Here is a 135,833-nt window from a genome sequence, read left to right on the forward strand (position 1 = left end):
ATCCTTACAGCTTCATTTCTTATTGGGCACCAGTTTTATCAAGAAAAAACAACACACAAGGATATCATTTTAAATAAGTTAAATTACATTGATTAAATTTTGGTTGGCGGAAATGAACTCTGAATGATATCTCAATAAGAGAAAATCCACTTGATGAGTTTGTAAAAAATTCCCCATATCCACTCCATGTGTTTCATGCCATCAATTTTGCATCAGTTACAGAATCATCATGCAACAACTCAAACCAGAACAAGAATCGCTGCCCAAAAAGTAGAAAATCCATCTACTTAAACGAATTAATGACAAAATAGCATTCGATTGTGCAACACATTCAGATGAACGAAAGATAATCTAACAGATGAAATTACATAAAGAACAAACAAAAGAAACCCACAAAAATAATACCTTTTTGCCTTCTTGGGGTCGATGAGCGCGAGTTCGGCGAGCTTTGCGGCGGACATTGCCTTCTTCGCCTCTGCCGGCGACACGCCCTCCATCGCCGATGTCCCAAACAGATTCTCCGTGTCGATGGAGCTCGAGGCGTCCATCGAATGCCTCTGATGATGCTTCGGCCTGAGCCCTGCCCCAGGCGCGGAAGACGTCTGCGTCGCCTCTCCCCCAACCGCCGCCATGGCGCACGATGACTCCGACTCCGATGCCCCGCACCGCGAATTCAGCTTCTCGACGTCGAGGAACATGGAGAAGAGCTCCTCCTCGTTCTCGTCCGACAGCGCGAGCCCGTCGCCGGCGCCGGGGGCGCCGAGGTCCAGGTCTTCGGGGAGGCCGATGATGTCCGAGAGCGCGCGCCGGTGGCCGGGCTTGCGCATGGGGGAGTCCGGCATGCGGCTGATGTCGCACTCCGTGTGAGGAGCCGGCGAAGCCGCCACCGCGTCGCACGAGGATTGCATCGCCGGAACGTTGCCGGCGCAGCCTCCTCCTCCTCCTCCTGGGATCGGTGTCTTGTCCATGTCCATTTGCGATTGGTACCAAGAATCTGCTCGAAGGAGGCGTCTTGACGCAAATATTTTTCTAAGTTACGCTGCGAATGATGGAGAGAATGTAAGAACAGAAATTCACGAGAAAGGAGAAAAAATGATGTAAAAATGTATAGTTATTAAATTAAAGCACAGGAAGAATAGCATTAGATCTGAATTTGCTTATGAAAAATTGGAATCATTCAAAGAAAAACCTATGACCTGCGATATCAGTGTTCAAGCGAAGAGAGAAGAGAAGGAAACGAGAAACGATGTATAGATTGGAGCAAGGAGGATCGTCTAAGACTCGAGAGATTTATATAGGATATTTTTGGGTAATGGAAATTTGATGAGGATGTGGATCACGTGAGCAAATGAAACAAGATAACATATTTTTCCAAAAAAAAAAGATGGAGCAGGGTATAAAACACAATTATTATCTGTTATTGTAGAAATACATTTACTCCCAAGTCGCAAATATGTTCACCATTTTATTTGGAAGGTGCTTTTGATTACCTAAAGAACTGTTTTTCCAATTTTGTTTTTTTTATGGCAGTCATGAGCTATGCTTATAGGAGGACAAGATGTTTTGCTGCGTACAAATAACTTTTATGCAACATTGTGTGTCTCTGAGCACTCATTAAACCCACATTGTACATAGTCCTGTTTTCCTGTGTTGTACATAGACTATGGCAAGTGATGGGTGTATATAAAACAATAAAGAATTAAAGGATTCTTTTGGTCCACACGGTTGTGATAACATGGTGGTTTATGAAGATAATAGAAACATTAACTACGGTTCACGTAATATTTCTCTTAGAAGTAAATGATAAAAAATAATCAATCTTTTCCAAAAGTGTGAAACAATAATTTTGTGTAGTATTTGAGTTTTTTTCCTCTTGATATTTATATATTTATTTGATATGAAATCAATGGAGCCTCTTGTATTGTAGTTATGCCCAAATCAAAACTTTATTATTCCAATTATGAATTCACAACACGATATGAACCCTTGATCATGCATGCTAATGTTAATCTTGGATCATATATGATCCCACTACGTTACTCCAAGATCTCTATATACTTAAGAAGTGCAAATTCGCCAATGGTTCTTCCCTTCTTGCATGTGTGAATTCCTTCTTTACATAGAAGAAAGAAGATTATTGCTACTTTGCCTTCTCAAAAAAATTGTGTGCTGTAAGTGCAACTTATGATCGAATGATTCTAATCACTTGCATCCAAAACTGGCTGATGCATCAGAAGGAGATTTATGTGTTTATTATTAGGTGAAATCTGAATGCTGAGAGGGTGAGCTGCTGGCAATTTAGTACTTCACTTCTATTTGATGTTTGATCTGGACATGTTTGCTAATAGATGATACGATTATCCAAATAGAATTTGTTCAATGTTCATTGAACTGTAATCTGCCACAAACACTACAGTGTATGTGTAGACTGTAATTTGTCGATGATATATGGACGTAGCGTGCTGCGTGCATTCGAAAAAGAGCCATGCATGTTCATTGAAGTTTTCCAGATATAAGCAGGCTTGAAAAAAAACTCGGAGTACACTTTGTAGCTTACATCCGATTATTTGTGGCCACTTATTGATCATATCATCACTAGTATATACGATCCTACGTGTACAAGTACCAGAGACAGAGTAGTAATAGAACCCCACGAGAAAGAGAAACGCTAGTTTCACCGATGCCCGTGGCCTTCCTCAATCGCTGCCCTTCTACATCCTGTTCCTCACGATCTCCTCCTTCATGGCCAGACCCAGGGCGCCGAGGCAGCCGCCGTCGTCGACCCTGACGTCCGGCATCGCCACGGCGCGGCTGCCCACGAAGCCGTCCTCGCCGACGTGCACCGTGCCGAACTTCACCTCCCCACCCTCGCCCTCGTAGACGTGGCCGAACAGCAGCGCGTCCCGCCCCACGCTCGCGCCGCGCTCCAGACGTACCATCTCCGGGTTCAGCAGCACGCCCATGGAGTCCACGTACACACCGTCGGCCGCCGCCACGGACGCGCCCATGGCCCGCATCCACGCCGCGAACAGCACGGACCCGGGCGTCAGCTCCGCGAAGTACTCCGCCGTGGCCGTGCGCACGGCCTGCCAGACCGTGTCCAGGAACACGGCCAGCGCCCAGATGTGCACCGTGTCGCCGTCGGCCCTGCAGCCGACCAGGGCCCACTTCGCCACAGCGCAGGTGGCCATCGCGGCGACGCCAGACGTCACCCAGAAGATGGGCAGGGACCAGTACAGAGGCGTGCCGGTGGCCGTGGACACGGCGAGGAGGCCACGGAGGGGCAGGAAGATGACCAGGCCCATGGCGAAGTACGGCACGAGCGTCTGCAGCAGTGGCTGGCACAGCGTGGCCCAGAGCGCCTGGTACCATGTCCTCGCCAGCGTCACCTTGGTGGTGGCATGGCGGACGTTCGAGCTCGAGCGCGTCGCCGCCATGACCGGGCAGCCTGACAGGTCGATCTTGGTGTCTGACTGGTCCAGGAACGCCCGCCACGACGCCGGCAGCGGCTCGCCGTTCCGCAGGCGTTGGCAGATCTCGTAGACCAGCGAGCGCCCGTGGTCGATGGACGCGCTCTGCGTGCACGACGTCGCCGGGATCACGTCCACCTCCGGGCATCGCAGGAACGGGTTGAACTCGAGCTTCTCCGTCTCCTCCGTCGGGACATTGCTGCTGAGGCTTACCTCCCCGACCTCAATGTACGGGAACTCGGCCTCATCCCACGGCCGTGTGCAGTCGAGGGCGGCGTCGCGGGCGGCGCTGTCGGCTGGGACATCCCTGAGCTGCAGCTGGAAGACGTAGCGCACGCCCTCAGGGGCCTCCACCTTGCGCCGGAAGTCGTCGGCGAGGAAGAGCAGCGGGCGCGTGTCGTCGGCGTCCCTCGGGATGGCGCCAGTCTCCGGCGGTAGGATGCCCCGTGGCACCACTTGGCCGGAGTCCTCCGACACGTCTTTGTCCACCGGGCGAAGCTTGAACTTGGCATACATCTCCTTGCCGTCCTCGAACCGCAGCAGCCGGCAGATGTTGGAGTAGTAGTGCAGCACGGTGTACGAGTCGGTGTTCCGCAGGGAGCCCCAGACGGCGTCGCGGATGTGCGGCGCCTGCTTCACCTGCTCCTCCCTCGCCGGCAGGCCGCAGACGAGCCAGGTGGCGAAGTCCGCGATGGTGCGCGCGTAGAACGCCTTGCCGCTCTTCAGGGTAAGGTCAAGAAGAGGCACCTCGCCGTCGTCCGATAGGATCCGCACTGCCGCACCACGGGCGTCAAGCCTGGCGTCGTCGTCCGCGCTGAGGCTGTTACTGTGCCGGATGATCACCGGGAAAGACTTGCCGGCGTCAAATATCTTGTGCTTGGGCAGGGAAGGGATGTCTTGGTACATCCTCAGGACGCCCCGCCCGCTGACGCCAATGCGGTGGAAGTATCTTGACTTGACGTTCATGGTGGTGATGGCCAGGTTTGCCGCAAGGTTCCCAACAATCTTCTTGTACAACGGGTCCATCTCTTCAATCCGCTCATCTTCTGCGATCAAGGTGTTCTTCACCAAGGTTAGAGACTGTGCGCCGACATAGACGCCGCCTTGCTGGAGAACCGAACCCTGTGGTGCCACAGAGAGTGCTCCCAGGATGACATTCTCTTGGAGGGCTGAGCCAGGGAGGAGCAAGCTGCCACTGCCAACCACAGTGTTGTCCTGGACCTTTATCTCCGCACTGGTAAACCCTTTTGAGTAGAACCCTGGAACAATATTGCAGAAATCACCTAGATGGACCCCATCACCGACGCTGATCAGCTCAGGATTTGCCACTGGATTGATGGCTCGGATAGAGCAATGCCTGCCAATCTTTGCTCCGAGAAGCCTCAAGTACATGCAGAAGGCTTCTGTTCCGGATAGCATCTTTGCAAATCTGAGGTGCGCGGCGATGATTATGCGCCGCTGGATCAAACTTGCAATATCCTTCTTCTTGGACCCTGACCTTGTAGCAAGAGCTTTGTTGGTGATACTGGTGAGAAGACTGAGGATGATCCCATAACTCAAGTAGGCGAAGGCGAGGAAGAAAGCAGATGACACTGGGCTCATGGTCGTCTCGCGGACAATCACAGCATAAGCAGCAATGACAGCTGGTAACCAGTGGAAGGCACCAGCAATACATGCAAAGGAGAAGTGCTGAAGTGAAGTCGCGGTGCCAGAGAAGTGACTATACGACATGAAGACGGTTGCACTTGACAGAGCACCCAGGAAGCCTACTGCATAGATGCTAAAAAGGTGCTCAAATACCATGTCTGCTATCCTTGCTTCTTCCTGCAATAGATGGTAAAAAAAAGATGACAAAAATCATTCTTCAGTTGTACAGACACAGATATGAGGAAAAAATGGCTCTGAAAATGGCAGAGCATGTTTTGCAGATGCAGATGAGAATTTCCAATATTATCAGGTATCGAGCTAGAAAACAGAGAAAAAAATATTTCGTTTGTGCACAACATTACACCTTTACATTGTCTTTAATTACTAGGCCTTCGTTATAAAATTTCTGTCCCTTGCTATGTCTCAAAAATAGTACCTCTAGTTGTTGTACTGGAGAGTAGGCAATGCAAGAGGTGAGGAAAGTTTCACAAGATCTATATACGTAGGTGTATTTATGTAGCTAACTTCAATGCCTAGAAATAACCAACTAAAATTCTACTTGTGTTATGCCTTAATATCTTAGGTATTAGCACAAGTACTTAGTGTATATATTCAACTATTTCTAGTTACCTTCATGTATGCAGAAGCTTTGCTAGCCAGACAAGTCGATTTCCCTTGTTCGGTCTTTTGCAACGGTGGAACCACAACACCATTGGGCACAATGGTGCCCTTCTGGAGGACAGCATAAGGGCTGATTGATGCCTTCTGGCCAATCTTGACATGCCTAAAACTCAGCACTTCATTACGGACTTCATGGCCCAGAATTAGAACACCTTCTGCAATCACGGCACCATCTGCAACTGCTAGCAAGGATGGGTCAGTGATATCTATTGTGTCAATGACAACAGATGACCCAATCCGAGCTCCTTGCATCTTGAACCAGTAATTCAAGAAGATTGTACCCTTTAGATGTACAGCTAGCATCTTAGCTGCTAATGATTGCGCCTTGCTTAGTGCCCACCATTTCACAAAGTCAACTGACCATATTGAAACATCAGGGGTTAGAACATAATTTGGCTGAAGGAATGACTTCCCCAAGATAGCCAGGGATAATGAGGTGAACAAGGCGTAACATATCCAAGCAATGGGTGCCAGGACCAAAGAACTAAGATAGCTCAGCAGTGGTAATTTCACCAGACTGACCGAAGATAGCATGCCCATGTACATTGAACTTGCGAGATATGCTGGGAGTAACAGGATAAAACATACATAGGTAAGAGCCAGGAGCTGGAGGGTCCCAGTAGCAAACACACTGAGATCTGAACTGCTGGTATCTATAATCGCTAGATTCTCATCCTCAGCGGAGCAAGATTCATCAGGGTCCAACTGTGGTTGTGACTTGTGTACCAAATTCTCCAAGAAGGTAGCAAGCTCATCAATACAGCTTGCTGTAAAAATGTCAATGGCTCCAACAGGAATACCGAGAAAATCTGAGAGTTTCTGGGCTGCTCGGACCACTGTGATTGAATCAAAACCATAAGAAGGTAGACTGTCAGTTGGCGAAATTTTGTCCTTTGGAATGCCTGTTTGATCTGATACTATCTGTTTCAAAAATTCAATAATCTCCTTCGACTTCTTCACTTTGCCTCTGGGCTGAGGTGCCAGCTGTGGTTGTGACTTATGCACCAGATTCTCCAAGAACTTAGCGAGCTCTGAAATGCAGCTTGCGGTAAAGATGTCAATTGCTCCAACAGGTGTATCAAGAAAATCTGAGAGCTTCTGTGCTGCTCGGACCACTGCAATCGAGTCAAAGCCATAAGAAGGTAAGCTGTCAGTTGGGGAAATTTTCTCCTTTGGAATGCCTGTTTGATCTGATACTAACTGTGTTAAAAACTCAATAATCTGCATGGAGTTTTTCACTTTGCTTCTGATCTGAGGGCGAAAGGTGGGATCAATGGTATGCTTCAAGGAGGGCCTCCTAATTTCCATTCCAGTTCCTGTAGTGAGAGACCGAAAAAGAGACTTCTTCTTAGATATATGGTTACTATTTGCCAAGCTAAGAGTATTATCAACAAACTGTTTCATGCATTCGAATCTCCGTATTTTCCCAGATGTTGTCTTGGATATGGTTCTAGGTTTGATAAGCTTGACAGATGCAATAGTTACACCATGCTCCTCCGCTACACGTGTTTTGATGTTATCTACAATCTCTTCAGAGACTGCTTTACCCTCCCTAACCTCAGCGATCACGACAAGTCCAACCTGGTCAGAAGAATCAGGAATTGAGATGCCTTTCTGGGTTAAAACTTCCTCAGGAACACCAACAACAGCACAACAGCCTGGTCGAAGAACATCGGAAGAACCTTCCACTGTCTTCTCTACATCTGCAGAATAAATATTTCTACCAGCAACAATGATAAGATCTTTGATCCTACCTGTAATAAAAAGTTTACCAGCGATGATCCGTCCTAAATCACCAGTTCTTGTGAAATTTTTGTTAGGATAATTCTTAAGCTGATTGCAAAAAGTTTTCTGGCTTATTTCCTTATTGTTCCAATAACCAACTCCAGAACTAGGACTACTGATCCATATCTCACCCTCAGCACCATCCTCCTGATGCTCTGTCAAAGAGTCTACATCAACAATTTTGATGACAATATCTGTATCATCTGGATCAACATACCCACAACAAACTCTTCCTTGCCAATCTATGAAAACGGGCTTGCATTCACCAAAGGCACAGCTAACAAAGACACAGTTCTCAGCAAGGCCGTACCCAGGAGCAAGTACACCTTCAGAAAAGCCGAAAGGTTGAGTCAACTCAATGAACCTTTTGACAGTCTTTTGCCTTACTGGCTCTGCTGCAATCATGATGAAGATCAATGAAGAAAGGTCATAAATTTTATTCTTCTCAGCCTCAAGCCGTCTTATCACCAGTTCAAATGCAAAGTTTGGACCTGCACTATGTGTTCCACGGTAGTCATTTATTGTTTTCAGCCACAATAGGGGGTTTCTGATAAATGTCATTGGTGAAAATAGAATTGAAGTTCCTCCACTTACAAGAGCAGTGAAAAGACCCCCTATTAGACCCATGTCATGGTACTGTGGAAGCCAACTGATGAGGACAGTTTTTGAGGTACTTCTATATCGCTTCTTCGTCATCTTCACATTGTGGATTAGTCCACCATGTGTTATCATCACACCCTTGGCATCACCGGTGGAACCCGAAGTGAATTGTAGAAAGCACAATTCACTTGGCTGGGGCTTGGTAATCATAGATTCAGCACTTTCTGAGTTGTAGCTGTCTGGACTTCGCCGATAGTTCTTTATCCATGAGTCGGTGTGAATCCATGGGAGGTCAGGCCACTGAGCTGAGCATTTCTGAGCACTCTTTGCTAGAGTGACAATATTCTTGACATAACCTGCACGTACAGCAGCATGGTATGAAGAGGTGGATAGAATTGCCACAGCATTGCACGCCTTAGAGATATTATCAACTTTCAGAAGTGCTTGCCCACCCATTTGCATCGGGTCAGGGGGCAAAACTGGGACTGGTATAACTCCTGCTCTGATGCATCCGAAGAATGCATCAACAAACTCCAAACCAGGTAGATGAATAAGGAGAACTCTGTCACCAGGCTTGATAATAGGTTTCGTGCTTGTCAATAGTTTATATGCAATGCGAGACGCATTATCATGAAGCTCTTGGTAGGTTCTACGATTCATGATCTTCCCTTCTTCATTGATCCAAGTGTAGATAACCTTCTTTGCAGTGACTTTATGAGTTCCCCAGTATTGCAAATATCCATCCAGGGATGGAAGATCAGGGAATTCAACCCCTTCAAGCTCACCAATGTCTCTAGGAGGTGAAGGATTTCTTGTGGACAGAGGAAACAATCTCTGCATAAACAAGTACTGACAAACTTAAGCACAACTGCTTTTGGCACTAGAAATTCAAAAATTACTTGAAGTATATCAGGACAGTATGTCTAACTCACCTTAACATAAGGAACCGGGGGTAGCTCACTGTCAATGGCAAAGTGTTTACAAACAGCCGAAATGGAGTATAATGCATTTCTTTCAGTTAGCTCAAATGCCAGCAGACCTCCAACATAGTAAGTGTTCTGAAAGCCTTGCAACTGAGACTCCACCCTCTCGTAGAAGCCATTTTTCATGTCTGCAATGCAGGAAATCATTGCCGTTGGAATGCAGGAAAATTAAATTATTTGGTAATCAGAGGCAACACACTGTCGACCTATACCTTCACTGCTGACATGAGGGAAATACTTGAATCGCCGCTGTAAAAGCACACTTTGCACAGTTCCCCCCATAGAAGTCACGACATCAGTTACACATTTAGCCACATACGAGCCCTTGATGTCTGCTGAATTCCCATAAGACCAGAACAAGAAAATATTTGTGTCAGCAAAGAATCTTTGCATTGCCACTGGATGCCCTATTGTTGTTGGATCCTCCATGTATTCTCCAAAGTAGTAAAAGCCCTTTGGCATGTGCTCAAATCCTTCAATCTTAACAACAGTAGTATAGTAGTCAATTGTCTGTACCTTACTGAATAGTTCTCTTTCAAGATCATTCAATTCTACCACCTCATTTTCTCCATCTGAACACGAAGGCATACAAATTCAGATATTTCGAATACTAGCTCCAATCAAAGGCAAGGTGAATTTAAATCATGCTTACCGGTCAGACTCAAAGATCGATATGTTTTACCATTCTTGAAAGCAATAGAACCTGACAATATGATTTTGTCAAACTCCCTAACTTCTATGTCATTATTGTTGTTCTTGATATGTACACTTGCACTGCGACTGTCACGCTTGACTCTCAGAACCTCCGTGCCACGAAGAACTTCAAATGGTAATGACTGACTAAGTTTCTCCCATAAGCTCATGTAACCGTGCTTGAAACGCCGGATCTTGCCAGCCATAGAGGTTCTAGTAAACTCCTGTATGAAAGCATAGGGCATGTCTTGAACAAAACCATAGCCAGAAGCAGTGTAACCGTATGCTACAGATTTTGGCACTGAACTCAATCCATGTTGCTTCAAGAACTCAAGAGTTGGATCTGATGCCAATCCACTGACAGCATGAATTCCCACTCGCCCTGACCTATTTGCCTCATCCTATAAGAATTACCAAAGAACATACATCTCAGCAAAAGAACAGCTACCCAACAGTGGGGTAGACTAAGCAAATAGTATTTTTGGCATTGACAATCGTATTCCTTTTGACCCAGTTATAACTAGTAGAACTTATTCTGGAACAACTTACCTGTAATTTTAGCGTTAGAGATACCATGGACACATAGTCCTCAGCCACTTCAAGATCTCTAATGTTTCCTGTTTTGCTGTCGATCAGAGCAAGCTTGTGCGAATCCATCTCTTCAAATTCAGAACCTAGTTCCTTTGCCAGGTGAGTTATAACAGGGGCACTGTTTGCTGCTATAACTTGTCCTCCCAAATCATATGTCCTTCCTGAATACCAATGCCATTGATGAGTGAATACTCGGACAACAAGACAATTGAAAGAGAGTGCAATAATTAAGTTCCTCACCTTCGATGTCGATGGACTCGCACATCCCTGAAACATTCTGGCATTTCTCAAACACAGTTACATTGTGATAACCTAGCTTAGCTAGTGCATATGCTGCTGATAAGCCACTTGGCCCTGCTCCAACTATGCCAATTCTTGTGTCTACTGGTAAACTTGGATGCAACTTGCTGAATTTATTATCAATTGATTTTCCTGGATCCATTTTTGACCTATTGTGGTCCTTGATAAATCACCTGTGGAATTTATTTAGAAAAACAACGCAACATTAGCACCTTTTGACATTCATTTATGGGATATCCACTTATGAACAGATAAACTTTGGACAAACTGACTTGCATTCCTCTTAACAAATTATTACTTCAAAACTATAGGATATGTCAGATCCCATTGTGATTAACATATCAAGTAGCCAATAGGATATTGTTAATTTGTTTCCTCATGTGAAATGTCCATCCTATGATAGTAGGTAGAAACATTGCTGCCTGAAACAGCAGCTTGTTGACCAACATGCGATTGCCAAATAACTATTGTGAAGTGGTTGTGGTGTCACTTTAATATGAAATGATGATTAGCAAAAGTCAATGCAGGCATAAATAAATCATCAAACTGTACTGTCAAGAATAGCAGCAAGCATAATGTGCTAGCTCATATCAATATGATGCAATTAGGCTAAGATAACTGGCAAGGGCATTGCAAGGTGAATCAGCGCCGTAACAGAAGCTTGCTGTCAAATGGGATTCAAATTTGACAAGCGTACTTAATCAATATGTGTGGCCATACTGAATGAAACTAAGCACGGTTTTGTTCAGACTAAAAATTCCACGGTCATCTCTATGCAGACAACTGCACCAACAGCGGGGTTCTATTTGATTAAACAGTATCAGCAAATCAAGGGAAAAACAGATCGTTGCTAGCATGCCTCAGGTACCAGTAGCAGCCAAGAAGAGCACTGAGCAACCGCAACAAAAAAGCAGACCACCAAGGAAGAACATGAAGAACAGACAAGGGATAAGACATGACAAGTACTATACCTCCCCATATCACATTACTACATTTGCAACCCCAATCCGAGAAAAGCGAAGATATTATAAAATTGAACCCAAAATAAAATAACTAAAAGAACAAATGAAAAAGGCTAATCAGAATAGCCTATTTAATTACTAGTAGACACGTGGTGCCCACTTGCGAATCTGCGATCATATCACCAGGTGGAGCAGAGGATAATTCGGCCCTTAATCAGTAATAAGGGCCAAAAAAGTGCTTATCCATCACTGACCGAGGCATAATCAATCTACAGGAGTCACTAGGCTTCGAGCATTAGGCTAGTTGCTCTGATTACCAAATGCTACATCTTAGCATCCCGTAGGAACTAATGTCCTAATGACATGAACAACACCTAATTACTAGGGAGAATCGATGACTGACCCCGACGAAGATGGGGGCTGACAGGCCGCTGAGGGCCTCCCCGCCTGCGCGATGCAGACGGCGTGCGCCCTCGGTCACATCCCCATGTTTGAGCACAACGCGAACAAGCAAACACAATGGCTAGAGCAAATATAGCAGGTAGGGCGGAGCAGGGGTCGCCGCTCCTCGTCTCCGAGGCGGGAGCAGGCGAGACTGAAGAACAAGCCGTACCGTACCTCTCCTAGGGGCCGGGGGTGGGGTGGCGATGAAGGCGCGGCGGGTTGGCGCCAAATGGCAGCTCCCTTGTCGAAGGGCGCGCGTCGTCGTCGTCGTCCGGGTGCGTGGTGATGGTTGCATGGGCGGGGTGACCTCAGGGCGGGGTATTTAAGCCCGCGCAGATTCCCCCGCGGCGCCACGGGCGTCGCGACAAGCGGGGACGGCGGCGATGGCGACCCCGCGGCCGCGGAGTTACGGCCAAGGTGACGGGCGGGCATATTCGTGGTGAACTCGCTCCCGCCCCGCGGAATTTACCGGCGGCTGCGGGGTTGTGGCCTCCGCCGGCCGGCCGCCCGCAACGTAGCTTTCCGGCCGGGCAACGGGTGGGAGAAGGGAGGACGAAGGGGAGGAGTGGGGTGGGGGCCCGGACACGGTAATTTTTTGAATTTTTTCCCCCCAATTCGGTGGTAGAGTAGAATGGTAGATATCCAAAGAGGTCCAGTTCGTGGCCAAGTAAAAAACCGATCCAGTCCATTGATTATTTGGAAAGTACAGAGACCTGTTGGAAGTTTGAATATCGTTTTCTGATGTCGTTTTTGGAAAGTTCATGGATCCATTTTTAAACAACTTATGGGGTTCAATCGACCTTATTTGAAATTATTGCTGGTAGATGTAGATGACGTAGAAAGTTAGTTGCATGGCTGCCTTTGAAGGTTTTTCAAAAAAATGGCTGCCTTTGAAGGGACGGACACACACACTTGTATTACATTGGCTTACGGAGTGCATAGTGAAAAAGAAACATATGTGGCTCATCATGAGAGAAAAAAAAAACAAATATATAGTAGACCCTAGTGATGAAAAAAAACACTATTTTGGTTGGTCCAAATATATAGTCCACTCACTCGTCGTCAATACCTAAAATCTTAGCTTGCGCTGTTGGTCTCTGTAGTTATTTTAGGTCCTCATCATATCGATCGTACACCTCACAAGTAGTGTCCTTGTACTGCTCTTTTTTATGAAAAAAAATTCAAGAAGTTGTTACACAGGTGCCTACGTGACCGTGAGTATGAAATTAAATTTGCGCTTTTCTTCTAGATTCACATCAACTGCGCGCATTGTACTCATAAAACAACCTCTACTAGCTAGCTTAATGCAGTAGAAGATTAACTTTACGATTGCCACTTATTAGTTTATTACAAGAAACAAGAAGTCATGATTGGTGACCGGCCGGTACTAGATCCACGGTGGATGTCCCCAAAGAAGACCGATCGAGTCGAGCATACAAAAAGGTAGGCAAACGAGGCCTCACTGACGACGAAACTAATAAGATGATGCTTTTGCAAACGGATAATACAAACTAAAAAAAAAGGAAAGGAAACAAAAGCGACCTCGTGAACATCGGAAGCGAAGTACTGCTGTATGCTGTACGCCTGTACGTGTTGAAACCGAAGCACCAGCAGCAGCAGCAAGAATATCCAAGTGCAAAGGTGTTTTTGGCTTCGACCGTTCGCCGCACGCTACTGAACACGTTATAGTTTTATCTGCGGTGAATCGCTAGGAGAAACTGCGAACAAGCGGCAGCATTTTTCTTTTATGCAGCTAGCAACGAGGCTGATGCATTCTAGTATGTTTGGTATTTTTTAGGCCAGTCTTAGTAATTTCGTAGCGTAGTTATTTAGACTGAGAATCAGTTAACAGTACTAGATGAGTTTTATGGTGATGAAATTTTTCTCACATCACATGCATGAAACTTCATCATTCTCTCTTTATATTATTTTGTTAATATTTAATACCATAAAACCTTCTATAAAACCTCCATTGAAACTGACCTTTACTAGGCAAGCAGTTGGCAACCAAAACTTCTTTGTCCGACGTTGTCGTTTTTTTTAAGAAAACACCAGGACCACTGACTATATTATTTAAGAGAGAAAGTAAGCAAGATCATACAAAGTTTGATTACATAATAAAACTTGAAAACTTGAAGAACTCGAACAGAACAAAGGTACTTTTTTCTTCAATGACTTTATTAAGGCGTTTGCACTACTGCACGGCAGCCTAAATTGACCTCCACCCCGTGGGCAGTGGCACATACAAATGATTTTGAAACTTAAATAAAATGTAGTTCGTAAATCATACATCAAATTCAAATTTCAATTGCACAATTGTATCTCTTTCGATGAGGTCTTCAAAACAAGACCTTTTTGAATATGTTTCGATAATATTTTCAAAAACACATAAATTGCTTTATGTACAATGAAAAAATACCAAAATAAATTAGTTAAAATGCTCAACTGATTTGCTAAAATTGCCTATTATTGATCCATGCAATTAACGTTCACCTACCTAACAAAGTTGTTTACCCTTATCCACTAATGACACCAAACAATTTAGCTTCACAATATTAACAACAATATCCACTTAACTGAACTTAGACATGCGAAGCAATATTTTGTAAATCCATAAGCAATATTCGCAAACATCATAAGCAAATTAGAATACACGAAAAAATACTTTCTTTCAGAAAATATATCATTAAAACATAGTGGTGTGAGATCTTGTTTTGAAGTTTTTATTGAAACAAACATAACTTTGCAATCGGATTTTGATTTCGATGCTCGATCTTGAAACTATAATATTTTTATCTTCGAAATTATATATATACATGCATGCACTTTTTCTTTCTCTCATTATCTCTCACATACATGCACATATTCAATCTCGGGACGTGGCCTCACAGGTCACAGCCGGGATTTACGGCCGGCTCTAAATTAGTTGTGCCTCTTCTTTTGTTGAGAAATAGAACCATCTGATTTGATTCGTTCCCAATAGCCATGAGATGATCATCTTAGGGTGATCCTTTTGTCAACGGATGCTCCTATTACACGTAGTCTCTGAAGGATGAGAACCCACTATGTAGCATCTACATCGATAATTCAAGCATTGTATACGTCATTAGTCCGATTCTTTGTAGGAACTACCCGTAATAACGAGCTTGCAAAATGGATCTGTTTATCATAAAGAGATTCGTTGTTCCTGACCCTGCTTCACCTTAATTGTTATTTGAACAAAAAGATCACAATAAACTTTTGGTAAAAGTTTTGTCTTGGTCGGAGTGGGGATAGCATTTCTCTTCTGCATGTCTATGGAGTTTTGCAAAACCCAAACACCTCAGAGATAGATATAGAGGTAGGAATTTGTCGAACGAACCACACTCCTTCGTAGACGTCAGGAGTCCATTGATGAAAAGGGGCTGGGGAAAGCTTGAACCCAAGTCCTACAGTGATGAATATAAGCGCAATTGAAATTCCTGGGGAGTTATACATTTGTGTATTGATAAGACCATTCACAATTTCTTGAAGCTCGATCTCCCCCCCAGATGAACCATATAGCCAAGAGAAACCATGAACCAGAATAGAAGAGCTTGCCCCACCCATGAGTAAATATTTCATAGTAGCCTCATTAGACCGTAGATCTCTCTTGGTATATCCAGACAATAGGTAGGAACATAAACTGAAACATTCTGGAGCTACAAAGATAGTTATTAAATCGTTAGCACCACATAAAAACATTCCCCCTAGAGTAGCTGTTAATACGAATAACAGAAACTCTGTTATAGCCATTTCTGTACATTCAATGTACTCTACGGATAGAGGAATACATAAAGTTGAACATAATAAAATAAGAAATTGAAAGATTTCGTTGAAATTGTTCGTTTGGAAATTTCCCGAAAAGCTAATTATAGGTTCTTCTCTCCATCGGAACAATAGGGCCGTTATGCTTATTACTAAACTTGTTGAAGAGATGAAATAGAACCAAGGTCTATCTTTTTGATCAGAGGTTAAATCGATCATCAGAAGAAGAATTAGGCCAAAAATTAGGATACATTCTGGGAAAATGAAACTTCCATGGAAGAGAAGCAAATGAAACGCTTTCATAAAAATTCTCGTAGAATCGAGAATGAAGTTTTCATTCTGTATATGCCAGATCATGAATTAGTAACTGCAGCCAATCTCCGAATGTTTCGATACACTATTATTATGGGGCTGTACACGCGGTAGAAAAATTACGCCAATCCGTTGAGATATGGTATGCTACAAGTGAATATTTGAAACAAGAAATGAATTCGAATTTTCGAATAACGGATCCTTCTAATCCAGTCTATCTAATGTCTTTTTCAGGAGCCAGAGGAAATGCATCTCAGGTACACCAATTAGTAGGTATGAGAGGGTTAATGGCGGATCCTCAAGGACAAATGATTGATTTACCTATTCAAAGCAATTTACGCGAGGGACTTTCTTTGACAGAATATATAATTTCCTGCTACGGAGCCCGAAAAGGGGTTGTAGATACTGCTGTACGAACAGCGGATGCTGGCTATCTTACACGTAGACTTGTTGAAGTAGTTCAACATATTATTGTGCGTAGAAGAGATTGTGGTACTATCCGAGGTATTTCTGTGAGTCCTCAAAATGGGATGACGGAAAAACTTTTTGTCCAAACACTAATTGGTCGTGTATTAGCAGACGATATATATATTGGTTCACGATGCATTGCTGCTCGAAATCAAGATATTGGAATTGGATTAGTCAATCGATTCATAACTGCCTTTCGAGCACAACCGTTTCGAGCACAACCAATATATATTAGAACCCCCTTTACTTGCCGGAGCACATCTTGGATCTGTCAATTATGTTATGGGCGGAGTCCCACTCATGGGGATCTGGTCGAATTGGGGGAAGCTGTAGGTATTATTGCAGGTCAATCCATTGGGGAGCCAGGGACTCAACTAACACTAAGAACTTTTCATACTGGTGGAGTATTCACAGGGGGTACTGCCGACCTTGTACGATCCCCCTCAAATGGAAAAATCCAATTCAATGAGGATTTGGTTCACCCCACACGTACCCGTCATGGACAACCTGCTTTTCTATGCTATATAGACTTGCATGTAACTATTCAGAGTCAGGATATTACTGGGGCTACATTTCTTTTCAATTTTCATTCAAGAGTTTCTATCTGTTTCCACGCCCTTTTTTTGAGACCTCGAAACATGAAATGGACAAATTCCTTCTCTTAGGAACACATACAAGAAAAAGGATAATGGTAGCCCTCCCATTAACTACTTCATTTTCATTTATGAATTTCATAGTAATAGAAATCCATGTCCTACCGAGACAGAATTTCGAACTTGCTATCCTCTTGCCTAATAGGCAAAGATTGACCTCTGTAGAAAGACTGATTCATTCGGATCGATATGAGGACCCAACTCCGTTGCATTGCCAGAATCCATGTTCCATATTTGAAGCGGGTTGACCTCTGTGCTTCTCTCATGGTACAATCCTCTTCCTGCGGAGCCCCCTTTCTCCTCGGTCCACAGAGAAAAAATGTAGAACTGGTGCCGACAGTTCATCACGGAAGAAAGAACTCACAGAGCCGGGATCGCTAACTAATAGAATAGTACTACTAACTAATACTAATATATAGAAATAGATATCTAGAAATAGAAACGAACTAATATATAGATAATCGAAATTGAAAAGAACTGTCTTTTCTGTATACTTTCCCCGTTCTATTGCTACTGCGGGTCTTATGCAATCGATCGGATCATATAGATATCCCTTCAAGACAACATAGGTCATCGAAAGGATCTCGGACGACTCACCAAAGCACGAAAGCCAGTTAGAAAATGGATTCCTATTTGAAGAGTGCCTAACCGCATGGATAAGCTCACATTAACCCGTCAATTTTGGATCCAATTCGGGATTTTTCTTGGGAAGTTTCGGGAAGAAATTGGAATAATATCGATTCATACAGAGGAAAAAGTTCTCTATTGATGCAAACGCTGTACCTAGAGGATAGGGATAGAGGAAGAGGGAAAAATCGAAATGAAATAAATAAAGAATAAAGCCAAAAAAATAAGTCGAAGATAGAAGAGCCCAGATTCAAAACGAAGAAATCTCGAAAAGGATCCTTCTGATTCTCAAAGAATGAGAGGGGATTGATACCGAGAAAGATTTCTTCTTATTATAAGACGTGCGAAAAAAGAACAGAACAAAGAACAAAGTACTTAATCATGGAAACAACGTACGACCCGTTGAGCTGCCAATGGAAAGGTTCCAGGCAGAAGAAGGCGTGTGCCGGAGCATATCACGGGCATCGTCTCGGTATCCGGCGGCGGCGCTCGGCCGGGCTTCGCTTGGACGCGACGCCGGGGAGGCGCCGCAGGAGATATGCCGGTATATGCGGGGCGAGTACGCGGCGGAGACGGCGGTGTTGGCCGTGTCGGACGGGACGGCGACATGGTCGCTTCGTCTGCTTTGCTTCCGGGCGGTCTGCTCAACCCAAAGGGAATAAGGGATTGGGATCGGATCATCCTCCTTCGATCCGGTCTTCGGCTTGCATAGTTGCATATATCCTGCGATCATGGCAGATGGATGCGGGGAGGAGGGGAATTCAAGCCAGGGCCGTGCATGGACAATGCAATGGATTTTTTCAGGACATAGAAACAAGCTACCATGATATTTTCAGAATTTTTTTTGTCAAAAATGCAACGAATATCTCTACTCCCTCCGTTTTCCATATAACTGATAATTTTGATTTTTACACGCTTATTTGACCAACTATAATTTAAAAATTGTGTAGTACATTAAAATAAAAATAACTATATTAGATATCTCATCAAAAGTACTTCCATAATGTCACAAGCTCAAAACTACTTGCAATTGTATTTGTTAAAAATTAGTGGTCAAAGCTAAACTTAAAAGTCAAGGTTGTCAGTCAAATAAAAATGAAGGTAGTACTTTTTTTTAGATGCGGGAAAGATATTTTTCTATGTCCGCATATCATCATAGAGCAACCTTAAGAGACTCTCTATCAATTCCAATTGTTAGAAATAAGATATTTTGACGGAAAATACTCTCCAAAAACTTCTCTAAATGGTTATCCAAATATAGCCATCATCTATTTCGGATCTCTCGCTATCTAAAGATAGATATAAAAAATGTTCTCTATAGTGTAGACAAGATATAGAAAAACTATCGAAGAGTAAAAGTGTAAAGAAAGCAATGTTTATATAGATGACTCTCCAAGATTCAGAGAGTAAAAGACTCTGAGAGATACTCTGCCACCACCCAATTTTCGTTTCTAAGTTTTCTGTAACCTTTCCAACCCAAGGACGAAAACACCAAAAGAACACCACTACAATCTCAATCCAGCCCATTTTGTACATTTGAATCCAGACCGGCCCATGTTTTGGCCCATCCAAGTTAGCGGCCCAACTGAGCCTTCGCGGCGCGGTTTTTTCTTTTTTATATTTAAAAAAAATTAAAATTTCAAAAATATATGTCGGTTTTGGAAAATTTCAAAAATATACCCCGGTCGCCCTATGGGGGGGCGACAGGACTCAAATGTATTTTTTTTTCTTCAAATTTGCAACGAAGTCCCTGGAGAAAAAAAAAGAGGGGGGCCTATCGCCCGTTGGGGGGCGACAGGGTCCTGTGTGGCCAACAAAGCCTATTGAATTTCATAAAATTCCTCCAGCGTCCGAAGATTTATTGTGATATATTTGCAGAAGGATTTGGAAATCGAGTTCGAATTATCATGAAATTTACGGAAGGTGTCGGATGTCAATTTTGGTGGGCGATGCGGCCTCTAAAGGATGACACTAGAGAAACTACTTTTCATGTGATTTCGAACTATAAACTTTTTTGTCAGCGCGGATGTCTGGTAGATGCAGATTTCACAAACCTATAATGATTAGAAACTAAAAACGAGATCTCGAAGCAATTCGGACGATTTCGATTATCATTTATTTGTACTTATTAGTTACTTCTACCAATAGAGCTTAGAAGTTCGAAGTAATAATTTCTTGGTTGATTTTATCCTTAACCATTTCTTTTTTTTTGACACGAGGAACTCAACATGAATCCACTAATTGCTGCTGTTTCCGTTATTGCTTAAACCCTGGCCACCATTCGCCGTCATTCCCTTTGTCATTTGAGACTAAAAATTCAGAAAAAAAGAAAGGGGTGACGAGAAGTAATAATGTGAACCACCAAATTTTACATCATAATACAACGATAATGAAACACACATCACACATGCAGTGGCATGTCAGAACCCGTTGCAAACTACGGTAAACAGATTCCGGACTAACCTAACATGCCTTAGGTAATTTAAAAAAAACAGAATAAACACAATGATGCAGCATGTCACTAGCACTAGGGTAGTCCTAGTAGCCGTACCCCCACGTAGCAAACTGTGTTGAGCCTTCTCCGCAGTATCCACCCATTGCAGGTGGTGCAGGCGGTGGTGCCGGAGGCGCATGGCCCTTCTTCTTGTGACAAGGGCAGTTGCAGTAAGGAATAGTGCATGGTTCATCCTGTGAACCGGCTGCATTGCTGGTATCATCAACTTCGTCGTCTTTGTTAGCCTCGCTCACTTCCTCATAATGGTTCACCTTACATTCCAGATCAAAGATCTTTATCTGGAGGTACTCGATGAACTCCTGAACAGAATCAATTGGTGCAGGATCTACCCACCTAGTAAAACCACAGTTTTCTGGAGCATCGGAAGACTGCAAAACAAATTCCAGGTAAGGTGCCTCCTTGAAGATAAAGAAATGAAACAACCAAGTATTACCCATGCGTGTGGACATTTAAAGAAACGCCGACCGCCATCCATCCCGTCGGTGCACATCTGCACTAAGCAGTCCTCACCATGTCTGCATTTTGGCCACGGTTCTCTACGGTTATCGTATTGTCGAAGAGGAGTTTCATTGGTAAATTCACTCTTGTGCTGTGGCGGAAACTCAAACACTGGTTCCGAAAAGGAATCAGGTCCAAGAGGCCCCTCCCATATTATGGGGTCTCCCTTTCTTCCCCTTTTCCTTTCCCAAAACCATAGTAATTCTTCCCGCTAGACCCACCTCCAGACATTGGGTATACAATAAGCTTTGGTGTTTGAGTGGTGCTGGGAGTTCACAAACTGGTGAGTATTTATAGTCGCACAAAGGTCTGATAACCGGAGTGTGGAGTGTAAATGAACATGAAAAGCCTATAGTATTCGCACGCTCCACAGCGCTCACTCGTACCACTTTAAACACGGACACGACCTCTCGTTGCTCTTGATTTGTACCCTCGCACGCTCAACACCGCTCACTCGTACCACTTTAAACACGGACACGACGTCGCACTGCTCATGACTTCAGCACTTGCACGCTCTACAGCGCTCACTCGTGATTATTGCACTGCCCCGACATATCCCATCGCCCGGAACACTGCAGGGCACCGGTCTAATCGTCATAATTTCACTACTCGATGCATCTCTGTGCATGCAGACTCACAGCACTGCATTACTGCCGCTCGGTCGATCGCGCCTAGATGCCGCCTTCCCCACTACACGCCACAGACCTTCGCTGTAGAATGACAGGTCTGTCGTCCTCGCCAGAGAGAATGCTTTGAAGGTGAGCTGGTGTGGTTGCCATGTTGTCACATCTTTTTGAAATGTTGGAAGAGCACTGCTATTAGGTTGTCGTCTTTTGTCCCGTATGTCTAGGCAAACAATGCGACATTTGGGAAACCTGTGATCGCCGTGCTGAGCTTTTTAGCAGCAGACCCTGATGTATTTCTTAGTTCTTAATTCTTATCGTTATATTAATGTGTGTTTTTTAGTATTCTAGTGACATAAAAAGCTCCGAAAATATTAAGGAAAAGTTCAAAGATTTCATAGACTCCCGGCTACAACTGCAAATTAATGGTAAAGGCTACAACACACAGAGTTAAGCTCTTAACTTAAAACATAAACAACTAATTGCAGTGGCATGTGCACGCGACAAGATAATTTCTTGTTGCATCTAAACCTACCATGCCTTATGGAATGTAAAATGCCGGGATTACATGGTACTACTCTACTGAGTGCACCTAGGATATTTGCCCTTCCTAATTGCTTCGGGCCCGGCTTCCTTCGCACGGCGTGCCCTCTCTCGCTTTCTATCCCTTTCAGCTTCACGTTCGGCCGCCGCCTTACGATCCACCTCCTCCATCCTCTTGCGGATCTCTTCTTGCTCTTTGTTGCGCTTCTCCTCTTGCTGCTCCTCGTGCTTCATTCGGCGCCAACGTTCTGCAGCCCATCTTGCTTTTTGTTCCACAATGTCCTTTGCCTGCTGCGACTGCACGGTGTCGAACCACTGCATAAAATCACAAAGAGGCGGAGGAGACTTTGTCCAACACAAGTTAGAATCATAATTCAATGTTAGGTCATATAGAAAAATAGCGTATGTTATCCTGCTACCTTGGCCCGGTCTTTGCCATATCGCTTAGGTGGATCATATTCGTAGTTCTCACACATAAAGAACCTCATGCCGTAGTCATCTCCTAAAACCTCAGATTGCATGAACTTGCATAACGAACCGCAGAAGCACATTGGCACATTAATTCCTTTGGGTACGGTGGCTTTACACTTGCTCCACGGAATGTAGGTTGATCCTGACGAAGACATTGGCGCTATAGTGTGGTGCGCCAAATAACAAACCATAATTTAAGCAATGCACATATCGTATACCAAATCGATGCGTGAAAATACTGGTACTGTTATAATTCTATTGTCTTATACTGCAATATCAATAAGGTACTATCATAATTCTATTCTAATGTATAATTATTTTATTTGAAAAAGTCTGTAATAGTACTCAAATTATAATACTAAACCAGTATTCTAAAGCACCAAATCTAATTCAGCTAATCTGCTAATTAAATTAAATTGTTATACAATATCAACGAATTTATACGAAAGTTACCGGTAGATCACAAGTGCGGATTTCGGCAAAGTTTCGCCGCTTCCCTTCTTCTCACCCCTCTCTTTTTTCTGGATTTTTTTGGATTTTTTGAGGTCAAATGAGAGGAGGGAATGAGGGGGCCTTATATGGGAGGCTGACCCGGTCGCCCGTGGGGGGGCGACAGGCCCCCCCTGTCGCCCGCAGGAGGGGCGACCGGCCCCCCTGGCGGGCCCACTGGCCTGTCGCCCCTGGGGTGGGCGACAGGGGCCTGTCGCCCCCCCAACGGGTGACAGGCCCCCCTCTTTTTTTTCTCCAGAGACTTCGTTGCAAATTTGAAGAAAAAAAATTACATTTGAGATCTGTCGCCCTCATAGGAGGGCCGGGGTATATTTTTGAAATTTTCCAAAACCGACGTATATTTTTGAAATTTTAATTTTTTTAAATATAAAAAAGAAAAAACCGCCTTCGCGGCCCTGCCCGCCTGAACTAGGACCACACGACGCGCGTCACCCCCTCTTCCCGTTCGGCGCCGGCGCCGGCGCCGCCTCGCCGCCGCCCAGCACGGCGGCGGCGGAGTCCACGTTGGTCAGGAGGTACTCGTAGATCTTCTTCCTCAGACGCTCTATCGTCTCCTCCGGCACGCCGCTGGCCGCGCCGCCGTTCGGGGCGGGCGCCGCGGCCTCGCCGTCCGCGTCCGAGGGCGGCTGCTGCTGCGGCGTCTCCGCGGGCTTCCCGATCTCGCTGAGCCAGTCGTTGACGCGCCTCAGCTGCGGGAGCATCCGGGCCGCGCGGTCGCGGTCCCACGGCGCGGCCGCCGCGACGTCCGCGTCCAGGAACCGCTCCACGAACGCCAGGAACCACCCCCGGGCCTCCTCCCCGAGCCGCCGCGCAAGCTCGCCCCGCTCCTCCCCGCCGCATCCGCGCTCCCACTCCGGCGGAGGCACTGCAGCCGCCGCCGCAGCGGCGGCGGCGGCCGCCGCGGCCGAACCAGGCCTCGCCTTCCCCTTCGCCGGTGACAGCCGCGACTTCGCGGGCGGCGACGCCTTCGCCGCTGCCGCTGGCTTCACTGACTCGTCGACAAGCACGACGGCCAGTGGGGAGATGATGTTGGCGGGGGCCGGTTTGAGGTTATAGAGGGAGAAGGCGGAGAGGTCGGTGGCGAGCCCGGCGCCCACCCAGGAAGCTGCCCGGCGGCGGCGCTCTGCGGCGACAGCCAGGGTCTCCTCGTCAGCGGTGGATGCGTCGCTGGCTGCTGATCGGTCCGGTGACGTCGAGGTGGAGGCCGTCGCGGTGGCCTTGGTTAGAGACTCAGTAACGACGGTTGCGCGGGAGAGAGCGCCATGCAGAGCAAGGAACTGCTCCACGGCTGGCTGTGGATTCTGCTCCTCCGCCGACGAGCTCACCTCCGCGTACGAGCTGCTCAGAACAACAAGATGATGACGTCAAATTCCCACTGCAACAGTGCTGTTGATATAAGTAAGCAAAGTTAAATTGCAGAAGCCTGAATTTTGCATCAATGTACAGCACTAAATTTCAGATTTTGATCATGGTACAACAGGACAAAACAAATTAACATTTACTACTGATCATAACTAGAACTAGCAGTGAAGTAAAAACTTTTGGTTTCATACTGCTTTCCACTTAACAATTTCACACTATGGTCAATAGGACAGATATTGCAGTGACAATTTCACACTCGTTGATTCGCAAAAACATTGCGACAAGTGATGCTGAGCAGCTGGCCATCCGTGCTGCATAGCGCGGACTCAAGGTTCAGACATTCAGTAGAAGTGTTTATAAGACTGTCGGCAGGGCAAAGGACCACGAGAGTAATGTGAAGTCTGAATTCTAAACATGTGCATGGGCATGATGGCAAGTCCATGCCTGGTCAAAGGGAGACGAAACAAAGATGAGAGTAGGTGATAGCATCATTGAATCATGCATGACAGCTATAGCTATGACACTTGGAATGTATACCAGCCGAATATTGTGGAAAAATATTTTAGGAGCCATGTGAGAATGGAAATAGACGTCAAGAGAACCAACCACCATCCAAACTGTCGGCTATTATAAGCCATGTAAAGCATGGATATACGCTTCTCATAATTGTGGTGAGATGTTCAAAATCTGGATGGATAAATGAAAATCTTTTCAAGAGCAATTTTAACCAAATGATGAGTCAATGGATATAAACAACACTCTGTCCCTGGTTATAAGAAATTGGCGGAAATTCACACAAAAATTTATTCATGTTTTTTTTTGTTCATTGTCAACTATTTAGAGCAAACATATCAATACCTAGCACTTTTCTGCAATCAAAATTTATTATAAGAGGTACTAACATCAGGTGCATGGCATGTTCCAATAAAAGCCAGGATCCTTGCATCTATATTTTCACTGTACTATTTTACTAACATACAAAACAGCATGCTGTAGTGGTATCTCAAAGCATGAATCCAATAATACTTCTGCAATTATTACTGCCTTGTATGTCTAAATATAGAAGAAGTGTCACTGGAAATAAAAATTACAAAGGTATAATCAACTGAGGAAAAAGGGAGCAGCTCAGTCAGGAATATTTCTGGGTCATCAGAGTAGCAAGAACCATTCGTCATTGTTTACACGTATATTTTATGATCTCAGAAGCAATTGTGCCAACAGTGCCTTGAAATGCAGTTTCAGAATTCAGACGTTTTAAACTACATACAAATTCTGTAATGGCATTACCTTAAACAGCGAAGAAGGCTCTCTGCCGCAGAAGCTTCTTGCATGGCTTCAACAGCAGCCATTTGTGCTGCATCCCTGTACTTCAAAAGCTCCTGTTACAACAATATCTCATTAAGCACGAGTAAAATATGAAGCATTCAACTACCACAGGCTAAAACGATATATCATCCTCTCTGCTTTGGCTAACATAATGTATTGCTAGAGCTTAATTGCTTTTAAAAGGGAAAGGGTGCCTAGCCGGATTGGTTAGGTGGCCTCGGTAACACTCCTCAGGTCCTGGGTTCGACTCCCGGTGGGAGCGAATTTTGGGCTGAGGTTAAAAAAATCTCCTCGCCTGCCTATACGCCAAAGCACATGGAAATAGGTCCCGGCTCACCCCGGCCCACTCTCACACGGGTTACGGCGCCCCTGTGTAAGGGTGGGGCAGGGGTTCGGGGGTTTTCTCGGCCTGCGTCAGAGGTCCTTCTTCTTACATTAATGCCCGGGGGGCGGCTTGCCTCTCGCGGGTCGAGTTTTTTTTAATTGCTTTTAAAATGTATACAACTGTTAACAGCAACAAATGGACTAGGTGGCAAACAAAAAGGGAGTTCACTCCTACCTTTCCTAATTTAGCAAGTGATGGAGGAAGCGCTGTCCATGAAGTGTTAGCATCTGTCAGTTTTTTGCTATTTGCAGCAACCTTCACTAGATTTGTGATATTTGGGTTGCTTAAAACACCAGATGTCCTCCTTATAGGAGAAGAATGCTTATTCACAACTTTGTCAGAATCATCTGCAGGAGCACTTGCTGAGCTCTTCCTGGGTGGAGTCTGAATCTTACTGTCATCCTTATGCAATGGCTTCTCTTCTACTATTGGTTTCCGTCTGGGAGTCTGGTCACAGAAGAATTGACAAAGATCATTTACCAAAGAAGCTGTATGGTGATGGACATTAATAGAATCAATGATGAGCTACACGTTCCTAAATTGAAACAAAAATATGTTCAGGTGAGAGTTTTGTGTCCTATATACTAGCACAAAACTTAAAAAATATTTGATAAATCCCATTTATATACCCATATATATGACAAAGCATTGTCAACACGTACCGAAGAGCTTCTGTTCTCCGACTTCTTCTCAGCTTTGGCAGACTTTGAATCTGAATTGCCTTTGCCTTTGCCTTTTGCATCTGCATTCCCTTCCCAGCTTCTTCTCAAGGCCTTTGGTCCTGATTCAATGCTCATTATGGTGTTACTAAGTGAATTACGTACGGAGGACTTTCTCCCTGCCGTGGTAGCCTTCAAAACGGAAGCAGCCTTTTCTAACAAGGATAGCCTAGATGGTGATGGTTTCTCTGCTCCTTTCATTTTTGTTCTTTGGTTCATATCATTTGAGAATTTATCAAATGATGCAGGCAGAGAATGGACGCTGGTCGGAGATGACGGCATGGACCTAGCGGTGGTAGATTTTGGCTTCGAGATAACTATGTCTTTCTTATCTGCTGTAAGGCTATTGAGTGCTTGTTTCGAGAGCGAAGAGTTTGACTTAGTGAGCTGGGGTTTCTTGCTTTCTGTCCCATTGTTCTTGACAGAAGCATTTATCTTCTCTAACTTGCTCTGCTCTTTCTCCAGTGACAAAGCACCAGTGTCCTTTGAATTGCTGCTGACGGATGGTTGGGCCTTCTTGATGCCAAGAAAACTAGAGGAGCTAGTCACCACAAGATCCTCCGGATTGCCGACACAAGCATGCCGGCCTGGAACTGGCCTGACTCCCCTCAAGATTGGCACCGGAGTGGCTGCCTCGAAACGGTCTACATGGATGAACTGACCCAGCTGAATTGTGTCACTCAATATGAGGTCATGCTGCTCGTCCGGGAGGGAAACATAAGTCGCATGCGACGAATCAGACACCTTGAGGTAGAACCCCTGGTTGGTGAACAGATCACTCCCTGCAAGTGCCGGAACGATGCTGATAACCTGAAGAAGGGATGACCGGTGCTCGCCTGCAACCTTGACATCGCTGTTCATGTGCTGGAGGAGCTTGAGAAGGACCCCGGGTACCAGTGACGCCATTGCTGTAGCTCCCAAAGCACATTTACCTGCGCATTGTTGAGCAGGATTCAGGAACCGTGATCACTATCATATAGGGACATAAAGCATTGGAGTCCAAAAAATGGGGGGAAAAACAATGATGAGCTAACGGTTGACAACCTGGGCTAGCCGTGACAAAAGTGAATCTCCAACTACCTATAATGAAATAAAGGTTGCAGCTTTAACCAAACTAAATCCAAATGAACTTGTCGGTTGCACAAACCATTTTTGTTGAGCCATAATGAATAGAAAAAAAAAGTTGCACTTGTCACCAAATGCAACCCAGTGACATATAGCTCGGAATTGAACTAAAATTCATACAAAACAAGAGAATAGCTGAAAACATAATTGTTTTTAAAAAAATAAAAAGAGACAATTGTGAACCAGAAAAGGCAAGACAAATCCAAGCGACGCAAAAAGGGATGGCTGCGATGTCCAGAAAAGAGGCAATATACAGTGTAGGTACGAAGCATTACTACCTGAAAGGAAGTGAAGTAAAGCAGAGCATAAAGAGGTGTACTGCAAACGGTGGCTACAATGAGTAAGGACGGCGTCGTTCGTTGCAAGGCATTGAATTCAGTCCGGAAAGAGAGATATGAGTACGAGTGGATGCAGTGAGGACCAACGGCACCGGATGCCCAATCTCATACATTCTAGAATCAGAGAGCTGGCTCTGTACTGTACTAGAGCTGTTCTATTTTTCGAAAGAAGAAAAAAAAACTGCACACGAGCATTGCCACATGGAGAGAGCTGAGAACTGAATCAAATCTTGGGCAAGAGCTCGTGTTAGACTCTGCAGTCATCAGGGAGAGTAAAGAAACAATCTTGATTACAACAACCAAAGCAATCACCACGTCTCTTCAGAGACCAAACTATTCAGGAAGGCAAGATTTTTGGCAGCAGGAATCGAAGAGAGACGGAAGAAACCGAAATCTCCGACGGCCCCAACCAACGTCATAAATTCCGATGCGCTTTAATGAGCGGAGACTAGAAGAAGACGAATCTAGAGAGGAGAATCGAGGAGGCGATGAAGAAGAAGAAGAAGCAGAGCAGCATTGAGAAGTGGAGAAAACACACACACACACACACACACACCTCTGAAACAGGAGGCCGCCGAATCCCGCGAGGCCGATCCCCTCCTCCGCGCTCCTTGATCTGGAGTCTGAATACTCGCTGCGGGGAGGAGACGGTGGATTCTTGTCTCTTCTTCCTCCTCCGAACACTCGCCCCGAGGCGGCTACCGCTTCAGCAGCCTGCGATCCTATAAAAAGAGCGGCCTCCTCGCCCTGCTTGTCGCATCCGGAATTCCGCCGGTTGGCTCCGGGCGGCGGTGACCGGTGGCGAGACGGGTGCCCTGGCGCCTTGCGCTTCTCTCTCCTCTCCTCTGCTCTGCTCTCTCTCGCTCTCTCTCTCTCTCTAAAAGGCTAGTAGTGTGGGAGGGAGGAAGGAGCGCACGCGGGGCAGCGAGCTGCGAGGACAGATGCTACTGTGCCGCGGAAAAGCTGCGTGGAAAGTGAGGGGTGGGGCCCGTGGAGTCAGTGACCGCGGGCGGAGTGTGTTGAGGTGAGGCGTCGCTTTCCATGGGCAAAGCGGAGTTCCGGACTTCCGGTGACGAGGAGAATGGGGCAAAACCTTTCTTTTTCTGAAAAGGAAAAAAAAACTTTTTCTATGTCACAGAGATTGGAGCAGGTCTTCTGCATTTTCTCGTTGCTACTCCCGGGACCATCTTTTGATGAGCGCGTGTTCTTGAGTGATCTAATAAGCTTATTAGTAGTACTAATTTAGCTACGTTTTATTTCGAGTAAGGGGGTTCTGGATAAAAAATCTCCAAAATTTCCAGGTGTGATCGCCTAGTTGAAACAGAGATTGGGGTGGCAAGAGATCCATGGGTCAGAGCAGCTGAACGTGAGCTCCTGTCGATCGAAGCTTTGCTTGCCTGGAGCAACTAACCAAAACGCAGAGTCAAACCTAGTTTGGTCAACGGCTGCACGGAGAAACACGAACTGGATTACCTGCCGACACTTTGCAGCGTTTTGACTTCAGAAATTTTAAACAAACAGCAAACTGACCGACTGCAATTTTTCCATCTCATTTCTTTCTTTTGCACGTTAAAAATGGGTTATAACTCCGACCATTTTTTTGCAGAATCCAAAATATGATTGGTTGTACAGGCAATTCCGTCAGCGTCGGGATGATAATAATGCAGTCGCTGCCGATGAATAATTGATAGGGATCTCGTAACTGCTGTATAATGTATTGCCGGCCGGTTGGTAAACCAGCTGCCAGAGTATACAATCTGAATATTTTTTTTTTGCCTTCTATTATGCATGCCTGCGGCTACCATCGCGTATTAGCTAGAGCTGTCGGTACGTACAGGCAATGCATCGAACAATGGTAGGTAAATGAAGCAAGCAATCCAAACGGATAAGGAAGTTAGGCTCAGAAGTGTACTATCTTGGTTCAGTTGACCTGGCTCACACACAATGCATGCATGTGGTAGTAGCTAGCTACTACTACTAGTGGTTGATAAGATTCATCATGTTGCTATATCTCCAAATTAAACATTCACAGTTTCATCATATTCTTCTTCTTCTTTTGATTTTGGATGATTGTTTAGGTCTAGCACAAGAAAGGTGAAAGGTACATATGGACATGAACTCAAATGATATTATTATTATTAGAAAAAGTAACTTGAAAACGAAGCTAGAGGCATCTACTTTTTCTCGAACTGGAAAAACAAAACATGCGGCGGTAGACCCAAGGTCTCGAAGAGCAAAGGCGGGGTATTTAAAATGGTCTCGAGTGTCGAATATTGGTACTGCCGCATTCCATTTTAGGAGCTCAGGGTACTTCATGCCTTTGCTCAATTTGCAAGGAACTATACAGAGCAAATCCACCCACTACTACTTTATTGCATTAACTCGCTTAGAAAAGTTAAACCTTTGATGTATCAATGTTGATGGCTGATCATGAATCTTTTTTTTTTTCTCTTCAAAAGTTGGTGTTTGTGGTGACTTCGTTAATCTCGAACGTCGGCTCAATCTTCGAAGAGGCTCATAGAATTCAGATTTGCGTACGTGCATTCATAAGGATGAGTGTGCGTGAGTTGTAAGTGTCTGAATTGTACTGTGTAATCGTAAAAAAAAAGTTAAATCTACAATTTATCAATGTTGATGCCTGACAATGCTCTTTTCTTTTTTTTCCCTCTTCAAGATGGGAATTCTTACCAATGTATTCTCTTTCATAGCATCCACTCTTGATGTCGTACAAGTAGTTGTATCTGAATACATTCTTTAATTTGGAATGATAGAGCGAGCTTCGGAGGGCTAGCATGCATAATTTTCTGTAAAAACTCGGTAAAATGGTGACAGATTAGTAATAACCCAATTCAGATCTGCAAACTGTCACCAAGGTGCATATGGTCCAGACAGATCATCACGGAGCACAGAGCAGCGAGGCAACTGAAAACAGTTGGTGAGCATGTGCTTTCGCACAGTCGCCCTGTCCTCAACACTAACAAAAGGAATTGTTTTTTGGCATTTTTCGTTTATACAAATCGCATCATAATTTTTTAGTTTTCATGCGCATGTGGCAGCTGAACAGGATGTCAGGCGCCAACGTGGACAGAGCTGGTAGATGAGCCTCAGGCATCGCAAGGAATGGGAGATGACGATAACCAGATGATACCAGTAAACTTGCTCCATTATGCAAAGATTGAACGCAAGGAATTTCAAAGGAAACGCATTTCTAGTTTTGTCCTAACTTTTGAGTCAAACTTAAGTTTAACCTTGCATATCTAGAAGATTGTCAACATCTGCAGCACAAGTCACTATGGAAATATATTTACTAATAGATCCAACAATAATAATTTGATATCATAAATATTATTTTTTTCTACAAGTTTAGTCAAACTGAAGACTGAAGATGGCTTGACTTTGAACAAAACTAGAAACCCAAACTAGAATTGGGTAAATTTTGGGACTATGAGAGTATTACTAAAATTCTGCGTCCTTAAGTAACCAATCATGTTGGAACCCGGTTTCATGTAAAATTTCTGCACAATTTTGGCATCAAGGATCTTCGACCAGAAACTGCATGATTATTTAGTTAGCAACAGTCCAGCAGTATACGCAGGATATGCATTGGATCACGATCATTGCTAGGGGGGCTACATACATCCCACATGCGTGTGCATGTGTAGGGGGCCTGCTGAGCTCCTGGCTTTCTGAGCACTATCTGTCGTGCTTGTGTGCCACAGCATGACAGGGTGCGGAGGCCAATCTTTGCCTCTTGCCCATGATGCCATGCCAGCCATGGCACTCGTGTGATTTTGCCAGGGATAGATGATGGGCACCATGGCTTCATCATCAATCAGTTGAGCCATGCTTGATGGCTGCTCGATCTCCATGCCAGCATGTGTGTGGCATGGCCTGGATCACCGATCCCAGCTCTTCCACGCACTCCAGAAGAAGATCCATCTCTCTGCATGCTCAGAAGTTCAGATCGATCCTGAATTTCTGATGTGCGCCCCATAGGACAAAGCCTTACGGTGACGATAGATGCTACTGCGATCGCTTCTGCAATGCTGCAAGAGAAGTTCTTCTGATGGCTCTCGATCGATTTGTGCAAGCTCTGAAGTTCTGAACTGAACATGAGTAACTGGTTGCCTGCTATTTCTTCTGTGTGTGCTTGTGCTGATGAACATGAACTACAGGCGTGCTGCTAGCCTGCTACTCTGCTACAGGTTCTTTGTCGGACATGATGCCACCATGACACTGCAGTTTCTACTGCATCTTGTTTGCTTATATTTCGGCGTGGAAATTATATTGCTGTTAAGCAGTGTTTTCCATGTATTTGCTACTACTCTCCATGTATTCAGCAGTTCGAGGTTAACGTTTGGTTTGCGAGCTCTTTTACAATGATCTCAAAGTACCAAGGTGTACTTTCAGGTACTTTTATTTTGAACTTTTTTTCTAGCCATTGATCTATGGAAATTATTTATAATAATTAAATTAAATTAGTATTCGGCCTCATTTTTTTATAGTTGGTCTCACATTTTAGAAGTACCAAGTACTTTATTCTAGGTACTTCTATGTATTTCCTACATTCACCATCATAGTATTTTATCATATGGACGACTCCTATTTTTTTTTCAATCACTTTGGGAAGAAGGTATACATGATTCTTCTCGCAAGGGCGACCGATATGATTCTCATCATCTCATGATGCTTTTGTGAATTGCAACACTAATCTTCATATAATATATATTCCCCATTTGTAAGATTACAATGGAGCAGTTGCCATTCTTCCAGCAGGAACTATCCTTTTTACCGCCGTTATATACACACGTACACAAGATTAAAGTCTCGGCAATTTTCAAAGCAGATCAAATCAATGGCGAAGGCTGGCATGGTCATCGTTCTCTCCGTCGTCGCCACCGCCGGGGGATCTATTCATCGCTTTATGTGATTCCCCCGAATCCCATTGTAGAAGCCATGTTCATCTTCTCCACCCCGCTCTGCGTCCTCCGCCCCCGCCTCTTCGTCCTCCACCCCGGCCGGCGGCTCTTGCTGCCGCGCCGTCCGCCCACCAGCCACCGCCGGTGCATCCCCGCCCTCCCCTAACCTCTTCGGCGACATGCCCCCGCCCGAGACCTGGCCCGGCCGCCGGCGCCCACCACCCCGGCCGGCGGCGCTCCGCCGCGCCGCCCGCCCACACACCACCGCCCACCGCCGGTCCATTCCTCCCCCACCTCCTTTTCTAGATCCGGTGGCCATGGAGCCTTCCACACCGCCGCCGCCACCCAGCAACCCCAGATCTTAAGGCCGCCGCCGCCCTCCACCACCCGGGCCGCCGGTGAACTCGCCGGCGGCCGCTCCCCCTACCTACCACTCCCGGACCCGGGCCACCCCCTCCCCCAACCCCGCGGCCATAACCCTCGCGCACATCCAGTGGAAGAAGCACAGTGGCGTGCGGGCCCACCTGCCAGGGACGGCCTCCCCGTGTCGCGCGTTTCTGCGATATGATGCTCATTTATCGCGCGCGCGATAAATAGCTTTTGCGGCACCGCCTCCCTCCCGCCGCGCTCGCCGACACCGACTTCGTCGCGAGCACGTGCAAGAGCTCGACAACCCGCAGTGCGCGGCGGTGCTGGGCGCGGACCCGCGGAGCGCGAACGCCACCACGGTGCGCGAGCTCGCCAGCATCGCGCTGGACGTCGCCGCCAGGGCCGCCTCCGGCTTCCTCTCCGGGGAGGCCGACCGGCGCGACCGCACGGACGTCGGCGGCGCGCTGGGCGACTGCGTCGGGTACTACGGCGGCGCCACCGACGCGCTTGAGGCGGCGCGCGAGGACTTCGACGCCGGCGCGTACGGCGAGGCCGAGGAGGAGGCCGGCGACGCGGAGGGCGCCGCCGACCGCTGCGAGCAGGCGTTCACCGACCGCCGCCTCGAGACTTCCACCGTGTCGGACGTCGACAAGAGGATGAAGGACCGGGCCAGCGTCGCCGGCGACCTCATCGATCTCCTCTGGGGTGATGGCAAACGTCGACGCTCCGGCCGTCGGCTCTTGCGTCCTTGAGCATCGCCAAGCGCAAGTCAGCCACGTGTTAGATAAACAGCCGTAGCGCCGGATGATAAATTAAAGCTATATTATTTTTTCCTCGATCGATTTTGACGACATTTCGATGCACGTAAGTAAGCATGTTTGGTTTACCTTGTGAGAATCGCATGTTTCACAAAATTCGCTGCTCTATTCAACGTGCCTAACCTAAATATTATTTTTTGAAACATCATGCATGTTCTCATATTATATTTTATAGTCTATACAGGCTAAATGGCTAATTCTTTCTTTTTTAAATAAAGGGCGAATTCTTTATTGTTTTTTAAAAGGAAAGTTCTTGTAGTCCTCTTCTTGATTAAACATTCTGGCCTGCATGCATCTCAAGCTCGCAGCTGTTTGTTTCCGATTATAATTAATTTATTGGTGAAAATAAATGATAATCCATAGTAATTCGCTTCATAGATTTGAACTACGACATAATCACTTTTCTCAACCACGCTTAGATTATAAGCTAAATGAAAACAAACACAGCATTAAAAGGCCCTGGCAAATCCATGGCTGCCCTGATAAGCTCGACGCGACCACAGTAACAGCATAGCTCTATGTCAGTCTTGACTTCCGTTTTAAAACAACATATCAACAGAAGACATCTACATCTACTACACGCAGACAACAACAGAATAAGCAGAAAGGGAATCGAGTTGCAACCGGCCAAAGGTCGACGCAACCATGTCTCCTCTAGCTACTGCCCAATGCGTAGCTTCTTTACACCCATCTAAATTGCTGAGTCCTGAGTGGTAAACCGAAAGGAAGTAGGACAAACAAATTCTCAAGCAGCATGTAGCTCATTAAAGAATCAAATTGAAAAGCTGCATCCTGGAATACGGTAAAATGGTATTTCTCCCAAAATCCAAGATCTACAAATCCATGACTGACAGGTCTAAAAGCATAGGTTCCAAAGGTACATAGAAGAGAATGCGCTGCTGATGATAAGGAAGCTTTGGTAGTTCCCATCTTGATGTTGTCTTGTGTCCCTTCAAACCTCCTGGACGGTCAAACCTGCATCAATTGGCATTATGCCATCAAAAAACGCAGAACTTCTGGTAGAATGGTGTATGGATCAAACGAAGAATGCAAAAAATTAGCAGACTAAATGGACAGCATTTGAACATTTGAAACCCAAACTGTAATTGGAGAAATGACACATTCAGAGTGAGAATTGCAAAATCAAAAGGAGATTGAGATAACCCTGTCCCTCAGATCTCATAGCTATTGCCCATCATCAATGAACTAAGAACATAATAGTTTTAACCACAAGCCTAAACGTCCAAGGAAGAGACAATGAAGGCTTGAAGCTAAAACTAATCAAGCATTCATCTATGGTCCAATAATATTATCTTCATGGGGATATTGAACCCAACATCTAATGGAGCCTGATAAATTATAACTACAACAAAAAAAAAAATTGAACCCAACCCACTGTAAAAGCTTAGAAAGAGCAGTTGTCCCTCGGATCTCATAGCTATTATTGGCCATCATTGATGGTTTTCAAAAATTGGTTTTAGCCACAAGCCACCAATTGACCGAGAAGACATGTCAATGGCTTGAAGCTAAAACCAATCTTCAACTATCTTTGGACCAAAACTTGGGACAGCTACTTGATCAAAAAGACAACTAAGAAAATGACATTAATCTAAGGAAAAAAGAAACAACCCTAACACAAGGCACTCATCAGCAGCATGAATGATTAATTCCAGCAAATACTAAGACAAGCATTGAGTTTTATATACCATAACAGAAACAATACTAAGACACGCTGTGCAAACCTGGGGGAAGAGATTGCTTCAACTTGATTGCCTTCTCAGCATCGAAGACGCAGAGGGTGTACAAGTACTTGGAGCAGCGCACCTTGAATTTGACAACATCCTTGCTCCTCTTGATCTTCACAGACCGGGCATCCTTCCTCCTCGCGGTGAGAAGGAAGTCCTTGATCTCATGGATCTGCTTCGGCTGCAGTCAGATTTGTTTCACAAACTATCAGACAAAGAAAAGCTGTAGGATGAAAATGCACTACTAACTGGAGGCAAAAGACTTGTTGCAACTAGCAACCAAACAGACTCCCACAGTCATGCTACGTTTTGTTTATACTTCTTGTTCATATACAGTTGTTATTACAACGGTTCCTTACAATTTACAATTTAAACTTGCCAAACAGACTCCCGCAGACATGCTATGTTTGTTTATACTTGTTGTTCTTCTACAGTTGTTATTACAATCGTGCCTTATAATTTAAACTTGTCAACCCTATCATACATTTCCAATTCTTCTGATAAATGCAATCGCTGAATACTGTCAAAGCACAACATTCATTCCAAGAGCCACAAGCCATCCTAATAACATGCAAAGCAGTTGATACAGCACACAGAAATGATGAACTAGCATGGCAACCAAGGTGGCATCAAAATACAGCACCTAAAACTATAAGCTTTCAATGTTCGCAGCAATGCAACCTAGGGGCAGATGTAAGAACAAATCCCGCTCACAGCAAGCCACAAGAAAACTGCATAGAGCTGGTAAACAAACAATAGCACAAGTGCCGCTGCAGATGCCAATCGATCACAGGGGGGTCACGGAACATCATTAGCAGCGCGTAACCGTAATCTGACCAATCTATTACACGATGATCAACCATAAGGACATAGCAAAAACATGTGCGAAAAATTGCCACCGCCTCTATGAACACAAACAGCATGCTTCCCAGCAACTCATTACACAGCTAGAGAACATCGGTTGGGGCAAACTGACGTGCTACTGGCGGGTCTAGGACGAGAGGAAGGGGAGGAGGAGGAATTAGAGGGAGAGTTACCATCTTCTCGTGAGACCGTGAGTCGCCGAGCTCTTCTTCTCGCGGCGGCGGCTGGGATCCCACGGGAAGAAGGAAATGGCAGAGACGGCGGCGTGAGGGAGGGGAGAAGATTATATAGCACCTGGTAGATAAAACCCTAGCAAATAGCTGGGCTCTGGAGCCCACGGTAGAAGGCCGCATTCGGGATAGGCCCAGTTGGGCCTTATGAGTCAGTCATGTGGCCTCGAAAATATTGCACGGAGTTCATTTATCTTTTTGAGCTGTACACACCGATTAACATATCGAATTCGATTTTGTATTCAAATTTTATAGTGGATGAATTGATCAGTAAAGGGTTGCAGTAGCACATCCAAGAACACAGCAGCGTAACAGGTCTGTGAGAACCATAACAAACATTTTCGCATCCAATCCTAATTGCAGCAAGAATCCAGGACAACGGAGATCATCGTTTCAAAAGGTTTTCAAACATAATACTGAGGGAACCAATTTCACCTCAATGAAAAAATGCACGTTCCATATATTCCAAACTCAAAATAATATAGCAAGACTGCCAAATTATTCATCCAAAATTCCAAATGTGATGTGTCCTATTAGTCCATAAACAGATGGTACACAGGTTGCGCAAAAACGGTGTACTCTTGCATAAACAACCGGTACAAAGAGGATCCGCTGCAGCAGCAATCAGTAGTCGTCGCCTCTCGAAATGACCTCTTTGCAGGTTGGCCAGAGTAAGATGGTGTGCTCCAACTGTGAGACATAGCTCCCTTTCACGTCGCACAATGGAGGGTATGGCTGTGAACAGAGCAGGAAATGGTGAATCGCATGTTGACAACAAAGTTTGGATGATGGGATGGAGATGGAGCTTATCACATACCTGAACAATATGATTTTCACATAGACTTTTCAGAGCCATGAGGTACTTTGTCTCACCAAGGCGGTCCAAGTACCGGCGGCAGAAAGAGAGTGTTCCAAAGTTGTTATTGATGGTCCCAAGTAGCTGCTTAGCCTTTGCCATCCTCAAAGGCACATGCCCAACATCAAAGTTCTTCATGTAATGGCTGCATTCCAAGTCCTCCCTGACAATTCCCTTTCCTGCAAATGTCATGAATCTTAGGACATGTAAAAGTCTTCAAGGATTTAAAAATATGTCTAAGCACGGACAACAAATTTATGCTGTAAATCTAATCAGGGTCATTCTAGCTATATAAGTGAAGTGACTTTTATCTTTTTTGCCAAACTATTAATGATGACATATTATAGTACCTCCTATATTTTATGAATCAGTTGACAACAAAGAGTAACATACCGGTAGATCCAAAAGTTTCAATTGCATAAAACTCTCCCTCCTCCATTTTTGTCTGCTCCCCACCTTTCACAATCGGAACTGATTTTCCAGCATGGATCTGATAAGGCGCAATGCTGTGTCCATTGAGGTTCCGAATACTTTTTATTGTCACAAGCAAAAAGAGTAGTTTTGATTGTCATTGCCCTTTTCACATTACATTATTTAGCAGGGCAAAATATCTAAAGCTGTAGCACCTTGGAAAACTTTTCCGTTGATTTCAACCTCATATGACTCCATTACTTCCTGGATTGCAGCACCAACATCACAAAGCCTTGCATCTATTCCAGCTTCCTGAATGAGGTAATCAAATCATTATTTAAGTTCAACGAGTGCATGATACAAAACAAAAACAATCCAGACCACCACATAGACAATTAACAGTAGAAATTCAAATAAGGCCAAGACATAAACCAATATATGGGAGCAGGTAGAGCCACGCTATATTGTCCAATGGAAATCAGTATTCCAATGAACATATGAATTTGTTGCACTTGAGCAAAGGATATCACTTGAAATCATGCATCCTTTTAAGAAAAACAGAAAACAAGCATTCCTATAACACCACCACCACCACCACCACCACCACCACCACCACCCTACGGCGGTCTATAAACATATAAGCACAGCCTACAGAGAGTGCAGAGAAACATGTTGAAATTACCTTGATCCCAGTATTTGTGGCATCTCTTGTTGCTTGAAGCAATGGACCATACATCGGATTAAATGCAACAGTAAATGCACAATCAACAATGTGCCCTGGAACAAATAAGTTAGTTTTTCCAATCAGATGACATCAATTTATACTTGCAACAAGAAACCCACACAAGTAGGCACAACAAAAAAACATATAAGATAACATGAAAACAAAAATATCGGACCATCTATATGTGTTCCAAAATCCAGCTTCATCACATCATCATATTGCAGCACAGTTTTGTCACCAGCATTTGGGGTCCAATGGGCTGCAACCCTAAGAATCAGGTTTTCTTCATCAATTTGTGAATGGAATGAAGACTTGGAAACAAGATAGATGTATACCATACAAATGGAAAGACAAACACAGAAGAAGAATAGCACACTAATTCAAGGAGCATCCAGTTGGAAAGGCAATGCCAGCTTGGAGTCCATTTTCCTTGATAAGTTTCCGGACCATATTTTCCAATGTTTCACATAGATCAATCATTAACATTCCAGGCTTAATAATGCTTCTCATATATTTCCGCACCTAGAAAATCAGATAATATGTTGTAGAATTCAACATTTCAACCAACAACAGATAAGATTCAAATTATGCTGCAAACATATTAGACGGGGTATAGTTTTAACCTGTCTATGAACTTCTGCTGCTCGGCGTACAGAGTTGTATATTGGTTTTTGAAGTCGTTCCAGGTCCCTCTTTTCCTCGCTAGTTGTTCTCCATAAATTACTGAGTAGAAATAGATTATAAATTTGTGAGCAGTTGTACATAATGGGTGGGGTGTGGGTCTTATTTGCCCCTAAAATGCATTTCAGATGTGAGTGAAAGCCTTCGTACGATTAAAAATCAACACATGCTGACAAAGGATATTTTAATTGATAAAACTTCCACTAGTGGTGATAGACTTGCACTTACTCATCCTTATATTGCTGGATTTCACCTTCTTTCTACAGAAGACATGAAATTTCCTTATGAATGGAAACATACCAAAAACGTGAAAAAAAAGGTATTTCAATTTAACAGCAGAACTCACTTGGATTTGTTTTTCTTCTTCTTCTCAGCTTCTGAATAATATCCATTTCAGAAACAACTGTTAGACTAACTGAGCCCGAAATGCTACATGGAACAAAAGAATCTTCAGCTTTATATGAGAAATTTGGGAAAGAGAACTTGCAAGGCAGAATTTCCACCTGGTGCTCCATCTTGAGATGCACCATCAGCTTGTGCTTCATCATCATCCTCTGGTGGTGAGGACTGAGCTGCAGGAACTGCAACATTGCTGTTTGCAGCTTTTCCTTCTTCAATCATATTCTCCTACAAAAAAAAACAGCGATCTTTAATTGCTATAAAAGCAAATATACAGCAAAACAAGGGTCAAGCAACATATAAGGTTCGATAATCCATGTAAAAATAGTAGCTGTTATCAATTGCTGGAATTTTCTAAGCATGTCACTTACTCACTTTCAAATAAAGGTTCAGAAAAGCTACCCATGTCCTCTAGTCAAAAGACTAATGACCATTATATAGAACAATTCTGTCTATTACTTAAAATGGTAACACAAGATAAAGCATGATTCCAACATGGAACAACGAATAGGAAAATATTGCAGATGCAACAACAATAGACAGTTATCATGGCTACATCAAGCCTGCAAAAAAAGCCCCCCTCCTTTCTCAAATAGATGCCAAAGCAAACCTGCTCTATGTTTGCGTAGAAACAACACTAGTAATTCATTTCATGGGACATGGAGAACAGCGGAACTGCAGTTACTTACTTTGGTTTCCTCATTTTGTCCAACATGCAATGCCACCATCTCCTTGGTAGCTGTATCAACCGCAGCCATATTTATTGTATATGTCTAAAGTAGGTTCAAACCTGAATGAGAAGAATAAACAAAACCATAAGCACCGATATAGCTAAGGGCAAATTACATGTTGAAATGTAGAGTTAAATACACCAGCGGCCCTTGAACTTGTCCTGATGTGCCACTTAGGTCCACGAACTCGCAAAATCAAAATCTAGCACCCTGAACTTGTTAAGTTGTGACACTTTGGTCCATACCTCTTCCCCTTCAAGGGGCATGAATATATGCAAAAAAGCCCTTGAGTCTTTTCATCTTCTATATCTACGTCCTCCTCGTTACTTTCACCTCTCTCCTCCCCCACAAGCGCCGCCGCTGCCGCCGGAGGCCGCCAGGAGCGCCGCCGCGGCACTACACTCCTCCCTGCTCCCTCCTCTGTGCCGGCGCACCCCTCCTCGCGGTGGAGGCCATGGCATGGCAGAGCTCGTGTGCGGCCATGGCGTAGCTCGTGGCGGCGGCGTGCCGCCCCCTCCTTCCTCCCTCCTCCTCCACCTCCTCCTCCCTCCTCCCTCTGCCGCACCGAGCTCGTCCCACCATCTCCCTCCTCGCTGCGCTACTCCACACCCCGCACGCGGGCGCGGCCGCGAGCCCCGCGGGGGCTTGGGCCTGCCTCGCTGCCGCCTCGCTCCCGTTCGCGGCGCCGCGGCGCGGCTCCGAGCAGATCCGGGCGGCAGGGGAGGACCGGTGGCGAGCAGGGCCGGCGCCGCGGCACGTCGCCCTTGGCACGCCGCTGTTGCGGCCTCTGGATCCTCGCGCCGCTGCTGTCCTGCGCCCGCCGCCGCCGACCCGAACCCGCCGTAGCCCCAAGATCCTCACGCCGCCGCGGACAAGAGCCCGTCGCCGTGCGCTGCAGCAGACTCGCCCCGCCGCCGCGACCCCGAGCTCCTCGCGCTGCTGCTGTCCAAAGCCACCGCGGTCCCGAGCTCCTCGCGCCGCCATGGCTTGGAGCTCCTCGCGTCTCGGACTAGCACCCGGCCGCGCGACCCCAAGCTGCTCCCGCCGCCGTCGACGCACATCCTCCGCCGCGGCCCCGAGCTCCTCGCGCTGCTGCGGTCCGGAGCCCCCGCGGCCTCAAGCTCCTCGCACCACCATGGACCCGAGCCCGGCGTTGTGTGCCACCGTAGATCCACGCCCGCCGCCGTGGCCCCAAGCTCGCGCAGCCACGGACCCGCACCACCGTCCCCTGCTCCTCCGCCGCCGCCACGAGCCCTGCACTTGCAGCTGCGAGCCCCTGCACCGCCGGATGTGGCCACGGCCACCGGAGCTCGCGAGGAGGGGCCGGCCACCTGCCGCTGCAGTAACTCGCCGCCGCTGGGGCCAAGCCGAGGCGGAGGAGATAGGGCGGGAGGCAAGGGCGCTGGCGTGGAGCCGCCGCGTGCTCCGCCCGGTCCTCCCTCCCACGGCGGAGAGGGCCAGAGATGGGGCACAGCGTGGACGGCGCTGTCGCTCCCAGGCGCCGGCGGCGGCGAGGGAGCAGGGAGGGGGGGTGTGTGGCTGCTCGCTGCCGGGGCAGGGAGGGCGGCGCGTCGAGCAGGGGCCGGGGTCTGGGAGGGAGAAGAAGGGAGGAAGGGAGTGAGGGGGTGAAGGTAGAAGATAGTAATTTTGGAGGGTTTTTTTTGCATATGTGCATGCCACGTGGCGCCATGTGAAGGGGTATGGACCAAAGTGGCACAAATTAACAAGTTCAGGGTGCTAGATTTCGATTTTACGAGTTCGTGGACCTAAGTGGCACCTCAGGACAAGTTCGAGGGCCGCTGGTGTATTTAACTCTAAAATGTATCTCAATGGTAAGACAAAAGCAAGATTCTGAGCCAGGCTAAAAATGCTCATTAAATTAAATCATGCACAAATTGTTCAATACAGCATTTAGCTATATGCGTACTAGAGGGGAACAGGGAACTAACTATGTCCTGTATGTTAATGTCCACCCAATAATCAGATTGACCACTCATAGCACAATAAAAATCTTGGTTGAATTGCTTTCTTTCATGTGTTAGTCTACCTAGCAAGTTTTGCCATCGCCATGCAATCTGGATGCGAGACGAATTAGGATATTCCCTTCTAAACATGTCCTCTAAGCATTATTCGACAAGAGAGACGGTTAAAGTATTATACGACGAGAGAACCTGATGCTTCATCAGAAGCTCACTGCAACTACTAGTAACCCATAACATACGCGATCTGCAGCCTACAGCCATCCATAAAAAGGGATATCATATCGTTCCATATGGAGAAATTCCTAGAACCCACAAACTCAGACGGAACAAATTGCCCGGGGTGAGTGTCTCAGAAGCACAAAGTCCGGTTATTATCAGCTTAATTTAGAGAAATCGCCTGTGGTAACCGTTTGCTGCGCAGGTACAAAACCGTACCTTCGCCCTCCCGGTTCGAGGCCGCGAGAACTGGTTGGCGTCACCGAAGCAGGAGGAGACGCGAAGCGACGGGAGAAGACGATGAGGCCTGGACCGTGGGAGGGGAGGTTCCGCCGCGTTTCCTGGGACTTGGGGGGCGGCGGCGGCGGCGGCGGCTCGACGAGGTTGGATTTGGACCTGGGGACTTGCGAGAAGAGAAGAGGCTTGGTACGTTTCGACGCGGCTACAGTCAGCGACCGGAACGGAACGGCGTGTGGGACCCACCTGCCATCCTCTGTCCGACTCACATCAAAGCCCAAAGAGGCAAAGACACATCGCACGGGCCCGGTGGACAACACCGTTGTTTGATGACGACCGTCGGATGCTAGATGATCGCCGCAGGTTGAAATCGTCGACTTGTTCCGTGCCATGCCGACTTCCCTTCACGGCTCCTCCAAAGTCCAAACATTCATTTAAACTAATCCCGACCGGAACCGGTCCAGAAACCATGTTACCGGTCCAACCGGTCCGAACCGGTTCCGGTTCCGGCCGGTTTCAATGTTATATATTGTATTAATGTAAAAGTAGTACAATAGGGTATTAGAGTGTTCATTTAAACTAAAATATGTCATACAAACATTCATTTAGTATACTTTGCGGGCATTTGAATTTAAACCAAAAAAGAAAAAAAAATTGAATTTGACTGGTTACCACTCAAATCAACCGGTTACCACTCAAACCGGACCGATTTACTGGTCTAACCGGTCGGCTAACCGGTGGAAACCGGTTGAACTGCCGTTTTTTGTTTGAAATTTAAATTTGGCCGGTTTTTTTCAGTAACCAGTCAAACCGGTCCGGTTTACCGGAACCGGCGGGCGGCGGTTCGGTCCGAACGGTCGGTACAAAAAACCCAACATCCACCTCGACCTCCGGCTCCCGGGGCGACGCGCCTCCCCCGACACCCGATCCGCCGCACGCCATGGGGAAGCACGGCAACGGGTCCCACTATGAGAGCCTCCGCGACGCCCGCATCGCTGTGATCAAGGTAGGCGCACGCTTTTCCCCGAACCCCGTACTTCACTAGAAATCTTGGGGCGCGGCATTGCCATGCCTGGCCATTGTGTGGACTGTTTCCACTGCAGATGGGCCCCTGATTTTCCGTATGCTCTGATGAGTTGAGGTAGGTATGGGTCGGATAGGTACTACAGCTTTTTATCCGTTGATTTTGAGATCTCTTGCATGTGTTAGTAATTTATTTTTTAGTGAACTCTGACATTATAATTATTACTTTCAACTTTGATGTCACGTAAACTAATATATAGAGTAATAGTTATTTTATGCAGGTAGCTCTATATTTTTTTTAGGCTGCATAGGTAAGGTAAATTCGTCATTTCGTTGTTTTTACATAGGTGTCATGGTTTGCAGGTTGTTTTTGCATTTGGTATATATTTGAACTTTATATTGTAATGGTATATATTTGAATTTTAAATTTGATGTACAATTATATTTAGTATTTAAATTATTGGTCAAATTTTATTTTGGACAACTTTTGATTTTAGTGCGTTTTGGTGTTAAAAACTATAATGTTGATTTTATGAAACAGGTCATGGTTTGATTTAATTAAAATCCGAGTATTTTTGTTGAGCAACTATTGAGTGAGGATCTGGATTGCGGGTTGATTTTATGAAAATCTAAGATTTTTTTACAAATTTCCATGAACCGGAAAGGTTGGGCTGTTAAATTTTAAAAATATTGAGTTTCTTAAAATTATTTGGGAGAAAAGGCCGGACTGCGTGCGGAAAGTGGATGGGCCATTTGAGTTGTACATGCATTATTTTTTGTATTACATGTGTTTATTTTGTTTTTTTTTGTATGCATTTTTGTTTGGGCATCTACTTATCCCTTCGGCACCTGTCGTGTTGTCGGGGCTCTCATTAACTGTAGAGATAATTAATGCTGAGCTTGAAATTGTCAAATTAAAATTAAATATTTGTTGTACTGTTTTTGCAACTGATCTGCTGTAGTGCTATGTTAGGTTGTCCGTACTTGTCATACTTTAAATTTATTCTGTAAAAAAAAAATTTCATCGTGGTCATCAAGATTATCTCCTCTATATCCAGTTCTTCCGCACCCATCCATACTCTATATCTGGCTCTGTACCAACTACCACATATTTTATTCAACTATTTGCAACTACCATCTCCTCTCATTTTTTTCTTTCCCTTTTACAGTAGTTTGATAATATAATTGTTTAATCAAATAAAATAGTTTTTACTAATTTGTTCTCTCTTTTTTCTTTCTTATTTTCTTATTTTTGTTGTTTTCTCTTTTTTTCCCTTTTCCTTTAAAACCAAATAGACATCCATTAAGACAAACGAACCCACACGTAGCAATACACTAGTCGGTGACTGCCAGCCCTGGCCCTGACCGAAACACCCTGTTAGGGCGTCCGCAATGGTTAGCTATTTAGCTAGCTAGATCTGATGTGACAATAATAAAGTAGGAGAGGGTGTAGTCACTAGCGACGACCAAATAGCTAATCTATTTCACGTAGTCCAAAAATATGTGAGAAAAGTATGTGGGTCCAATAGTATAAAGTAGTATCTTCTTTTGTCTCTCACTACCATATCTATAGACGACGCCCTTAGCGATCCTTGGCTTCAACCGTCCCACCAATCAGCGCCTCCCATGGGATCTCCCACGGATTGTGTTTGCTCCCGTCGCATCGCGCATCCTGAGTCTCATTCAAAAAAACGAGCAGGGGCACTGTGCATCCCGTGGCGCACGCAGGAAGTAATTGTCTGCTCTCTTCGTGTTTCTTCTTCTTCCCCCTTGTCTCTCTCGCAGCTCTCTCACGTGGCCGACCACTTGCATCACCACATGTTGTGCGCTGCCCAACCTCCCTGTCGCCTGTCACCCTCTCGACCGCCGCGCACGCGACCTCCTCCCTTTCTCCACCGCCCTCTTCACTCCCAATCGACACCCTTCCCTCCGTCGCTCGTTCTCTCTCTCCACGGTGCACGTCGGCGCCGGCGCTCCCCTCGCCCCTCCCTGTCCCTGGCGTCCTCCGCCTCCTCCCCCTCCGCCCTCACTTCCTCCGCCTCCTCGCCATGGTCTTCGGGGAGGGCAGCGTCGCCGCACGTGCGCGCTCCAGCTCGAGCGTAGCGGCGGAGTTGGGGCGCCCGGCACTCCGCCCTCTCCTGCTCCCTCCTCCAATGCGCTTCCATGGCAGCGGCGCTGGCGGACGGCTGCGCGGCGAGGAGACGGCCGGGCTGGCCAGATCCGGCGGCCTCGAGCTCGGCCCGTGGCGGCGGCAGCCAGATCTGGCGGCCTCGACGTCCGGCTATGGCGGTGGCGGCGCCCTCCTCGAGCTCCGGGGTGGCCCGATTTGGCGCGCCCTCCTCCCCCTTTCTAGCCAGCGGCCATGGCGGGTGCCCGCGCGGGGCCATGGCGGGGAGTAGATTCCCGGTGAGTAGATCCTTGGCAAGCGGCGTGGTGGAGCGACGCCGGCAGCTCCTCCAGGCGCGGTGGCGAAGCAGGAGCGGCGGTGGCCGGCGAGGCCGGAGAGGGACTGCGGCCGCGGCGGCGGTGGCCGCGAGGGCGAGGACGGCGAGGAGGAGCAGGCGATGGTAGGCCATCTCGCTGGCGGGATCGGGCTCCCCTGCTCCCTCCACTCCCATCCCCTGCGCGGCGGGCGGGCAGGCAGACGGAGCGGAGCGCGGCGGCAGCAGCGGCGCGCGCGGCGGGGCTCGGGCAGAGGTGGAGGCGGGCGCTGGAGGAGGAGGGGATTACTGCGGCCGTTGGATGGCCGATCAAACGGCCGCTTTTTTTTCAGGCGACGTGGCGCGAGGAGAGGCCGGGGAATGACACCGGAATCGTGTTTCAGAGATTTCAGCCCAAAGCCCTCTGCTGGGCCAGATGTGTCTTGAAGGGCCCAAATTCACCGGCCCAGCCCAGCAAGTGGCCTTAACCCCCATGCCGCAGCGCAGCAGCAAAAATCCTTGCGAGTCCCAAACCCTCGCTGCCTCGCCTCCCCTTCCCGGCCGCCGCCTTCCCCCACCTCCCTCTCCTCTGACCTCGCCGCCGCCGCCTCCGTCCTACGCCGGGTTCCGCGCCGCTGACGGAGCTCGCCCGACTGTAGACAAGTATGGGTAGCGGCGGGGATGAGGCCTCGCGGACAGTCCCGCCGCTGGCGCTGGGGGGCACACGGGAGGAGCTGGCGTTCGTCAAGGAGACGGTGCTGAAGAAGCGCAAGGAGAACGCGGACTGGGCGGTCCGGAACCGGGAGCGCAAGGCGGCGAAGCGCCTGCGCATCCGCGAGGAGAACAAGGCCGTCGTCAAGCGCCCGGAGGAGTTCGTCGCGGCGTTCCGGAACAAGGAGCGCGACTTCCTGCGGATGAGGACCCGCCTCAAGGTCCGCAAGCAGCCGCCCGCCGATGCGCTCAGCTCCAAGCTCATCTTCGCGATCCGCATCCCTGGGTAGGTAGTAGTTGCTATCCTAGCGGAAGAAGCTAGCTTCCACCCCATCTTTTTTCAATTTTCCCCTTATTTGTCTGGTTTGCAATGGTGGTTGACGACTAGTGATGTTTGTTCGATGTAGCTCTGTGGACTTGCATCCGCACATCAGAAAGATCTTGAGGAAGCTACGGCTGACGAAGGTCCTCACCGGCGTGTTCCTTAAGGCCACCGAGTTGACGCTCAAGAGGCTACTCGTGGTTGAACCGTTCGTCACCTACGGGTAACTGAATGAAAGCAACCTTTTTCAAGGCAGTATTCCGTTGTTGTTCGGTATTGCGATGTTAACACTTTGGTTGCTGCTGTGTAACTATAGGTTCCCGAACTTGAAGAATGTGAAAGAGCTTATTTACAAGAAGGGCCGTGGGTTCTTGGACAAGGAGCCTTTCCCTCTTACCAGCAACGATCTAATTGAGAAGGTACACTTTCACAGCATCCTTATCTATGTCACTAAAATGCCACAACCCATCATCTCGAGAAAAAAATGCAGCAATATATATACACTTCAGGAAAATCTGGCATTACCGCATTAGCCAAAGGAAACTTCAGGAAAACAACCACAGTATTACATAATCAAGAAAAACGAGTTCAGAAAAGGGGTATACACTCAGGAGTACCTCAAATGTAACAACATGGTCCATTATGCGTGGCCTTGTTGCAGTATAGTCCATAGACCATAGGTGCATCTACCTTCTCTGGAATCAGTTTGTCATCCCAAGTAATAAAGAAGAGGTCACCATCCAAATCACCACCCGAGCATTCATTTGGATGGGGCCTAATTAATTTGAAGATTTCAAGTAAGGTTAAAGCAATCATTGACAGCATTAATCTAAATGGTTAATTGCCAATTACATAATTGGAAATTAACAGAATATGGGTAACAGTGCTAGCGAAGACCAATGTCTTGATTCAGTAAAGAGACAGAATGCATCACAGCCATGGACAAACAAATGGAACTCCACAACTTAAGATAGTCAGCTTTCAGATTCAGAATAACATACCTTTCCCCTCTCTGAGGAAATACAACACAATCAATAAGACCCCTAGCATCCAATCCAGGGTCAAGAATGGCTGCTCACTGTACTTTTGCTTCTTGCGATTCTTTGTAATTCTGATGTAAACTTGGCCATAGTCTAATTTGCCTGTTTCATCCAAACAACCAATAAGAACACGGCTGTCGGTACCCCAGGACTGGGGTACCCCCTCTAGCTGCGTCCAGGCAAGGATCTTGTAGTTATCCTTAACTACATTCAAACAGCCGGACCCCTGCGGTCCAGAGTCCTGTTCTCCCAGCAGCGGCCTGGACCGTTCCACAGTTGGGAAAGGTCCGGAGACACCACGTGTCCCGGAAGAGGCAAGAACTCGTGCGCAAGCAGCCGGGGCTCCGGACCTCCCAAGGAGACCGGACCCCCGCAGGGTCCCGGACCCCTCATGGGGTCCCGGACCCCTCATAGAGTCCCGGACCCCCTGTATAGTAACCGGACCCCTCACTAAGGGAAGAGATCGACGCCCCGCGTCAGGGTGGTCCGGGGCCGCCACGTGTCAGCAAGACATGGCCGTTTGGGTTTCCATACCAACGTTCACCCACCATTGCATTTATTGCGGTAGGTAAACGTCTGCATTGATATGACAGAAGCTGAGGCGTTTCATTGACCAGGGGATACTATTGATCGCGTATTACCAAGGCAGTGGAGCCGCTGGCGCCGCCCATACTGCGTCTGCCAGATGGATACGACGGCTCAGCTTCACCCATTATGACGCTACATAATAGCCTCAGCAGGCCACGCCGCAAGCTACGCTACTCCAACGGGCGCCTAGTTGACGGGACAAGAAAAGACCCCCCTGAGTCAGGAGAGCAGCAGTAAGGATTCGCTACCACTGTAGCCACAGTCACGTTGGGCCCACCTGTCGGGGCACCAACGCCCTATGTATCCGCTCCCCCTTGATCTATAAAAGGGGGGGACGCCGCTAGAAAACCTCAGGCTGAGCAAGAGCCAAGGCCAGCAGAGGATAGGTTCATACACACAACCAAGAACAATACATCTCCCAGTGGACGTAGGGTATTACGCTCTGGCGGCCCGAACCACTCTAAATCGTGTGTTCTTGAGTCCCCTTTCTCAGCGTAGATCCAGCCCATCGCCTAGTACTTCCCCGAGTACTTCCTCACTGGGAATAGGCGGGTGCGTTCCGCCACCCGGCTGTGGGTACCCCTAGAATCCCCACAACATTTTGGCGCCGTCCGTGGGGATAGAACAGGCGCTGACTGGATCTTCAGGCTTCTGGGGCCGTGTTCATCCTCTGCAACAACGAACAAGAAGATGAAGGAAGGCAGGGCCACACTCACTCCACCTGTCTTGGCACCGGCGCGGCAACGCCCTCGGTGCGGCGGCGCACGACAGCGACGCCTGCTGTGCGTCGCCACTGCGACACCTCGGAGCCGGCGTAGCGGCGCACAGCGGAGGCGCCGCTGGGCGCTGCTGCCCCTACGTCGACTCAAGGTTTTCTCTCAAGCAACGGCCACATCTCCTCTGCGGTGGCATGGTGTCGGCTCAAGGCTTCCTCTCAACATGGAGCCTGGAGCCGACGGCCATCCCGGAGGAAGTGGACCGTGTCGTCCTGCCGTCTCCAGCGCCGGAGATCCACCTCAGCGTTGCTCGGTGCTGCTGCAGACAGGACCCCGCCTCCTCGCGCGGGGGCCCCTGGCGCTAGCACCAAGGACAAGCCGGCGAACGACTGCACTTCTCCACGCGTCGCACCGGTCCATCTGCTGCGCAAGCGCTCTGGTTTCCATCGGCAACGGTGACGGCAGGGGGAGGGGGCCTCTTCCATTCAAAGCCAAAGAATTTGTCTCATGCCATGTAAGCATGTGACAGCTCTTAGGCAAGAAGGGGTCCCCCGAGCTCCCGAGGTGATGCTGGATGATGCGGTTCAGGCACGTCCAGGGCGCCTTCACCTCCGAAGAACACGCTGTATAGCATGCAGCCGTAGGTTACTCCTAAGAAAAGACTAAGAGAATTCCTCCTTTGTAATAACATGGCGCCTACGTGTGTGTCCAGAGCGGTCAAGGTCCGACCTTGTAAACCCGACCTCTGGCCCTATCACACAAACAAAAAAAATTGGTCCGGAGCGGTGGAGGTCCGACCTCGTAATCCCGACCTCTGATGTATACCGTGACAACCACAATAATAAAGGAGATTTACTTTCTCGGTTTTACCTAGGCTCCACCCTGATTACATTTATTCGCCTTGGTTTAACTAATTCTTTCCTCTTGAACGGAGTTTACCTTTGTTGCTAACAATCCAAGCTAAGTTGCTGGCTTGTGGTCAGGAGAAGACACCCCTTCTAGCTGGAAGGCAGTCCGGACCCCTAGGGACCTGCTCTGGGGAAGTGGTATTTGTATCCTGGGGTAGAGAAGCTCCGCGTGGCTTAGCCTGGTAATGTACCCTAAGTTTACGTACTTCACTACCCTGTTACAAGTACTCTAGTATCCAAGGCTGCTGTCTTTAGAGGTCCCGGGCTCTCTTCTAGTATAAGGCTTGGTTTCTTTGCACCTTACTATGAGGTCCGGTAACATGCTTCATCGGATTGTCAGCAACGGTCGCTCCAAGTCCACTCCGGTGGCCCGCTACGGCGGAGACCGCTCGCCACGGTCGCTCCAAGTCCACTCCGGTGGCCCGCTCCGGCGGAGACCGCTCGCCACGGTCGCTCCAAGTCCACTCCGGTGGCCCGCTCCGGCGGAGACCGCTCGCCACGGTCGCTCCAAGTCCACTCCGGTGGCCCGCTCCGGCGGAGACCGCTCGCCACGGTCGCTCCAAGTCCACTCCGGTGGCCCGCTCCGGCGGAGACCGCTCGCCACGGTCGCTCCAAGTCCACTCCGGTGGCCTGCTCCGGCGGAGACCGCTCGCCACGGTCGACAAGAGCCGGGTCCGGGAAGTGGTGCTTACTCCCTGAGCGATCCGAAGTTTGTGTAGCCGCTTAGCTTGGTTACGTACCCTAAGCCTACACCTTCGTCGCCCAATGGAGAGCACTCTAGTACCTGAACCTGGAAACAGGCATACCGGCCTCAGGGGTCCGGGATGCCCGCTCTCTCCGTGAGCACACCAACGCAATCAACTTGCGTAGGAACACATCACGATGGTGGCCCCACCTGCGGGTTCGTACCTCACCCGAGGTGGGCCCGGGGGCCACTGTCGGTACCCCAGGACTGGGGTACCCCCTCTAGCTGCGTCCAGGCAAGGATCTTGTAGTTATCCTTAACTACATCCAAACAGCCGGACCCCTGCGGTCCAGAGTCCTGTTCTCCCAGCAGCGGCCCGGACTGTTCCACAGTTGGGAAAGGTCCGGAGACACCACGTGTCCCGGAAGAGGCAGGAACTCGTGCGCAAGCAGCCGAGGCTCCGGACCTCCCAAGGAGACCGGACCCCCGCAGGGTCCCGGACCCCTCATAGAGTCCCGGACCCCCTGTATAGTAACCGGACCCCTCACTAAGGGAAGAGATCGACGCCCCGCGTCAGGGTGGTCCGGGGGCCGCCACGTGTCTGCAAGACATGGCCGTTTGGGTTTTCATACCAACGTTCACCCACCATTGCATTTATTGCGGTAGGTGAACGTCTGCATTGATATGACAGAAGCTGAGGCGTTTCATTGACCAGGGGATACTATTGATCGCGTATTACCAAGGCAGTGGAGCCGCTGGCGCCGCCCATACTGCGTCTGCCAGATGGATACGACGGCTCAGCTTCGCCCATTATGACGCTACATAATAGCCTCAGCAGGCCACGCCGCAAGCTACGCTACTCCAACGGGCGCCTAGTTGACGGGACAAGAAAAGACCCCCCTGAGTCAGGAGAGCAGCAGTAAGGATTCGCTACCACTGTAGCCACAATCACGTTGGGCCCACCTGTCGGGGCACCAACGCCCTATGTATCCGCTCCCCCTTGATCTATAAAAAGGGGGGACGCCGCTAGAAAACCTCAGGCTGAGCAAGAGCCAAGGCCAGCAGAGGATAGGTTCATACACACAACCCAGAACAATACATCTCCCAGTGGACGTAGGGTATTACGCTCCGGCGGCCCGAACCACTCTAAATCGTGTGTTCTTGAGTCCCCTTTCTCAGCGTAGATCCAGCCCATCGCCTAGTACTTCCCCGAGTACTTCCTCACTGGGAATAGGCGGGTGCGTTCCGCCACCCGGCTGTGGGTACCCCTAGAATCCCCACAACAACGGCCTTTCTGGACATGAATCTTACACCTGGTTCTTATATCGGTCAGCCTATTAGCCCGATGAGCTTTGAGAATCATTGAAAATCTAGTTAAAGACTATATGGAGTACAACAAACTATCTACAGTGGGCATCAATACGGAACTTGAGTGTTGAGTCTCCTGGTTCTTATTACATTTGTTAGGTCAAGAAGAAGCAATTATAGAAAATTGAAATGGCAGCACTTAACTGTTTTCTAAAAAATGGCAGCACTTAGATTAGATGATCAGCTTCATGTTTATATTCACCATTGTGGCAATATTACTTTTGTGGATCCCCAGTAATAATGAAAACAAAATGTTCACACTCAACGTCGAACCTGTTGAATACATGATAGGTTTTAGTCTTTTGCTCTGTAGTTATAAACATTGAGGTGGTTATTGTTTGCTTTCCAGAGATATTGTACTTGTTTTTGACTTGCAACTTACATTGAAATTTACCTTTGGTGCCAAACAGGCTCTTGGGGACCATGGCATCATATGCTTGGAAGACCTTGTGCACGAAATTGCCACTATTGGGCCACACTTCCAGGACGCGTCAAAGTTCCTCATGCCCTTCAAGCTCAAGTGTCCAGAGAGGAGGCTGCAGATGAAGAAGAAGCCCTACAAGGATGGTGGTGACTCAGGCGACCGAGGCGACAAAATCAACGAACTAATTGAGAAGTTGAACTAAAGTGGAGCTTGTTGTCTTTTGCATATGAGTGCTGGATCTGTTATCTTAACAGTTTTGTAATAGCATAGCTGGATGTACTGTTTGAAACGTTATCTGAATTTGTGCCATCAGATCGTGAAATGGCAGAAGCAGCTTTCATCGTCCCCCGTCTTCTGCTTGATATGTGCCTTGATGTGTCAGTATATCTCACTGAAAAAAAGTTCATTATCATATTTGCCATATTGTAGGGTGCTCGTGTTTGTTGCATTGAGCATATCCTGATCCCTCTGCTGTTGGTGATACTGTTCCACTGCATCTCATCGCACTACCATCCATGTTACATTCCATCCGGCCTTGTCAAAATTCCTGTGCATGGATCCGTTGGTTGGTGGTTGATGCGCTAGCGGGGAAGATGACCGGCGACGGCCTCACATTTGCCGGCCGGCGACTGTCCAATCTCGCCGATGCTGGGTGCAGTTCAACAAACGCTCACATCGGTTTTCGTCGCATCGAGTCCATCCTCCGCTTCGTCCACCCAGGTCCGGGCGGCGCCGGGGCGGAGAAAATGGCCTCCGCGGCGGCGGCGCCGGTATTCGAGAGGGTGGCCGGGATCCGAGCCATCGCCGAGTCCGGCAGCTTTAAGGCAAGCTCTTTCCCCACTTCCGAGGAACAAGTTACCGGCTTTAATCGCAAAATTTGCCCTTGTGACTATTTGTGGGTCGCCGATTCCGATCGGCAGATCACGAATTCGGTATAGAAATCGCCTTATCGTTGAAGGAATTTGAACCTGTGATGCATCCTTGCCATTCGCTGCTGCCGCATACTCATTTGCTTACAGCTAAATCTGTCTCGTAGGCCTGGTTCTTGGACCAGTTCGGCGTCCTTCACGACGGCAAGAAGCCGTACCCCGGCGCCATTTTGGCATGTATGTTGGCACAGAAATTGTATAGAAACTTCTTTTGTTCAGATTGTATTGTCGAATTTGTCTCCTTTGTGCTCGTGTCGTGTGCTGCTACATGTTTGAATTATCAGTTGGTTGTTGCAGTGGAGAAGCTTGCGGGGAATGGGGCGAAGATGGTGATAATCAGCAATTCCTCTAGGCGGTCGTCTGTGACAATGGATAAGCTGAAGAGCCTGGGTTTCGATACATCTTGTTTCCTTGCGACCATCACCAGTGGGGAGCTCACACATCAACACCTTCTCAAGTAAGCCTCCTGTGGACTCTATCTTCAGATACCATTGTTCGCCACTGTCTCCTCTATGAATGTAAAATCCGACGCATGACATTAGCATGATATGCTTAGAATTACTTCATCATTTACTGGTTTTTTAATGGTTTCTTTTTATTTGGACTGCACAGAGCAAGCAATGCTTATGATTGCGCACTACCAAGTAGAGGAGTTTCTTTTCTTGTACTTAGTTGGAGCCTAGATCTTGAAACATATGTAAGACATTTCATTCGATGACATGAATATAGGAGGAATGATCCATGGTTTGCTGCCCTTGGAAGAAAGTGTATCCATATCACCTGGGGCAATCGCGGCGCAATTTCTCTAGAGGTGTGTTGTCATACCACTTCTCCTTCAGAATTGGAATGGTTGGTCTAATCAATATTTCTGTTTTCCCTTACTAGGGTCTTGGTTTGCAAGTTGTGAACAATGTTGATGATGCAGAGTTTATATTAGCCCATGGTACTGAAGCCCTTGGTTCACCTTCCGGTGACCCTCTTCCCAAAAGTCTTGAGGAGCTTGAGCAGGTTCTAATGCTTGGCCTAGAAAGGCGACTTCCAATGGTGGTAGCTAATCCAGATTATGTCACTGTCGAAGCTCGAGATTTACGTGTCATGCCTGGTATGATCATGACATAAAGTATTAGGTTGTTTAAAATGGATCTGTCCGGCTGCACTACAAATTTAGATATTGTTTATTTCTGTAGTATTATATAAAACTTTTGCTCGCTATGTAAACCTATGTTGCGCCTATGTTGCCTTTCACTCATAAATTTCTGGTTATTCACACAAATGGTAAACTCTGTCTTTTAGGCACTCTGGCAGCTAAATATGAGAATCTTGGTGGTGAAGTGAAATGGATGGGGAAGCCTGATAAGGTATTCAACTAATCATTGCATGTCTGCTTTATGTAGATTAGGAACAATTCAACTATTTGAGAAAAAAGAAAACAAAGAGATCAACTAGTACATCATAATGCGGCAGTGGAGCTTAAGCCTGGCCAGAGGGGACCACAACCTCTCCTCATTCTTCAAATGTCTTAAGAAATCACTTGATTTAAGTTAACAGATTTGTTAGACATAACATGATAGCTTGGCCCCCTCTTACATCTGTCATCATGCTCAACCACTGTCAGCATGATACATAGTTGTAATGGCATTCAAAAGTATATGATGAACCACAAGCTAGTGCACTTATGGCCTCATATAGTTTTTTCCCTGTTAAATTTTAGTTTTGTGTGGTAGGTGGGAAGAAACTTTTGTTACCTATTAATGTGTTATGACTTTGTTCAGGTGATCTATAACTCAGCAATGTCCCTAGCTGGAGTTGGTGCTCATGAATGTATCATGGTGGGTGATTCACTGCATCACGACATCAAAGGGGCAAATGCATCAGGAATCGCATCTGCGTTCATTACTGGAGGGATTCATGCAGCTGAACTTGGGCTCGGTGAATCTGGAGAAACTGCTGGGGAGGATGCCGTCAATACACTCTGTAGCAAGCATGGATCATACCCCTCATATGTTTTGCCTTCATTTACATGGTAGAAACGCGGTCCAGTTATTTCTTTTGGGGTGCACCCTTAACACTGGAAAGTGAAGTCGCAGGAGGATGAAGCCCTTGGAGGCATTACTTTCTGTATCTACTTAATAATTTCCATGATTGTTCGATAATTGTTGAATTTGATCAATAAAAGCTGGATGCAGCTATGCTATGAAGTTAAGAGCTTGAGAAGGAGATTTAAATGTTTCTCGTCAAACTTTGCAGAAAGAATAATCCAGATGAAACATTGCTTATTTCAGTTCCGCACGACAACTAGCATGTGGTCGCTGAAATGCTGAATAAATTTCAGGACAATGGAACCAGGATGGAAATTTCCCTATACTTTCCTTTGTAGTCTCATTTTTCTCGAACACGCAGCTTGTCGTATTCTAGTCTCAAGAATGTGACCTAGTAACTCTACAGCTTAAACAAGTGTCAATGCTAATTAAAATTGTCTCATTTGAACTGAAAATGGGTTAATGGTTTAAATTAAAAGACCAAACTGAATGAAGAAACAAGTTTATAAGATTATTAAACATTAATGTTTGTCCTCCACCAGGTGTTTCCTCATTTGCATTGTTACTATGAAAAAGATAATGATAAACCAAAAAAAAGTTGTTATGAAAGAGGCGATTAAATAATGTGTTTTTTGACATTTGTGCTAACTATAATTACTATAAATGGAAGAATTTTCCCAAACATGATTTTTTTAATCGCCTCTTTCATGACAACTTTTTGAGACTAAAGTAACAATGTTGTTCCACAAATATCAAAAAGCACATTATTTAACAACTTTTTATGATTACTAAACATTATTTGTGGAACGGCAGGTGTTTCATAACAACTTTTTAAGATTACTAAACATTAATGGAAGAATTTCGTTGAGCTCCATTGCCCCCTGCTGTCTGAGAACCTTGAAAGGAGGCTGACTGGTTAGGTACGGCAACTTGACCCCTCACTTGAACAGGCAGGAAAACACTTAGGACATGGTTTGGCGCCTCCACTGAGGACCGTGCTGGAATAGCTGCAACAACAGTTCGTGTTGGCAATCCACAAGTTCCAGCTGGGTGACCTGGTGGGTTACTTCGTCTTGGCAGTTCCCGTTGATAGCCCCTTCAGAAGTGGTGGTGATACCAGCAGATCTGCAGATAAACCACTTAAGTTTGGGAATGAAAAAAGGAAATAATAGTTAGGAGAGGCCGACTAGACACAAATGTGGAAGATTCAACATTCTGATTGAAACAAAATATAAATTTCCACGTGTGAATGAACTCCAGGATATACCAGAAGAAACTCAAGAACAGAGTATTGATCTAGCAAGTAGCAAGTACACTCATGACGCCTGTCAAATCTGACAGATACCGCACCCAACACTAATATGAAATTCAAATATACATAATATTACACACTTCTGTCCAATTCATGCCAGCGCATTGGTATAGATTTGCAAGGTAGATCCAGTTCATGATATTAGGATATCAATTATGAGATGATAAATATCTAGTGTCTCAAACAAATTAGGAATAACTGTATAGTGTGAGTAAGAAATACGTTAAACAGTTTTTAATGCTGTGAAGAGGCAACTTTATTTTTAAACGCAACTTATGATCATCTAACAATCCAATACAGAAACAACTTTGTTCAGAGGAAAAAATTCTGGCAGCTTCCTGCTCTAGCTTGAGACCCTAACAGGAGTGAAAAAAAAAACAGATAATATGTGACCTTACCGCTACTCTGAACAGTAATATTCCGAAAAGGATCTCTGAAACCAGATGACCGAAAGGATCAACTATACCAAAAGCACCAGAAACTCCTCCCAGAACTGGTATGTTCGAAATTCCAAAAGGAGGAGTGTTTTGAAAAGATGGCTGCACAAATAGAGAAATGTGTTGCTGTGATTAGAAGGCTCTGATCATCAAAATTAACATGGAAAAGGTGCAACAATTGTCACCAGAACCATGATTGGATTTAGTCCTGTGGAGTTTATATAGACAGCAGGCCCGGAATTCACAAAAGCTTCAGACTGCAATTTTTTTTTAAAAAAATCAAAATGGTGACGACATACACAAAGTTACATAACACGAAGGAAAGGAACAATTATGCATACAGGAGAAAGCCCTGTTCGAAGCATCATTGTCCAACCAAGCTCAAAAAACATAGTATCCACTTCCGTTTCTTCCATTTCATAATCTCCACTCTGACTTTCTCCTTTCAGAATAAATTAGAGATCCTTCCATTCGCTTCAAGAAGAGGCAACACTTCTGTTGCATTGCTACACCAGATCAAGGTTTGGAGCATATCCCTCAAGTCTCATCTCATCTACCAGTATGGCCATGAGTTGATACATATCTTCCGCACCATGTTGTAGTTCAGTGCTTGCATAGAACTCAAGGACTTTGCCTTTAACCTCAACCCAGCTGCAACCTGGAGTCTTGCTGACACCCCTCTCCCTCATTAACCCTATCATCTTTGCAGAGTCATCCATTCTATCCGAGGTTGCGTATATCTTGGATGACACCACATAGTTCCAGGAGTTTGATGGCTCCAGCTCTATAATCCTATTGATGACCCTCTCACCAACCTCAACATTTCTGCATTTCCGACAAGCAGCAAGCAAAGCGCCCAACATCACAGCATCTGCCTTTCCAGGGATTTTCTCAGAAAAATTCCATGCTTCTTCCAAATGCCCAGCACGTGCCAATAAATCAACCATGCAGGAGTAGTGCTCAATCTTGGGAATGATTTTAAACACAGGTGTCAAGGAATTGAACAAATGCCGACCATATTCAAGTAGCCCTGCATGCACACAAGCAGAAAGCACTCCTATGAATGTAATATCATCTGGCTGGAGCCCTATCTCATTTATCATCAGTTCAAACTGCTGAATGGCATCGTGGCCTCGACCATTAAAGGCAAGCCCACAGATTAAGGCATTCCATGAGGCTTCATTTTTGCATGGTATACTTCTGAAGACTTGTATGGCTTTATCAAGATCTCCACACTTAGCGTACATGTCCACTAAGGCTGTTCCCACATAGACATTGTTGTAGAGGCCTCTAATTGAGGCGTACCTATCCAGTTCAGCCCCTAGCTCCAGAGCACCAACTGCAGCGCAGGATGTAAGGACTCCAACCAAGGTTATCTTGTCTGGACGCATCCCCACTTCCCTCATGCTATGAAACAATGCAATAGCTTCATTTGACATGCCATTTTGCGCATACCTGTATCATCTGATAGGACATTTGTAAATTATAAAGCTAAAAAAGTGATCATTGGTTTATATTTGCTAGCAATAAAAACATAAGCATGTTTTCATAGACTTGCCCGGTGATCATGGCATTCCACGTCACAACATCCTTGTCAATGATGCCATCAAACACGCGCCTAGCCTCTGCCATCTCTCCACACTTCTCATACATCCCCACAAGCGCCGAGCCAATGAGCGAGTCCACCTCCATCCCCGCAGATCTCACCCACTCCTCCACCCACCTCCCTAGAACCATGTTCCCGGCATCCCTGCACGCCGTGAGCACAACTGCCACTGTCACCCCGTTGGGCGCCACCGTACCCTCTGCAACCATCGACCGGAACATCCCTTCCACCTCAGCCACCATCCCTGCCCGCTCGTATGCCTTGATCATAGAGTTCCATGAGACAACGTCCCGGCGGGGAATTCCGTCAAACACCCTGCGCGCGGCAAGATGATCACCGAGGTAGGAGTACATGGTGACGAGGGAGTGGGCGGTGTGGTCGTGGTCCCTGAGCCCAAGCTTCTCAAGAAGCGCGTGGGCGGAGCGAGCGAGCGGCGGGGATGGGCTGCGCGCGGCAGCGAGGAGCAGGAAGGGGAGCGTGTAGGCGTCGGGGCGGAGCCCGGAGCGGAGCATGCGGAGGAACAGGCCAAGGGTGGTGCCCGGGCGCGAGGAGGCAAAGAAGCGGAGCGTGACGTTGTATGAGAAGGCGGTGGGGGCCGGGTGGGAAGAGAGGAGGAGGAGGGCATAGTCGGCGGCGGCATTGGTAGCGGCGGCCGTGGCGGAGGGGAGGGAGAGGAGCTTGGAGAGGAAGTGGTTGTAGGGAAATGGGCGGGTGGAGTGGGAGAGCAAATGGGCGTGGAGCTGCTTGACTGCGGCGAGGGAGCGGCAGCGCGGCAGGAGCGTCGGGGCGGCGGAGGTGGAGGCGGAGCCGGAGCCGGCGGGCATTGTTTTTTTTTTCTTTTAGAGAGCAAGTTTTTTTTTCCGGCCAAAGGCAATATCGAAGTTTCCAGAAGTGCCCACACACGCACGCTCCCCAAATACCTTGCTCTCGCTGACTCCTCTCCTCTCCTCTCCCTCGCAAGTCTCAACCCAGTCTCTCTCCCCCCTCTCCGCCCAAGTCCTCCCCCGTCGAGACGAGTCGCGATCCTCCCCGCCGCCGCCCACCCCCCCGTCCGGACTCGGATCGACCCCGCGTCGCCTCGGTGAGTAGCCCTGCCTTGCTCGGACGGGTTGTTCTGGAGCTCGGGCTTGTTCTAGGGTGCCGCGCTTCTTCGCTGCGTCCGTGGGCGGCCGAATCCAAATCTCGCTTCCACTTCCATTGCGTTGGCTTTTGTGTTTTCCGCCGCGGAGGCGCCCCGGGAATCTCCTCCGTTCCGCTCCTCCGTGGTGCGTGCAATCGGGTGGGTCGCTCTGCGTCGGCGCTCTAGATACATCTAGGCGAGGCTCGAGGGGGGTCACGCTCACGCGTAGCAGGGAGCAGCTGGTTCCATAGGTTAGCGTGGGGGAAACGGGAAGCCTAGCGAAAAGTTTGCTCTTTTGCACGGGACGCCTGAGCATTCGAGTTGTTTGTGGGTTTCGTGGCGCCTGATCCGTGTATCCATCTCTCCTGCTGTGTAGGATGGCTGATGATAATCCCCACGGCGCCAGCAGTTCGACGGCGAAACCAGCTGATGATCCGGAGACCACCATTGAGATCAACATCAAGACCCTGGATTCGCAAGTCCACAAGCTCCGTGTCAACAAGAATGTGAGAACTCTCCTGCCTGCTTGGCATTTTAGTGTGCATCAGTCTCTCTGTTTGAACTATTGTGGAGTGATAGGCCATACCTTTCATGCTGAACTTTAATTCATGTAGTTAGCATTAGGATGCTTCTTTCCTTTTTTTTTATCAGAGGAGCGCCAATATTACGGAAGAACTAACCGTCACAATTTTAGGCGCCTGTTTCGGTCCTTAAGGAGAAGATAGTTGATGCAACTGGTGTTCCTCTGGATCAGCAGCGGTTGATTTTTAGAGGAAGGGTCTTGAAGGATGATCACCTCCTGTCAGAATACTGTATCCTTTCAGTTTATGCATCTTGCACCAAGGCTATAAGCCTATAAAGCATATATTTGAACCATCTTCTTTTCTGTCACCCTTATCGTTTTGATGAGTTGTACTTTGTAAACTGTATTGACTGCATATTTCCTTATTACCCTTTTCCCCCTAATTGCCTAGTTATGTACAAATGATTGGTTAGTAATGAAATAATTTATTGTTCTGAACTGTAGGGTTAGGGTGATTTGCTGACTTGCAGAATCAGAACATTTGCTTGTAAGTTGGTTAGTAGGTTGTTTAATGCCATATCTAGTGCATTCTCAGCTGAAATACGTGCACCCTATGCGAATGCTTCATACTATGTGGCGGCTAGTGCTAGATTATTGTCTTCCATCATCGGGTGGTTGGATTGTCATTTCATAAAGGAGGTTACCTCCATATAAATTTCTCACATTTTTTCCATTTTCCTACTTGCTCCTTTCAAATGCTTTGTTTTGTCGTTTACCTTCCTATGTGTTTGTTTCTCTCCATTTGAATTCTGTCACCTGTATCCTTGACAAACACAAGATTTGGAAGATGGATTTACATTGCATCTGGTTGCTCGGCGTGCAGCTGAGAGCCAGAATTCTTCTGGGACTTCTGAAGGAAACACACATACTAATGGTTAGTCATCCTACAGTTGCTGTGTCAGCTACATCATCTATTCTAAAATTTGGATATGCTTCCATGATATGTTACCTACTTGGTGCCTTATTCTGCATATATGTCATTAGAAAAATAAACGGACACTGCTCATTCAGTCTAAGGGCTGCAAAAATTTGCTAGTTGTGTTAAGTAATGTTGAATAGTGAGTGCTTAGGTTGGTGCTGAACCTAATTGATCCCTGTCAGTGCTTACCTACAAGAAGATGTTGGACATGGGCCTGATAATTTTTTTTCATTTTTTCTGCAGTAAATTTTGCTGCAAATGGAGGATTATTGGATGATATTTCCAGGGTATGATTCTCTCATTGTTGGGTTTGTCTCCATGAAACTACCTGATTTGCTTGGCTCATTGCTATGGCCCTGTTTGTTTCAGCTTCTAGCCGATTTTGAAAGCTTGATTTTGCGAAATCCAAATCCTAGAATCGAAAGTCCAGAATTCTAGGAGTCATCTGACTTTTGGATTTCTCAAAATCGAGCCTTCAAAATCAACTAGAAGCTGAAGCAAACGGGGCCTATGTCTACATTTGCACTGTACCTTTTTAATTCTTATTTTTATTAAGTCTCTTGTAACAGACCATAGAGGCTTTGCATTCTGATGGGATGATAGATGACATGTCTAGGGTTTATGCTTTGGTCTAGGGTTTTGTATATTTCCAAAATAAAAACCAATTGTTCGACTAGTCAAATGGTACAATGCCCTCTAACTATTCTACTATTTGCAGAGTGTTCGGGATCTTCTTGGTTCCTTGGGTGTTGCGATGTCTGGTGGTCTCACCAATACAGCATTTTCAGTAAGAAAGCAGTTCTTCTCAAGATCTAATTTTGGTATCTGAGCCATCTCAGAGTGTAATTATTTTATGGATGCTTCATTAGGTTCCTTTGGCTACTGCACCAGAAGGGGCCAATAATGTCCCTGGAAGAACTCAGCCAGTAAACCCAGCACAACCAGGGTTCTCAGTTTCGAATCATCAAATCCATGTAACACAGCTTCAACCAGGAGCTATTCCTCGCAGCATGGTAGATACTTTGTGTTTTCTTGCTCTTGCTCCTGTATTTCAGTTTGTGTAGCATTAAGTGACTTTAACCAATAATAACAGATTATTCCGGATTCTCTAACAACTCTTACGGAGTATATGGAACGCGTAGACCGAGTCTTACAGAATAATGGTATCATATTTTTCTTACAGTTGGTTAATTCATTGCTTGCTATCAAAGAACTTGATATTTTCTTCTATGAAGGTACTCCACCATCCAGGGATTCAGAAGGCCAGCAACGACCAACAGCAGATGATGCCAATGTTAACCCAAGATTTCCAAGTCCTGAGGTTTTGGCTTCAGTTATTGAGCGAGCCCAACAACTTCTTAGTGGCAGTGCATCTTCTGCTCTTTCTGTATGTTACTTCTCTTCTGTGTCTGTGCTATGTACTTTTTACCTTGCAATGCTAATCAATCAACAAATGATTTACCTCGACACTTTGAGGTTGATATCTTGTTCATCTAAAGTGTTTGCCTCCCTAGTTATATTCTGCATTTTTTAAACCTTCTATTCTGGGTGGTGGTTGCAAACACATCTAACTACAATTTTCACGTCTTTGTGGAGTCTTTTTGTGCTATTATGTGGGAATCTATATGCTTGGGAAAAAAGGCTATGTTGTTGTTGATGATGATGTGGGAATCTATATAAACTGAAGGACTAGTGGAAAAACTCTTCTTGACCACCCTTGGGCAGCAACCCTGGCTTATAGTCAAGGTATAAGCTATGTCCGGGCTTCAAGGTTAAATTTTGAAGCCCGAAGACTATTTATCGTTCAATGTCTGCATGATTTCCTGAGTATGCCTTAACATTTTCTCCATGATGGCTTTGTTTGTTCCGTTTTGGATGCTTTCATGATGTTGCGTAGCACGGTTCAGTTTTTAGGACATGTTTAAATACTATTTATTTATCTCAAAGATGCCTTATGGACTTCTGAACTGATAAATGCAAACTTTTCTTTGGAGATCTTTAAGTTGTTTTTTTAGGAACTCCTGAATGATAGATGAAAACTTTCCCTTGGAAATATTTGTGACATTTATGTATACCTAATATTATATTTCAGCACATCGCACAACGTATTCGGCAAGATGGCAGCACTGGGGATGCATCTATTCGTCATGAGATCCAAACTGAATCCGTCCAGCTGGGAATTGCAATGCAACACTTGGGTGCTATGTTTTTTGAGCTTGGTCGGACAATGATGATGCTTCGAACAGGGCTTTCTCCTGTATGCATAATTGTTCCTTTCCTTCGTGTTATGTAACTTTGTGTATGTCGTAACCATTTTGATTTTTTTTTAATTTTGCAGTCTGAAGCTTTTGTGAATTCCGGGCCTGCTGTTTATATAAACTCCACTGGACCAAATCCAATCATGGTTCAGGTGACAATTGTTGTTTTCCATGTTAATTTTGATGATCAGAGCCTTCTCATCACAGCAACACATTTCTCTATTTGTGCAGCCATCTTTTCAAAGCACTCCTCCTTTTGGAGTTTCGAACATACCAGTTCTGGGAGGAGTTTCTGGTGCTTTTGGTATAGTTGATCCTTCTCGGTCATCTGGTTTCAGAGATCCTTTTTGGAATGTCCAGAGTAGTGGTAAGGTCACATTTCATCCATTTCATCTATTTTCTTCATTCCTGTTAGGGTCCCAAGCTAGAACAGGAAGCTGCCAGAATTTTTCCTCTGAACAAATTGTTTCTGTATTGGATTGTTAAATGATCATAAGTTGGGTTTAAAAATGAAGTTGCCTCTTCACAGCATTAAAAACTGTTTGAATGCATTTCTTAATTACACTATACAGATATTCCTAATTTGACGCTAGATATTTATCATCTCATAATTGATATCCTAATATCATGAATTGGATCTACCTTGTAAATCTATATAAATGGATGCGCTGGCATGAATCGGACAGAAGTTTGTAATATTATGTATATTTGAAGTTCTTATTAGTGTTGGGCGTGGTATGTGTCAGATTTGACAGGTGTCATGAGTGTACTTTCTACTTGCTAGATCAATAGTCTGTTCTTGAGTTTCTTCTGGTATATCGTGGAGTTCATTCACACATGGAAATTTATATTTTGTTTCTATCAGAATGTTGAATCTTCCACATTTGTGTCTAGTCGGCTTCCCCTAACTATTATTTCTTTTTCCATTCCTGAACTTAGGTGCATCTGCAACAAGTGGTTCAGCAGCTGGTACCACCACCACTTCTGAAGGGGCTAACAACGGGAACCGCCAAGATGCAGCAAGAACTCAAGGAAGTAACCCAGCAGGTCACCCAGCTGGAACACGTGGATTGCCAACAAGAACAGTTGTTGCAGCTATTCCAGCACGGTCCTCAGTGGAGGCGCCAAACCATGCCCTAAGTGTTTTCCTGCCTGTTCAAGTGAGGGGTCAAGTTGCCGTACCTAACCAGTCAGCCTCCTTTCAAGGTTCTCAGACAGCAGCGGGCAATGGAGCTCAACCAAATTCAACACCTGCTGTTCCACAAGCTTCTGTAGGTGGTGTTCCACCTATAGTAGCGCAAGTGACAGCACAGGTAGCCAATGCACCAGGCCAGGTTTCTTCATCTGCACACAGTGCAGCAGACCAGGGATTTAACCAGACCACAGACAGCAGAGCTGGTGTGCTGAGTTCATCAACACCAGTCACTATGCCACAGCAGAATGATCCCTCAGGTTAGAATCACGGACAAACTTCATTAATAAAGTGCAATCAGATATGAGTGATCTTTTTAGCAAAGGTGTTGTGTGTTCTTTCTTGACATCTTACTGATATTCAGCATTCCTGTGGTTAGGTACTTGCGGTTCCACTTTGCCATCTCAGGACAGTATACAACAGCATCCACAATTGGAAGATACCAGTGCAGGTACAACCTACTTATCAGGAGACCCCACGGTCACCTGTGCCATTGATGTTCCTTCGAGCACATCAGCAGAAAATTCTGCGCTGAAGAACAAATCCTCGGATAGAGTGGGTTCACAATCTCTTGAGCCTTCTGCAAGTGGAAGCTCAGAACCAGTAGGTCTTGGTGGAGGTCTGATTCCAAAGGTATTAATTGCTTTAGCCTGTGGGCATTCTATTACCAGTTTTCATTTTGATGTTGGATATATCGACAAGTCACATGTTTGAGGAGTTAGTTGTGTTTTGCTATTGTTTAATTACTTCTTTTAACATCACTTGCAGAGACGGAGCAGAGCAGCGAAGCCATCTGGGAGCACAACTGATTGTGGTAGAGATTCATCTTCAGTCAGCCAAAACCAAGATGCTATTTCAGTGGCCCAGCAGTTTCTGCAAGGTTTTGCTTCACAAAATACTAACGCTAGCCGAAGCAACACCCCCACCTCTGGCCCTCCATCCTCTAGGTCACAGCCTACTGGAGTTCCTCCAAGAAGACAGAGTGGTGAAGGACAACCTGATATTGGCAGCATGATATCTGGTATGCTCAACAACCCAGTTTTTAGCAACCTATTGTCGAATGTTGCAACACAAGCAGGGGGCTCAAGTGCTGACATGAGGAGCGTGATGGAAGGATTACAGAGCCCTGCTGTTGTGCAGAATGTGGATGAGCAAGACCTTGGGGCCATGTTTGGTTCAGGCAGGGGGCAAGGTGGCATGGATTTGTCTAGAATGTTGCAGCAAATGATGCCCGTTGTATCCCAAGTTCTTGGTGGAGCGGGGGCCCATCCTGTTGGTGCAAATAATGGGCAATCTAGATCACAGCCTCGGTCAAGTGACACTGCAGGAGGAAATGTATTAGACAACAGTAGCTCTCATGTAAGTTCTGTTGAGTGCTGAGTAGATAATAGCTTTTATTTGTATTGAATAACATGAATCTGACCTTTTGTTATTCCTTGGGCAGCTTGATCTCCATGAAGCTCTACAAAGCATTGAACAACATGAAGCTCCAGAGAATATCTTCAGTGCCGTCCTTGAGATTGCTGCTCAGGCTTATGGTGAAGATGACAGCATTCCGAGCATGCTCGAAGAGCTTGCCAGTGATCCAGAGCTTACCAATGTATGCATTCTGCTCTGTTACAGATGCATTGTCACACTGTTTTCTATCTGATGTTACCCGGATAATAACCCCCAAAACTTGCTGCTTTTGTTAGGACTACCTGAAACTCCTGGTCGAGCAAGTTCGGCAGAGGTTACAGTCAGAATCGCAGTCGGAGAGCCAGTCTTGAAGCATTGACCGGCAAGGTTGTGTAGCTATTCACCGCTAAATTGATCGCTAACATGGGAAAGCAGAACTAAAGCGTTGTTGGGGGTGTTTTCGTGATGAGGCGCCCGGTGGGTGTAAATGTGGCATTATAGTTTTCCCTGAGGTATTGGTGCAGCATATTGTGTACTGTGATTCAAATGGTTTTCACCAATTTCGCTAGCGGTACATACAGCTAGTTCCAAAGGTGGAATTGTCTGGATTTTGTGGATGATTTGGCTATCTATGTAATGGTGGTGGATCTGTATATTTAGGCAAATTTGTTTGTTTTTGCTGCTGTGCTCAATTTTATGGCTCCTTTGATTCGTGTACATAAAATCATTGGTTGGTTAAAACAAACTGAAAATGTAGTGGCAATGCAGCCGCACCTTGGTCCACGATCCCTGTCGCCAGTGTCCATCGACGTCGCTTTCGTGTTCGTCTGTGGTCGGTCTCCGACTGATCCCATTCCCGTCACGGCAACACGCTGGTACGGGCGGCTGCTAGACGCGACGACCAGCGAAACTAGCACAACAACGTCCGGTTGCGGCTCATCTGTACTCTGGACGTTTTCATGTTTGGGTGCACTTCCTCAGCTATTGATCTCGATCAAATCCGAAGCTGAACTCTGGGTGCTAGCAGGGGCCAAGAGGCTATGTTGTTTATTTTCCGAGTAACCAGTTTTCTCTCTTTGTAATTGTAGTTGAACTCTTCTTTGCAATAGCAGCTGCACAACTAAAGTTGCGCGTGCTCCGGCACTGCGTATTGTAATTTTTTTCTACCAATTAATACAAAGATACGCAGCAGAGCTGCGTATTTTTTAGGGAAAAAAGTATGAGTTGCTGCACACCTGTGTATTTTTGAGGAAAAAAGTATGAGTTGCTGCATAGAGGGGGTGGTCAATTTAGGAAGCAGGACCTTCAATCCTAATTGTCTTGAAATTGCTCATGATTAATTCACTGATTCTCATAGCCTCCGCCTCAAAGTGTGCATTTGATTCTCTGAGCCATGACGAACTCTTCTGCCCCGGACAGCAAGCTCAGTCGCTCGAGCTGCGAGCTTGTGATCTGAACTGTGTATAATCATCGAAGCATTGGCCTGCTAGATTCAGACGTCAAAGCCACAATGCCACAAGCCCCACAACGTTCGGTGTTCATCACGTCGTATCGATCTCAACCTGCCAGCCCGCAGGTGCTGTCCGCGTTCGCCGAGCACGGGCACCGACCTCATCGTCCCGGCCAGTCTACGACGACCGGGTCCCGGGCATGGCCTGTCCCAGGCGCTGCAGTGGCTCATCTCCAGCGTGCGGCCGTACTTCCAAGGGCGACCGGCGTCGCCGTGTGCAGCTAGGTGTTCACGCTGGGGGCGCCGGTGCAGCTCGGGATGGGCGTACGTGCGCGCGTGTCCACGGCCAACTCCGTCGCCTTGTTCGCCAGCAAGGACGGCGAGGTCGGCCCGAGAGCCCCGCTGTCGGTTGGCCAAAGCCCTGTCCGGTCCGTCCCATCAACGGTTGCCCAGACCAGAGCACACGGGGGCTGTCCTCGAAGGAAGCGGCGACGGCGTTCCCCGTGTCCTCGGCAAACGAGCCCACGGGGATGCTCCACCGCGTTCCAGAGGTCCAATGCGACGGACATGGGCCTCCGTCCTCCCCCTCGGCCATGGCGCCGGCGGCATGCAGCTCCCACACGGCCGCCCCTGCCTGCCTGACGAGGACGACCTATTCTTCGGCCGATCTGAACCGCACGAGACCAATCCAACAGCTATAAAGGCATAGGGGCCCCGGTCGGTATTTCGAGTACCGTCCCCCCGGTCGTCGCGGGGACGCCGTCTTAGCTCGTCGGAGAGCCGCCGCGCACCTGGGATTTGGTCACCTACTACCTCTCCGCGAGCACCCCGAGGTCGTACGGTGCCGGCACGACAGACCGCCATGGACGATGTGTCCGACCAGGTACGCCGCATCCTCGGCGCGGTCTGACGCGACCAGCGCGCCACGGGCATGGCGTGCGCCCTGATGCCCGCGCGCACCCGCCACGGACCGGCCAGGCCGGCGCCCTGGTGGAACCTTGGAAGTGGAACTGCCACACGTGTCCGCGCAGAGCCAGCTCGCCGTCGCGGCTGGCCAGGACAAGGCCGACCTGCGCCGGCGTCGCGTGCTCGACGCTGGCGCTCGTAGGTGTCCTCTAGCGGGTGGGCCTGTGAGGGAATAGGAAAAGGGCAAGAAGATGAGTATGGCCTGAAATTCAGATAGACGACACCTCGCTTTAGGTTTGTTGGATTGGGACCTGAAATTCAGTGATTGTTCTGCCTGTTCCGATCAACCGGGTTCTCTTAATTGTTCCATTTGCAGCTGAGTTTATTAGCTAGGACTCAGAAGTCAGAGAACAGCCCTGACCCTGATGCATCTCAAATTTCAGATTTCCTCCTGTCCAAACGAGTACATCCTATCCTAATGAGTAAATCATTAACACTTTTGATCGCAATACAGCGAGACAATGACGCAGCTGCATCTGCCTCTTGTGTGCTAAATCCGAAGAATCAACAACTGAGCAGAAAGAACAGTGTATTTTGTTGTCTTATGCAGGATCAGACATTCAGACATCAATCAATGCAGTAACTGTTTGAATCTGAACTTCCAAGGATGGGCCGTTTCAACAACAGTGACAAACCACACTATGTTTGCTAGGATTAGCATGTGCAGATCACAAACACAACCTTCCATTAGGGATTTAATACAATCATCAACCTACCATAAATTTTTTCCCCTGTACAGCTGAAGAAGTAGAACCCTGATGGCTATGTCCGGGCATCGCAGTTGAAGAAGTAGCACTTGATAGCATAGCCATGTCTATTTCCAACTGCTCTGGCCCGGACAGCAAGCTCAGTCCAGCTGCAAGCTTGTGACCTGAACTGTGTACAATGTGTGAGGAGCATGACAGTGTAAGAAGTGCATCCGAGCCGGCAACATGTGCATCGCCGATGCGCTCTGTCCCAAGCTCGTCTTTTAGCAAGCTTGGCAAGCTTTCCAGCAAAACCTTGGGTGGGTCAGTAAAATTTGGCCTAGAACTCGAACGTCGTCGTAGATTAACATGGTCTCCAGCCAGTCCCAGGCGCTGCAGTAGCTCACCGCCGGCGTGCGCTTGTACTTTCCAAGGCCACGCGCGTGACCGGCGTCGCCGTGGGCAACGAGGTGCTCGCGCGGCCGGGCGCCGGTGCAGCTCGCGACGGACGCGTGTACGTGCGCGAGTCCACGGCCAACTTCCTCGCCGTGCTCGCCTCCTCGTACCCGCCGGCGGCGAGGTCGACCCGACGGCCCCGCAGTCGGTTGGCCATTTCCCTGTCCGGCGAAGCCCGCGCTGGCGGCGGCGACGAGGTACGATACGAGCCGGCGGCCGGCGGCCCTAGGGACCCTTGCCCAGACCAGAGCGACCGAGCGCTGTCCTCGAAGAAAGCGGCGACGGCGTTCCCCGCATCCTCAGCCGGGGATCCCGCCAGTGTGATCCACCCCGTTCTAGAGGCGCGACGGACCTGGGCCTCCGGCCTCCCCTCCGGCATGGCGCTGGCGAGGCATCATCCAGCTCGCGTCCTGGCGCGCCTGAATGACAAGGACGATCGAGTCCTCGCTTAATTTGGGCCACACGAGACCAATCCAACGGTTCTGATGGGTATCAGGAGTGGACGGTATTTGAAATACCGTCCACCCCCGGTCGGTATTCCGAGTACCGTCCTCCCCGGGTCGTCGCGGGGACGCCGCCTTGGCTCGCCAAAGGACCGCCGCGCGCCCGGGATTCGGTCGCGTCCCTCTCCGCGAACACCCTGAGGTCGTCGTACAGCACCGGCGCGGCAGGCCGCCATCGTCGGCGATGTGCCCGACCTGGTACGCCGCGTCCTCGGCGCCGCCCGACGCGACCAGCGCGCAGCGGGCGGGCGTCCTGATGCCCGCGCAGACCCACCGCGGGTCGGCCAGGCCGGCGCCCAGGTGGAACCTCCACACGCGGCCGCCCATGGAGAGCTCGCCGTCGCCGCTCGCCAGGGCCAGAGACCAGGCCGACCTGCGCCGGCGTCTCGCGCTTGACATTGGCGCGGACGGCCGCTCGTCAGGGACAGAGGAAGGCCGCCGGCGCCGGCGCCGCCCGCGTCAGGTGCGACGGCGTGGTGTTCACGGTGATGGAGGTAGCGAGGGGCGGCGGCGCGGCGCTCGTGCTGGGCAGCGAGAGCTTCCTCGACGCGGGCACCACTTGGTGGACGTGCAGGGGGAGGCTGAGGCCATGCTGTTCCTGGTGTCCGTGCGCGTGCTGGGCACCAGCTGCTGCCTGCTGCTCTGCCGCAAGACACCACTACACCAACGTCATGTTCTAATGGCACCCACTCTCAAATCGAACTTGCAAGTTATTCGGCTAACGCGACAAATGTTCTGCATCACTTGGTTGATGATATTCTCGTCATGGAACACTTGACCTGTTTGGTTCCCTAGCGCTAGGAACCGTAGCACACTTTGACCGCTAATTACGATATCAAACTAAATAAGTTTACAAAACCAACTCCAGAACCCATGCGCTATTAACCCTGAAGAATCTAATGAGGACTTTGATCGCGTAATTAGAGGATGATTACTGTAGCATCAGTGTAGCCAATCATCGATTAATTACAGTCATTAGATTCGTCGCAAAAAGTTACACCCCTCGCTGAAAAAGTTTTGCAAATAGACTTCATTCTGGATTTCATGCATGAATTTTTTTTCTCGACTTGCGTGCACTAGGAATAGTGTGCTTGAACCAAACAAGACCAGTGGCATCAAGAGTGATAATGATTTTTTTGAAACAGATATGATCTACTATTGCTGAAAAAATAGACAATTATAATTACCTGTGCCAAATCTAAACTTATGAATTCAAAGTTTAAACCCCGATGAATAGGTTTCACCATAACAAACCTTAGCTCATTTCACCGCTGCAGTAAAATTAGAGATTTACTCCTTTTAAGATGATTTAGATTTTGATGCTTCAACTAGAAAGATATACTCACAAGAAAACGAAGCTGCAACAGCTTTGACTTTGCTTAGCAGTGACGAACTGACAATTCACTCTATTCAGCTAGCTTGTCAACTAGCCAACCAGCAGTATTTTTCTCTCACATCAAATCAGTATCAGCCACCAGTTATTAGTCTGCCAGCCAGCAGTATTTTTCTCTTACAACAAATCAATATCAGTTATCAACCACAACTAGCCAAACGGAACTAATAAGTTATGGAGAATGGCCCCACTCACCGACCCGGCCTTGTATCCTGCATTCACCACGTGCTTTGCATGCCAATAAGCTTATATTCCAGATGTCAGATGAGGAAAGAATTTCAAATTTGAGGTAGCCATGGAATTCCATGGAGCCATAATTGGCAGCATGCTCGATGGCTCGAGATGATGTGACCAAAGCCTTCGTGTCTTCGATCCCCTCGCGTGGAGGCGGCGTGGAGGAGAGGAAAGGAGAGCCATCGGGGAAGCAAACTGACCGTGGAACTCTCTGACATCCTACCTACGGCCCGTTCGGATGCACTATACTTTTGGCTGGCCGGAACGGAGGGCTGGTTGGATGAACAGTGCTGTCTGATTTTTACTGTTTGTGCTGGCTGGCTGGATGCGCGGGTGTTTGCGGATGGGGACGTGCGGCGCAGCGTGGCTTAAGCAAACCGTTCGGCTGGAGCGGGCACCGAACGGCTGGGCTCAGCCCAGCCAAATTCACCCCAACTAGACAAAAGTAGTGCATCCGAACGGGCCCAAGCTCCCAGCTTGGTGTGGGGCCGGATGGTTCCATGCAATGCAACTAGACCGAATTGCTTATTTCATTGATAATAATAGTTCATCTTGACAGTCGCAATCATCTTGCTGTTTTTGTTTTTGGAGAGAAATCTTGCGGTTTGATTTCATCTAGTTTAAAGGATGTCCAATTCAATTCAAGAAAGGGGTAACGAACTCAAAGTAACTAACCAAGGCGAAAGGGTTTGTAGCCTAATAGTTACACGAGTCTACACTGGCGGAGCCAAGTGTCGGCCAATTTGGGAAGTGCCCCCCTGCTCGGCGCGGATTTCTGAGGATCCAGTACAATTCACAGTTGATCAGCAGTGAACACTACAGCAAATAGTAGTCCAAAGTAGAGAGGCAGTTAGTGCATGCCCTACAGGCACACAACACTCAGGAAAACAGTCGGCAGCAGACTAAACTCTTATTAATTAAAGCTTCAGCTCTTAGGCTACCAAAGCACAGCCAGCGCAAGCAGCATGTCAGCAATTAACAATTTGATCCTTGGCGCTTACTCCCTCCGTCCCAATTTAATTACACCTGTGAGATTCAAAAAAAGTCCCAAATAAAACACACCATATGAAGTGCAGTGCAGCTCATCAAACCGGGCCCATCACTGATATTGCAGCAGTATACGTTGTTTAGCTTCTGGGATATTCCAGATGGTATACGTGGAGGCATAGTTGCCTCTCAAGTATAACATGTATGAGAAGCTACAACGATTATCTATGTTTCTAGTCTACCTGTTGTACGAGTGCGCATGTATTATATAGGGATAGTAATGTCATTTCACATGAATATTAAGATTGCTATTCAAATTCTAGAATTACACTTAAACTGGGACGGATGGAGTATGTAGAAGGCTATCTATGCCCCCCCTAGGATTCCTGGCTTCGCCACTTGATCTTGTGTTCGACTTCTCGAGGGAGCGAATATTCCAGGGTTTAACGGCGTTGTGCTTTCATTTGTAAGCGACGTTTTCATCGACAGTGAAGTACTTATGGTGACTTCGTTAATTTTGAGAATTTACCAGTTCAGTCATAAAAAATGTTCGTAGAGGTAGAATTTACTCATGGGCAATGCACCATGGTGATTTTTTTTTCTCTAGTAGTTAACTGAAGTTTTCCATATAAATTATAGTAGCTTCCTTCTTTTGCAATGGAGAGTGCACTAGGGTCAAATCGATTTTGGCTTCGCCACTGAATTTACATATGTGTGTTCATAGGGGTAAATGTACATGTGTTGTGAGTGTTGAGTTCTACATACGTGTTGTGAGTGTTGAGTTCTACTATGTAATCTAAAAGAAAAAATAACTAACCAAGCATAGTTTAAGCCATTTCTGGGGTGGTCCGAGAAACGGCGAGTTGACTGGCCCCATTGACTTGTTAGGCCGCATCGAAAGTTTTTTTTTTCTTTTGGAAGATAAAGAAAGCAATCCTAGCCTAGTTGCTGCGCCTAGGAGTAGTAGAGTAGCCGTATGCAGGGGCGCGCGTGGGAGTCGTGCTGAGTTGACCAAAACCGCAGATGTCAAGGTTGGTCGGCTACCTCATCGGATCGCCGCCGGTATTATGTGTCATCAGTGTAGCAAGCAGTACACCCGCAAAAAAAAAAGTGTAGCAAGCAGTACGTGGGGTTTGCTTGATTGATTGACCGCTTGCTTCTGACGACGGCGACCTACTGCAATCCCCCATGGCTCCATGGCCAATGCCTCTTCTTATCTCCTTCCGGCACCGGCCAGCAGCATTGTCCTGTGTCCGTTCCTGCCTGCATATGTAGTCTGCTTGCCTCCTTCCCATGCAATGCATCATCTTCCTGTACACAAGCAGATTAGTTTAACAGCACTGAATCACTGCATATCCTGTTTTCAAAAAAGGGGTCTGAACCACTGTCAGATTGGTGCTTGTTTTTTCCTCCCTTCTTCAAAGATCAATGATCCTTCACCGCTTCACGAGTTGGTACACCTCGCCGACCTATATATCAAGATTATCTGAGAGATATAAACACTGTTATCTTAACCTTAGATACTGCTACGGCCACGCAACAGCTTGCCACTTGCCACATAACAAACACTGTACTAATTGCTGATGATCCACGTGTGGCCCTGATTACATGCTTTTGGCCGCTTTTCCCGTCTCTGAATACTATACTGATTCTGCTCATGGGGCGCAGGAAGCAGCCAGGGGTCCTTAAAGAATTGTTGCAGAGTGGCGTTAGGTGCTGCAGTGATGCTAATATCGCGCATCATGCATGCATGACCCCTGTCACCTGCATAAGAAAAAAAAAATGAAAGGATTAGGTGCTCTCATCAGGACCGGGAGGGGCACCAGCACATGATGCACCCAGCTAGTACTATTTTACATGATCCTGCGAGATGTCTGTCACAATAACATTATTTCGTTTTTGGGACACAAACATATATGCTCTTCTCATTAATTGAAGATTGTTGCTGTGTGCCCGTACATACATACACTCCAATATACTATATATGTTTTAGGTGGCTCTGCAATATTTGTCATCAGAATTGCATGACCCACCCATGTAATAAGCAGCAAAAACAATAGTCTTCAATCTAATCACAAAAATCCGGGACATCACAACTTGTGTGTTACTCCCTCCGTTTCTAATTGTAGGTCGTTTGACTTTTTCAACTCTAAGTTTGATCACTCGTCTTATTAAAAAATTTGTGCAAAACATCACTTCTTTTTGTTGTGGCTTGCTTCATTAATACAAATTCTTGAAGAATGGTTTAAATTTGACTATATTTGCATAATTTTTTTTGAATAAGACGAGTGGTCAAACTTGATGTCAAAAAAGTCAAACGACCTATAATTTGGAACGGAGGGAGTACTGATGCTTCAAACTGTGAGTGGCTGAGTACAGCCTAATCTTCTAGGAAAAAAAGGTATGTTTCTACTACTTGAAACATTATTAGTGCTTGAGTTTTACATAAGGTTTGGAAGAAAATGGATAAACTTGTGGCAACCTAAAGGCACACTCCTACTATTTAAAGGAAATACATTTTTGTGTGTGTGTGTGATGATAGAGGAAAGGAGACAGGAGCCACATGCATTCTTGTACTCTTTCTCCGCCATGAAACCACCACCATGTTCTTCCTTGCTCTTTCCAATTGATCATGCATGCCTTGGAAGCTTTCGGCTGCAGGAGCCCACACACACGTGGGGCCCGAAAATCCAGGACATAAATTTACTACTACTGGCATCAGTCACCACGGTGACATGTGGGCCCGGATGCATAATGCTGCGAGCCAATACCCGGTCGGCATCACGTGTAGTAAGCGTGTAACTCATGGTGATTTTGTTTTTTTTTTAAAAAAATCCGAGTTTGTTTATCTGCTTTTACCCTAACCGGTGAATGTGATGGCCGGCCGGCAACGTCCTTGTTGGATTGTTATTAAAAAGATTTAGAATATGTAAAGAGAGGTTAAAGGGAGAAAAGGACAAGCGTCCACTATGTTTTGTTTATGCTTTCGTTACTCGTTAGTGTGTACTCCGTACGTACAAATAGGGTAGTGTTTTGCTGACCATGTAAACAGGAGCTGCTACAGACACGTCGCTGGTTAAAACCATTCCTTAATCAGCATTGTTAGCTTACTGTTTCATTGCAAGAGTTAGCATACAGCAGCTAATTGTGACACCCCGGGCTTAATAGGATTAATAGTTGCAACTTCTTTTCCGGAAGCCGGTCTCCAAAGAACTGTGAGGTTAAGCGTGCTTGGCCCGGAGCAATTTGGGGGATGGGTGACCGACCGGGAAGTTCTTCCCGGGTGCTCACGAGTGAGCACAAAGTGTGCAGAAAAGACTGGTGTTGGTCTGTGAGGGCAGTCTATGTCCTAGAAAGCAGCAAGATGTAAGCGGGTCCGGCCTCGCTACAACTGTTACAACAGTGTACTAGCCTCTCTGGACAGTGATAGTTGATCTTCCATTGTTTGCAGCTTAAGGTTAATTTGAAACATTTCCATATTTAAGGACCACACTATACCTTCATACTCCCTCCAGGTTAGTAAAGGAAATCATTTTGGACGTCGACATGATTTTCAAAAATAACTCCGATCACTATTTCTTTGCTATAAAAATTTATAAAATATAGTTAATATATATTTTTGTGAAACTACATTTTAAGATGAATCTAATTGCATCATTTTCATATTTTCAAACTCAATCTAAAAAATTATTTATAGTTAAAATTTCAAATATTTAACTTAAAACAAACTCAAAATAACTTCTTTTACCAACATGGAGGGAGTACATTTATTATGGTTCCTCTCCACAATTTAATCAAAAGATTTTGTCATGCCATCTTGATTTTGTGCAGCTGTTTTGTTTCTCTATATTGGCCTTTTACTCTTTCTATTGATTGAGTTAATGACAGAGGCAAAGAGCACCACAAACCAAACTTTATCCGAGAGAACAACCACAAAGTAACAAACAGGATCACGAAATTTGCAGCCAATAGGTAGCTGCCAAATAGCATAATAATTTATTCCCAGAAAAATTAAAGGACCCAACCCTACCAACTTGTGATCAGGGTGGCAATTGGCATATTTGTTCGACAGTCTTCTCCCATCAACGGCGGCGGCCAGGCAGAAGTGGCGAAGCCTGAAAGTGAGCTCTACGAAAGAGAGAGGGGCCAAACCAAGAAAAGCCAGGAGCAGGGATCCGACCAATATCTCCACCAGGAGTCCAGGACCTTTGGTTTCGTTCCCTGCTTCCCTCATTGGGTGGGGTGTTGAGGTCGCTGGTGCCCGAAAGGTGAGGTTTTGGTTTGGGGGACTCTTTGGATGATTCATTCGATTTTTTCTTTTCTTTGGTTCTTGCATTCTCGAGCTCTCCGGCCTGTTCTTGGTTCGGTGGGGAATGGATTCTGTAATATTCTCGTTTTATTTCCTTTTCGTTATCGATTTCTTCATTGAAATTGATTTGTTTCGCGTTTCAGTTCATGCTGTCAGTCTAGATCACTGTGTAACAGCGGGAGTAAATGCAAATGGCTTTTTTTTTTTGTTTGCAGTATCAGGCAAAGTTGCAATCTTTGGGGAGTCGTTGAAGAGTCGCGTAGAGTTTGGTGAGGCAAAGGTTTCCGGGTTCGTCAAGAACGAGGCATCGCAATCTGAAGCCTTCTCCCATCTGATTCGGCCATGGAACGGCAATCCAGCATCCGGCTGGGCGCGCTGGAGAAGCTCAAGAGCTTCCGGGGGATGGAGAAGCAGAAGAGTTTCCGGGGGATCATGTCCCTGGAGCGGCGGAGCAGGGACAGCCCAGGGAAGCGCGGGGACACGCCGCTCCACCTCGCGGCGAGGTCCGGGAGCGTGGCCCACACCCAGAGGATCCTTGAGGACCTCGACCGGGCGCTGGTCGCCGAGATGGCGGCCAAGCAGAACCAGGACGGCGAGACGCCGCTGTACGTCGCCGCCGAGAAAGGCCACGCCGATGTTGTGCGCGAGATCCTCAAGGTCTCTGATGTGCAGACGGCCGGGATCAAGGCGAGCAACTGCTTTGATGCGTTCCACATCGCCGCGAAGCAAGGCCATCTTGGTAAATTGTCATCTGCCTTTTGTTTGCCGTCAACGTAAAAAAAAAGTCTATTCACAACCAGTTTTCTTAGCCAAAATAGTCAATCAAATGATGATTAGGGGTTTATGGAATGATTAGAATTTGGGCAGATGATGTTGCATGAGTTGAGACTGTCCGGTTGACTGCTGACCTATTTATAAATGTGATTGTCTAGTCTTAGAAAAGTTATTGTGCTTATCTTGATTGACTCAGAAAAATACATGTGCTCACTTGTAGAATGATTTATTCAACAGTATAAATAGGTCAGCAATTGTATACTACCGTGACTACCTTTTTCATATGGCTGAGAAAAAACATCAATCCTTTCTCGATCTTTCTTGAGTCTGTTCACCTAAAGAAATTCATACTATGATCTATGCTAAGTTGCTTGTGTTTCCTTTGTGCACAATGATGGTGATGGTGTGACTATTGGTTAGTTTAGTTCACATGAACCACATATTAGTGGACAGGGAATTGTAATGGTACCAGTAGTTTGATGGCTAATAGTCTTCCCATCTTGGTTCTGCAGAAGTTCTGAAGGAGATGCTGCAGGCTTTTCCTGCTCTTGCCATGACGACAAATTCTGTAAATGCTACAGCTCTGGACACTGCCGCAGTTCAGGGTTATGTTGATATTGTCAATCTCCTACTGGAAACGGATGCTAGCCTTGCCAGAATTGCGAGAAATAATGGGAAAACGGTTTTGCATTCAGCAGCAAGAATGGGCCATGTGGAAGTTGTAAGATCATTGTTGAATAAGGATCCTGACATTGGTTTAAGGACTGACAAGAAGGGGCAAACAGCACTGCATATGGCTTCGAAAGGACAAAATGCTGATATCGTGGTTGAGTTGTTGAAGCCTGATATCTCAGTTGTCCATGTTGAAGACAAACAGGGGAACCGACCTTTGCATGTTGCTACTCGCAAGGGGAATATTATTGTAGGTGATCACATTTTGAAATGTCTTTTTTTTTACCTTCATTCAGTTATACAATTTCTACATCATTTGCATCCAATCTTTCACTCGACGAACCTATTTTATTAGGATAGTTTTGAGCATAAAGCTCAACACCTTTTGGCTTTCTGAATTTTGACTCATATATGACTGTACTTCCTTACAGATAGTGCAGACTCTACTATCAGTTGAGGGGATTGACGTGAATGCAGTTAATAGATCTGGAGAGACTGCATTTGCCATTGCTGAGAAAATGAACAACGAAGAGCTTGTTAACATCCTTAAGGAGGCTGGTGGAGTTATTGCAAAAGAGCCAGTACATCCTCCAAATTCAGCAAAGCAACTTAAACAAACAGTCAGTGATATCAGACATGATGTCCAGTCCCAGATCAAACAAACACGACAGACCAAGATGCAAGTCCATAAGATCAAGAAGAGACTCGAAAAGCTCCATATTGGTGGGCTAAACAATGCCATCAACTCCAACACTGTTGTTGCAGTGCTTATCGCCACTGTTGCCTTTGCTGCAATATTCACCGTCCCAGGAAATTTCGTAGAGGATCTGAGCCAAGCGCCGCCGGACATGTCCCTGGGACAGGCCTATGTCGCAAGCAACCCAGCCTTCATAGTCTTCCTGGTTTTTGACGCCCTGGCTCTCTTCATCTCGCTCGCCGTTGTCGTGGTTCAGACCTCGCTGATCGTGGTGGAGCAGAAGGCTAAGAAACGGATGGTGTTTGTGATGAACAAGCTGATGTGGCTGGCATGCCTCTTCATCTCAGTGGCCTTCATCGCGCTGACCTATGTTGTGGTGGGGCGCGATGACTGGTGGCTGGCCTGGTGCACCATGGCAATTGGCACTGTGATCATGCTCACCACCCTTGGCTCCATGTGCTACTGCATCATCGCCCACAGGTTGGAGGAGAAGAACACAAGGAAGATCAGGAAGGCCTCCGCAAGCCAATCCCGAGGTTCATGGTCCCGGTCAATCGACTCGGGTGAAGAGATACTTAACAGCGAATACAAGACTAAGATGTATGCGCTGTAGGATAACAATTACATGATGATGGATTCTTTGTACATAGCACTGCTGTTTTTCCTGATGATACCAGATAGCATGCACCGGGATAGAACTGAAGCTGAGGATGATGCAGCGGCTGGAGCACTGTGTTTAGCTGAAGGTACCTCACTGCCAACACAAGGACATTGCGTTTCAGCTCACTCTGACTGCTTATTGCATCTGTCCTGGGTGGAGGTCTGCTGAAGCTGTGTGGCTCGCTTGCACCTGACACAGTTAGTGATGGATAGAATTCAGTTAGAGTAGAATAAGAGTTCAGTACCAAAGTGTAATGGTCATGCATTCTGATCCTGCGCTGGATGATGTAATGGGTTGCATTCAGCGATTGGCTGAACCCTTCTGGGCAGGTTGTTTGCTACTAGGGAGCCTTGGGGCCTGTGGCCTGTACCTGTACGTGACACAGGCTTTATTTTTTGATGACATGAAAGTGATCAGTGATCGATCACACGGAAGTTTTCCAGGACTTGGCTCTTCGTCACGACTAGCCTAGACGATGATCCTGTAATTTGTTGACCACAAAAATAAATGTGTAAGCACGAATTTGCTGCAGTTTGGTCAGATTTTTTTTTGATGAAATGGTCAAATTTTATTTGGCAAAAGGGAGGATGATTTTATACGATGCAGAAAGTCAAAACATCATCAGAAGGAACGAATCCTGTCTCTGAATACAAGGTCAGGATTTTTATTCACTCACTCGAACAAGCTAAGCCTATCATGAAACTATAGAAACCAACACATCAGAGACTCTTGCCACTCCAAGAAACGAGGGGTAAATCTAAAATGATCACCATGCAAAACGTACTGTGACATCGTTAAGGAAAAACTCATCATGCTAATGACAAAATAAAATCGGAGCATCGAGTGGATATCCCTCAAAGATCCATAAGCCCATAACAATCACTAGCGAAGTCTTCTCCAATCTCCATGTGTACGCATTCTTCTTTTCCTTGGCCTCTTCAGTGCCGTACACGAAGTCCAAGCTCCTGCAACAGAGAAGCAATCATCAGTAATGCAACATGCAGACAGAAGTTCAACTCCAGCAGTTACAATGAAAAGGTGAGATTTGGCAAGTCATACCTGTCTGAAGACCTGCATGTTCAGATTTCAGCACCCCGGATAGCCATGAGGCTGTTTCTTAGGATCTGTCGGTGGATCAGCAGGATCAAAACAACAAGCATGTATTTGTCAGTGGATCAGCAGGATCAAAACAGTTTGTTTCGGTATTTAATATTAGTTTTCATCTCTCACTGGCACCACAGTGTTCACAAAGTCCCATTTTTTCTGCTGCATCAGTTGTGCGGAACAGGGACAAATAGTCAAAAACCTCAGAACTCGAGCAAGAATATCGACAAGCAACCTGTCCACAGTCCACACGGCATCAGCCTCGTGGGCCTCTTGGGCCATAATCCGACTGGGATGGGGGCCCTCTTGTACAAGGTTAGGGCCTTGCCGGAAAAGAAATAAACGGGATGAGTACAAGTTCTTTTTTTAATCGCCTCAAAAGTTAAAACGTTATTATCTCACGAAGTCCTCACAAAATTGGTTCCTGATTCCGCTTTTCTCGGAAATACGAACTTTCCTGCCGTAATTTTGTATAGAGTAAAATACACCACCAGTCCATGAACTTATTCTAATGCGTCATCTAATTCCTAAACTCTTAAAATGCATTTTCCGATCCTGAACTTATTCTAAGCTTTCATATAAGTCCCTAATCTCTAAAAATGCATTTTTAGATTCATAAACTTGTCCGGCGGTGTTATGCATGTTCCTAAACTCGCAAGATACTATTTTAATTTAATATAAATATTATTTTGCTACTATAAGTTAATGAAAAATTCTTTTGCAATTTTAAATTTAATAAAATTGCTATTTTGATTTTCATCGAGAATAGGAACATATTATATTAATAAATTTATACAAAGCACATACAAAATATAAATAATTAGTAGAAAATATTCAGGATTAGCATTGATACCTTCATGTTAAACAAGAAAACTATAACATCCACCGTTGATATCAAATGATCTAGATTAACCCATGATGTATGATTAATAAATAACTAACTCAGAATTAAAGTGATCTTAGTGGTAAGATTTCTAAATGAATCAGCTGAAAAATAGTTTAATAAACAACCCATTTTGACTATAATTAATTATTGGCAACTTTCAGGGATATCAAAAATTTACCTTCAGAATTTAGAGACCGAAATGACACATTGAGACAAGTTTGGAGACCTGAAGATGCATCTTGAGAGTTTAGATATCTGAATGACACCATTGGACAAATTTAAGAATCTAAAAAAATACATTTTAAGAATTTATTGATACTTAAGTGCGAAGATTTACTCTTTTTTTATATCTATAAAAATATTGGCACACCTATGACCATCGACTCTGCCGTGTAACCGCTGACGTCCATCAAAACTACTCGTCATGCAACTACTTTATGCTTCATCTAAAGTTAGTCCATGATAATTTTGCTTTATACTCGAGGTAGTCCCAGGGTTAACCGAACCGTCGGTAACCGGTCCGGTTTGACCGGTTACCGGTCAAACAGGTCCGATCCGGTTCCGGTTCGGTCCGGTATGAAACCGGTCCAAATTCAAAATTTAAATTTGAATTCAAAAAATGAAAAAATTCCTAAAAATTCCTAAAAATACTTCAAGGTGCAACGAATCTAATGGTGTCAAATTTTCTCCAAAATTCATTCGTTTAACATACTTTTCAGGCATTTAAAGTTAAAACAAAAAAGAAAAAGAAAAAAATGAGACGGCCCATTAAGGCCCACTTGATAAACCGGTCTAACCGGCCGGTATACCGGTCCAAAACGGTTGCACATGCGATTTTAAATTTGGATTTGAATTCAAACCGGTCAAACCGGCCGGTAAACCGGTCTAACCGACCGGTATACCGGTTGAACTGAGTTTTTTGAATTCAAATTTGAATTTGACCGGTTTCTACCAGTAACCGGCCAAACCGGTCCGGTAAACCGGAACCGGTGGCCGGCGGTTACCGGTTAGCGGTCGGATACGTTAACCCTGGGTAGTCCATCTTACGTCTTGTACCTATACATATAATGATGAACCATGACTCCTCCACTTACCGCCATGGCTGATGGCTCATCACCACCAAAGAATCAAAATTGCTAGCAAGCTGTCAAAAGGTTGTTCATGAAACCTTTTAAATGTCGTATTTGAAGTAAAAAACGGTGCTAGCTGTTTGCTGTCACACATGAAAAACCCTACCACGCTTCACATGGACGGTGGGCGACTCCAACTCTAATCCATGGTTAAGCTAAACCCAGGGTTAGGAAAAAGCGCCCTTTGGAAATTGGAAACCGCTCCTCTTCTCCTTCTCTTCTCCCACTTCGTTCCACCCCTAAGTAGCCTGCGAGCAAATCAGACGAAACCCTCCCCTCCCCGATCCCCCATGGCGCAGGACGAGACCCCGGAGCCCTCCGCCACCGCATCCGGCTCCTCCTCCTCCTCCTCTGCCGCCGCCGCCGCCCCGGCCGCCCGTCTCAATGCCGCCGCGCCCGAGTTCACCCCCCGATCCACCGCCCAGCACCACGGCAGCAACCCTCACCGCCGCGGGTCTCACCACTACCAGCAGCACCACCACCAGCCGCATCACCACCACCACAACCACCACGTGCCGCAGCAGCACTACCAGCCGCGGCACCAGCAGCACCACCAGGGCGGCGAGGATGAGGGGAGCGCCGCCGCGGCGGGGGAGGATAAGGAGGGGCCTGCGGGTGCGGGGCAGGCGCAGCAGCCCCGCCTGAACGACGCCGATGCCCGGAAGGTCGTCAAGCAGGTAGCTTTCCTTGCGCCGCCGCGCCCGGTGACTTCGCTGCCTGCCTGCGTTGATGCATCTCCATGTCGATTGTGAGCGATGGGTGGTGCGAATCTGGAGTGTCGCGCGAACCTAGATCCTTGTGTTGGTGGACTAATCATAAGGACTGACCTGATGCGCTTTGCTTTTGATTGCTTGCTTGCTGCTCCAGAACTTTGGAACCTGCCATGTATTGGAAAATTCTGATTTTGAGTTCTAGATTCATTCTCGACTGAGATGACTGCAGGGTGCGGCATCCCTCGATGTTGATGTATGGCTTATAGGAACTATCTCATCACTGTGTTAGGATTCGTAGCTACTGCTAGCTATATAAGATGATGGCACAACTGTAGTGCGGCACGGTATTCATTAGCGAGGAGTGGTATTTGGATACAGAAAACTGGAACATAGTATGTCAGATTCAATTTCTTAGGTAACTCATGAAATATTTTTCTTGGGTAAGGGTAATGCTACGTGGTTCATACTTCATGCAAATCCATTGTATGGCGGGAAGGGAGCATGCTGCATTTGTGGTTGAGTGACTGGTGGTGGGGGCAAGGCGGGAACGTAGAACAGCTATAAGTATGCATGCCAATTCTTGGTAAACATGTGCAAAGTCGGATTCATCCGTTGCTATTAGGGTATAGCGAATACGACAAACTACAGATCTATCGTGTTTCGGAAATTAATTTAACTTGTATCTGGAGCATGCATGGTAGGTGGAAGCGTTACTTTACTGTTTTCTATTTTAGGACAATACTCCGGAAAATAGAAAGAAGTTAAAACATGCACGATCTCACTACTTTCCTGCTTTGCTCTTTCTGAGGCCGCAATAGAAGGTTGGAGTCATAGATACAGCTAAAAAGGATCATAAACAACAGAAAATAGCTTCGCTTATTTATTACTGTCTTTAATTTAATTTTTCTTGATTACCTTTTTATTTATCTCTCAAATTACTGAAGACAAATCGGCTGTACTAAATTCACTTTTAGGCTTTTATTGTTTCCCTTTTATAGTTGCTCATTCATCGGATGCTTGATTTACATCTGTCTTACTATGTATCCCTTTGATTAAATGTATTTGACAATGTGGCAGGTGGAATTTTACTTCAGTGATATCAATTTGGCCACAACTGAACATCTGATAAAGTTCATCACTAATGATCCAGATGGATTTGGTGAGTTCAATGTGTAATTTCAAATAAGCTTCCCAATCAACCAGTCTCATGGTATATAACAGTTTTGTTAGACGGTTTATTGTCAAGACCATTTGAAAATGCAATATAAAAGCAGTGTCTATATGATGTTCTAAAAAAAGAGGCTATTTTTCTGCTATGTTTCTGGTACATGTTCCCAGCATCCGATATTTGTTTGTTAACTGATTATTTTCATGTATTACTGTAAGTTACGAGTCTCGGGGATTACCAATTGCCAATAATCATGTTATGCTGAACTAGCAGCACATTTTTAGAGATGGGCAAATGCTATACTGAGCTGTTTCTATTTTTCTCGCATTATTAGCCATTCATTAATGGTAGCTGTCCACCCTTCAAAAAGTTTAGTGCTAGTGAACTATCCAATGCCTTTTCTACATTCTTTGTTCATCAAATAACACTTTAATTCTGCCATGTCAGCAAACAATGGACATGAATTAACTAAATGCTCACCTTGATATCTCAGTTCTGTTAGATTTTTATTTTCTGGTAAGTTGTGATATTGACAATTCATTGTGTTTTGCAGTGCCAATATCTGTAGTTGCATCTTTTAGGAAAATCCGGGAGATAGTTTCTGACAGATCTTTGTTGGTTGCTGCACTGCGCACATCGTCAGAGCTGGTACATCGTAGTCTACTATTGTACTTACCACTCTTTCAATATTCTGTCAAATATCAGCTCACTTTATTCTTTATGGTACCTTCTTGTTTGCATATGTTTTACATATTTGCTCTCAAGTAATAAGGTTCCATTAGTCAAACCTAGGATTTGGCTGTGTCAAACTCAATGCAGGGTAAAGCAGAAAACAAATATCTTTATAAACTTATATCATCCCATGGAAAGATCTTTCTTGTCATGTTTTGTTCCATCATCCCCACATCCAGAAGGGGTGCTTTGATGTTTTAGCCTTCACTAAAATACTGATTTGTATTGTATCAATAATAGGTTGTTTCAGAGGATGGGAAAAAGGTTAAACGCCTACGACCCTTCAACACTGAAGAAGTTCAGGTTAGTATCAAACTAGTCTAATGATCTATTCATGTGTATAGTGTTGGTGTCCTGACCCGGCGGTCCGGACCCAACTAGTGATGATGTTGTGTGTTCCTCGTCCCAGATGTTGATGCAAGAGACAACACAGTAACGCACGGGTTTATTCTGGTTCCGGCCGTGGGGCCGTATGTCCAGCAAAGGGGTGTGCGAGAGCACTGTACTGTCTTGCGCCGGGGGTGACTGTAGTAGGGGGTACAAGCGAGGCGAGAAAGGGAGGGAAGCTCCCTGGTCTCTGCTAGAGGAGGAGTTGATTGAGGCAAGTGCCAATATCGGGGCTCAGAAGAGCGTATGTGCTCTGTGAGTAGTACTGAGTGTTGTGTTCTACCGGATGGACCGACCCCCCTTAAGGGAAAGCCCGCCTCCTCCTTTTATAGACACAAGGAGGGACGGTGTACATGCACAGGGGACCGTGGAAGTCGTCGTCTTCTCCCCGAATCGCGGGGGTGCAGTGGTCGAGCACTGTGGGAAGTACACTGTGGGGTATGGCGCCGGGCGTGGCAGTCGTCCTAGGCATCGTCCTTGGTCTTGCGGAGATCGCGCCGGCGTCCTGGCGGCTCCAGCGGGTGGCGTGGTCTTTGCTGTAGGGGGTACCGTCCTCCAGGCGTGGCGTGGCGGTGTTCCGAGGGTCCTACAGGCCAGGGTCTTGTCCTGGTCAAGACCGGAGCCGCTTCCGAGGGTCGTGCCCATGCCGTTTGAGGGCTCCGCGGAAGGGAAAGTACAAAGGAGGTACGGGGAGTTGGCAGTACAGTAGCTGGAGCAGTGCCGAGCACGTCCTGCACCGCGTCGCAGGTTTCCACAGTGTCGCCACAGCGTTCGGAAATGTGGAGCAGTGACCGGAGTTGGCGAACGGGACTCCGGCCACAGCCACTGTGCGGAGTGGCGGCCTGACGCCGTCTGACCCGGGCGCCGTGGAAGAGTGGTTTGAATTTAATGCCTTCGTACGGCGGGCGGGTGGGCGGAAGGGCCATTTGTCCTTTCCGTCGAGGAGTGGCCTCGAGCGAGGCGGAGACGTTCTGACTTCTCGAGGGCAGGCTCGCTACCCTCGAGCGAGGCGGAGGCGCGGTCGAGGGCTTCGGCGGGGAGCCCTCGAGCGAGGCGGAGATTGCCCCGCAGATCCGAGGGGGGTGCGGATGGGCCGCACTGCATACGTGGGCCGCGTGTTGGGCTTCTTTGAGTCCTTTCCTTTCTTCCAGATTGGAAGGAGACTGTAGGCCTTCATGGGCCCGATTGCCTACATGTGTTTGCGTTTTTTAGGGCGCTTTTAGTCCCACCTAATCATGGTATCCGACATATAGACTAATGAAATTTGTCCTTTGTGCATCCAGTCACGTATCGTTGTTGCTGAAAATTTACCTGATCAAAAGTATCAGACTCTTATGAAGATTTTCTCGGATGTTGGGAGGTAAATAATCATGTTTGTTAGCACAAACAGTTGCCCAATTCTATACTGAGCTGATGAGTCATGATGCTATCTACATTGCAGTGTGAAATCTATACGTACCTGCTATCCACAGGATGGTGCTGCAGCTGCTGCTAGCAAAACATCAAGGATTGAGATGCTTTTTGCTAATAAGGCATGTGCCTGTAGGAATGCTAAAAGTTCTTCAGTGAGTGCAATCTTTGTGACATGAAACAATAAACATACTATTTTTACTATTCTGTTTTGTTTTTCTTGTAGCTGCATGCTTTTGTGGAGTATGGGACTGTTGAAGATGCTGAAAAAGCGGTATGTCAACTTGGCCGTTCTATCCAGTTGTGCTTTCCCACCTTTGGTTCACTAACAGAAGGAACGCCCTGTAATATGTATAGGTTGCATTCAGTGGTGAGGGAAAGTGGAGGGATGGTGCGATTAGAGTTCGCTCGCTGCTTGCTTGTCTGGTACTTTGAATACTACCACTGTGCTGTTTTCTCAATGTCCATTCCGTGTTTTTTGTGAAGTTGGATGCAGTAATGGGATGATAGTGAAGAAAACGCTTATGCAATTTCCTCTGTTTACTCATCTTCATTCTTTGTAGAAGCATGAATTGGGTCAAGGAAGGAGAGGCGGAGATGAGTATGCTGCGGATGAAGATGGCCCTGACACAACTGGCCACTCACATGACTACGGAGCAGATGATACGACCCAGATTTCTGAAGCACATCTTGAGCATCAGGTACTGCTGTGGCCCCAGTTTTATGTTGCCATCACTGGCTCAAACTTCTTGATGATGGATATTCTAACCATGAAAATTTCATAGGCTGAAGATGGCTACTATGACAAGGGAATGAGGCAAGGAAGAGGGCGAGGACGTGGAGGCAGAGGCCGCGGTCGTGGCCAGTACTACAGCCACAGCCGAGATGCCCACCATCCGATTGGCACTCCTCCATCAGAGCACCCAGCTATCCCAAAGCCGCCCCCAGGCCCCCGCATGCCAGATGGCACAAGAGGGTTTACCATGGGCCGAGGGAAGCCGCTCAACCCTACACCAGATGCTGCGCCTATCACAGATGCTGCATCTATCACAGATGCTGCCTAGTGGTTACCCATGTGATGGCCTGTTGCCCTGCTCGTCATCAGTCTCGTACAAACCGTGGCAGTGATCCTTTGCTCAGGTTCTAAAACCGATTGCTGTAGTGTGTTGGTTCATTTTGATGTGAGATCTAAAAGAGAAAAATTATGGCTGGTACCGTGGTACATGCGTGTATACCAACACCGGAGGTCTGAACATGTGAACGTGTACTGTGATATGTAGTTCTTAAAGTAGAAAAATCATACTTGACAAAAAAAAGGAGGTTATATGATTACAGCGTCTCTTCTGCTCTAAACATATTCGAAGCATTTTTGGTTCGCCACCATAGCGATTCCGCATTGTTTGCCAGTATCAAGCAGCTTTTGGCAAGATATAGCCTATGACAAGGATGCGTATAAATCGTGCATAAAACTGCAGCAACAACTGAAGGATTTGGCACAGTTTGGAAAAGCCGCTTTTCTAATTTGTTTTTGCAAAGTTTGGCACTTTTCGCGTGTTCGGCTGGTGCACTTCTGGCTGGTTGTGGCTGGATCTGGTGCAGCCAGAACCAGCCGCCCAGCCGCTGCTTCCAGGCCCAAGCAGCAGAGAGCAGCCGCCTGCCGCCCAGCCGAACACCGCCTTTTGGCAATACAAGGGCACCATATAAATTTTAGATTCCAGAAAATGGCAGTAGAACTATATGCTCCTCAGTTGCCTAGCTTCCAAGCTCATATCCATGCCCTCCCATTTGCTCTTCCTGTACCCCTCACCAGTGCCACCCTCTCTGAACGGGCACTATCGCCGGAAGCGGGCTCACCGCCGCTCCCAGTCACACTCTTCCCTCTTGGAGGCAGCTCATCCCGCCTGTCATGTAACTGCAGCTCCGTCATGCCCCTTATTCCCCTTACTGGTGCAGGTGGACGTGACGGCCCCCTCACCTTGCCATTTTCCTTTTTGACATCTACACCGGACCCAGGATCTTTGCTCCGAGCATTCTTCGTTGATGGAGTATGGCGCCAGAATATTGACCTGGTTGTTGTGATCAGATTCTTCGGTGTCTTGAAGGGGATTTCTTGGTCTGTCACTCCCTTGACCATGCTTGTGCTGCTGGTTTGGGTTGCGTAGAACGTCTCCGAGTGTTTCTTCGGCGTGCCACCTATTCGAGTACCTGGAATAGCTGCATCAGTGGCCTTCTGATGCCCATTCACTGGAACCTTGTGGCTTGATCTTTGGTCTTCAGTGTAAGGTTGCTTCTTCTCTTTGGAGATGGCTGGAGAGGTTTTGATGAATGTTTTTCTTGACGAAGTGTTAGATGTAGATGTTGCTGGCCGTGTCGATGTTTTGGTTGCCTCTGGCTTGGCTAAGAGCTATCACAGATAAAAAGATCAAGAGAAAGATATTCAGCAGGTTTCTATTGAGAATATTCTAACAATCTTTGGGAAAGGAGTAGTAATTAGATGTCTAGGAGTATTAGCATAAAGTGTACCCTTGAAGCTGACGGTTTAACTTGACGAGGAGGGATTGGCAGCTCCCTTTGGAACACCATTTGGGAGGACTTGGCTTCTATCTCAAGGGAAGGAAACAGTGGTGCAGCTGGAGGTGTCATTAACCTGAAATGAACTGTTCTTAAAGAAAAAAAATTCCATCCTATGCAAGAATATGTTTGAGGGTATAGATCGAGTTTAATCCTATCCTACCAGTCATAGTCATGCTTCTCGTCCACTGGTATGAGGAAGTCTCTCTTTCCTGGGGTAACTTTGCGAGCATGATCACCTAGAACATAGGCATAGAAACACCGAGCGAGTAGATCCACTTTTGAGGAAACAGTTGCGCAAGATTTGCAATGATAATGGATGTGTTCATGAAAATTCCTGATAGAATGCCCAGTAAAAAGGATTGCCACAGCCAAAAATAGCTCACCTTGAATAGCTTCAAACTCGACTGAGTACATTGGTTCCAAGAGGTTCACATCCCTATCCTTCTCGCGCTTGTACAGCTCCTTGAAGAAAACGATGCTTTCATCTTTGTCTTTTTGAACCGCAGAAGGCACAGAAGGAACCTTAGCCTTGCCAATTCCTGCAATTCTTCTCATGCGTTCCATCATCAAGAAATGAACGCACCTTTGCAACAAAAAATGAGATGATCAGAGGTTTGGAGACTGTGACAAAGGTTACATAAATACTACTCAAAAGATTCCAAATTTGCCGGCAATTCCAAGGCTTGCTGGGAATTAACTGCAGATAGGTACAGAAATATATTTGATTATTGCTGAACACGGATGATTCAATGCAACCAAATGGAAAATTATTGACTGATTCAATGGTTTAATAAGCATAGTGTTTCTTTCTCCTTGTCCTCTAGTGGCACAATGCCTTCTCTTTTTGTCTCTCATGTTTGTCATTCTAGAGTTCTATGTCCCTGTCTAGGTCTTTTTCTTTTTCCTAATATGCGCCTTTTTAAAAGCACAATATAAACATTTTGATACAATTAGGAGTTAATAGATACATATAGAAACTTGTGGATATAAATCTTACTCGCAATGCAGCCTCTTCAGAAGGGAGAATCTCTTTGCAAACTGTATGGTGGATCATTCTTCTGTCACATTCTATTAGATACAGAGATTTGAAGACAAACTTCCAATAGCCCTCTTGTGATCTCTGTTCCCAAGAGTCATATTATCATAACCTTCCAAAGGGACCCTGTGGTATGCTCCAGAATTCAGTTCCAGGGCATCTGGTCCAAACAGGAATTCGTTGTAAGAGCATCTCCAACCGGACTTAGAAAATAAAGCCCCTATATTCGATTTTAGGAGTCGGCCTGCAAAAAATGAAGGCCCAGAATAAACCTCAACTCCAACCGGGTATGCAAACGAGGCCCCCTTCCTACTCCGCCCCGCCCCCCTTCCGCTCCCTCTCCCCTTCCTGCTCCAGCGGCCTTCGCCCTCCTCCTTCATCCCTGCTCGCCGCCGCTGCTCGCCGCCTCAAGCTCCCCGGCCGGCGCGCTCGCCGTGGGGCCACGCCGCCTCTGCCCTGCTCCCTCCGCCACGCGCGAGGCGGATGCGGCGCGGACACCATGGCCGTAGATCCGCGCCGGACGCGGACCCCAAGCGGCGATGGCGGGCCTCCACGAGCTCCGCCGTGCCGGGAGAGGGCGAGGCCCGCCTGCTCGAGCTCCGACGCGACCGGATCTGGCGTCCCCTCCTCTCTCCTCCTCCTTGGCCGGCGGCCATGGCGGGTCCGGCACGCCCCTCGGAGCTCCCTCCTCCCTCGCCGGTGCCGCTCATCCCTTCCCTCCGCCTCGGCGAGCGGGCGGCGGGCGGCGTGGCGGCCATGGCGCGCGCCTCGGCGTCGCGCGCGGCGGCGGTGGCGCCCAGGTGGTGCGCGTAGAGCGCGTGCACGGTGGCGAGGCGGCGGAGCTAGCGCCAGAGTGGGCCGTAGTTGCACATGCCGATGGCGGGGCAGTCCTCGGTGAGCAGTCGCCGCGAGTCGAGCCCCGGGCGGCCTGCCAGCGCGACGTCGTGGGCGGTGAAGCACTCGTTGGCGATGGCCGGGGAGGTGACGAGGACGACCGGCTTGGCGCCGAACCGGAGGTGGAGGAGGCCGGCGCCGGCGCCGTAGCGGGCGGCCAGCGCGGCGAGGCAGCGGTGCAGCGGCGGCTTGAGGAGGTGGAGGTGGCCCAAGACGGGGAGCGCCGGCGGGCTAGGGATGCGCCGGCCATGGCCACTACTACTGCTCTCGCGAGGTGAAGCCGAGAGCAGGAATGGAGGGATGGGAGTGTGGATAGGACCCTCCTATTCCTAGGGACTTTGGGTGGTAATTTGAGAGCTCATGTAAAATAGGAGTTCATTTAGGAGGTGTGCTGGAGTTCATTTTCTCTCAAAACTCCTAAAATTTAGAGTAGGGACCTGAATAAGGGCTTGGGCTGGAGTTGCTCTAAGAGAGCCTAATTCTTCATAAGATACGCACACTAATTCTTCATCAGATACGCACACAACTGAAATAGACATGGTTTATTGTTTCTAAAAAAAGGGGAAATAGACGGGAAATAGACATGCATGGTTTGAGTACATCACAGAGTTGAGGCACCATACAGTCCGGCCGGGCCCACCACGACAGATACATATATTGGCGAACGAGTTTACACATCACCGACCTCTCATTCGCTTATTGATAGCTTATTATTTCTAGTAGTACATACACAAATTAAATTAAAGGACGGACGGACGGACGAAGCACCACACAAATATACAAGCCTATACATGTCTAATAACCGTCCACAGTCGAAGCGTCAGGAGAGCGAAGGCAAAGATTGGATCTGAAATCCTGAAGCGTCAGGAGAGCGAACGCAAAGACTGGATCTGAAATCCTGAACCGTCAGGAGAGCGACGCATGCTTGCATATTAGTATATTTGTATATACTAGCAAATATACTAGTCTAATACCCGCCCGTAAATATACAAGCCTAGTACATTAGTACAATGCAAGATAACAACTACGAGTAGCTTGCCCTAATAACATGAATAAGTGCTCTGGCCCGGCTAGCCTGTTTCAAATTAATAGGATGTTATCACACTCACACCATCTTTTCGCGACCGTGCCTAAGCACATATTTCATTAGAAGGAGGAAAAAAGAATACAGCAGGTTCAAAGGAACTCGCGATGGCGAGCTCCTTTAACCAAGTCATGGTCCAAGAATTAAGCTATTACATGCAACAAATTTTGCGACCTTAAGCTAAGAGCATCCGGGGAAAACTTCTGAAGATGCATAAAACCTGCGTAAGCCCAAGGCTTGCCTTCCTCAATTATCCTCAGTACCAAATCAGAAGCTAGCATGTTAGAATTTTGGAAGATGCGATTGTTCCTTTCTTCCCAAAGTATCCAGACAACTAACACGAGCAGAGTGTCGAAAGCTTTTATGTTGTCTCCATGCACTTGCTTCCTTGACCACGACCACCAATCAGTAAACTCCAAAGTGAGTTGACAACCCAGCGGCCAACCTAAGCCAGTTCCATGATCCATCTGCGAAGTAAATTGGACCAAACCTCCCGGGCATAAACGTAGCCAACAAGAATGTGCGAGATAGTTTCAGAGAGCTGGAAACATGCACCGCAAGAGTCATCGTCCTGCAAGTTATGACGCTTCCACCTTGCAGCTGTCCAACAACGATCATGTAGCACAAGCCAAACAAAAAACTTGCAACGACCAGGCGCTTTTGTTTTCCTGAGCAGCTTGGCTCCAGGTATTGGATGCTGACCAATGAAGAAAGCTCTATAAGCTGAGGCTGTGGTGAAACAATGATCAGCAGTCCACTTCCAAATGAACCTATCCTTGGCAAGATCGTTGATCGCTTGGTTCTCGACTAGGTTCCAGATTGCAAGTACTCGACGATCACCTGGGCAGTGAGAGCGCCAGTGATGTCCCTGACCCAAGCTCTGTTCGACAAGCCTTCAGCCACAGTTCGCTGTCGTTGGGCTCTTGGGCGGACTGCAGCTAGCAAAGCGGGTGCAAGGTCTTTGATGCTGCGACCTTGGATCCAACGGTCTGTCCAGAAGTAGGAACGCTGACCATTGCCAATTTGTACTAAGATGGAAGCATTGAACATGTCCAGGACTACACTCACACCATCTTTCTCAATTAGTCTTGCTGAAGAGCAGCATGAATATAACCACGTGCATCATTCATATGAAGAACAATACAATTATGTACAAAGTAGCCATGCAGATGTTGCGGACACAGTTAGAGACTGAATGACAAAAAAAAAACATGAGTTATGTCTCCTCTTCAAGATATCTACAGGCATGCCATCGTCGCCATTCACAAGTGCATTTCCTACTTCCTAGTTTTGGAACATGGAGCCATCACAATGTTATGTGTTTCTCTAGATCAATCATCTAGTTCTCCGAGTTAACACCTTCTTTCATTCTTTGCTGCTGCTTAATTCTAGCGCTCATCAAATGCGCAGTCATCCTACACCGCTGCACAAGAACAAATTTGATAGTTAGAACCATCACGCAGCTGTAATGGCAACGATGATGGAAACTGGGGAATGAAGAAGCAAAAGTAACCTTGTTTTATCACAACAGCAATCCAAAAGGAACAAGTGCTCCAAGATGAATGTTTTGCTTGTCGAGGAGGGGTTGGTGCATTCTCAATGGAAGGAAGCAGAGGCACATGTAGCTGGACGCGTCTTCGCCTGAAATGAAGTGTTCATCTAAGAACCAATTCTAGTCATCCCTTGGGAAAGGTTTACTCTTACCGATCATGCTGCTAATAAAAGGTACAGGTTTGCCATCCAAAAACAGAGCAGAATATATGCAGCAAGATCAACATGGAGTAATGGAGTGGCGTATGTGTGGAGCACTACTTCCAATAAAATCCAAGTTATATCTCAGTCTGGCATACTGCAAAATGAAATAGAAGGGAAACAGTATTCATTCAGATTGGCGCACATTGAGTTCTACCGTGTATACTTGAAATGTAAAAACGAATAAATAAAACAACGCTGAAGTCTGCTAAATTGGCAATAGAACAATATAATGGGAGAGAGGCAATGCAGGAGTATACGCACCTCAGTTGAGACTCAGCAGAAGGGGATTACAAACTTTCTTTTTGTGGGCTCTGTTGCTGGAATGAATTTATCTGGAACAGAGGAGACCAATTCAAAATACTCCCCACCATTTCTACAACATCTTTGAAGGTCAGGGCAGCCATCTATGTACAGGTATTTGAGGGCTGAGAGATGTTGAAGTAGGCCCTGTGGAAATTTGTCTATGCCTAGACACTCACTAATCGATAATCGCTCAAGAGAAGTGAGACCATCCATCCCGTCAGGTAGCTTTCTCAGCCCATTGCAGCCCCACATCCCAAGCTTCCTCAGCTTGGGCAGGTTTCCTAGGTTTGAAGGAAGCGCCACCAAACTTATTGCATAGGAAATCTTCATTTCCTCAAGTGATGCAGGCAACTTTGGAATCTCCAGCAACCTGCCACAAGATGCTATCCATAACCTTTCCAGCTGGGGCAGTGGAAGGATTTCCTTAGACGATGAGCCCTTCCCCTCTAGGTTAGTACAATGCCAAATACGCAGAGATCGGATGCGAGGCATACATCGTAATTCCTCCACAGGCCAGTGGACAATATTATAGCATGATGAAATAACCAATTCTTCCACAAAGGCAAAGCAGTCACATGGCGCAAGATGCAATTTGGATAAAATGAATATTGATACAAAGCCATTGTCACCTTTTATCTCCAAGCTTTGTAGGGTGTCCAAAGATCTTCGGCCTTGGCTCTGCTGGTCATCCAGGGGTATCACTATGTTTGCCAGTAACCCAACATTTAGGCTGACGAGCCACGAGTGTAAAGGCATGCTCATGGAAACAAAAGCTTTTAAAGAGTAACTGATACACGTTAGATTTGTAAGAACTGGGCTCTGTGGGAGACTTGCAAGTTTAAAGCAATCATAGATTCTAAGCTCTTCGAGCTGGGGAAACATCAAGAAGCTATTAGTCTCTCCTGCACTATCTTCAGTCCATTTCTCCAAGTTTGGCAAATTATCCAAGGTCATCTTCTTTAACCTTGGGAAAATTTGAGTGCTACTTTGTCCTGCAGCTTCATCATCAATGCTCTTACATAATCACTCCGTTCGCTGGGCTGGAGCTGGAGCTGGTGACTGGAGTGGTGTGAGAGAAAAATACTGTTGGCTGGCTGGAGCTGGTGGCTAGAGTGGTGTGAGAGGAAAATACTGTTGGGCTGGAGCTGAAGCTGGCTGCCGAGTGAATGTGGTCAGGCTGACCATACAGGATAAAGACAAATGCTCAAGAGAGGATGACAACCATACTACTGGTAGATCCGTACACCTTGGGCAGTTGGAAATCCGGAGCTCTCTTAGGCATTGGAACATATGAGGGTCTCGCATCCATTGTGAAATTGCAAGACCAACATACCCGTGTACCTCCAAAATATTGAGTTCACTGTGAGGTACAAGAGATTCCAGCACTTCTTCCTCATTGCCAACCTGACCATTTCTAGGAATGACACTTTCTTTATGGTTCCAATATAACAAGAGTTCCCTTAGGTTCTGTTTTCCATGGATATTGGCCTTTGACCCAGTCTTTACTTTTTCCAAATTGTATTCCAACCTTTGGCCAAGATGTCTTAGGTTCTGTTTAATTCCCACCCCATAAACCCTATAAATGCAAAAAAGCCATCACATCGAATATTTCGACACATGCATGGAGTACTAAATGAAGTCTATTTATAAATTTTTTTTGCATAGATGGGCTGTAAATCGCGAGACGAATCTAATGAGCCTACTTAATTCATGTTTTGCAACAGTGGTGATACAGTAACCATCCGTTAATTATTGATTAATCATAGATTAATTAGTATCATTAGATTCGTCTCGCAATTTACAACCTATCTGTGCAAAAAATTTTGTAAATAGACTTCATTTAGTACTTCAAATTAACAAGATTCCAACGCAAAGTTTTTGCGTTTCATCTCAACAGACCCTTAGTTCTTTGAGCTCCTCGATTCCGAAGCCATCTTCTGTGTCCACGACAAATGTTGTAAATGTCCGTAGGTTGTGCAGCTGGCTAAGATTTGGAGGTATCCGTTCCAAATTATGACATCCTAAAAGATATATATGGCTGAGCTTCCTCATAGTTGCCATACCTTCTGGTAAATACCGTAGCCCATAGCAGTTATTAAGCCTGAGCGACTGTAAGTTGTATATGCAAGGGAGAATAATTGATGTATTTATTCAAACCCTAAAAGGATGGGTATATATAGTCCTATACATGAGACTTTATATATGGGCTCAATATACACCAACACTCCCCCGCAGTTTGAACTACCGGCGCAGCGGTGTTTAAGATTGGACAACAAAAAAACCAACACAACACCCCTGCAATCTAAACTACCGTCACAGCAGTGTTCAAAACTGGACAGGAAGCAAATACAAAGGACAAATACCCCCGCAGAGAAGAGGCCGAAGAGGGTAGTGACTTGGTGAAATGTTCACCTCCCCATTCCGATCGGCGTCGCAGGCTCCGGGCAGAGCAGTCGTGGGTGGTCGGCATCGGCGCGCGGCCGGTTGGAGGCGCTCGCGTCGCGAGAGTATGCAGATGCAGGCGCGGCCAAGCTGCCGTGCGCACGAGAGGAGACGTGCCCGCGCGGCGCGGACCGACGGCAGCGGCGGACATACTGACACAAAATTCATGCGAGCAGTCAAAAAAGAAAATCAGATGCTGGAACAATGATGCGAGCTGGATTAATACAATAAATACATGGGGGAGGTGAAGCGGGAGCGTACGCACCTTAGTTAATTGCCTTGATTAGAACCACCGGCGCACGGGGGAAGGAACCACTTCACTGGCTTCTTCATTTCAGGTGCGGGTTCTGGAATGCGTTTTTCGGGGATGGGAGCGACCAAGTTAAAGTACTCCCCACCTTCTCTGCAACGCCTCTGAAGGTCAGGGCAGTACCATATGCATAGGGATTTGAGGGCTGGGAGACGCTGGAGGAGACCATGTGGAAACTTCTCTATCCCTGGACAACAATTAATGTCCAACTGCTCAAGAGAAGTGAGGCCATCCATCCCCTCAGGCAGCGCTTTCAGCGCACCGCATCTCTGCACAAAGAGTCTCTTCAGCTTGGATAAACCTCCGAGGTTTGAAGGCAGCGCCTCCAAACTTCCGTTGAACAAAATCTCGATTCCCTCGAGGGATGCGGGCAACTTGGGGATCTGGAGCAAGCTGTCACAACAGGATATTTGCAACGTTTCCAGCTGGGGCAGCGGAAGGATGTCCTCTTCTTCAAGTGATGAGCCCTTGCCCTCCAGTCTGGAGCATCGCCAAACATACAGATGTCGAAGGCGAGGCAAACATCGGAGCTCCTCCACTGGCCAACGGACAATATTGAAGCATGAGTCGATATACAATTGTTCCACGGATACCATGCAGTCCAGAAATCCAAGTTGCAATTTGGATTTGTTAAATACTGATGCGAAGCTGTCGTCACCTTTAAGATGCAAAGATCGCAGGGTGTCCAGAGGTCTTTGACTCCGGATTGGCTGGCCGTCTGGAGTACGACAACATAGATTTAGGTCTCTTAGAACTGGCATCTCTGGAAGACTTGCAAGTTTATCACAATTTGAAATTTTTAGCTCTTCAAGCTGGGGAAACATCACTGAGTTATTAATCTCTCCCGCACTGTTTTCTACCCATCTCTTCAACTCTGGCAAATACATTAACTCCATCCTCTTTAGCATTGGGAGAATTTGCAGAGGGGTATTGTGTCCTACAGTTTCCACATCAAAGTTCCTACACAGTGTGGTCAGGTTGTCCATTTTGGATAAAGATAAACGCACAAGACATGGAAATGACCACACTATTGGGATATCGACGCATCTTGGGCAGCAGGAAATAATGAGTTCTCTCAAGGCTAGGAATATCCGAGGGTCTTTCATCCATTGTGGAATTGCCACGCCACCATACCCATGTACCTCCAAATGTTTGAGCTCACCTTGTGGATGTGGTGCAAGAGATTGCAGCACTTGTTCCTCATTGCTAGCATCAATATTTGTGGGTGTCTCACATTCATGGCGGCCCCAACACAGCAACAGTTCACTTAAATTCTGCTTCTCATGGAGATTGGCCTTTGACCCACTCTTTACATTCCTCAAGTTGTATAGCTCCAACCTATTGCCAAGATGTCGCAGGTCTTTGAGTTCCTCGATTCCGAAGCCATCACCAATGCCCACAATAAATTTCGTCAGTGTATGAAGATTGTGTAGTAAGCCAATTTTTGGAGGCATGCATTCCAGCTTATGACATCCAAAAAGACAAATATGAATGAGCTTCCTCAAACTAGCTGCCATACTTTCAGGTAAATACTGTAGTTCGTGGCAATTATCGAGCCTCAGCGATAGCAAGTTAAACAATAAACATATTGAGTCTGGCAATCTAATAATGTTGGAGTAGGAAATATCAAGATAACGTAAATGTATTGTATTTATCAGCTTGTTATGGATGACAGAAGGGCATCCAACTTGCAATTGCAAAGCTCTTAATGACATCGATTTCATTTTCATAAGATCCTTGCCCTCTGAGTGAGTGAGTAAAGTGCTTGAGTGAGTGAGTAAAGTGCGGACAGATGATATGGGTTTCAATGATCCATTGATTTCTTTCAATAAATTTCTTGATACCAGCATGTGGCGTACTTCTTTCATGAAGATTTTTTTATCAACAAAGTCTGCCGCAAATGCACATTCATCTATGACATCTTTTGCTAGGTCATGCATTAAATCATGCATTTTACATATTGCTCTATAGTATCCACCGATAAAAAACCATTCCACATCTTGAAGAAAGGACCTCTGAACCAACACGTTGAAAACAAGTTCACCTTTCTTTGACAAATCCATATTTCCCTCTTCATGAATATAACCGTTTGCCATCCATAGTTGGATCAACATGTCCTTCTCCATCTCATAGTCCTTGGGGAAAACTGCACAGAAGGCAAAGCACTGCTTCATTTCAGATGACAAGTGCTTGTAGCTCAGTTTGAGTATGGGCAATACTTCATCTTTGCCTCTAGTGGTATCACTAATATTGCTATCTGCAATGTCCTCCCATTCCTGGACTTGTTTCTTCGAACTCATCAAGCCACCCATTGTCTTCAGTGCAAGAGGCAGTCCCTTGCACTTGTTAACGATTCGTCTGCCAATCGTGACTAACTCTGCCTGTTCTTGAACTCCATTACTAAATGCTTTTTTTGAGAACAGTTTCCATGAATCATGTTCACACAAGCACACTAACTCATGAGGTGGTAGGGTTCCCATTATCGATGCAACTTGTCTGCTTCGACTTGTAACAACTATCATGCTTCCTGATCCACCAATGGAAGAACAGAGTAGTGGCTTCAGGTCATCCTCCCACTTGTGTTGGTCTTCGTTCCACACATCATCGAGAATGAGTAGGAACCTTTTACGTCCAATAGCTTCCTGCAGTCTCAATTGCAGCAGCTCAATGGTGTCAGGCAGATCACATCTGCTATTTGTAGCTAACTCAATTATAGATCTCACAAGAGGAATATCTTCAAAATTTTCCGACACACAGTGCCACATCTTCAGCTCGAAATGCTTCTGAATTCTGTGGTTGTTGTACACCATCTTGGCTAGCGTGGTCTTGCCCGCACCCCCCATTCCAATGACGGGCAACACTTGCACATCCTGCTGATCTTGTTGGTCCAGCAACAGATTCACCACAACCTCCTTGTCGTCATCTCTGCCAAATATATCCTTGGATTCTTGCAGCACTGAGTGTGTCTGCCGATAAAGAGTTTGCGTTGGCACCTTCTTGAGCACCACCAGCCCAAACGTGTTCATCTCCACCACCAGCTTGCTGATCTTGTCAAGCACCTTTTTGAGGTCCCTGCTCGCCTTATAACGAAACACAAGCTGGTTCTTTGAGATGAAGTTGCTCAGTACCTTGCTTGCCATGGACCGGCCACTCTCGGCCTCGCGACGCAGCGCCTCGTATTGGAAGTCATCGAGGACGTCGTCGGCCTGGTAGGCGGCAGCCTTGAGCTCCTTCATCCACGTCCAGACAGCGTGGTTGGTCTCGCTCTTCGCCTCGGCGTCTACCAGCATGGACTGCACGTACTCCAGGTGGCGCTCCAGCCTGTGGCGGTCCTCGTCGACGCCCCACATGCGGGTGACGCTCTGCACGAGCGTGTCAGTCGCCTTGCCGACCACACCACGCACCATGGGGAGAAGCAGCGACTCAGCCATGTTTCCTTGCTCGCAGGCCTTCCTTACACTTCCTCAGCTACAGGGAGAAGAAGCAACAGCTGATGGAAACAAAGAAAGAAGAAACTTATCACTAGGAGCGAAAAACACACACTGATATTTCTGGTCATCAGCCTCAACCATCAAATCAAGATGGACTGAGGCAAGTGGGTAACAGTGACGGGGAAGATATTTCAGCAGGATGCATGTGCACGTTGACTGACTTGTATCATTGCGTGGCAATAGTGCTTGATTGATTACATCGGTGCACACAGCTCAATCAATCAGTCGGTTTTCTAAATTTCTATGATCTAACGATCAGAAAAACGGTGTCCATGTCACACGAATAAGATGTGGAACAATGCAGACCAAAACAAACCACAGGCACTTAGAAAGGCAAGCTCGCTATCTCGATGAAAAAGCAACCCGTCCAGTCAGGCTTTTCCACAAGCACCCCGAGCGCATGGCTGGAGGGGAGGTAAACAGAGGTAAAAGAGAGAGAATGGGACCTGGTGGGAAGGAAGCACAAGCAGGTGCTGCCGGCTACGACGCCGCATCGCATCGCAAGACAGGCCAACGGAGGCGCGTAGCGCGCGGCCTTGGCGTCGCCGCGCCTGCCAGTCGGGGCTCTAGCTGGCGGGTGGCGGCGCCTCCTCTTCATGGCAGAAGGTGGCACTCAGCTAATGCCAGCACACACTGCCACCGATGACCGCTTCACCGTTGTTTACCTGTCACAACTAGGGTTAACCGAACCGACCGGTCCGGTCAAACCGCCGCCCTCCGGTAGCGGTTTACCGGACCGGTTTGATCGGTGGAAACCGGTTGAATTCAAATCCAAATCCAAATAAATTCAAAAAATCCCGTGCAACCGGTTCCGACCGGTTTACCGGCCGGTTTGACCGGTTTACCGGCCGGTTTGACCGGTTTGAATTCAAAAGCTCCCGTGCAACCGGTTTACCGGCCGGTTTTACCGGTTTACCGACCGGTTTGACCGGTTTACCGGCCGGTTTTACCGGTTTGACCGGTGGGCTTTAATGGGCCGGCCCATTTTTTCTTTTTTCTTTTTTGATTTAACTTTAAATCCCCGCAAACTATACTAAATGAACGAATTTTTGAGAAAATTTGATACTATTAGATTCATTACACCTTGAAGTATTTTTAGGAATTTTTTGGGAATTTTTCATTTTTTAAATTTAAATTTAAATTTTGGCCGGTTAGGTACCGGACCAAACCGGAACCGGGCCGGTTCCCACCGGTTTGGTGAACCTTGGTCACAACTGCGCAAATGCCACTGAAATTTACTTTTACAATAGATTTTGTATACAAAGCTACTACTCCCACCATCCTAAATTATTAGTCTTTTTAACTTTTCTATATTCATAGTTTTTGCTATGTATCTACATACATATTATATGATGCATAGCAAATACCATGAATCTAGAATCTAGAAAGCCAAAACAACTAATAATTTGGTACGGAGGGAGTAGTACCATGTATTCGTACTGCTGAGTAGTTCATTTTCACAGCCGAAAGTGTTTTGTGTGTGTGTGTGTACAAACTAGGCGCCAGCATCCACTAATCTCACAAAAACAAACACCATCCAAAACGAGAGCATGCTTAGAGAAATATGATTAGTGAGCAGCCAGTTTTAAGTTGGCAGGAATGCGAACAGCTAAACTGCAACTGAACCAAATCCCGTTCATGTTTTACGAACATGAATAGATGCAAATGCAGGAGACGAGCTGCACCAGGTGAGAATCACAGCCGAGCAGTTGAACTTTGATGCTACAGTCGAGGAGCTAAAATCGGGTGTTCGTTTTCCAAATGTACACATAAAGATCATGCCAATGAAAGGCAACGACGCTACCACTTCATTCAAATGCACCACAATACAAACACAGACAGGTTACACAGACGCAAAACTTCCGCAGCATTTTCCTGATTCTGGGGCTAGAGGATTTCAGTACAGCAGAAACACGACCCCGTCCAGGGCAGGTGCTGTGAAGAGCAATGGTGCAAAAATAAATCTAGAATAATTTTAATCATGGTCATCTTCCGCATCGACCATTTCCAAGCTTTCTAGAAGGTTGCCACTTTCATGGTTCCCGACCACTTCACCACCCTCAAAAACCAGCTGGATCTACAAGCAAAACAACAAATTAGTTTGTAGATGACAAGTCCGACACAAGGCCAAATGGTAGTTGAAGATAGACACAGCAAGGTAAGTACAGTAAGACCAACTGGTGTTGCAAAAATACACACCACATTTAGCTATTAACAAGTCTATGCAAGACATGATAAACTAGATGGTCGTTGGAAGCCCGACACAGCAAGGCAATTACAGTAAGACCAACTGGTGTTGCAAAAAAGCACACTACATTAGCTATTGACAAGTCTGATGCAACGCATGATAATATGTTACAGCAAGCCGGCACAACTGTTTCTTCTTGCAAAAGCACACATTTTTAAACTTTGTTATAGAACCGAATTTTAAAAAAACAATACTACTAAGTATTATACTATATTTTAGCTGATTCTAAGCCTTTGATGAGACATGACCATCTCAATTGAAGACCAACTATAGTAAGGCTAAAGCTAAGGGCAAAAACTGACGCTAGTGGAGAAGAGAAGGAACCGAGTAAATAGGAAACTTCACAGCAACCATGCACATAAGGGCCTAGATGACCATGAAAAGAATATATTTTACATACCCAGTGAAAGCCACTTCATCTTCTGGAAATGTATGCAGCACCAGTCGACCTGAAACATAAAAGAAATTCACAGCCGGTCAGCATTTGGAAGGCAAGCTAGGCTGTGATATCAAATCATGTCAGTAATGGTCTATACCTTCCCTGTTGCTTTCCGCCATAACCATGTCTGATATTACTTGCACCTTTGTCATGTCTTACTCCATTCACAGCAGCTGTGTGCATGGATGGCTGCCCTGTTTGAACTTCATCTGAGAACCCATTGTCTTGGGTGTTTCTTAATTTGCCAGATATTGTTACATCGTTGACCCCCTGAATGATGTTAAATTGATCTGTGAATCCATTTCCAGAAGGAATTGCACCTGATCTGGAATCAACTGCAGGCCCTCTCTTTTGCCGAGTGCTTTGTGCCACAGGAGTAACAGCAACAGAAGGTAACAACGATGAGTACTGGGCAGAAGATGATGTAGCAGCAGCAATTTTTGCAGCAGCTGTAGTAGCAGAGATGATCTGTTGTGCTCCTTCACGAAGGTGAATGAAGTCTCCCTCAATCACAAAGAGCTGCACAAGCGATTAATATGTCAGATCCACAAGCTATCTAGTATTGACAGATTGACTATGCTGCATGAAAGCACACCTCTGGATGACTAGCCACAAAGTCATCCAGCTTCCCGTATTGCTTCTTGTAGTCATGCCAGTGAAGAGGAGCCAACATTTTTCCGAGCCTATTTGGCAGCTGACAAAAAATAGCACATGAATCAGAATTTATTCTGTACCCTAGCAACTTAATTAGGATGAAAAGTAGCTCACAGTTGTACTAATTCTGATTCCACCCTCAGGTCCTGCAGGAACTGCACGTACGATGCAAGCCAATAGAGATCTCTCATCTAGGAGAGCAGGCTCCTTCGGTATACGAGGTAATTGTGAACCAAAACCACCACCAGCTGATTTCACTGTGTCAACCTGATTTACAACATTAGGATTGAATTCTGCTGCATTATTTTTGAAGTGAATCTGGGTAGCTGACACAGAAGAATTCGAAGGTTTATGCTGCTGCCTAGGTACAGGCTCAGGTTGCTTGTCAGTTGCAGCTCTTTCATCCTGGTTGTCAATAGGGAACTCAATGTGAGATGCTCACAAATAGAATGAAAAAACAAACAAGAAACACATAGTAAAATAAAAACCTTTGATTCAGTCGTTTTCTCTTGATGTTCAACCATGCCAGTACAGATGTTCACATTTGATGGTGAATCCTGTTCTTTGAAGGCCTTTTGCTGCTCATCATAGACTACATGTTCAGCTACATTCGTTTCCAGAACCTGTGATGTTTTCTGTTTTTTAAACAAAAAATAGTAGCAGGGACTATTACATAAGTTCATGAGCCATTTCAAAATTGCAGAAAAAGCAAGCATCAAGCAAACGACTAACCGTAAGTTCATGAATTGATTCTGCAGGCACACTAGCAGGACTCTGCTGTTGTTTTCCATGGGCATTAAGATAATCTGGATGGCTAGTCTTACTTGGCTTAGAGGACAGCTCATCGGTATTATTAGCACCTGGCTGTAATGAAGTCTGGTCTGATTGGGAAGGTTGATAGTTTGTTTCATCTTGTGGTTGTGAGGCATTTTGTATTTCCTAAATGAAAATACATTCAATGCAAAATCAGAATTCACAAACTTTAAATTATGATGTGCAAAGTGCTTCAAAAATGTAATTACCTGCTGATTTGCCCAATGTATGTTTGGTTGAATTGTAGATTGTGACTGAAAACTGCCAAATTGAGGAACACCAGAGTTGGGTGAAGCTAAAGGTTGAGGAATACCTTGATGAATCATATAAGATTGCAACCCAGTAATATGCGCAGGAGGAGCATAACTGCCTATGCCCAACAGAGAAGACGGAATGGGTACAGCAGAGGCATTATTGCCCTAAGAAAAAGAGTTGCGCATCTTGTAAGTACTTTGTAACAACAAAGTTATGTGTTAAATAGGAGTACAGAAAATACCACCATAATGGTCATTGAAAACATGAAGATCAGAAAATAAGGGCAGAAGGTACTACAACAATAACTAGAGATAGAAAGGGCTCAAAGAAACAGATAAGGTGGAAGCGCAAAATAGAAAGAGAAAAGGGCATAATGAATTGCATTGAACTTAAGTCGACCAAACAAAAGTGACTATTGAACCTTCACCTCCAAAAGACAAATATTTAAATTGCTTACTGAAATTACTTGAAATCAATAATACCTTTACAGAGACATCCACACTTCCATTATTTTTCAATTGCTGGTTGCCGTCTGCTGTAGCACTACCATTTGAAGCCACGCTGTTCGCTATGCTTTGAACAAATGATGATTCAGCTGACCCCTCCCGAGAAACTTGTGGACCATCTTTTTGTGCACCAGACCGTTCCCTTGCCTCAGTTAATTCTAGTTGAAGTTGTTGTATCGTATGTAAATATCCCCGCTGCATTTCAGCATACTGTGGAAAAACATGAGGAAGAAGTGATATTCTAGTCTAACAAAGGGAATATGACAAAAACTAGTGTAATATAGGAAACCAAAGCATATGTGAATACTGGAATAGTGTTTTTGAGCTAAAGAAACTTACCTGCTGCTGGGAACTAATCCAATATTGATTAAACTGCTCCATGCGCTCACGTAACTCAACTTGTAGGGATTGAGACTGCAAAACATCCATATCTCGAACTTGGGCAACCCAAGCATGGGCTTCTCTCAACTGCTCGTCTTTGTAAAGAATGTTCTCTTGGGCAACCCTATGCTGGAAAAAAATAAAGTGATTATTCATCAGTGCCTGGATTTAGAATTACAAATATTTTTAGTTTGAGAAAGAAATCATGCAACAGCGAGTATTCAAGAAGGAACTCTCCGATAGTCCTATAACTAACTTACATTTTCAATGTTCAGGCACCAGTATAGAAAACTAAACAAAAAGTGCTATAGCCTAAGATTCTCAAGACAATAAGCAAACGTACCAACAAAATAATGAGACATGCAGAAGTATTGGAACATATTACAGAGCTACTTAGCATATGCTATCAGGATTCTTGCAGTAAATTCATTTCAGACAACTAGAATGTTAGTTATTTGAAAATTGGAAGGTACACCAGCTTTTGTCAGAGAGATCATGCAAAGTAGAACAATACTCTATCAGAGATGAAATGTTCAGTTTTAGTAACACGGTAATGTATTGACGGTATTACCCGAGAAGACAAGGACTATATAAGAAGAGTGAAATGGAGATGAATACCTGTTCCTCTAATGCAATGAACTGGCTTTCTTTTTCTCGCAGATGCTCTTGGAGATCATGAATTTGTTTAAGATGTTGGGCTCTTTCAGCTTCAGAGTTGTCACGTTCCCTTCTGCAGGAAATTAGAAAAATTTGAGTATAAGTTTTATTTTGCAATGAACTGCCAATTGTGAAAACTATGAATAATTAAAGGAACAATTTCCTAATTGTAAATGAATACGTGAAGTGGGCCTTTTTTTTACTGAGATGAAGGCGACCGGTAAGGTGGCTTGCAATAGAAGCAGCCCTTCAGAGCAACTTAACAAATCCACAGCACATATGGCACAGAAATTTGAATGATGCTTTTCAAATTGTAAAGGTGTTTTAACTCTATGAAAAACTATTCTAAGTAGTGAAATCCTATGTAGCACCGATACGGATACGCGGATACGTCAAATTTTTGCAAAAGTTAAAGGCACAAAGGTGTATCGGAGTATCGGATACGGATACGTGGATATGTATCGGATACGTGATATGGGGTCATGTTGAAGTATCGGGGTTATAGAGGTGAAATCTGGTTCAATACCAAGCAATTTCAGACATTATGAATAGTACCTGACAGTTGCCAGTTCTTTGGTCTGTTCTCTAAGAAGATCTTGATTTGCCCACACCTGACAAAACAAAATAAAAAAAGATGTCAGACATTTTCGTCACCTCTTACTGTGAATATTGTAACATGTAAGAAGACCACTAACCGTTTGATGATCAATCTTCAAAGCATTCAATTCTCTTTCCTTGTCATTGAGTTTCATTTCTAGCTCCAGAATGTACTGCTCCCGCTCATGCAGTTGATCCTGTTCGATCCGAACATTAAATTTAGTTTCGAATAAGGGCCAGAAAATCAGCAGGTATCTGTATGAGCATACCCCATGTGTCACTGACATAAAACAAGGTAAGAAGCAAAAACAGGAAATCAAAACAAAATGACTAGTGAAGTTCCAAGAAGCCACCCTGTGTCTTCCTTATAGAAGCAAAAGGAAACCACCAATAACAAGGAATCATGTAAATGATACCCAGGACACTTCTCAATTTCAGCTGAACCCAACGAGGGCAGCTTGGCTTATAGCCGCTTGATTGAAATGGTAAAGGTAAAGTCTCACGGTTACAAAGGATGGCTGCTGCTTATATAGAGCAGGGCCTCTACTAGCAATAAAGCAAAGAGCTTCTTGGGAACCAAGGCATCTCATGATCAACTTGAGAGCCAAGGCACCCCTACTGATAAAGCAAAAAGTGCATAAAGTAAGATACAAGTGCTAGCTTAACTCTAACAATCTCCCCCTTAAGCCTAACACTAGGTGACCTGCTTCAAGCCAATCTTCCTCCTCATCTCCTGGAACTTGGTCTTGCCCAGTGACTTGGTAAGGATGTCGGCAAGCTGGTCAGCAGTGGCGATGTAGTTGGCCTTGATGCTCCCTTCCTCCAGACAGTCCCTGATGAAATGGAACTTAGTCCTAATGTGCTTGCTCCTGTCATGGAAGACATGGTTCTTGGCCAGAGCTAGGGCAGATTTGCTGTCCATCTTAAGCTTTACTGCTTCCATCTTCCTGTCCAGGAGCTCCCCAAGCAGCCTTGACAACCACAGCGCTTGAGTTGCTGCGGTGGTGGTTGCAATGTACTCAGCTTCGCAGCTGGACAATGCCACCACCCTTTGCTTCACAGACTGCCAGATGACCAAGCAATCTCCCAGGAAGAACAGAGTCCCACTGGTGCTCTTGCTTGAATCCACGTCGCCGGCGAGATCACTGTCGCAGTAACCGACGAAGTGCGCTGTGCCCGGAGCCCTCTTGTAGTGCAGACCGAAGTCCAAGGTCCCGGCCACATAGCGCAGCACACGCTTGATCGCCTACAGATGCTCCGCCGTGGGCCGTTGCATGAATCGGCTCAGGAACCCGACCGCGAACGCGAGGTCCGGCCGAGTGTGGACGAGGTACTGCAGGCTGCCGACAAGCCGCCGGTAGTGTGTGGGATCCACTTCCTCCGCCTTGCTCTCCCGCTGAGCCGCAGCTTCTCCTCCATTGGTGTGGCGGCTGGATTGCAGCCCACCATTCCTCCCAGCTCGAGGATGCGCACCTCGACGCCAAGGTAGAAGCAGAGGAGGCCGAGGTCGCTCATGTCGAAGTGCTCCTTCATGGCGGCCTTGAAGTTCTCCACCTCCCCCTGATCGGCGCCGGTAATGATGAGGTCATCGACGTAGACGCCGACGAGCAGGACAATGCGCCCACTGCCCCGCCTGTACACCGCCGCTTCATGCGCGCTCTGCGTGAACCCTATCTTCTTCAATGTGGTGTCCAGCTTCACGTTCCAGGCGCGCGGTGCTTGCCTCAGCCCGTAAAGGACCTTGCGCAGCCGGTAGACCTTCCCTTCTTCTCCGGCGACGGCGAAGCCCGATGGCTGTCACACGTACACCTCCTCCTTGAGGTCGCCGTTGAGGAAAGCGGACTTCACGTCCATGTGGTGCACCTTCCACCCTTCCTGCGCCGCCAGTGCAAGAAGAACCCGCACGGATTCCATCCTCGCCACCGGCGCGAAAGCATCTTCGAAGCCAATGCCTTCCTGTTGCACGAATCCGCGCGCCACCAGCCGGGCCTTATGCCTGGTCACCATCCCCTTCTCGTCCTTCTTGAGCTTGTACACCCACTTGAGGGAGATTGGGCGATGGCCGGCGGGCAGCTGCACCAGCTCCCACGTCTTGTTCTTCTCCACAGCTTGGAGCTCCTGCTTCATGGCGGCCTCCCACGCTGGATCGCCCTTGGCTTCCACATATCCGGTCGGCTCGCCAGCATGAGAGAGGTGGAGCTGGGCGAAGAGTCGCGGCGCCTGACCTGGAGGAGAGTCGTTGCCGAGGATGTTCTCCATCGTGCGGTAGCGGAGGGGCTCATCATCGTAGGATGCATCGAGCCTGTCCTCGTCATCCTCCAGAGGCGTGGCGTGCTCGATCTCTGGCGCAGGGGTTGGAATTGGTGCTACCGGCGTGGTTTCTTCTTGAAACAGAGGAGTCGAATCCTCTGTTCCAGAGCTCCCCTGCTCCCCCGGAGCTGGAGATGGCGAGTGCGGCGCAGATGGAACAGGGGAGGGGCTTGAAACAGGGAAAACAGGCGTTGGTGTCCACGCTCCCTCTGTTCCTTCCTCCCAGGCGTGCTCGACGGCGAACTCCTCTTCCGCCGGAGCCTTTCCACCTCCTTCCTTGATCCAATCCCACTCGCGACTCTTGTCGAAGACGACGTCGCATGAGACGCGCACACGCTGTGCCGCCGGGTCGAAGATGCGATACGCCTTGGCACCGTCGGCGTAGCCGATGAAGATACCGGGAATGTTGCGGTCGTTGAGCTTCTTAAGCTGCGACAGGTCCTTGGTGAAGGCCACACATCCAAATGTGCGCAGGTACCCTACCTCTGGCGCCTTCCCGTGCCACGCTTCATACGGCGTCACGCCATTCAGCGCCTTGGTAGGTGCTCTGTTCAGCAGGTGAACCGCGGTCACCACGGCCTCGCCCCAGAAGCGTGCCGGCAACCCGCGCTGCTTCAGCAGAGCCCGCGCCATCGCGACCACCGTCTGATTGTGCCGCTCCACGACTCCATTCTGTTGCGGCGTGTACGGGGCGCTGTAGTGGCGCTGGATCCCCTTCTCGGCGTAGTATGTAGCGAACTCGGAGACGGTGAACTCGCGCCCGTTGTCCGTGCGCAGCGTCCGCAGCTTCTTCCCGCTCTTCTTCTCCGCTGCGGCCTGAAGATGCTTGATTGCATCCGCTGCAGCACCCTTGGTCGTCAGCAGAGCCACCCACATGTACCCCGTGGCGTCGTCGACCAGCAACAGGAAGAAACGCCTGCCACCGGGAGTTGCCAGCGCGATCGGCCCGCAGAGGTCGCCGTGGACGAGCTCCAGCGGATCCTGCGCGCGGTACTGGGCTTCACTCGGGAACGGGGCTCGGCGGTGCTTGGTGATGACGCACGTGTCGCAGAACTGGCCGACGTGGCTGATCACCGGCAGCCCACGCGCCATGTCGTCCTTGGACAGCTAACGGAGTGCGTCGAAGTGGAGGTGGCCGTACCGCTCGTGCCAGCACCAAGCTTCATCGTCCTTGCGCGCGGCGAGACAGAGCGGCGAGGCCGTCTTGATGTGGAGGATGTAGAGCCTGTTGGCGCAGCGGCGGACCTTGACGAGCAGCCGCTTGTGCTGATCCCAGATCCTCAGGACTCCGTGATCAATCACCACCTTGGATCCTCCCTCATCTAGCTGGCCGAGGCTCATGATCGAGTTGCGAAGGGCGGGGATGTAGTACACACCGTGGAGCACCCGGTGCTCGTCGTTCTTCGCCTCGAAGATGATGGAGCCGACGCCGTGGATCTCCACCTTTGACTTGTCGCCGAATCTCACCGTGCCTCTGGCCGTCGTGTCCAGGTCGGTGAAGAGCTCGCGGCGACCAGTCATATGATGGGTGGCGCCGCTGTCGAGGTACCAGCCGTCGAGCTTGTCGCCGACGCCGGAGCCGATGTCGAGGAAAGCGCTGGCTTTCGGCTCGTGGAGGTCGAGGTCAGCGTTCTTGGCGTAGAAGGACGAAGCAGGAACCTTGCCGCTGTACGCCTCCGCGTCCATCTCCAGGAACCCATGCGCGAGGAACAGAGCATGGTCGTCCTCTGCTTCCGCCACGTTCGCCGCGCCACCACGATCACGCCGGGGATGGGGGCAATCGCGTGCCCAGTGGCCAGCACCGTTGCAATTGAGGCAGGTGTCGTCGCGGTTCGCCCTGCGTTCACCGCCGGCGGCGCCTGCCTTGTCCCTTTCACCGCGATCCGCGCCGCCACGGTCTCCGTCGCGGTCGCCGCCCCTGGGCTTGTTCTTCTTGCCTCCGCGGGGACGTCGACGGCGATCCTTGGATGGTCCGGCTCCCTCCTCCTTCTCGAAGGCCCGCCACTACTCGGCGGTGTAAAAGAGCTTGCCGTCAGCGGCCTCCGACTCCAGCGCGCGCTCGCGGTCCTGGGCCGCCTTGAGCCGGCCGATCACGTCCTCGATGGTGAGCTGCCCGAAGTCGAGGAGCGTCTCGATGGAGAGAACAAGCTGCTCGTACTTCTTGGGCACACACCGGAGAAATTTCTCCACGGCGCGCTCTTCGTCGAGGTCGGTGTCGCCATTGATGGCTATCTGCTCCATCAGGTTTGTCAGGCGAAGGGCAAAGTCCTCAATTTGCTCACCGGGCTGAAAGGCGAGGCTTTCCCACTCGCCACGGAGCCGCTGCAGCGTGGCGCGACGAACGCGCTCACCACCGAGACACCTGGTAGCGATCGCCTCCCATGCGAGCTTGGCCGTCGGCTTGTTGGCGAGGGCGGTGCCGAGATCTGCCGGCACCGCAGCGCACAAAGCCTCCAAGGCCCGGCGATCATCCTCGTAGACGACGTCGCCGTAGGCGACGGCCTCCCAGAGCCCGCGCGCCTGGAGCTTCACCTTCATGAGGAGGCTCCACTCGTGGTAGTTGGCGCGGGTGAGCATGGGCCACCCGCCGCCGATGTCGCGGTAGACCTGCACCGCTGGCGACCGACCACGTCGTCTGTGGCGCCGATCTGGGGAAGGAGAAAGGTGTCGACGGCGCTCCGGAGTGTGGAAGCGCTCCGACCCATCGACCGCCGGCTTGCCATCCTCGATCTCCTGGCGCAAGGCGGCGGCCGCGGCTGCGGCGGCTTGAGCCGCCTGTGCCGCCTGCGCGGCCGCTGCTTCTGCGTCGGCAAGACGGGCCTCCCGTGTCTGGTCTTCACCGTGGCCAGACCCGGAGACGTCCTTGCCCTTCACTGCTGCGGCGGCGGCGGTGGCGCACTTGCTGGAGGTGGACATGGCTGTGGCGGCGGCTGAGGGGAAGGGTGTCTAACCTAGGCTCTGGATGCCAATTGATACCCAGGACACTTCTCAATTTCAGCTGAACCCAACGAGGGCAGCTTGGCTTATAGCCACTTGATTGAAATGGTAAAGGTAAAGTCTCACGGTTACAAAGGATGGCTGCTGCTTATATAGAGCAGGGCCTCTACTAGCATAAAGCAAAGAGCTTCTAGGGAACCAAGGCATCTCATGATCAACTTGAGAGCCAAGGCACCCCTACTGATAAAGCAAAAAGTGGATAAAGTAAGATACAAGTGCTAGCTTAACTCTAACAGTAAATGTCTTGAGCACCAACTAATCGAATTTGTTCATCAGCGTATCAACATGCACCAATAACAAGGAATCATGTAAATGTCTTGAGCACCGACTAATTGAATTTGTTCATCAGCGTATCAACATGCATATAACAGCTTAACCATAGCATAGATCCAACAAAGCACTAGGACGTCAACAGAGCTACACTCTCTCCACCAGTATGACATGAATTTTTTTGAACCCTTACTGTAATTCAACCAGTTACTTTGAATTCCTGCCCGAGGCCTCTCAGAAAGTCAGAAATCATGAAAAAGACAGCAGTACTATACTGCAGCCCTAGCAGCCATTTATCAGTACTCTCGGCCAACTCATCAACGATCAGTAAACCGCATGCCCTTCTCCAGGTAGTCTGTAGAGAGAAACAATTGAGTCCATGAAAGTAAAGCGACAGGACACAACCTTGAGCTTCGCCGCGGCCGCAGCATGCTCCTTGGCAGCCGCCTGGAAGCTCTGCTGCGCCTCAATGATCTGCGGGTGCGCGATGGCCTGTGCGCGCAGCTCGATCTCGACCTGCTGCAGCTCCTCACGCTGGCGCACGACGCTCTGCAGGCGCTGCTGCAGGATGTCCTCGCTGAGGCCCCCGCTCCCGTCGATGGTGATGGCGCAGAAGTCGTCCAGTCCCCCGGCACCTTCCTGCAAGGCAGAGCGCCCGAAACGGTCACCCACGGCGGAAACCAACCCGCGGCGCGGGAGATCGAAGAGAGAAAAAAATGTCTGCATTTCTGGGCGTCCCGCGTGTGAGCGAGCAGGCACACAGCACGCACCTCGTAGATGGCTCGGTCCTCCGGCTGGCTCAGCTTCCCGTGGTCCGCGGCGTCCTGAACAGCAAGCAAGCAACAGCAAGGGTTATGTGAGTAGGGTTGCGGGAAGGATGATGGTGGGAGGAGGGTTTTGTGGTGCTGGGGGGCGAGAGGCGAGAGGCGACGCGGGGGAGGCCTTACCTCGGCGCCATTGGAGCGGAGCGGGGCGTCGGGGACGGCGCGCCACTCCTTGCGCGCCGCCGCGGTCTCCATCTGCGGCGGTGGGGGCCGCGCTCCCAGCCCCGGCCTCCTGGCGGGATCGGGATCTGGAAGGGCGGCGGCTAGGGTTTTGGAGGGCTCAGCGCGGCGCGGGGCCGGCGTGGGGGCACGAGGGCGGCGCGCGGGCGGCGAAGGCGGTGGGCTAGGGTTTACGCGCGCGGGGGGAGGGCGGCGATCGGGGGCCAGGAATTGGGTTGGGGGATTTCTGCCGGGAGAGAATTGGGGGAAGGGTGGGGAGGGGGGCGACGAGGGGGAGGAGTGGCGAGACTGACCCGGGGAGAGTGGACGACTGCGTGTGTCGTTTTGTAGGAGGGCGACGAAGGGCGACGGCCGCGCCGCCGGGCTTCTTTTTTTTCTTTCTTCGTCTTCTTGGTGGGTTGGGTGCGTTTCGCGGCCCGTCTGCCGGCCTGAGATGGTTCATTCCGACACCACGAAGGCCCACGTCGCGAACCAGCACAGCAGCAACTTTCTTTCCTCGGCCACGAGAGAACCCACGGCGCGGTGTACAGCCCACGAAAGCCCGCAGCGGAAACTTGTTTTGCTGGGCCATAAAAGTTGCAGCAAATGAACATACAGCGTCTTTTTCTTTTTTATATTTAAAAAAAATTAAAATTTCAAAAATATATGTCCGTTTTGAAAAATTTCGAAAATATACCCCGATCGCCCGTGGGGGCGACAGGGGTCATGTCGCCCAAGCAACGGGCGACAGGACCTGAATGTAAATTTTTTTTGAATTTGCAAAGAGGTCCCTAGCCGGGGGTGTGTGGAGGGAGGGGGGCCTGTCGCACCCCACACGGGCGACAGGGGCCTGTCCCCCCACGGGCGACAGGGGCCTGTCGCCCCCCCCCCCGGGCGACAGGGGTCTCCCACCGTATATAAGACCTGGTCTCCATTCTCTTCTCATTTGAGCCCAAAAATTACACCAAAAATTCAGAAAAAAAGAGAGTGGTGAGGAGAAGAAAAGCGGCGAAGCTCTGCCGAATTGCACACTTGTGATCTACCGGTAACTTCCGTATGAATCCATTGATATTGTATAACAATTTAATTTAATTAGCGGATTAGCTGAATTAGATTGGGTGCTTTACAACACTCGTTTAGTATTACAATTTCAGTACTATTTACAGACTTGTTTTTAAATTATTTATGAATTAGAATAGAATTATGACAGTATCTTGTTGATATTGCAGCATAAGGCAATGGCTGCCTCCAATTGTGTAGGATTTTCATGGACCGTAGAAAAATCTAGTATAATACTTGATATCATGACCCATCTTGTTATCAGTAAGAAGTTGAATCCGTTAGCGGATGGTACGATAGAGATGGTGTTGTCCAAAGTAGTAGAGTTTAAAGATTTCACATTATTTCGAGGTATTACAACGCAAGATGTAAAGGTACACTTGCTAAACGTCGGAAGATATACATGAAAGTATGTGAACTAGCAAATCATCCTAATATCATTGGATTCTTACAAAGTTCTTGTAAGATATGGATGCGGCCAGAGGTGTATGAGATGCACATTTAGGTAACTCTCATTCAGTTCTAATCCCGTCCGTCATTTGGAATCCATATGTATGAAACAATAACATTGCTGTTTAATTATATGCTAGGATTACCCTGAGGACACAGAGTTGATTAACAAATCGATACCAAATTTTCGTAAATTGGTATGTATCTTCGGTGGACTTATGCCGCAAACTAGACGAAGGAGGTGGAGAAGATCTTCGGGTGATAGTACTTGGCCTCCACAAGAAAAGATGACCGGAGGTTCGTCAAATCATGCTGCAGCACCTCAAGCACCAAGTTGTGTTAATTTGGATGACGACAGGGATAACTTCATGCCCCCCAAACTATGGCCTCCAACACATTATACATGAACCTAGATCCAGAAAAGAGAGAAAGGGAAAGGGAAGAGGTTCGTCAAGTCATGCTGCAGCACCTCAAGCACCAACTTGTGTTAACTGGGATGACGACATGGATGACTTTATGCCCCCAAACCATGGCCTCCAACACATGATGTTCCTCCCCCTGTACATGAACGTAGATCCAGAAAAGAGAGAAAAGGAAAGGCAAGAGGTTCGTCGAGCCATACTACACCACCTGCAGCACCACCATCTGTCAACTGGGATGACGACCTAGATGATTTCATACCATGATCTATAACATATGATGTTCATCGGTTCAAGATGTATTCGCATTTAGTATTGTTAATGTTGTTATTATGCTTGTATGTATGTCTCGTACCTAACTTGCATTCACTGGACATGTACATAATATCGAGTTTGAATCGTAGTTAGTCCTAATGGAGCATCGAAGCATAAACATACCGTCTTTCGTATGTAATGGAAAATACGAGAGTGATCAGAGTGGTCCGATGTTTTGGTTCTCGATCTCTTCTGACTCATCTTGCTCAACATAGTTGGTCTCTCTTCGAATACTCGGAGTTGCTTGATCTGCACCATGTTGGATTTCATTTTGTGTCTTCTCCCGGGTTTGAATAAGAATGGCCAGAGGCCACCCACGCTCTAGAGCTGCTTGCATGTACTTCTGCCAGTCATTAGTGCTGTGTATCATCATCAATTCCCATAAATCACTTTCTACCTCCCAATTAACAAGAGACTGGACGGTCATCACATGTGTCTCCGGATCAACACGGAACCCACGCTGCAGCCACTTATATATGGAACCAAAACTCCTCTCCAGAGGTTTATCTATGGCGCTAGATGTGCACTTAAAGGCAGAAAGGTCTACTCCATTTGGCCCATACAAAACATTGTAGTCACAAAAAAATACTTGAAACTGCATCTTGCTCGACATATCTGTATATCACAGAATACTTATCGAGTTATACTCTTTACTTCACTACTTTATTCAATAATCCATAAAAACTAAGTATGGATTTCAACTACAACATATAAGTATTCATAACTACGTGATGACACTCAAATTCTATACTGCATATGCGAAATTCTATTCTAAATCGTAATTAATTTATAAACACGTCTCTAATAGTACTGCAATTGTAATAATAAACGCGTAGTACTAATTTTCTAAACTAATTTACTACTACGTAACTAAAGTATCATTAAACTCCTACTTAAATAGTTATACTATAGCACTAATTTAATTAATTTACTTTACAATACCAATGGAAAAATACATAAGCTAAATGTACTAACCTGCAGATCACAAGTGCGCAATCCGGCAGGGCTTCGCCGCTTCCCTTCTCCTCACCCCTCTCTTTTTTTCTGGATTTTTGATGGAATTTTTGGGCTCAAATGAGGAAGGAATGGGGGTAGAATGCTTATATAGGAGGGCAATAGACGTGTCGCCCATGGGGGCCCCACCAGTCGCCCGAGGGGGGTGGGGGCGACAGGCCCCCCTGTCGCCCGTGGGGGGGGCGACAGGCCCCGCTTGCCCCCACTCGCCCCCAGCCAGGGACCTCTTTGCAAATTTGAAGAAAAAATTACATTAAGGGCTTGTCGCCCCCCAGGGCGACCGGGATATATTTTCGAAATTTTTCGAAACAGACATATATTTTTTGAAATTTTGATTTTTTTTAAATATAAAAAAACCGCTGAACATACATGTCGGCCGACAGCCCATCCATTCATCTCCAGGCCGATTGCAGAATCCGATTGCAAAACAACTGTCGCTTCATCTTTTCCAAACATGGGCCTCCGTTAACCGACAAGTTGTGGTTCCGACACCACACCACGTTGGCACATTTTTCAACACTAGTTACGAATATAAAATATAGGTTAATTATAAAACTAATTACACAGATGAACAGAAAATCGCGAGGCGAATCTATTAAGTCTAATTAATTCGTCATTACAGATTGTTTACCGTAGCACGACATTGTCTAATCATTGCATAATTAGGTTCATTAGACTCGTCTCACGATTTCACCCGGGGGTTATGGAATGAGTTTTTTTAGTTATTCTCATTTAATACTCCTAATTAGTGGTCAAATGTTCGAAATTACTTTAGCGTATGAAAAGTTTTGGGAACTAAACGGGGTGATGGAAGCACCATCGCCTGATAGCTAGGCTCATGCAGCCCACCAACACAATCCCCCACCCTTGTGCCACCGCTCGGCTTCAGCGCCGTCCCGAGCCTCCACCACCGCCTCTAACCTTTCATGCCGACGCGCCGCTCCGCCACCGTCTTCTCTTCACCCCGCCGCCGGCCACCATCGGAGGTCCTACCCTGCCCGACGGGCGGCGCTCCCGTGCCATCACACCCTGCGCCGTCCAACCCGCCACCACCATCGGGCCATCGCTGCCCCAGCCCCTCCACTAGGATCGGCGGCCATGGAAATCCCAGCAACTCGGAAAATTAAGTGTTGGTGTAAGACACTCTCCGGGGCGAAGAGGTCACAATAGCCCAGACGAAGGGAGACATGAACTCGTGAAAGGAAAACACTAGCACAAAGGCAGCACAAAAATCAAAGCAATAGAGTAATTGCACTGTATTCAATCTGTTTCTCTATTACAAAAGGGGGTGGTATTTATAGCCCGAAATCTCAACTACTCCCTGGCCAAAATTCCCTTTCTACACCCTAACTGCCAGCATCTTGGAATATTCTCTGGGTATAAACATAATGCTACAACACCCGACACAAATTAGTGGAATTACAGCTGTACACTCCGTACAAAACTCTGACAGTGGGGTCGCTTCGCTTCGCTTCCCTTCGCATTCGAGGGTCTTCGCATATGAAGCAAAGGGGTCCTCTGAGTCGCTTCGCTGCTTGTCTCTTCGGCCCGCGCGCTATCCCTTCGCTGCGCGGGTCGCCCCTTCGCTTCTCTTCAGGGAGCTTCGACCTTCGCTCATCGCTCTTCACTCCAAGTTCTTCGGACGCACCCTCTTTGCCTTCGCCGATCGCTTCGCCGCCTCCTTGCTCGCAGTCGAATGTCTTCAGTGTCAGGCGAAGGTGGCGCCCCCAACAATAGCCCCTCGAGGCCACGAATGCTCCTCGGAGGGACCGAGGCCTCGACAGATCGGCACGTGAGCATGGCCACATCCTTTAAGCGCCACCCCTCGGATGTTCGCACGCGAACGTTCGAGGTTTCTGCAGTGTGATAGAAGAGAATTTTTTTAAATCAAGGCGTCGCTGATTTGTGCGAAGACGAGAATGCCCCTGCATTCGACCGTTGAGGCGGCTGTTGGCTGGTATTTGACCGTTGGGAGTCGAGGGCATTTTAGTAACTTCGCACGGACAGTCGCGTGCCGCTGTGCGCACCCCCAGCTATAAAAGGAGTGGTGGGGGAGGGGGGTTTGCCTTGCGTGAGCTCAGACGACGCACCAGTTTTAATTGCGTTCGCCCTTCGCCCATTGATCACTTTGGTTGCTCTTCGCTCACAACTCCTGGTTTTCTTCAAGTCTTTGCCACGGCTTCACACGAAGAGATGGCGCCTCGCACAATTGAGAAGCCACCTGCTACTCGCACCTTAGGCTACAGCCACGCAACCCCAGAGCTCCTCGAGGGGATGATCCTCAATGGTTTGGTGGACCGGAGCCAGGTGCGGGCTCCCCCAGCTGATCAGGCTTCGGCGCGGCCCGAGCCGGACGAGGTGGTGGTGTTCCGCGATTTCTTCAGTGCTGGTCTTCGCTTTCAGCTGGACCCCGTGATCGTGGAGATATTCCGCCTGTATGGGGTCTATCTCCATCAGATGACTCTGACGTCTTTCGTGAGGCTAAACTTCTTCATGTGGCTGGCGAAGACGGGCAAGGTAGAGCCCACGGCTGAAGCATTCGCGCGCGTTTTCTGCATTCACTACCAGCCGAAGACGATTGTCGTGACTAGGAAGGACGATAGCAGCGGGACAGGGAGCCTCTGTACGGCTGTTATACCTTCGCTTTTCGGCACACAGCCCCGAGCCCCATCCCTGCGTACCGGAACAAGTGGCCAGTGGATTGGACCAACGCTTGGTTCTACCACAAAATCCGGCTTGACCCGGAGACGAACTCCAGCCCCCTTTGGGTCGCGAAGATTTCCTCCGCTCCCGATTACCCCAATTGTCGCACCGCCAGACACCGCGGAGGCTAATGCCTTCGTTGCACTACTTCGCCAGGTTGCAAAGAGTTTCAGCACTCGTGATCTTATCGAAGAGATTGCTGCATGCCAGTGCTTTCCCGTTCGGGAAGGGTGGACAGTTGATTCCTGGGCACCCGAAGAGAGGTGGATTGTGGGCGTTCTTATGCCGGACTTCACGGAGGGTTTTAGCCTCCGACGCGAAGGTGTGTGTAATTTTTTTAATCATTGTCTTCGCTTTTGACTGCAGACATTGATCTGAAGGCTATTGAGAATGCCGCTGATGAATTTGTCGGCCCTGTTGGCCTTGTTGAGTATAAGCAATTGGTAGAGAAGCTTTGTGGTGTTAGGAGGAACAAAGTTTTCAGCTTCTTCGGGATCAATCCTCCCCGTCGCGAAGCCGAGGCGGTGATTACGGAGGCCGAAGAGAAAAAGCAATAAAGAGAACAGCAGAAAGCCGCTATTGGCGGTGCGGGCGCTACGAGCGTCCTCGAGAAGAAGAAACAGCGTGGAAGAGCAGGCGGCACTAAGGCGCCGAAGCGTCCCAAGCTTCTGGAGTCCCTCTTCGCCTCGGAGCCGATCAAGGCGAAGGGTGATTCCGAGGATGATGTGGAAGTGGTGGATCGCGAAGAGGCCCGTCGCCAATCTCCAGCCTCCGCCATTCCGATTATGGCGGCTCCCATCGCCGTGAGGCACGCGCCCGTGCTGGAATACAGCGCGATGGCGGAGGTGAGCGACAAAGGAGAGGGACACAAAGAATTGCCTATTGCGGTCGAGTCACGGCCGGGCTAGATGATCCCCGAAGGGCCCCAAGCAGGCGCTAACACTGACAGCCATGCACAGGATGACTCCGAGTCCTCTTCGGAGCCCGGGGATGATCGTGAAGACGAGCCTCACGGCGAAGCTCCCGTGAAGGTTGCCACATCTTCTTCGAGCGAGGGCTCAGATTCTTCTGACGACTGCAGCGCCTTCCTCATCGACAATGCTGACCCCCGCCAAGTGGCCGAAGCCCTTGGTGCCTCTGGAGCCAAGCTCATTGGGGGTCAAGTCGTTGGAAGCCTATGCTTCGAGAGCCGCGACCGGGAACGCCAGTTCTTAGAGGAGGCCGGGGGTCATTCTGCTTCCCCCTGATGGAGAAGAGACTGATGAACACTGGTACGGCCAATGCCCTACAGTGCGCAGAGGATCTTGCTCTGAAGTCCTTCGTGGCTGCCCGCTGCGCCCGAAGGCAGTTGGAAGCTGAAGTTGGGTCTTCTTCGCGGGTTGCAGAACTCGAGGAGATGGTTTCCGCCTTGCAGCAGGAGAAGAGAGAGCTCAAAGCATCGCTTGCTTCTATACGCATCAGGGCGGAGACATCTATAAAGCAGCTCGATGAGGCACGCGTCAAGGCCACAGCTGCGGAAGAGGCTGCGAAGATCGCCGAGGAGGGACAGAAAAAAGCCGAAGAGTTGGTTAAGGCCTTCAAGCAGGCTGTTGTTATTGAAGCCGCGCCCCTTCAGAGCGAAGTGCACTGCCTTCTAGAGCGCTTTGGGATTGATGCCCCGACGCTTGCCGGTGAAGAAGCAAATTCTGTTGAGCTTGTCGAGCTTTTCCGCTGGCTGCGTTGCTGTGTGGCCATGACCGACTGCGGCAGCCAGTTCTTTGGTGAGCTGCACGCCGGTGTCGCCGCACGCTCGCTTATAGCCACGGTGTGCTCGCTCCTCGAAGCCCTAGCTGGAGGCGAAGCCTCCGTGACCAAATCAAGGCTCCGTACTCTTCGCGATCCTGGCGTGCAGTGGCCATCTACCGAAGAGGTGAAGCCGGAGACGCTGCCGGCCCTTCCTCGCAACATCGCCAAGAACTTTATGGCTATGTTTTTTCAAGAAAGAGGCGGGAGCTGGTGGCGCATGAGGGGGACCGCATGAAGGCCCAGGTTTGGCCGTTACTTTGTTTTTATTGCCTTCGATTCTTAAAGGTTGTTGCTGACAATCGCTTTATTTAGCTGCAAGAGAAAGCAACACAGTGGGCTGCCGAAGTGTTAAATCTGAGGCGCATGTCCCCGTCCGGAGGCGACAGAGACGCCAGAGAGGAGGCTGGCAATGGCCAAGGCGAAGACAATAGAGAGGTGTGAGCCGTTTGGAGGATGTAATTTTGGGTTAAATGTAATTATAACTTTTAATTAATGCCTTCGGTGACTGCGCAGGACCCTGCGTCGGAACATGCGCGGATCGCCGAAGGTATACTACCTTTGCGGATGAAACATGGCAACTTTGTTGTTTCCGGCGCTATGTGGCGCAAGTTTAATGCCAACAGGCCTTGGTTGACCTTCGCTGAGTTCTGGTCAAAGAAGGAGCGTGTTTATAACCGGTGCAACGCGTAGTCGAAGCTATTCTTTGATAATTTTATGCGTGACGAAGAAAAACACCGTGAGGTTCTTAGCGACCGTTTTATTCATCGCGAAGTTAGGCGTATGCTTAATAATAATGTTCCATATTCGCCTCCTGCTGGGCTGCTTGAGCCGAAGGTGGAGCCCGTGGAAGAGTTCCACGGGGATTATTGCTTCATGTACAAAGAAGAAGGTGCCTTCGTTCAAGGCGACTGACGGTAGGCGTACTTTATTGCAGGGCCCGGGTTTAAGGCATATCTTCGGAGATTGGCCGAAGAGATAATGGATGTTGCGGTCCGTAATGTAATTGATGAATTGGACTGCATTATTTTCGGAGAGGAAGATTCTGTTGTAACTTTATAGTGAACGGGTGATGACCCTGTGTGGTTTTCGTGTAACTGAAAGAGAATTGTGTAGCACTGAACGAAACCCTGTGTGTAAATTTTATTTTTAATGCACCGCTCTTGGTGATGTAACTTTTCGGTCCTCCGAGGACGCATTGTTTTTTATTTGCGAAGCGCCACCCCCCCCCTTCTGCGTTCTTGGAGGGAGGATTTAATTTCAAGGAAAACCCGTGGGTCTTCGATTTTGGCGAAGCCATGTCTATTTTGTCCCTTCAAGGGTGCATTTTGTTTTATTTGCGAAGCGCCACCCCCCTTTTGTGTTATTGGAGGGACATTCAGTTGGCGGAGCCTTTGATTAATCTGCAAAGCGCCACCTTTATTTGTTTTGGGCGACTAACGACTGCAAGAACTCAATTTTAACGTTTGTGAGGCGCCAACCCCCTTTGCGTTCTTGGAGGAGTGAGGCGCGCTTTGTTTGGATTGCATGTGTCCTGGGAACTATGTTCCGAAGATCTTTCGAACAAAAAAAGGGGGTACTAGCCCCGGGCCTTCGGCTTTTGCACGAAAGGACTTTCCATGCACTCTGCGCTTCTTTGCGGAGGTGCTTTTGTTTTTAAAGGGGCCTTCGGCTCTTTAGCACGTTTAGGCAAGCCCTGGGCCTTCGGCTTTCGCTCGATAGGTCTTTTTCATGCCCTCAGCGGTTCAACGCTGAGGGTCTTTTCGTTGCCTTCGGCGCTCTGTGCGGAAAGTCTTTTTCATGCCCTTGGCGCTTCGGCGCGGAGGGACTTTCCAATGCCTTCGGCGCTCTGCGCAGAAGGTCTTTTCCATGCCCTTGGCACTTCGGCGCGGAGGGACTTTCCAATGCCTTCGGCGCTCTGCGCGGAAGATCTTTTCCATGCCCATGGTGCTTTGGCGCGGAGGGACTTTCTAATGCCTTCGGTGCTCTGCGCGGAAGGTCTTTTCCATGCCCATGGCGCTTCGATGCGGAGGGACTATCCAATGCCTTCGGCGTTATGCTCGGAAGGTCTTTTTCAATTGAGAAAAAAATAAGAACTGAGGCTCAAGGGTGCTGCGGGCCGCTCAGCTCCGCGAGCCCTGGGCTCATTTCTAGAAGTGTTAACCACGCACACCGCACCGATGACTTCCTCCTTCGCTGCGACGGAGGGGGAAAGATGTTTCGGTGCCTTGTCACAGGCTAGATTTTTATAGGGACCTTGTTTATATTTCACAAGGGATTACATTGGGTTGCCGCCTCGTTAAAAACCTCACACCCTCGGCAACCAAAGCGGTTGCGCGAAGGCTTCCCCTGTGAGGAAAAGAGTACAGGCCCATGAATACATTGTTCAAATAAACTAGAATAATATTACAAGTTATTACAAAAAAAGAAAACAATGTGGAACTAGATAAAGTAGCGCTGGAGCATATCCTTGTTCCAGGAGTATGGCTCTTCGACTCCTTCGAGTGTGCGAAGCCTGCAGGCTTCGGGTCTTGCCATCGAAGCGACCAAGAATGGTCCTTCCCATTTGCTGTGCATTTTCCCTTATTGCTTACTCTTCGGGATGCGTCGAAGGACGAGATCGCCCTGCTTGATTTCCCGATGTCTCACCTTTTTGTTGCGCCACCTTCAGGTTTCCTCCTGGTATTTGCCGAGGTTGATTGCCGCTTGGGCTTTGATAGCTTCGAAGTGCTTCTGTCCTATGAAACTGTTGGTGTCAGACACTCTTCAGGACGAAGAGGTCACAACAGCCCAGACGAAGAGAGACAGGAACTCGTGAAAGGAAAACACTAGCACAAAGGCAGCACGAAAATCAAAGCAATAGAGTAATTGCACTGTATTCAATCTGTTTCTCTATTACAAAAGGGGGGTGGTATTTATAGCCCGAAATCTCAACTACTCCCTGGCCAAAATTCCCTTTCTACACCCTAACTGCCAGCATCTTGGAATATTCTCTGGGTATAAACATAATGCTACAACACCCGACACAAATTAGTGGAATTACAGCTGTACACTCCGTACAAAACTCTGACAGTGGGGTCGCTTCGCTTCGCTTCCCTTCGCATTCGAGGGTCTTCGCATATGAAGCAAAGGGGTCCTCTGAGTCGCTTCGCTGCTTGTCTCTTCGGCCCGCGCGCTATCCCTTCGCTGCGCGGGTCGCCCCTTCGCTTCTCTTTGGGGAGCTTCGACCTTCGCTCGTCGCACTTCGCTCCAAGTTCTTCGGACGCACCCTCTTCGCTTCGCCGATCGCTTCGCGGCCTCCTTGCTCGCAGCCGAATGTCTTCAGTGTCAGGCGAAGGTGGCGCCCCCAACATTGAGTTCCGCCGTCATCCTCCACCATCCCGGCTGCTGGCGGCCGCTCCTCCACCAACCACCTCTTGCCGAGCATGAGGAAGAAGAAGGGAAGTTGTTTCACTTCAGACGATGGTTTCAAATTTTATGACGCGCGCGATATAGCCCTAGTAGATTGCCCCACGAAGAATATATACTCCCTCTATATCAGTTTTGTAGGTCTTTCGGGTCAGGAGAATGTTTTGCGGAAATGATGTCGTTCCGCGTGCGGGGGCTGGATTTGGACGTCGCTGCCCCTGTGCACTTCGACTCCCTTGCGTCGCCATAATAGCATGAAGTAAGTTTGCGCCTCAAGATCAGCCTCCGTAACCAATCGAGCTGCGTGCATGTTTATGCCAGGATGCACCGCCACTGTACTTAATATGAGCAAATATGGACAAATTTCCCCTAATTAATCACTTCGTGGTATACACAATCATGTTCTAAACAAACTCTAAAACTGATACAAAGGATCCGTATCAGTTTACAGGTCGTTCTGGCGAGAAGGACGTTTTGTGGAAAGGAGGTCTTTCGTCGCACGAGGGCTGGTTTTGTAGACTGCTGCCCCTGTGCACTTCAACTCCCGTGCGTCGCCATAATAGTATGGAGTAAGTTCGCCGCATCGCTTCATGCACTTGCATCGCCCTCCACGCTCACCTCCTTCTTCGTCCGCCTGCTGCACCTTGTTGACGTGAAAATTTCCCCGACGGATGGGAAATCTCCACGCTCCAAGTACGCTAGGGCTGGGGAGATCTGCTTCACTCCGATATACCAAGCCCGACAGACGTGTGGTGTGCTAGGCGTGCCCGTCAATATGACCTGCAATTGAGAAGGAGAGTAAATGTTAGATGCAAAGTCTATCGGCTAGCCAGCCGATACTGATGACACCAGCAGTCGGCTATTGTGCAGCCGATAGAGGGCAGGTAAGCTACGCTTAAAGCAATGTAGTTTACGAGCAACACCTAGATCCAAGTCGGAATCAGCCTGTGTGATCAGATCAAGGGAGATAGCTGACCTATATAGTTCTAAGCTGGATAACTTATGACAAAAATATTAAACATATGGGATTAAACAGATTAACTTAGCAAGATCTAAGCAGATATCGATAGCTGGTGATAAAATCAACAACAATATAGATTGACAGATCAATTAACTTAAAAGATTGATAACTTTTATCGATAAATTGGTGAACAAGCTAAAACCCGCCGGACGGATCTAACTTGCTCGATAACTTTGAACACTATAGACTGAGGAAGAAGTGATGCGCCATCAACTTGGATCTGCCTACGCAATTCGACTCAAAACTTACCAGCAAACGATGAACGTGCCTGCTGAGAAGAACTCGTAAAGAGAAAAATTTACTGCAACTATGGCAAAGATGTGCTGAATGTAAAGGTTTTGTTTGGATGTGATTGATCAAAGTTTACAAATGCCGAAGGTCTAGTATTTATAGCCTAAACCTAGACCTCATTGTCGATACGGCGAGATTACAACTTGATAAATAAGAAAACAAACTTTCCTAATTTAAAGATCTAAAAGATAACTTGCTAACATGATTGTGTTGGCTCCTTTCTTAATTCCATCGGCTGCGACGCCCATCCCTGGCCCAAAGGCCCAATATGCCTTCTCTTCTTCTTTTACTCTAGGGTCGGCCCATTTTCCATCAGCTGCCTATCCACCAGATTAAAATGTGCCAGCTTCCGTAACCAATTAGAAAGGCGCGCGGCCTTGCCGCTTCGCCGCGAAGCGCCCTGTTTTTTTCATTGTATTATAGTTAGTACATACTAGCAGAGACTGTACGTGTTAAAAGAAAAGAGAGAAAAGTCCATTTTGCCCCCTAATTTGTCACCAACTTTTTTTAAAAAAATATTTAACTAAAAAACCGGACATTATACACCCTTATCTCCTCAAAACCAGGCAATCTACTATTACGAATTACTTTCCAGCAAATGCCGTTGGGAGCGTGTAGAGTTTGTCCCTGATTTAATGAAACAAAGAACAAAGATGGAGGTCAGCGATCTCGACGGCAGTTAGCAAAATAAAAAACAAACATCGCTAGACAAATCCATGGACGCCATGGAGAAAACATGCACCATGACCAAGGTGCAATGGGGGAGAGGGTGGCATCCTCACCGCTGATTTAATGGATCCAAGATCAAAGATGAAGGTCGGCACTTGCCTGAGGCAGTCAGCCATCGCGACGACAGCATGTTGTAGTGGGCGCTCGCGAAGGCGGCCCGGCGATAGTGTGACGGCTGCCCGCGAGCCAATCTCGGTCGAACGTGGGAGCGGCACACCTGACGGAGCACAAAAGCCATCGATCAACCAGCGCACAACATAAATGGAAGGTTTGGCACTCAATCAACCAGCGCACAACACAAAAGTAAGATAAACAAAAGAGTATTTTGGAGGGGGTGAATTAAATGCAAAATGAGGAGAATTAATAGCTTTCGATACCATTTCGGATATTAGTATCCATGTCGATACCATTTCGGATATTAGTATCCATGTCGAGAATGCTGATGTTCTTAGCACATAAATGTCACTATGCTTAGACTCGACTGTACATAGCAAATGTACTTTGGCCAGAAAATTTTATGGGTAATGATATTTTTGTGCTGGCCGTTCTTTGCTATTCACACCCGAGCCGCTTGTTAAAGATATGTGAACCCACCTATCATAATGCCCAGTCAAAAAGGTAAGATAACTGCCTATTGGAGCCGGTGGGGCCTATAGGAAAAAATATATGAATTGTCTCTTGTGCGTGAGTTGTCCTTTTAATTGTGTTTGTGTTAGACTGTTGTCAGAAATCATCTTTGAATTGTCCTTTTAATTGTGTTTGCATTAGACTGTTGTCAGAAATTATTTTTGAATTTAGGTAACTGAAGTATTGCAACTCAAGTGGCGCTCACTCCACTTGTCAGAGACGAACCGAAAATTGAACTGGAAGTATATTTCCATTTTTACATACTCAAACTAATTGTAAACTATTTAAAAAGTGTGAACCTAGTTAAATCAACAACTTGGTCATAGATGCACCAATGAAGCTGAAAACTACGGATCAACAATGACATAAATAGCCTATCGTAAAATCTTCATAGTAATTGGAGCAAGATAACTACGGATACATGGAATAAAGATATGAATTTCACACTAAAAAGCATAGACAATCATCTACAGTAAAAACATTCTACTAAAACATGTCATATTATGCGCTTATTGCATAGATCTACATATCTGGAGCTCAACAAAATTGAATTTGTCATTTTTGGATTTATCTACGAATTAATATGCATTTATCAATTTTAAGCCTATTTAAGGAATTGAAAACAAAAAAGAGAAAACCACTAAAAACAAAGACTTCACAACTGGAACCCTAAACTTCTAAGGAATTAACCCGCAACCCTAGATAACTTTCCGAATTATTTTTCTTCCTTCCCCCTGTCTTCTCCCTCACGAAAAGAGCAGGGAACCGCTCGTGGTGCCGATTCCGCAGAGCCAGCGGCCGCGCTAGCGGCGAGGGCGGCATGAAGCAGTGCTTTGTGGTGAGCAGGCTCCGATGGTGTCGATCTGACCAGGGAACGGCACAACAGCAGCGGCCGTCGAGCTGCCTGGACCCGCACTACTACATTATTATTTTTAGAGGTGGTCAAAAACCATTTTTAGAGGCGGGCAGAGACAACCGCCTCTAAAAATCGTACTGAAAAAGCAAAAAAAGGGACGGGCCCGCCGAGCCCATCTGCGCCACCCCCGCCCGCCGCGGCAGCCCACCGCCGCCGTCCCAGCCAGCCGTGGTCGCCTCCCATCGCGGGCGCAGCTGCCCCCGCATGTCGCGGTAGCCCGCCTCGCTGCCCTCGCATGTTGCGCTCCGGCCACCCTTGGCAGCAGCGCCGCCACCGCCAGCCACCACACAAATTCACACATTTGAGGCCGGATCCGCAAGGGGGACGCCGAATCTGCATGGGGGATGGCGGATCTGCGCGGGGACGGCCGGTGCAGGGAGAAGGGGCCGAGCCGCCGCCGCGCCGGAGAAGCCACCGTCCGGCGCAGGGAGGAGGGGCCGGGCCGCCGTCGCCCAGTGCAGGATCCGCCACCATCACGGAGTGCGTAGGCCGCCTCCACCCTGGAAAGCACCGCCCCGGAGTGCCCCCGTATGCGGCCAAGCCACCATAGCCGCCGCTAGGACAGATGCTCGGGGGAGAAGGGAGAGGGGCGCGTGGGCCAGATCTGCTGCTGCACTGGCCAATGCGGGAGAGAGAGGGGAGGGTGAGAGAGTGAGAGAGAGTGAGGGAGAGAGATTGGTTAGGGTTTGGTTGGGGTATGGATTTTTAATGGGCTCGGCCCATTAACTGAGGCGGGCTGTTGTGAATGGACCACATCTGAAAATATGATGATTAACAGAGGCGGTCACGTTAAAATTGATCGCCTCTGTTAATCAATTTTCTGAGGCGGTTTTCGTAACCGCCTTAGTTAATAAGAAATGACCTCCTCTTATTTTTTGTGCCCGCCTCAGAGCTCCTAAAAAAGGTCATTGTTAATCAGTTTTTATAGTAGTGCTGGGGCCGGCCATGGCGCAGTAGGAGGCGGGCTAGTTTGCTGGCCACACGTGCTGGCCTGGCTGCAGCCTGCAGCCTGCAGCGGCGCAGCAAGCCGCGACGGCAGAATGGTCGCGCGACGGCTGCGAGGATGACGAGAGGGACGCGGGAGGGGTGCACCGGCCGCGCTGACCCAGCGCAAGGCTAGCGCGCACCAGTGCCCGAGGCACATGCGATCGGGTTTGCGAGGATTCGTGATGGTATTATAGCGGGTGAGAGACCTGCACAAACTGCATTGGATGGACCAGATTGCTTGATCCATCGATCGATCCGATGGTTAACGGATTAACGGATGATGTGGCACGATGGTTTACCTGTTTTTCGTGCAAGAATCGTAGATAGAGATTGAGCTGTGTGCATATTTTATGTCTAGATTGCATCTGCCACCGTATTTAATATGGGCAAACATGGAAAAATTACCCCCTATTTAATCACTCCTTGGTATGCATAATTATGTCCTAAATGACCTCTAAAACTGATACGGAGAGAGTATAACGGTCTGGGAGCAATCAGGTATGCTGCCAATCACATACAAGAGCCATGCCAGCTAAGTTTAGACAAGTCAGCACGTACCGCGTGTTTATCTGTAGTTGCTTGGACCATTGCCAGCTAGCTAGCTCTTGTTGTTCGCCTCATGTATGTCAGTATGTGCGTGGTCCATGGACTTTTGTTGAAGGGCCGGACATGGAAAGCAACAGCACATACCCCTGGGCCACGAATACGTGCATATTCGTTCATATTTGGTGTACACATATACACATTATACATAGGCCACGACTTAGATGCAGAGATAATCCATATATTCAAATTATTATGCTCCCTCGGCATGGGCCTCAACTGGTCCCCAAAGACTTCTGGCTTGATCCCCAAAGCCTTCTCCGATCCTAACGTTTTTGCACATCCAAATTAGGCAGAGTTTGGGAACTTAAGGGTCCGTTTAGTTCCCAAAAATTTTCGTGTGCTACAGTAGCTTCGAATGTTTAACCATTAATTAGAAATGTTAAATATGAATAACTGACAAAACGCGCACAATGCTGTGCGCAGGTCCCGTCCCACGCCCGCCGAGCGCCCAGAACCAGCTGCCGCCTAGTGAGCACTCGCCGTCGCAGTCCGTGCTGGCGCAGCTGCAGCAGGCAGCAAGGCCGAAGCACGCGGGCGGCGCGGGCGGCGCGGACTCCAAGACTGGGTGGCCTCGAGCCCTCGACGCCGGGCTGGCGTGGGCTAGGTTTCTGGCCGTACGTCAGCGTTGTATTCGAGCAGCTCTAGACTTGCTTCAAGATCGCCCAAAGCAGGCCGCTCATCCAGTCGTGGCCACAGTAAGACCCGCCATTATTTCTCATCCCATGCTTGACACTAGCTGCGCGCCGGCGGCAGCGACGTCCCGCTCCCCGACGACCTGGTGGTGATTGAATGGTCGGCCTAGAGGGCTGGGTGGCAGGGGGCGTGTGCGCCCCTATGAATCACCGATACTTCACTAAACCAGCCGGACCCATATCCAATACTTGCGTATCCGACACTTCGATATTTCGATACTCTCTCTATACTACCACTTTGTTATTTTTCAAACTCATATATCGCCGTACCGGTATCGCCGTACCGGTATCGCCGTACCCATATCGGGTATCGGTGAAACATAGGTGCGCCCAAAACCAACCGTCGCACTGCGCCCAATGGGGGTTGGGCAGGCGAACAAGGGAGAAACCTGGGGCGGTGAGCAAGGGAGAAACCAAGGCGGCGAGTGCTGAGAGGGGAGAGGAGGCGAAGTCTCGCGATCAAGGGAGGGGGAGAGCGCCGGCCTGGCGAGTCGTGGTTTTCTCTACCATGGAAAATGAAGGGATTGAAGTCTTGAATCTCTGTCGTTTGTGCTTCCAAATGCCGCAACAATCTTCCACGGGTGAGCAAACCCGTGGGCTTTCGGCCCTGGGAAAAGACAGGACCCCAGCGGAGTTTGGAGTTCCCAAATGAGGCCTTTCAACAGGAGGAAAAACAAGACCACATTCACTTTATCCCAACCATTTATTTCATCAAATACATGCAAAAGGGACGTCGATGATCATGTGTCAGTAAACAAATAACTCAGACAAATTTCCAGCTCATGCGAGTTGTGACACGTCACTCCAATACGGGTTGAACTGGTTGGCGCATGCAAACTCAAAAATTTGTAATGAGTAAGTTTCTAATAAGTAGCCTTACATATGCAGTGTAGTGCAATTGGATGTTTTGGAATTACTAAATCTAGACACCAGTGCTTTGTGTAATACATCGGCTGATATATGTGTTGTAGTGAAATGTTATTTTGTTTTGTGTAAATTGATGACAAAAATAATTATTTTATCCAATAATTGGATGTTAACTATTCAAATTAAGAATGGTGAGAAACAAGGTATGGTTTGTGTCCTTTGTCCTTTGTGCTAGTACATGAAGTATAATAAATATATATGTTCACTTTCTTGTTCACATGCTCTTTTAGTCTATGCTGTTGAAGATTGGTGCATGTACAGTGGGACCTGTCCTTATTGCTTTGTGAGTCATGACATGGTTTTCAAAGCAAGAAGAAATCTCAGTAGGATCTATCTCCCTAGATGTTTCCCTAAAAGACGAAAGGTGGGCCTGTGTGTCCATCCCCAAACATTGTTTAGCTGTGGATGGAGTAGAGGAAGATGAAAGAAGAAGGAAAAAGAAGAAACATATCCCCTGGATCCGCCGCTAAGCAGAAACATCAAAGGCCCTGTTCGGCTGCACTGATCTTTTTTTGGCTGATTTACTGTAGCTACAGTACCAATGTAGCTGCAGTACTAGTACAGTATGTGCTCACACGCGTAATCGAGTTTATATCACGTGTGGTTGCTACAGTAATCAGCCGCTGCAGTACCAGCCGCTGCAGTTACATCCTCTCAAAAACCAGCTGCTACAGTACAGCCGGGGCAAAACCACCAGCCGAACAGGCTGAAAGTAGAGCAGCCTGCCCAACGGCAGCCTCTCACAAGCCGCACGTGGTTTCCGTGCACAAATAATTAAATAAATCAGCAGAAGCATCAAAGTATGGAGCAGCCTCTGCCAAACGCCGGCGGAAGGTTCGTCTCCATTATGTTTACCGTCGTCCGGACGCCCCTGGGTCCCCGACCGGCCCCACCGCTCCAGTGCAGTGAGACTGTGAGAGTGAGGTGAGGGCGTGAGGCCGCTTCTATCGCCGGCAGGTGAGGAGCGAGGTGATAGTGATACCCTAGCCTAGCTAGCATGCATGCATCTCTGGCTAACGATCGAGTTCGACAGGGCGGCGGCGCCACTGCTGCGTGCCCCCCTGCCCGGCCCGGCTCCAGCCCTCCGGCGGCCGATCGTCGGCATCTCCGGCCGTGATTCACATTGTGACTGAGAGGGGCAAGATTTGACGTGCCGTGGTTGTTGTGCCACTCTGTGGCTTCTAGATAGTCTGTACCGAGACGCTTGCATGGGTTCTGTAAAGCGATCAGCATCCTAGCGTTCTAAACATGCTGAAATCGACACCAGTGAGGGCGAGGCCTCTATCCTCTAGCTAGCTAGCTAGCTGCCCAATGGAGGGGATCGGAGCGAGGGCACCATATATAGGGGCCCTGTTTGTTTGGTTCCATTCTAAATTTTTTAGAATGGATATTCTAGCCTCCGCATGAAAGACCAAATGAAGTTTATTTCCAAAACTTTTTTAGAGATGAGTATAACATTTCGCGATGAATCTAATGATAATAATTAATCAATGATTAGCTACAGTAACCATCTTCAAATCATGCGGTCAAAGGCCTCATTAGAATCTTCAGGGTTTCTAGCGCAGAGTTCTGAAGTTGGTTTTATAAACTGGCCTTGTTTGACACCGTAATTACCGGTCAAAGTGTTACTATTCCCTTGAAAGAACCAAACCAAACAAGGCCAGTCTATCATTTTAGTTCCCTGTCGAGGCCAAGACTTCCGCTCAGCCCCCCCCTCCCGCAGGCGGCTCCAGCGGCTAACCCTAAGGGGTCGCCGGAAGTCCCTACGGGCCTCGAGGAGGGCGGAGACGAGGCTTCCCCCCTGGTAGTGCGCGGGATCTCGCGCGGGCGGCGGGACCTTGTCGGCAACTCGGCTCGTCACCACGGGCCGCCTCCGCGGTGGCGGAGGCTCTGGGCCTCTGATCCAGCACCGCCCTCACCGGATCCAGAGGCTGCGCGTTGGTTGGTGGGGTGGGCAGCGGTCGGCGTAGGGT

The 135,833-nt window shown here is 47.5% G+C and overlaps 15 protein-coding genes, 1 long non-coding RNA gene and 1 pseudogene across 30 annotated transcripts in view; 7 read left to right on the forward strand and 10 right to left on the reverse strand.

Moving 5' to 3' along the window:
* LOC120680031 (transcription factor RF2a-like) overlaps positions 1-1,061 on the reverse strand; it is a 2,350-nt gene extending 1,289 nt beyond the window's left edge. The window contains exon 1 of the mRNA XM_039961678.1: positions 406-1,061. Coding sequence (XP_039817612.1) covers positions 406-974 — 569 coding nt within the window. The 5' untranslated portion in view covers positions 975-1,061. The remainder of the gene's footprint in view (positions 1-405) is intronic.
* Positions 1,062-2,511: 1,450 nt separating this feature from the next.
* LOC120680005 lies at positions 2,512-10,918 on the reverse strand. The gene is made up of 7 exons (XM_039961657.1): positions 10,691-10,918; positions 10,409-10,611; positions 9,819-10,260; positions 9,379-9,738; positions 9,116-9,294; positions 5,748-9,017; positions 2,512-5,294 (listed from the first exon to the last, which is right to left on the reverse strand). The coding sequence occupies exons 1-7, from the start codon at positions 10,890-10,892 to the stop codon at positions 2,712-2,714; spliced, it is 7,239 nt and encodes a 2,412-aa protein (XP_039817591.1). The 5' UTR covers positions 10,893-10,918; the 3' UTR covers positions 2,512-2,711.
* Positions 10,919-19,363: 8,445 nt separating this feature from the next.
* On the reverse strand, positions 19,364-29,302 carry LOC120678817 (nucleolar and coiled-body phosphoprotein 1-like). Its single transcript, XM_039960204.1, has 6 exons — positions 28,974-29,302; positions 26,898-27,886; positions 26,410-26,682; positions 25,812-25,903; positions 23,548-24,500; positions 19,364-19,593 (listed from the first exon to the last, which is right to left on the reverse strand). Exons 2-5 carry the CDS (start codon positions 27,858-27,860, stop codon positions 23,591-23,593), a joined length of 2,238 nt encoding a protein of 745 aa, XP_039816138.1. The 5' UTR covers positions 27,861-27,886; positions 28,974-29,302; the 3' UTR covers positions 19,364-19,593; positions 23,548-23,590.
* On the forward strand, positions 24,416-27,561 carry LOC120678818. Of its 3 annotated transcripts, XR_005676820.1 has the most exons (4): positions 24,416-24,560; positions 24,753-26,796; positions 26,995-27,291; positions 27,420-27,561. It is a non-coding gene; the product is annotated as an uncharacterized LOC120678818 (long non-coding RNA). The 3 variants fall into 3 exon arrangements; XR_005676819.1 differs by lacking the exon at positions 27,420-27,561 and having other exon boundaries at positions 26,995-27,409; XR_005676821.1 differs by lacking the exon at positions 27,420-27,561 and having other exon boundaries at positions 24,422-24,560; positions 24,758-26,796; positions 26,995-27,409.
* A 4,071-nt stretch (positions 29,303-33,373) lies between the features above and the next one.
* Positions 33,374-34,457, forward strand: LOC120678301 (annotated as a pseudogene).
* Positions 34,458-35,252: 795 nt separating this feature from the next.
* LOC120678855 (60S ribosomal protein L38-like) lies at positions 35,253-37,500 on the reverse strand. Its single transcript, XM_039960262.1, has 3 exons — positions 37,306-37,500; positions 36,266-36,449; positions 35,253-35,498 (listed from the first exon to the last, which is right to left on the reverse strand). Exons 1-3 carry the CDS (start codon positions 37,483-37,485, stop codon positions 35,476-35,478), a joined length of 387 nt encoding a protein of 128 aa, XP_039816196.1. The 5' UTR covers positions 37,486-37,500; the 3' UTR covers positions 35,253-35,475.
* Positions 37,501-37,780: 280 nt separating this feature from the next.
* On the reverse strand, positions 37,781-43,793 carry LOC120678854 (methionine aminopeptidase 2B). 2 transcript variants are annotated; one of them, XM_039960261.1, is made up of 13 exons: positions 43,582-43,793; positions 41,123-41,223; positions 40,538-40,661; positions 40,381-40,463; positions 40,263-40,294; positions 39,977-40,076; positions 39,730-39,875; positions 39,529-39,612; positions 39,312-39,406; positions 38,845-38,941; positions 38,612-38,755; positions 38,180-38,397; positions 37,781-38,097 (listed from the first exon to the last, which is right to left on the reverse strand). In XM_039960261.1, exons 8-13 carry the CDS (start codon positions 39,557-39,559, stop codon positions 37,987-37,989), a joined length of 696 nt encoding a protein of 231 aa, XP_039816195.1. In that variant the 5' UTR covers positions 39,560-39,612; positions 39,730-39,875; positions 39,977-40,076; positions 40,263-40,294; positions 40,381-40,463; positions 40,538-40,661; positions 41,123-41,223; positions 43,582-43,793; the 3' UTR covers positions 37,781-37,986. The 2 variants fall into 2 exon arrangements, with proteins under 2 accessions (XP_039816195.1, XP_039816194.1); XM_039960260.1 differs by having other exon boundaries at positions 39,529-39,620; positions 43,582-43,792.
* Positions 43,794-47,548: 3,755 nt separating this feature from the next.
* On the forward strand, positions 47,549-54,152 carry LOC120678877 (60S ribosomal protein L7-2-like). The gene is made up of 4 exons (XM_039960303.1): positions 47,549-48,039; positions 48,161-48,298; positions 48,392-48,494; positions 53,791-54,152. The coding sequence occupies exons 1-4, from the start codon at positions 47,708-47,710 to the stop codon at positions 54,004-54,006; spliced, it is 789 nt and encodes a 262-aa protein (XP_039816237.1). The 5' UTR covers positions 47,549-47,707; the 3' UTR covers positions 54,007-54,152.
* A 74-nt stretch (positions 54,153-54,226) lies between these two features.
* LOC120678876 (acid sugar phosphatase-like) lies at positions 54,227-56,958 on the forward strand. 3 transcript variants are annotated; one of them, XM_039960300.1, is made up of 7 exons: positions 54,227-54,628; positions 54,841-54,910; positions 55,031-55,190; positions 55,463-55,544; positions 55,619-55,835; positions 56,027-56,091; positions 56,506-56,958. In XM_039960300.1, exons 1-7 carry the CDS (start codon positions 54,320-54,322, stop codon positions 56,758-56,760), a joined length of 1,158 nt encoding a protein of 385 aa, XP_039816234.1. In that variant the 5' UTR covers positions 54,227-54,319; the 3' UTR covers positions 56,761-56,958. The 3 variants fall into 3 exon arrangements, with proteins under 3 accessions (XP_039816234.1, XP_039816235.1, XP_039816236.1); XM_039960301.1 differs by having other exon boundaries at positions 54,343-54,628; positions 54,841-54,929; XM_039960302.1 differs by having other exon boundaries at positions 54,343-54,628; positions 55,018-55,190.
* Positions 56,959-57,497: 539 nt separating this feature from the next.
* LOC120678875 (pentatricopeptide repeat-containing protein At2g34400-like) lies at positions 57,498-61,000 on the reverse strand. 4 transcript variants are annotated; one of them, XM_039960295.1, is made up of 5 exons: positions 60,080-60,979; positions 58,863-59,976; positions 58,707-58,778; positions 58,483-58,623; positions 57,498-57,897 (listed from the first exon to the last, which is right to left on the reverse strand). In XM_039960295.1, exons 1-2 carry the CDS (start codon positions 60,949-60,951, stop codon positions 59,028-59,030), a joined length of 1,821 nt encoding a protein of 606 aa, XP_039816229.1. In that variant the 5' UTR covers positions 60,952-60,979; the 3' UTR covers positions 57,498-57,897; positions 58,483-58,623; positions 58,707-58,778; positions 58,863-59,027. The 4 variants fall into 4 exon arrangements, with proteins under 4 accessions (XP_039816229.1, XP_039816230.1, XP_039816231.1 ...); XM_039960296.1 differs by having other exon boundaries at positions 57,498-57,911; XM_039960297.1 differs by lacking the exon at positions 58,707-58,778.
* Positions 60,999-68,289, forward strand: LOC120678874 (ubiquitin-like domain-containing protein CIP73). The gene is made up of 17 exons (XM_039960294.1): positions 60,999-61,208; positions 61,624-61,753; positions 61,942-62,059; positions 62,609-62,704; positions 62,993-63,036; positions 63,468-63,536; positions 63,619-63,762; positions 63,843-63,912; positions 63,985-64,136; positions 64,842-65,006; positions 65,088-65,159; positions 65,239-65,374; positions 65,947-66,459; positions 66,579-66,832; positions 66,968-67,558; positions 67,644-67,799; positions 67,894-68,289. The coding sequence occupies exons 2-17, from the start codon at positions 61,625-61,627 to the stop codon at positions 67,966-67,968; spliced, it is 2,784 nt and encodes a 927-aa protein (XP_039816228.1). The 5' UTR covers positions 60,999-61,208; position 61,624; the 3' UTR covers positions 67,969-68,289.
* Positions 68,290-78,321: 10,032 nt separating this feature from the next.
* On the forward strand, positions 78,322-81,916 carry LOC120678811 (ankyrin repeat-containing protein At5g02620-like). Of its 2 annotated transcripts, none has more exons than XM_039960193.1 (4): positions 78,322-78,654; positions 78,797-79,320; positions 79,868-80,277; positions 80,459-81,916. In XM_039960193.1, exons 2-4 carry the CDS (start codon positions 78,924-78,926, stop codon positions 81,335-81,337), a joined length of 1,686 nt encoding a protein of 561 aa, XP_039816127.1. In that variant the 5' UTR covers positions 78,322-78,654; positions 78,797-78,923; the 3' UTR covers positions 81,338-81,916. The 2 variants fall into 2 exon arrangements, with proteins under 2 accessions (XP_039816127.1, XP_039816126.1); XM_039960192.1 differs by having other exon boundaries at positions 78,322-78,540.
* Positions 81,917-84,700: 2,784 nt separating this feature from the next.
* Positions 84,701-90,268, forward strand: LOC120678705 (la-related protein 6B-like). 2 transcript variants are annotated; one of them, XM_039960009.1, is made up of 10 exons: positions 84,701-85,182; positions 86,296-86,377; positions 86,940-87,034; positions 87,359-87,421; positions 88,789-88,865; positions 88,947-89,037; positions 89,142-89,189; positions 89,273-89,341; positions 89,482-89,616; positions 89,701-90,254. In XM_039960009.1, exons 1-10 carry the CDS (start codon positions 84,796-84,798, stop codon positions 89,977-89,979), a joined length of 1,326 nt encoding a protein of 441 aa, XP_039815943.1. In that variant the 5' UTR covers positions 84,701-84,795; the 3' UTR covers positions 89,980-90,254. The 2 variants fall into 2 exon arrangements, with proteins under 2 accessions (XP_039815943.1, XP_039815941.1); XM_039960007.1 differs by having other exon boundaries at positions 84,704-85,182; positions 89,479-89,616; positions 89,701-90,268.
* Positions 90,269-90,366: 98 nt separating this feature from the next.
* LOC120678706 lies at positions 90,367-93,112 on the reverse strand. 3 transcript variants are annotated; one of them, XM_039960011.1, is made up of 6 exons: positions 92,798-93,107; positions 92,487-92,685; positions 91,873-92,072; positions 91,650-91,725; positions 91,439-91,562; positions 90,367-91,319 (listed from the first exon to the last, which is right to left on the reverse strand). In XM_039960011.1, exons 3-6 carry the CDS (start codon positions 92,054-92,056, stop codon positions 90,681-90,683), a joined length of 1,023 nt encoding a protein of 340 aa, XP_039815945.1. In that variant the 5' UTR covers positions 92,057-92,072; positions 92,487-92,685; positions 92,798-93,107; the 3' UTR covers positions 90,367-90,680. The 3 variants fall into 3 exon arrangements, with proteins under 3 accessions (XP_039815945.1, XP_039815944.1, XP_039815946.1); XM_039960010.1 differs by having other exon boundaries at positions 91,650-92,072; positions 92,798-93,112; XM_039960012.1 differs by lacking the exons at positions 92,487-92,685; positions 92,798-93,107 and having other exon boundaries at positions 91,439-91,572; positions 91,650-92,018.
* Positions 93,113-95,607: 2,495 nt separating this feature from the next.
* LOC120678850 (putative disease resistance RPP13-like protein 1) lies at positions 95,608-98,679 on the reverse strand. Its single transcript, XM_039960256.1, has 5 exons — positions 98,462-98,679; positions 97,730-98,104; positions 96,520-97,585; positions 96,017-96,352; positions 95,608-95,926 (listed from the first exon to the last, which is right to left on the reverse strand). The coding sequence occupies exons 1-3, from the start codon at positions 98,620-98,622 to the stop codon at positions 96,532-96,534; spliced, it is 1,590 nt and encodes a 529-aa protein (XP_039816190.1). The 5' UTR covers positions 98,623-98,679; the 3' UTR covers positions 95,608-95,926; positions 96,017-96,352; positions 96,520-96,531.
* A 49-nt stretch (positions 98,680-98,728) lies between these two features.
* On the reverse strand, positions 98,729-103,446 carry LOC120678849 (putative disease resistance protein RGA4). Of its 2 annotated transcripts, XM_039960254.1 has the most exons (3): positions 103,251-103,446; positions 99,269-102,803; positions 98,729-99,155 (listed from the first exon to the last, which is right to left on the reverse strand). In XM_039960254.1, the coding sequence occupies exon 2, from the start codon at positions 102,742-102,744 to the stop codon at positions 99,274-99,276; it is 3,471 nt and encodes a 1,156-aa protein (XP_039816188.1). In that variant the 5' UTR covers positions 102,745-102,803; positions 103,251-103,446; the 3' UTR covers positions 98,729-99,155; positions 99,269-99,273. The 2 variants fall into 2 exon arrangements, with proteins under 2 accessions (XP_039816188.1, XP_039816189.1); XM_039960255.1 differs by lacking the exon at positions 103,251-103,446 and having other exon boundaries at positions 99,269-103,230.
* A 1,067-nt stretch (positions 103,447-104,513) lies between these two features.
* Positions 104,514-116,225, reverse strand: LOC120677316. Of its 2 annotated transcripts, none has more exons than XM_039958466.1 (16): positions 115,879-116,225; positions 115,702-115,755; positions 115,337-115,570; positions 109,453-109,551; positions 109,313-109,368; positions 108,719-108,830; positions 108,059-108,229; positions 107,696-107,929; positions 107,168-107,377; positions 106,878-107,084; positions 106,634-106,780; positions 106,260-106,550; positions 106,087-106,185; positions 105,589-106,010; positions 105,453-105,501; positions 104,514-104,875 (listed from the first exon to the last, which is right to left on the reverse strand). In XM_039958466.1, the coding sequence occupies exons 1-15, from the start codon at positions 115,948-115,950 to the stop codon at positions 105,468-105,470; spliced, it is 2,442 nt and encodes an 813-aa protein (XP_039814400.1). In that variant the 5' UTR covers positions 115,951-116,225; the 3' UTR covers positions 104,514-104,875; positions 105,453-105,467. The 2 variants fall into 2 exon arrangements, with proteins under 2 accessions (XP_039814400.1, XP_039814399.1); XM_039958465.1 differs by having other exon boundaries at positions 104,514-104,881.
* Positions 116,226-135,833: the final 19,608 nt, after the last annotated feature.

The sequence above is a fragment of the Panicum virgatum genome, chromosome 6N, assembly GCF_016808335.1.
Source record: "Panicum virgatum strain AP13 chromosome 6N, P.virgatum_v5, whole genome shotgun sequence".
Classification (NCBI taxonomy): domain Eukaryota; kingdom Viridiplantae; phylum Streptophyta; class Magnoliopsida; order Poales; family Poaceae; genus Panicum; species Panicum virgatum.

Excerpts from the sequence above, each read along its gene's own strand:
- LOC120678855 (XM_039960262.1), bottom strand. The coding sequence starts at position 37,485 with ATGCGGCCTTCTACCGTGGGCTCCAGAGCCCAGCTATTTGCTAGGGTT. Across the intron at positions 36,450-37,305 it reads CACGGTCTCACGAGAAGATG|CCGAAGCAGATCCATGAGAT; the intron begins GTAACTCTCCCT and ends ATCTGACTGCAG. Across the intron at positions 35,499-36,265 it reads GAAGCAATCTCTTCCCCCAG|GTTTGACCGTCCAGGAGGTT; the intron begins GTTTGCACAGCG and ends CAATTGATGCAG.
- LOC120678876 (XM_039960300.1), top strand. The coding sequence starts at position 54,320 with ATGTTACATTCCATCCGGCCTTGTCAAAATTCCTGTGCATGGATCCGT. Across the intron at positions 54,629-54,840 it reads CCGAGTCCGGCAGCTTTAAG|GCCTGGTTCTTGGACCAGTT; the intron begins GCAAGCTCTTTC and ends TCTGTCTCGTAG. Across the intron at positions 55,191-55,462 it reads ACACATCAACACCTTCTCAA|GAGGAATGATCCATGGTTTG; the intron begins GTAAGCCTCCTG and ends ACATGAATATAG.
- LOC120678854 (XM_039960261.1), bottom strand. The coding sequence starts at position 39,559 with ATGAAGCTGGATTTTGGAACACATATAGATG. Across the intron at positions 38,942-39,311 it reads CCACAAATACTGGGATCAAG|GAAGCTGGAATAGATGCAAG; the intron begins GTAATTTCAACA and ends TACCTCATTCAG. Across the intron at positions 38,756-38,844 it reads CAACGGAAAAGTTTTCCAAG|TAAAAAGTATTCGGAACCTC; the intron begins GTGCTACAGCTT and ends TGCTTGTGACAA.
- LOC120678875 (XM_039960297.1), bottom strand. The coding sequence starts at position 60,951 with ATGCCCGCCGGCTCCGGCTCCGCCTCCACCTCCGCCGCCCCGACGCTC. Across the intron at positions 59,977-60,079 it reads TGGAATGCCATGATCACCGG|GTATGCGCAAAATGGCATGT; the intron begins GCAAGTCTATGA and ends CAGATGATACAG.
- LOC120678874 (XM_039960294.1), top strand. The coding sequence starts at position 61,625 with ATGGCTGATGATAATCCCCACGGCGCCAGCAGTTCGACGGCGAAACCA. Across the intron at positions 62,705-62,992 it reads AGGAAACACACATACTAATG|TAAATTTTGCTGCAAATGGA; the intron begins GTTAGTCATCCT and ends TTTTTTCTGCAG. Across the intron at positions 66,460-66,578 it reads ACAGCAGAATGATCCCTCAG|GTACTTGCGGTTCCACTTTG; the intron begins GTTAGAATCACG and ends TCCTGTGGTTAG.
- LOC120678849 (XM_039960254.1), bottom strand. The coding sequence starts at position 102,744 with ATGGCTGAGTCGCTGCTTCTCCCCATGGTGCGTGGTGTGGTCGGCAAG.
- LOC120678811 (XM_039960193.1), top strand. The coding sequence starts at position 78,924 with ATGGAACGGCAATCCAGCATCCGGCTGGGCGCGCTGGAGAAGCTCAAG. Across the intron at positions 79,321-79,867 it reads CGCGAAGCAAGGCCATCTTG|AAGTTCTGAAGGAGATGCTG; the intron begins GTAAATTGTCAT and ends TTGGTTCTGCAG. Across the intron at positions 80,278-80,458 it reads CTCGCAAGGGGAATATTATT|ATAGTGCAGACTCTACTATC; the intron begins GTAGGTGATCAC and ends ACTTCCTTACAG.
- LOC120677316 (XM_039958466.1), bottom strand. The coding sequence starts at position 115,950 with ATGGAGACCGCGGCGGCGCGCAAGGAGTGGCGCGCCGTCCCCGACGCC. Across the intron at positions 109,552-115,336 it reads CGGCCGCGGCGAAGCTCAAG|GATCAACTGCATGAGCGGGA; the intron begins GTTGTGTCCTGT and ends CGGATCGAACAG. Across the intron at positions 108,831-109,312 it reads AAAGAACTGGCAACTGTCAG|AAGGGAACGTGACAACTCTG; the intron begins GTACTATTCATA and ends AATTTCCTGCAG.
- LOC120678877 (XM_039960303.1), top strand. The coding sequence starts at position 47,708 with ATGGGTAGCGGCGGGGATGAGGCCTCGCGGACAGTCCCGCCGCTGGCG. Across the intron at positions 48,040-48,160 it reads TTCGCGATCCGCATCCCTGG|CTCTGTGGACTTGCATCCGC; the intron begins GTAGGTAGTAGT and ends TGTTCGATGTAG. Across the intron at positions 48,299-48,391 it reads GAACCGTTCGTCACCTACGG|GTTCCCGAACTTGAAGAATG; the intron begins GTAACTGAATGA and ends GTGTAACTATAG.
- LOC120680005 (XM_039961657.1), bottom strand. The coding sequence starts at position 10,892 with ATGGATCCAGGAAAATCAATTGATAATAAATTCAGCAAGTTGCATCCA. Across the intron at positions 10,261-10,408 it reads CTCTAACGCTAAAATTACAG|GATGAGGCAAATAGGTCAGG; the intron begins GTAAGTTGTTCC and ends TAATTCTTATAG. Across the intron at positions 9,739-9,818 it reads TCGATCTTTGAGTCTGACCG|ATGGAGAAAATGAGGTGGTA; the intron begins GTAAGCATGATT and ends CTTCGTGTTCAG.
- LOC120678705 (XM_039960007.1), top strand. The coding sequence starts at position 84,796 with ATGGCGCAGGACGAGACCCCGGAGCCCTCCGCCACCGCATCCGGCTCC. Across the intron at positions 87,422-88,788 it reads TCAACACTGAAGAAGTTCAG|TCACGTATCGTTGTTGCTGA; the intron begins GTTAGTATCAAA and ends TTGTGCATCCAG. Across the intron at positions 89,038-89,141 it reads AGATGCTTTTTGCTAATAAG|CTGCATGCTTTTGTGGAGTA; the intron begins GCATGTGCCTGT and ends TTTTTCTTGTAG.
- LOC120678706 (XM_039960010.1), bottom strand. The coding sequence starts at position 92,056 with ATGATGGAACGCATGAGAAGAATTGCAGGAATTGGCAAGGCTAAGGTT. Across the intron at positions 91,563-91,649 it reads GAGAAGCATGACTATGACTG|GTTAATGACACCTCCAGCTG; the intron begins GTAGGATAGGAT and ends AGTTCATTTCAG. Across the intron at positions 91,320-91,438 it reads TTAAACCGTCAGCTTCAAGG|CTCTTAGCCAAGCCAGAGGC; the intron begins GTACACTTTATG and ends TATCTGTGATAG.
- LOC120678817 (XM_039960204.1), bottom strand. The coding sequence starts at position 27,860 with ATGGCGTCACTGGTACCCGGGGTCCTTCTCAAGCTCCTCCAGCACATG. Across the intron at positions 26,683-26,897 it reads CGGAGAACAGAAGCTCTTCG|ACTCCCAGACGGAAACCAAT; the intron begins GTACGTGTTGAC and ends TTCTGTGACCAG. Across the intron at positions 25,904-26,409 it reads CACTTGCTAAATTAGGAAAG|GAGCTTTTGAAGTACAGGGA; the intron begins GTAGGAGTGAAC and ends TTGTTGTAACAG.
- LOC120678850 (XM_039960256.1), bottom strand. The coding sequence starts at position 98,622 with ATGGCAACTATGAGGAAGCTCAGCCATATATATCTTTTAGGATGTCAT. Across the intron at positions 98,105-98,461 it reads GAGGAGCTCAAAGAACTAAG|ACATCTTGGCCAAAGGTTGG; the intron begins GGTCTGTTGAGA and ends ACAGAACCTAAG. Across the intron at positions 97,586-97,729 it reads TGTATGGTCAGCCTGACCAC|ATTATGTAAGAGCATTGATG; the intron begins ATTCACTCGGCA and ends GCGAACGGAGTG.